The 119,580-nt window shown below is 32.7% G+C and overlaps 15 protein-coding genes across 15 annotated transcripts; 2 read left to right on the top strand and 13 right to left on the bottom strand.

The window, feature by feature from the left end:
• Positions 1–211: 211 nt before the first annotated feature.
• LOC123313208 (probable RNA-binding protein EIF1AD) lies at positions 212–517 on the bottom strand. Its single transcript, XM_044897967.1, has one exon. It carries the CDS (start codon positions 515–517, stop codon positions 212–214), a length of 306 nt encoding a protein of 101 aa, XP_044753902.1.
• Positions 518–6,969: 6,452 nt separating this feature from the next.
• LOC123313206 (probable RNA-binding protein EIF1AD) lies at positions 6,970–7,278 on the bottom strand. Its single transcript, XM_044897966.1, has one exon. The coding sequence runs from the start codon at positions 7,276–7,278 to the stop codon at positions 6,970–6,972; it is 309 nt and encodes a 102-aa protein (XP_044753901.1).
• A 4,807-nt stretch (positions 7,279–12,085) lies between these two features.
• On the bottom strand, positions 12,086–12,391 carry LOC123313204 (probable RNA-binding protein EIF1AD). Its single transcript, XM_044897964.1, has one exon. The coding sequence runs from the start codon at positions 12,389–12,391 to the stop codon at positions 12,086–12,088; it is 306 nt and encodes a 101-aa protein (XP_044753899.1).
• Positions 12,392–18,951: 6,560 nt separating this feature from the next.
• LOC123314158 (probable RNA-binding protein EIF1AD) lies at positions 18,952–19,420 on the bottom strand. The gene has a single exon (XM_044899279.1). It carries the CDS (start codon positions 19,374–19,376, stop codon positions 19,044–19,046), a length of 333 nt encoding a protein of 110 aa, XP_044755214.1. The 5' UTR covers positions 19,377–19,420; the 3' UTR covers positions 18,952–19,043.
• Positions 19,421–31,390: 11,970 nt separating this feature from the next.
• Positions 31,391–31,859, bottom strand: LOC123314298 (probable RNA-binding protein EIF1AD). The gene has a single exon (XM_044899472.1). It carries the CDS (start codon positions 31,813–31,815, stop codon positions 31,483–31,485), a length of 333 nt encoding a protein of 110 aa, XP_044755407.1. The 5' UTR covers positions 31,816–31,859; the 3' UTR covers positions 31,391–31,482.
• Positions 31,860–43,753: 11,894 nt separating this feature from the next.
• Positions 43,754–44,737, bottom strand: LOC123314289 (probable RNA-binding protein EIF1AD). Its single transcript, XM_044899462.1, has 2 exons — positions 44,710–44,737; positions 43,754–44,259 (listed from the first exon to the last, which is right to left on the bottom strand). The coding sequence occupies exon 2, from the start codon at positions 44,255–44,257 to the stop codon at positions 43,760–43,762; it is 498 nt and encodes a 165-aa protein (XP_044755397.1). The 5' UTR covers positions 44,258–44,259; positions 44,710–44,737; the 3' UTR covers positions 43,754–43,759.
• A 5,893-nt stretch (positions 44,738–50,630) lies between these two features.
• On the bottom strand, positions 50,631–81,562 carry LOC123314349 (probable RNA-binding protein EIF1AD). Its single transcript, XM_044899599.1, has 2 exons — positions 81,346–81,562; positions 50,631–51,130 (listed from the first exon to the last, which is right to left on the bottom strand). Exon 2 carries the CDS (start codon positions 51,126–51,128, stop codon positions 50,631–50,633), a length of 498 nt encoding a protein of 165 aa, XP_044755534.1. The 5' UTR covers positions 51,129–51,130; positions 81,346–81,562.
• LOC123313203 lies at positions 54,355–61,628 on the bottom strand. Its single transcript, XM_044897963.1, has 3 exons — positions 61,532–61,628; positions 54,491–55,707; positions 54,355–54,434 (listed from the first exon to the last, which is right to left on the bottom strand). Exons 1-2 carry the CDS (start codon positions 61,626–61,628, stop codon positions 54,938–54,940), a joined length of 867 nt encoding a protein of 288 aa, XP_044753898.1. The 3' UTR covers positions 54,355–54,434; positions 54,491–54,937.
• LOC123313202 lies at positions 64,866–67,686 on the top strand. Its single transcript, XM_044897962.1, has 5 exons — positions 64,866–65,260; positions 65,421–65,543; positions 66,114–66,449; positions 66,673–66,873; positions 67,370–67,686. The coding sequence occupies exons 1-5, from the start codon at positions 65,065–65,067 to the stop codon at positions 67,684–67,686; spliced, it is 1,173 nt and encodes a 390-aa protein (XP_044753897.1). The 5' UTR covers positions 64,866–65,064.
• LOC123313201 lies at positions 76,339–79,675 on the top strand. Its single transcript, XM_044897961.1, has 7 exons — positions 76,339–76,733; positions 76,894–77,016; positions 77,587–77,922; positions 78,146–78,378; positions 78,772–78,931; positions 79,205–79,307; positions 79,612–79,675. Exons 1-7 carry the CDS (start codon positions 76,538–76,540, stop codon positions 79,673–79,675), a joined length of 1,215 nt encoding a protein of 404 aa, XP_044753896.1. The 5' UTR covers positions 76,339–76,537.
• Positions 81,563–82,795: 1,233 nt separating the features above from the next.
• Positions 82,796–83,101, bottom strand: LOC123313200 (probable RNA-binding protein EIF1AD). Its single transcript, XM_044897960.1, has one exon. The coding sequence runs from the start codon at positions 83,099–83,101 to the stop codon at positions 82,796–82,798; it is 306 nt and encodes a 101-aa protein (XP_044753895.1).
• Positions 83,102–91,084: 7,983 nt separating this feature from the next.
• On the bottom strand, positions 91,085–91,393 carry LOC123313199 (probable RNA-binding protein EIF1AD). The gene has a single exon (XM_044897958.1). It carries the CDS (start codon positions 91,391–91,393, stop codon positions 91,085–91,087), a length of 309 nt encoding a protein of 102 aa, XP_044753893.1.
• A 6,355-nt stretch (positions 91,394–97,748) lies between these two features.
• Positions 97,749–98,054, bottom strand: LOC123313198 (probable RNA-binding protein EIF1AD). Its single transcript, XM_044897957.1, has one exon. The coding sequence runs from the start codon at positions 98,052–98,054 to the stop codon at positions 97,749–97,751; it is 306 nt and encodes a 101-aa protein (XP_044753892.1).
• A 6,441-nt stretch (positions 98,055–104,495) lies between these two features.
• LOC123314275 (probable RNA-binding protein EIF1AD) lies at positions 104,496–105,891 on the bottom strand. Its single transcript, XM_044899445.1, has 2 exons — positions 105,539–105,891; positions 104,496–105,087 (listed from the first exon to the last, which is right to left on the bottom strand). Exon 2 carries the CDS (start codon positions 105,083–105,085, stop codon positions 104,588–104,590), a length of 498 nt encoding a protein of 165 aa, XP_044755380.1. The 5' UTR covers positions 105,086–105,087; positions 105,539–105,891; the 3' UTR covers positions 104,496–104,587.
• Positions 105,892–111,123: 5,232 nt separating this feature from the next.
• On the bottom strand, positions 111,124–111,429 carry LOC123313197 (probable RNA-binding protein EIF1AD). Its single transcript, XM_044897956.1, has one exon. The coding sequence runs from the start codon at positions 111,427–111,429 to the stop codon at positions 111,124–111,126; it is 306 nt and encodes a 101-aa protein (XP_044753891.1).
• Positions 111,430–119,580: the final 8,151 nt, after the last annotated feature.

Genomic DNA, 119,580 nt, shown 5'->3' with positions numbered 1-119,580 from the left:
CATCAATCCAACGATATACCTACATGGATTAATGAAAAATGTCAAAAATTTGCTGCCTATATTTCATTACTTATTCTAGGACGAACTGAAAACGACGGGATTCATATTGAAATGAAAAACCTCAAATCTGTAGATTTTAAGGGTAATATTTATTGAAAAGTTCCTAATTTATTTACATTTTTACAATTCAAAATACTAATTGCCAAAGTGATTACGTTTCACCAACACTATCATCGTCGCTTTGATCACTGTCACTGGGATCATCTTCACTAGAATCATTGCCACTGGAGATTTCGATCATTGCTTGTACTCTGTTAGTATTCCTTGGGATATCATCGTCGTTATCATCATCACTTTCCTCCAATTCTGGTTTTTCATAGAACGCAGCAGGCCATATTTTGTCTTCCTTGAAATACTTTATATGTTGGGTGATCAAAACTCTAACAATTTCACCTTTGACCTTAACACCTTCCTGAATAGGTTGTATTATGACGAAACTACCAGATTTTACCCACATGTAGTGGCGGTATCTCATTGGCATGGACACAAGAAATCTGGTTTTATCTGCGGTCTCTTCATAATTTCCTGGGATTCTTATCAACAGAAATAAAAAATTCCATGCTCCATCAAGTTTTGCAACTCAGAAAATATTCTAGTTTGACATTTCTTTCGAAAGACACAAAGAAAATCAATTATAATTCAGATAAAACCCGTAAGCACGAAGACACATTGTCACAGGGTATTTCGGATTAGCTGATAAGACCGCCATTTTAACTGAGGTGCACACAAATACTCCTCCATATACTGAGAAAATGTCGTTCACTGAATATTATTCATCGCCCAGTGTTGATATGAAATTGCGGTATGGTAGAAAACTGATTGATACTGGAGACAATATTGGCTCATACAATTTAATGATTTTTGATGATACATGTCATAAATGGTCTCTCACCTTGACGTCAAACCGAAGTGCTTTTTTTCTGAACATTTGAAACAATATTTCAATATTTTTTCTGTAGAAATCGGTACTCATGAAAAGAAATATTTATTTCTGGAGTTTAGAGAATGGAAATAAGAAAATGTGAAAATAGTTCGATTCGGTACAACCTTCTAACTTCACAAAATTGAATGAGATGTAAACTAATTAAAAATAGTATGAAATATTGCTAGCGTGAAATCCTCCTTGGATAGGTAGGTACTACAGTGAAAGGTAAAATTAGCAACAGAACCGACAAATTTAATTAGAAATGGAAAAGATTGCTTTCAAATAGCGAACAATATATAAAAAATTGAAAATATTGATTTATTATAGTGAGAATAATTGTTACTTACTGCAAAATTTTGGCTTCCAAATAGTCTTTTACGTTCAGGAATTCAAATATTCCAATCTTCAGGGCACACCTAACTTACGGATAGACCGAAAGCACACTCTGGAGAATATTCCGCACTCTGGAACTTAAAAACTTATACTGAAGACAAGGGTACTTTACCCGGCACTTGAGTAGTAAAATATAGTATATACATCATTCAGTTTGAACCAGGATATCAGTTTTCAACACGAATAAAAAAAAGAAAAATGAAAAAATTTAAATCTCAATCAAAGACTTTCCATATATACTCTACGATATTTTAAAATGAATGATGTGGACTTAAACTCAGAAAAAAAATTCTGCCAAATTAACCATTGAGTTTCAGAAAATCCACTTCCCCTGCCGCTTCTTCATGTCTATTATCTTTTCATGGTGTACCTGCATCATAAATGGTTCATTGAGACAGATATCCCCTACCTCTATATAGTATATTATATAAAACACTCGATATACACAGGGCCGCGCCGCCCTCAGGGACAGAATGGGCAAGGCCCAGGGGCGCCGAGTCTATAGGGGCGCCTCAGGCGACCCGGTCGCATAACGGTCTTTCATGGATCATATTCCAGAAATAAATTTCGCACAATTATAATGAAATCCGAAAATTACTTTTTGATAATTAATGCATAAAATAATATGAATCTCGAAAATTTATGAGCCCCTCGTATATTTCTATAGAATAAGAATATGGAAACTTGGTTGTATCTTGCACTCCTTTCGGAAAACAACGATGTGATTGTATTGGAGAATTGAAAATAAAAATCCTTTCAGAAATATCAAAGAAGCCGTCTCGAAACCAAAAAACGATCGGTGATGGGATAACGCTCATAAAAGAGAATGCCGACAAACTTGATAAGTTATATCCTTAATAAGTTGTAATAAAAAAGTGTCAACTACCGTGACAGTTATATATAGGATTATGATAGGACGGCGGCGCCTTTAATGATTTCGGATATTAGATAAATTTGTGCATTTGCGTCCGACTAGATATTCATTTGATGCTATGAACTTTTTTACACGAGAAGTTTTCTAGTCCAAACTTAAAATTCCGCCCCTGATGCCAAACAGACGTACGTTATTTGCAAGAAAAAGTGCATCGTGAATCCTACTTAGATTTTGAACTGCAAATCGTGGTATACACTGAGACTCAATTAAGGTGAATTATAGATTCATCATTCATTCTACTATCGTACTGCCGTAATAACATTAAGATGATATATATTTTTTTAATATTTATGGTGCAGTTCTGATTTAGAATTTCCATGCGTGCCGCAGCCAAATTTCATATAACATATTGTTTTTTCACCACTGAATAAGAATATTTCCTACTGGTTAATAGTGGTGAATTAATAATTTGTGCTACTAGTTGGGAAAAGAATTATTTTTCGTAATGAGCGCAAAAAAACGCGAAATACGAAAAATAGTGTTTCCCAATGTGATTCACACAATATTTTTTCTAATTTTGAATATGATGTTGTTATGAATTCAAATTAAAAGTATGAAAAATGTCCTTAAAAGCTTCTCTCGGAGATTCCTTCAAAATTGTCTAGTGACGGAAATAATTCAATTTTTCACAACGTTAATATGAAAGCAAGTATCGTTTAATCATCAGTTACGAAATATTTTGCGTAACTGGTTGCGAAAAGTGAAACGTTTCAAAACGTCAATGAGTTTCAAAAAGTGTCACTTTGTATGTCAAAATTAGAAAAAAGCCTTGTCGCTGTCAGAATAATTTGAGGAGAGTAATTGGTTCATTCAGAATGAATGAGTATACGATTTTCACAAATTGAGTTTCAAACCACGACACGTGTTTCGCTATCACAATAGCATCTTCAGGTGGGTGAATATTGTGTTAGCAAAACATGTGTCGTGGTTTAAAACTCAATTTGTGAAAATCATATAATCTGTGTTAATTTCAACTATGGATTTTAGTCAAGTATCGGCCACATCAATTCAATGAATAAGTATGAGAATCAGAGAATCAGAATGAGTATGAGAATCATTCAGGTCGTTTTTTTCGACAAAAAACACTTGCCGACCTCCTGCCTCGTTAGAAAAAAAGAGGATTTGTTTTTATCCGAAGAATACTTACAAATGTCAAAAGAGGAGAAAAAACCATCTTGTTTCTAAAACGGAATGGAAAAACGGAAGCGTGTTGAAAAATTTCAAATTTTTTCAATTTATTGTTATTTACAATGTCAATCTAAGAAATAACAAAAAGGGGCTGATTTATATTATTCGCCCAGGGGCGCATCTTTGGCTAGGCGCGGACCTGGATATACAGTTTGGCATCAGATGGTGGCCATTTAGGAAGATTCTATCATTCATGAATTCGCAAATTATGCAACAGGTTGAAACACAATTCTAAAATATGGCAAAGCGGAAACATAAGGTATAATGAGAAATTTATTGAGGCCTAATTTATTTGGTCCAAATATTGTTTATTTGATAGAAATGAATATCGTTTTGTTATCTTAGTCTGAACCTTTTTTTCCCAAAAATATATAGTTAATAAATAATCAATTTATTTTTAACATAAAAAAAAAATTTATTCTCCACTTGTCGACCAATAGATGGCAAGCTTTCCTATAGGTATTAATACATATGCATTTTAGTTAATAAATTGTTTTCTCAGTGTGGTCATTCTCTCGGACTGAAAGCTTAGGACGTCATGCGTCAGTGTTGGTAAATCAAAGTTACATCCAGAAATACAGACCTGACATTTTCATTCAAACATTTATATTATGAAAATTTTAGGAAGAAAGAGATGACGACTGCATTGGCGTGCATCTGATAGCATGAAATTTTGCGTTTATTCACCATCTTTAGACGATTAAAAATTTCGAAAAGTTTTATCTTTCCCTTGTTATACGCCAAATTATCTTTCGCCTAATTATTAAGTAGTGTCTTGATTATAGAGTGTTCATTTTTTGAATTATCAAGACCACCACCTTTATGGATATAATTTGAGGAAATTCCTCAGCATCCACTTTATATCATCTTTTTTATATTATATTCATATATTTATATCCAGAAAAAATATGAGTCGACTAGATTCAGATATAACATCGCATTAATTTGCTTCCACTGAATATATTCGATACCATTTGATAAACCATCGATCTCGAAATATTAACATTAGAAAGAGGAGTTTTCAATTAAAAAAGCAGTTCTTTGCTTTTAAGCAATTGCATAGGTATATTTGCATCGTAAAATCCGGTAAAATCTATCGTAACCATCTATTTTTTACAATTCAAAAGTGCATATGTGATGTTCACAAAGGCACAAGTAGAAGTTGGTGAATGGGCCTGGTAGACGAAATAAATCGTGGCTAAGGAACTTACGGATATGGTTCGACACAACAACAGTAAGCATTTCATGCACGCCATGATAATCACCAATATTGTTAACGAAGAGGCACCATTACAAGAAGAAAAATTATCATGGCAACGACATTCATGTGTGCAACCTAACTCTTTTGTAGTTATAGAAATTTAAGAAAATATCCCATGGATAACTGACTGCTTGAAAAAAATTAAAGGTTAAGTGCATTAAATGTGTTAGAAGACACAAAGTACACCACTTAAAACTGCTTAATATCACTGTGGTTCAATTAATATAGATGATTTAAATAGAGATGACAAATGGTGCGATAAATGCGGCGATATTACAGAAGACTATTTTGTTTTTCAAAAAACCTTTCGAAGCGTCCTACGTTATTTTTGGCGTGATTGACAAATGAATTTTTTTTTTATGTTTTTCTATGCGCCTAGGCAACCCAACATGTTCACGATGCAACAATTTCAGTTGAAGCTGACTTCGATCGATCTAGGTCTAGTAGAATGAAAAGTAATTCTACAAATCACAAATACCTACATATTCAAGTGTCAGTCCCGTTCAAGCTCAGACTTGTCTGAATTTCAAAGTGCCAAGATTGTACAATTTATTTCTTTTTTTACTCTTGGTCGTTTCTTGAAATATTTGTAACTCAGATGTGAAATAATTTTTTCGATTGATAAATAGTGGTCGATAGTAAGAAGAAAATTATATCTGTTATGTTTTTACGAAAATACACAATAAAAAATGTTATAGTAAATTACCATCAGTTCCAAAAGCATGCCGATCTTTTTATAAGCGCACAAAGTTCTTGGGGACCCTTCAAATGAAATGAATCTTTCACCGTTTGCTGCATAAGAATTGTCACAGCCAAAACAAGGAGAGTTGCTATATGAACATTTTTCATTCAGTTTTGAAAAGATGACATTGAAATACAATTCTACACATATCCCATATCCTTCTCATCAAAAAATAATTTTTTTCCAAAAACTCCGACTTATGCAGCTGTTTGGTGTGACTGTTGCGAATATCTTATTTATTCTTATCAGTACTAAATGGTCTAAATCGTTTTCTTTCATATTCCTTCTCAACTTATTCGATTCGATTCGGTAAATTTATTTCAGTGTTTCATTCTATGTGGCCTGTTTATATTCATAATGTTTTGAAGGTTTATATACATATTAAATGAATATGATTCGAAATTCTTTCCTGTTGGTTAGAAGCGTCCGCTCAGAATTTCGCAACCGCAAGGTACTGAGATCGATCCCGGGCTAGAGAAGGAATTTTCTAGTCCATACTGTTACGGGATGCCATTCACTGTTGGGTTCAAATTAACAGTGCTGTGCCTAAGGTGGCGTAAGGACACAGTAACAAAGCCTACACAGAACACAACTGATTCTCCGAACTCCCACAAGCTTTCGGAGCTTCTTAGGGGTACTTCGGTACCTATAGAGAATCAGGATAATATGAATATATATGATAGCAGAAATCAATAATTAAATCGTGAACTCTTTTTTCTTGCTCGAGCTTTCGAGATTATTTGTTTAGAATCTCTCCATCAGGAGAACTGAAATTCAATAATACGTTAGTGAAAAAACTATAAATAAATATTATAAAAGGCTTACGAATTTGAAAATATATAAATTAGAGATGAAATAGTGTATAAATATATGGAAGATCATCAACAGTTTATAGATCTTCAATTTTGACTCAGAATTTCACTCGACAATATATAATTTCACAATTAAGATACCTACTGTAATCAGAAATTTCTTGAAATATTGGCATTACCTACTTGGAATCGAAATAAATTGAATAAGAAAAAATGCATCTTAAACCACCTTTCTCTTCTCGCTTGAGCAAGAAAAAGGAATTTACGATTTAATTGAATATTGCTGCTATCCCACAAATGAAAATCATCACTAAATGAATATATTCGAATTCCGAAAAAATATACTACATATATCCAACAAAGTAGAGGCCTAAAATTTGTTTTGTTCTGGGAGTCCCAGTTTTATTGATTCGCCACTGGTTTACTGATATACTTATTCACATATCGTCAATCTGTTACAAGCTGAGTGCCATGTTCAGATACAAAACATCGAGCGGCAGTGAAATTTCATAACCTACTTTAGGACGAATTAAAAATTCATATTGAAATGAAAGAATTCAAATTTGGAGATTTTCAGAAAAATTTATTAATCAGCAATTCCTTAATTATATTTACATTCTATACAGGTTTTCGAATAAGTAATTACGAAGGTGGTTACGTTTCACCAACACTATCATCATCGTCACTCTGATCGTTATCACTAGGATCATCTTCACTGGAATCACTGTCACTGTAAATTTCGATCATTGCTTGTACTCTGTTAGTATTCATTGGGATATCATCGTCATTATCATCATCACTCTCCTCCAATTCTTGTTTGTCATAGAACGCAGCAGGCCATATTTTGTCTTCCTTGAAATTCTTTATTTGTTGGGGGATCAAAACTCTAACAATTTCACCTTTGACCTTAACACCTTCGTGAATAGGTTGTATTATGACAAAACTACCACGTTTAACCCACATGTAGTGGCGGTATATCATTGGCATGGACACAAGAAATCTGGTTTTATCTGCGGTCTCTATTTCGTGTAGATTGTTCCCTTTGCTAACCGTTATTTTCACTATTTGCTGATTTTCGGCAGGTTGTGAGTAGTCATACACTTCCCTCATGATGTGCTTCCTTGTAGTTGCTCGTGACACAAGTCGTGGCATATCTGAAAATAATTGAAATAACTCTTAGAACAAATCCAGAAAAAAGCAAGATTGTCATCGATAATCTTGATAAAGAGTATTTTGATTTCACAGCAAGCTTTGAAAATCATCTATACAAACAAAATTCCGTCACACATAATTCACAAGCTATTTTACTCGTTCCAGGAAACTAGAAATATGTGATTGCAATCGCGGTATCATAGAAAAATAACCAATATAACAATTTAATTGTTTGTGATGAAAGATTTCATAATCATAATTTATTCTAGAACAGATTTTATTCATGAAAATATTTAGTATTTATCTACTACCTACTTTGAGTTATTTGAAAATATATGCCAACCAACAAGAATGAAAGTATCATGAATATTTTATGGTAACTGTTGAAGAAAAATGCACCAGACAATATTGATTAGATTATATAAATTTCAAATGAACGCTTTCATACTTACTGCAAAATTTTGTTTGTCCAACAAGTTCTCAAAACACAAATTTAAGATTGACCGAAATCACACTCAAGAAAAAATGCTGCACTTCGAAACTTCAAGAGTTATACTGAAGCCAAAGGACTCCGTCCTGCACTTAAATGGTAAGGTATTGTGGAGGTAGAAGAATATTGTGAAAGGGCATTAAAAAGCAATTAGCGGTCAATACGCTATATATATATTAACCCTTTATGTTGAAAGTACCGTAACTTTTCAAGGAATATATTTAAAAGCATTCATGATAACTTTATGCATTATGGCGTGTTTGAAATAAATCATTTTTCTATTCTATGATTCAACATATTATGATAATGGAAAATAAACGACAATATCTTGATCATTTGCGTTCACCGCCCTTCTTTGTATACGAGAGCATCACGAAGCAGTTTATTGTACAGGGTGGGCAAAATCGGTTGTCTATTGAGGGGATCTCGAGAACTATAGCAGCTAAAAGAAAACGGACGGCACATTCCCGAGCTCTTTTTTCTTGACTAATCCAAAACTGAAAACAGATCCAGCCTAACGTTCATATATTTTGAGTTATGAACGAAAATTGAGAAATTGTCACTTTTAATGAAGCGCTTATTTGAACTCGTATGCGAAATCCGTTGTTACATTCTACAGGCACTTTTTTATGAGGAATTCGAATATGATATCAAGAAATTTTTCGAACCAGTCATTTTCGAGATACGAAAGGGATTTCTGATTTTTCGAATGTAAACTATAGTTGAAATTTCATTCATCTTGCTGCAATTTTTTTGCTGTATCATATGTATCATATGTCCCTATTCACATGAATATAAAGTAAGAAAACAAATTCAATACTTTTTCCTGCTTTTCGATTCACTCTTGAATTTTCAGTAGGCTGGCGTAACCATAGCGACCGTTGAAAATGCATTATCGTTCGTGAATTCCACATAATCCTATGTGAACTTAACCTTCTGCGATAGGAATCACCAACTGACGAATAATTATTTTTTTTATATATCGATATCAAGATCGATACCTTTTCAATGAGAGTAAAAGACTTTCGTCCGATTATTAAAGAAGAAGATGTATTCAATTATCGTTTTTCTATTTGTGAAAGAATCTTCACGAGACAATTATATTATAAATCAAATTCATTACAGAAGTAAGATGATGAAAAATAGGTACATCTGTCAACGAACCATCATAAGATAAGCATGCCAAACATCGCGAGAACAAAAACAAACGATAGCAAATTACTCATCGAAATATTTATTCAGCAATCCGTGATTCAAGTCATAGAGGCCCAGGTTCACAAAATATAATGCATATTTAACGGTTGCTATGGTAACCCAGCCTACTTATAATTCAACAGAAAATCGAAAAGCAGGAAAAAGTATTGATTTTTTTTTTTACGTTGTATTTATGTGAATAGCAACATATGATACATTTTTGAAATCAGCTAAAAAATTGGAGCAAGATGAAGGAACTTTCAACTATAGTTTACATTCGAAAAATCAGAAATACCTTTGGTATCTCGAAAATGCTTGGATCGAAAAATGTCTTAATATCATTTTCGAATTCCTCATGAAAAAGTGCCTGTAGATTGTAACAACGGATTTCGAATAAGAGTTCGAATAAGCGAGTTATTCAGCTTCATTAAAAATGACAATTTCTCAATTTTCGTTCATAATTCCAAATCTATGACCGTTAGGCTGGATGTGTTTTCAGATTAAGAATAGAAAGGAAAACAGAGCTAGAGAATGTGTCATCCGTTTTATTCTAGCTGCTATAGTTCTCGAGATCCCTTCAGTAGACAACGAATTTTGCCCAGCCTGTATAGGGATAGGTTTTCGAACGAGTAGAAGGGTAAGAGAACTCTTCGCTTGTTTCATATTGTTATTGTTCTCTTTGAAATCCATTGCTGCTATCACTTCTTGGAAATAATTTTCGAACTATAGAATGAAGTTGTCATTCAATTTATCACACATTGATCGTTCTCCAAGGTGAGATTCTAGTTTCGTAGTTGTTTTTGAATTTTTTAAGCCGTCTCTTACATAAGATTAACTTCGATTTTCTCTATATCTCTCTTGAAAATTCTTCATTATTTCACCATACATGTCCTGCTGAATTTGTTGAGTTCATTATCGTTGTAATGCCATAGTTTTGGTTTTATCTGTTTTCGTTTTGATAAGTGAAATGCACAGTTCTATAATAACAGTTCATTTCTCACAAACTTGTTCAATTCACAGGAATTTATATTGTTAATAGTTTTCAGTTAAGAGCAGATCATGAAAAATAAAGCTTTTGTTTGGATACGGGATCATAATCTGAGAGGCACAATATAAACCGAACTCAATAGTGTTCAAGGCTAAAACCTTGTTTGATTATGGGTAGATTTTCAGCTCGCAAAAGCTTATATTTGTACTAGGTGTCTAGGTTGAAGTGTCCCTATACCTTATTGTGGAAACTAAAGGAGGTCGTTGAAAAAGTTAAATACAAAACTTGTCTGTAATCGATTGAAATTTTATTTCTTATAACCCACCTTGTCATACCACAATAACCTTAAAATTTGACAAGAAATACATAAATTCAATTATATACAGGGAAAAAACGGAGCACCCTGTATTGAGTTGAGTTATAAAAAATAAAAGTTTAATCAAAACAAACAATTTTTGTAATAAACTTTTTCTTCTAGCTCCTTTAGTTTCCACAATAAGGTATAGAGACAATTTGAGTCGGACATCCTGTACGTGTAAAATTTTCATCAATTTTATATTTAGTCAGTTCTGCAGATTCTTGATATACCGAATTTATTTTTACACCAACTATTTTACTACATTTACACTATTTTACCTGACATTAGCCCAGTGTTTAATCATCATAAATGCGCATTATTATCGAAGGATTATGTATACATCATGAAATTTCTTCGAATACAAATTCTATGGAAGCCTCAATTCTTGAGGGAAATAAACAATAATCTGACAAGTTTAGAGACCTGTATACAAAAATGGTAGGTACCTAATTATGGTGCAATAAATTTTCCAACTGTGCCGCACAATTTTTTCGATGATTCAAAGGACCATTTAGAGTCTGTGAATGTTATGGGATCTGTAATTGAAAGAGTTATGTATATTCTTTTCGGAACCACTCTTCTCTAAATTTCTAGAACTCTGGCCTGTTTGAATAGAATTTAACTGAGATGTTTGTCATCAACATAAGCATATCTTCATTTTTATGTTTTTCACTATGCATAGTTACTTTCTATTCAATTTTTATTATCTGAGAGTTGGAGAAGCCTTCAGTCCAATATCGAATAGCCAAGTCCAAAAGAAGGAACTATAAATACTATAAATACACTTAGCAGATTAACTTATACTCCTTTAATTTATTTTTTAGGTATGGATAACTATGACTGTATATGCATGCAAGTAAACTTGGATCCTATCTGAAAAAAAAAATTTTTTTTCGAAAGTTGCATGTTCAACAACTCTGTAACAAACTACGGCCCTGAAAGCAAAATAATGCTCAAAATAAATAATGTGTGCTGTATAACTCATGGATTTCCAGTTGCTAGGATTGTTCTTGGGTAAAAATTTAACAAATTAAAATATCTCAATAAATTTTTTTGTACTTATACCCCTTGCCTTCTGACACCCTCAGTTGATGAAATGACAATAAGTATTATAGTATTCTTGAAACAACATCAGAAGCCATTGCAAAAATTAAAAGAAATATGAAATATGTCAATTTCAATACCAATAATAATTTGAATAAAATTATTTAGTACGGTATTTTTTATCTACTGTTTTTCTGGAAGATATCAGATATATCAACGTGATCTAGTTGAAAGCAATAATAACCATTCTATTAGAAACTTACAGCAAACGTTTCAACAATAAAATACTATGTAGTTTTGAACCTTTTGAGACTAATTTTTTTTTTGATTCAGCAACAAGTGGCCATCAATCCAACATCGATTAATGAAAAATGTCAAAAATTTGCTGCCTATATTTCATTACTCATTCTAGGACGAACTGAAAACGACGGGATTTATATTGAAATGAAAAACCTCAAATCTGTAGATTTTAAGGGTAATATTTATTGAAAAGTTCCTAATTTATTTACATTTTTACAATTCAAAATACTAATTGCCAAAGTGATTACGTTTCACCAACACTATCATCGTCGCTTTGATCACTGTGACTGGGATCATCTTCACTAGAATCATTGCCACTGGAGATTTCGATCATTGCTTGTACTCTGTTAGTATTCCTTGGGATATCATCGTCGTTATCATCATCACTTTCCTCCAATTCTGGTTTTTCATAGAACGCAGCAGGCCATATTTTGTCTTCCTTGAAATACTTTATATGTTGGGTGATCAAAACTCTAACAATTTCACCTTTGACCTTAACACCTTCCTGAATAGGTTGTATTATGACGAAACTACCAGGTTTAACCCACATGTAGTGGCGGTATCTCATTGGCATGGACACAAGAAATCTGGTTTTATCTGCGGTCTCTTCATAATTTCCTGGGATTCTTATCAACAAAAATAAAAAATTCCATGCTCCATCAAGTTTTGCAACTCAGAAAATATTCTAGTTTGACATTTCTTTCGAAAAACACAAAGAAAATCAATTATAATTCAGATAAAACCCGTAATCAGGAAGACACATTGTCACAGGGTATTTCGGATTAGCTGATAAGACCGCCATTTTAACTGAGGTGCACACAAATACTCCTCCATATACTGAGAAAATGTCGTTCACTGAATATTATTCATCGCACAGTGTTGATATGAAATTGCGGTATGGTAGAAAACTGATTGATCCTGGAGACAATATTGGCTCATACAATTTAATGATTTTTGATGATACATGTCATAAATGGTCTCTCACCTTGACGTCAAACCGAAGTGCTTTTTTTCTGAACATTTGAAACAATATTTTTTCTGTAGAAATCGGTACTCATGAAAAGAAATATTTATTTCTGGAGTTTAGAGAATGGAAATAAGAAAATGTGAAAATAGTTCGATTCGGTACAACCTTCTAACTTCACAAAATTGAATGAGATGTAAACTAATTAAAAATAGTATGAAATATTGCTAGCGTGAAATCCCCCTTGGATAGGTAGGTACTACAATGAAAGGTAAAATTAGCAACAGAACCGACAAATTTAATCAGAAATGGAAAAGATTGCTTTCAAATAGCGAACAATATATAAAAAATTGAAAATATTGATTTATTATAGTGAGAATAATTGTTACTTACTGCAAAATTTTGGCTTCCAAATAGTCTTTTACGTTCAGGAATTCAAATATTCCAATCCTCAGGGCACACCTAACTTACGGATAGACCGAAAGCACACTCTGGAGAATATTCCGCACTCTGGAACTTAAAAACTTAACTTAACTTAAACTGAAGACAAGGGTACTTTACCCGGCACTTGAGTAGTAAAATATAGTATATACATCATTCAGTTTGAACCAGCATATCAGTTTTCAACGCGAATAAAAAAAAGAAAAATGAAAAAATTTAAATCTCAATCAAAGACTTTCCATATATACTCTACGATATTTTAAAATGAATGATGTGGACCTAAACTCAGAAAAAAAATTCTGCCAAATTAACCATTGAGTTTCAGAAAATCCACTTCCCCTGCCGCTTCTTCATGTCTATTATCTTTTCATGGTGTACCTGCATCATAAATGGTTCATTGAGACAGATATCCCCTACCTCTATATAGTATATTATATAAAACACTCGATATACACAGGGCCGCGCCGCCCTCAGGGACAGAATGGGCAAGGCCCAGGGGCGCCGAGTCTATAGGGGCGCCTCAGGCGACCCGGTCGCATAACGGTCTTTCATGGATCATATTCCAGAAATAAATTTCGCACAATTATAATGAAATCCGAAAATGACTGTTTGATAATTAATGCATAAAATAATATGAATCTCGAAAATTTATGAGCCCCTCGTATATTTCTATAGAATAAGAATATGGAAACTTGGTTGTATCTTGCACCCCTTTCGGAAAACAACGATGTGATTGTATTGGAGAATTGAAAATAAAAATCCTTTCAGAAATATCAAAGAAGCCGTCTCGAAACCAAAAAACGATCGGTGATGGGATAACGCTCATAAAAGAGAATGCCGACAAACTTGATAAGTTATATCCTTAATAAGTTGTAATAAAAAAGTGTCCACTACCGTGACAGTTATATTTAGGATTATGATAGGACGGCGGCGCCTTTAATGATTTCGGATATTAGATAAATTTGTGCATTTGCGTCCGACTAGATATTCATTTGATGCTATGAACTTTTTTACACGAGAAGTTTTCTAGTCCAAACTTAAAATTCCGCCCCTGATGCCAAACAGACGTACGTTATTTGCAAGAAAAAGTGCATCGTGAATCCTTCTTAGATTTTTAACTGCAAATCGTGGTATACACTGAGACTCAATTAAGGTGAATTATAGATTCATCATTCATTCTACTATCGTACTGCCGTAATAACATTAAGATGATATATATTTTTTTAATATTTATGGTGCAGTTCTGATTTAGAATTTCCATGCGTGCCGCAGCCAAATTTCATATAACATATTGTTTTTTCACCACTGAATAAGAATATTTCCTACTGGTTAATAGTGGTGAATTAATAATTTGTGCAACTAGTTGGGAAAAGAATTATTTTTCGTAATGAGGGCAAAAAAACGCGAAATACGAAAAATAGTATTTCCCAATGTGATTCACACAATATTTTTTCTAATTTTGAATATGATGTTGTTATGAATTCAAATTAAAAGTATGAAAAATGTCCTTAAAAGCTTCTCTCGGAGATTCCTTCAAAATTGTCTAGTGACGGAAATAATTCAATTTTTCACAACGTTAATATGAAAGCAAGTATCGTTTAATCATCAGTTACGAAATATTTTGCGTAACTGGTTGCGAAAAGTGAAACGTTTCAAAACGTCAATGAGTTTCAAAAAGTGTCACTTTGTATGTCAAAATTAGAAAAAAGCCTTGTCGCTGTCAGAATAATTTGAGGAGAGTAATTGTTCATTCAGAATGAATGAGTATACGATTTTCACAAATTGAGTTTCAAACCACGACACGTGTTTCGCTATCACAATAGCATCTTCAGGTGGGTGAATATTGTGTTAGCAAAACATGTGTCGTGGTTTAAAACTCAATTTGTGAAAATCATATAATCTGTGTTAATTTCAACTATGGATTTTAGTCAAGTATCGGCCACATCAATTCAATGAATGAGTATGAGAATCAGAGAATCAGAATGAGTATGAGAATCATTCAGGTTGTTTTTTTCGACAAAAAACACTTGCCGACCTCCTACCTCGTTAGAAAAAAAGAGGATTTGTTTTTATCCGAAGAATACCTACAAATGTCAAAAGAGGAGAAAAAACCATCTTGTTTCTAAAACGGAATGGAAAAACGGGAGCGTGTTGAAAAATTTCAAATTTTTTCAATTTATTGTTATTTACAATGTCAATCTAAGAAATAACAAAAAGGGGCGGATTTATATTATTCGTCCAGGGGCGCATCTTTGGCTAGGCGCGGCCCTGGATATACAGTTTGGCATCAGATGGTGGCCATTTAGGAAGATTCTATCATTCATGAATTCGCAAATTATGCAACAGGTTGAAACACAATTCTAAAATATGGCAAAGCGGAAACATAAGGTATAATGAGAAATTTATTGAGGCCTAATTTATTTGGTCCAAATATTGTTTATTTGATAGAAATGAATATCGTTTTGTTATCTCAGTCTGAACCTTTTTTTCCCAAAAATATATAGTTAATAAATAATCAATTTATTTTTAACATAAAAAAAAAAATTTATTCTCCACTTGTCGACCAATAGATGGCAAGCTTCCCTATAGGTATTAATATATATGCATTTTAGTTAATAAATTGTTTTCTCAGTGTGGTCATTCTCTCGGACTGAAAGCTTAGGACGTCCTACGTCAGTGTTGGTAAATCAAAGTTACATCCAGAAATACAGACCTGACATTTTCATTCAAACATTTATATTATGAAGATTTTAGGAAGAAAGAGATGACGACTGCATTGGCGTGCATCTGATAGCATGAAATTTTGCGTTTATTCACCATCTTTAGACGATTAAAAATTTCGAAAAGTGTCTTAATTATAGAGTGTTCATTTTTTGAATTATCAAGACCACCACCTTTATGGATATAATTTGAGGAAATTCCTCAGCATCCACTTTATATCATCTTTTTTATATTATATTCATATATTTATATCCAGGAAAAATATGAGTCGACTAGATTCAGATATAACATCGCATTAATTTGCTTCCACTGAATATATTCGATACCATTTGATAAACCATCGATCTCAAAATATTAACATTAGAAAGAGGAGTTTTCAATTAAAAAAGCAGTTCTTTGCTTTTAAGCAATTGCATAGGTATATTTGCATCGTAAAATCCGGTAAAATCTATCGTAACCATCTATTTGTTACAATTCAAAAGTGCATATGTGATGTTCACAAAGGCACAAGTAGAAGTTGGTGAATGATTATGGAATATTTCGGGCATATAATGAGAAGCAGCCAGAGATATGACTTGTTGCAGCTCATTCTGCGGGGAAAGGTTGAGGGCAGAAGAGGGCCTGGTAGACGAAATAAATCGTGGCTAAGGAACTTACGGATATATTTCGACACAACAACAGTAAGCATTTCATGCACGCCATGATAATCACCAATATTGTTAACGAAGAGGCACCATTACAAGAAGAAAAATTGTAGTTATAGAAATTTAAGAAAATATCCCATGGATAACTGACTGCTTGAAAAAAATTAAAGGTTAAGTGCATTAAATGTGTTAGAACACACAAAGTACACCACTTAAAACTGCTTAATATCACTGTGGTTCAATTAATATAGATGATTTAAATAGAGATGACAAATGGTGCGATAAATGCGGCGCTATTACAGAAGACTATTTTGTTTTTCAAAAAACCTTTCGAAGCGTCCTACGTTATTTTTGGCGTGATTGACAAATGAATTTTTTTTTTATGTTTTTCTATGCGCCTAGGCAACCCAACATGTTCACGATGCAACAATTTCAGTTGAAGCTGACTTCGATCGATCTATGTCTAGTAGAATGAAAAGTAATTCTACAAATCACAAATACCTACATATTCAAGTGTCAGTCCCGTTCAAGCTCAGACTTGTCTGAATTTCAAAGTGCCAAGATTGTACAATTTATTTCTTTTTTTAATCTTGGTCGTTTCTTGAAATATTTGTAACTCAGATGTGAAATAATTTTTTCGATTGATAAATAGTGGTCGATAGTAAGAAGAAAATTATATCTGTTATGTTTTTACGAAAATACACAATAAAAAATGTTATAGTAAATTACCATCAGTTCCAAAAGCATGCCGATCTTTTTATAAGCGCACAAAGTTCTTGGGGACCCTTCAAATGAAATGAATCTTTCACCGTTTGCTGCATAAGAATTGTCACAGCCAAAACAAGGAGAGTTGCTATATGAACATTTTTCATTCAGTTTTGAAAAGATGACATTGAAATACAATTCTATACATATCCCATATCCTTCTCATCAAATAATAATTTTTTTCCAAAAACTCCGACTTATGCAGCTGTTTGGTGTGACTGTTGCGAATATCTTATTTATTCTTATCAGTACTAAATGGTCTAAATCGTTTTCTTTCATATTCTTTCTCAACTTATTCGATTCGATTCGGTAAATTTATTTCAGTGTTACATTCTATGTGGCCTGTTTATATTCATAATGTTTTGAAGGTTTATATACATATTAAATGAATATGATTCGTAATTCTTTCCTGTTGGTTAGAAGCGTCCGCTCAGAATTTCGCAACCGCAAGGTACTGAGATCGATCCCGGGCTAGAGAAGGAATTTTCTAGTCCATACTGTTACGGGATGCCATTCACTGTTGGGTTCAAATTAACAGTGCTGTGCCTAAGGTGGCGTAAGGACACAGTAACAAAGCCTACACAGAACACAACTGATTCTCCGAACTCCCACAAGCTTTCGGAGCTTCTTAGGGGTACTTCGGTACCTATAGAGAATCAGGATAATATGAATATATATGATAGCAGAAATCAATAATTGCTCGAGCTTTCGAGATTATTTGTTTAGAATCTCTTCATCAGGAGAACTGAAATTCAATAATACGTTAGTGAAAAAACTATAAATAAATATTATAAAAGGCTTACGAATTTGAAAATATATAAATTAGAGATGAAATAGTGTATAAATATATGGAAGATCATCAACAGTTTATAGATCTTCAATTTTGACTCAGAATTTCACTCGACAATATATAATTTCACAATTAAGATACCTACTGTAATCAGAAATTTCTTGAAATATTGGCATTACCTACTTGGAATCGAAATAAATTGAATAAGAAAAAATGCATCTTAAACCACCTTTCTCTTCTCGCTTGAGCAAGAAAAAAGAATTTACGATTTAGGCCCGGTACTTTCACCTTCGAATAAATTTTATTCGACGAATAATGACGTACCGATATTCGATCTATGACGAATAAACTCTTCTAATTAAGTTTCAATGACAGATTTATTCGATGAATAACACTATCTGAAAGTGAAAAGACTGCATTTTTACTAATCTTACGAATAAGACTTAATAAATGCGAATAAATTTATTTATTCGCACGTGAAAGTACCGGGCCTTAATTGAATATTGCTGCTATCCCACAAATGAAAATCATCACTAAATGAATATATTCGAATTCCGAAAAAATATACTACATATATCCAACAAAGTAGAGGCCTAAAATTTGTTTTGTTCTGGGAGTCCCAGTTTTATTGATTCGCCACTGGTTTACTGATATACTTATTCACATATCGTCAATCTGTTACAAGCTGAGTGCCATGTTCAGTTACAAAACATCGAGCGGCAGTGAAATTTCATAACCTACTTTAGGACGAATTAAAAATTCATATTGAAATGAAAAAATTCAAATTTGGAGATTTTCAGAAAAATTTATTAATTAGCAATTCCTTAATTATATTTACATTCTATACAAGTTTTCGAATAAGTAATTACGAAGGTGGTTACGTTTCACCAACACTATCATCATCGTCACTCTGATCGTTATCACTAGGATCATCTTCACTGGAATCACTGTCACTGTAAATTTCGATCATTGCTTGTACTCTGTTAGTATTCATTGGGATATCATCGTCATTATCATCATCACTCTCCTCCAATTCTTGTTTGTCATAGAACGCAGCAGGCCATATTTTGTCTTCCTTGAAATTCTTTATTTGTTGGGGGATCAAAACTCTAACAATTTCACCTTTGACCTTAACACCTTCGTGAATAGGTTGTATTATGACAAAACTACCACGTTTAACCCACATGTAGTGGCGGTATCTCATTGGCATGGACACAAGAAATCTGGTTTTATCTGCGGTCTCTATTTCGTGTAGATTGTTCCCTTTGCTGGCCGTTATTTTCACTATTTGCTGATTTTCGGCAGGTGGTGAGTAGTCATACACTTCCCTCATGATGTGCTTCCTTGTAGTTGCTCGTGACACAAGTCGTGGCATATCTGAAAATAATTGAAATAACTCTTAGAACAAATCCAGAAAAAAGCAAGATTGTCATCAATAATCTTGATAAAGAGTATTTTGATTTCACAGCAAGCTTTGAAAATCATCTATACAAACAAAATTTCGTCACACATAATTCACAAGCTATTTTACTCGTTCCAGGAAACTAGAAATATGTGATTGCAATCGCGGTATCATAGAAAAATAACCAATATAACAATTCAATTGCAATTGCGGTATCATAGAAAAATAACCAATATAACAATTTAATTGTTTGTGATGAAAGATTTCATAATCATAATTTATTCTAGAACAGATTTTATTCATGAAAATATTTAGTATTTATCTACTACCTACTTTAAGTTATTTGAAAATATATGCCAACCAACAAGAATGAAAGTATCATGAATATTTTATGGTAACTGTTGAAGAAAAAAGCACCAGACAATATTGATTAGATTATATAAATTTCAAATGAACGCTTTCATACTTACTGCAAAATTTTGTTTGTCCAACAAGTTCTCAAAACACAAATTTAAGATTGACCAAAATCACACTCAAGAAAAAATGCTGCACTTCGAAACTTCAAGAGTTATACTGAAGCCAAAGGACTCCGTCCTGCACTTAAATGGTAAGGTATTGTGGAGGGAGAAGAATATTGTGAAAGGGCATTAAAAAGCAATTAGCGGTCAATACGTGGAACTGTCAGAATTAACCCTTTATGTTGAAAGTACCGTAACTTTTCAAGGAATATATTTAAAAGCATTCATGATAACTTTATGCATTATGGCGTGTTTGAAATAAATCATTTTTCTATTCTATGATTCAACATATTATGATAATGGAAAATAAACGACAATATCTTGATCATTTGCGTTCACCGCCCTTCTTTGTATACGAGAGCATCACGAAGCAGTTTATTGTACAGGGTGGGCAAAATCGGTTGTCTATTGAGGGGATCTCGAGAACTATAGCAGCTAGAAGAAAACGGACGGCACATTCCCGAACTCTTTTTTCTTGACTAATCCAAAACTGAAAACAGATCCAGCCTAACGTTCATAGATTTTGAGTTATGAACGAAAATTGAGAAATTGTCATTTTTAATGAAGAGCTTATTTGAACTCGTATGCGAAATCCGTTGTTACATTCTACAGGCACTTTTTTATGAGGAATTCGAATATGATATCAAGAAATTTTTCGAACCAGTCATTTTCGAGATACGAAAGGGATTTCTGATTTTTCAAATGTAAACTATAGTTGAAATTTCATTCATCTTGCTGCAATTTTTTTGCTGTATCATATGTATCATATGTCCCTATTCACATGAATATAACGTAAGAAAACAAATTCAATACTTTTTCCTGCTTTTCGATTCACTCTCGAATTTTCAGTAGGCTGGCGTAACCATAGCGACCGTTGAAAATGCATTATCGTTCGTGAATTCCACATAATCCTATGTGAACTTAACCTTCTGCGATAGGAATCACCAACTGACGAATAATTATTTTTTTTATATATCGATATCAAGATCGATACCTTTTCAATGAGAGTAAAAGACTTTCGTCCGATTATTAAAGAAGAAGATGTATTCAATTATCGTTTTTCTATTTGTGAAAGAATCTTCACGAGACAGTTATATTATAAATCAAATTCATTACAGAAGTAAGATGATGAAAAATAGGTACATCTGTCAACGAACCATCATAAGATAAGAATGCCAAACATCGCGAGAACAAAAACAAACGATAGCAAATTACTCATCGAAATATTTATTCAGCAATCCGTGATTCAAGTCATAGAGGCCCAGGTTCACAAAATATAATGCATATTTAACGGTTGCTATGGCAACCCAGCCTACTTATAATTCAACAGAGAATCGAAAAGCGGGAAAAAGTATTGATTTTTTTTTTACGTTGTATTTATGTGAATAGCAACATATGATACATTTTTGAAATCAGCAAAAAAATTGGAGCAAGATGAAGGAATTTTCAACTATAGTTTACATTTGAAAAATCAGAAATACCTTTGGTATCTCGAAAATGCTTGGATCGAAAAATTTCTTAATATCATTTTCGAATTCCTCATGAAAAAGTGCCTGTAGATTGTAACAACGGATTTCGAATGAGAGTTCGAATAAGCGAGTTATTCAGCTTCATTAAAAATGACAATTTCTCAATTTTCGTTCATAATTCCAAATCTATGACCGTTAGGCTGGATCTATTTTCAGATTAAGAATAGAAAGGAAAACAGAGCTAGAGAATGTGTCATCCGTTTTATTCTAGCTGCTATAGTTCTCGAGATCCCTTCAGTAGACAACGAATTTTGCCCAGCCTGTACAGGGATAGGTTTTCGAACGAGTAGAAGGGTAAGAGAACTCTTCGCTTGTTTCATATTGTTATTGTTCTCTATGAAATCCATTGCTGCTATCACTTCTTGGAAATAATTTTCGAACAATAGAATGAAGTTGTCATTCAATTTATCACACATTGATCGTTCTCCAAGATGAGATTCTAGTTTCGTAGTTGTTGTTGAATTCTTTAAGCCGTCTCTTACATTAGATTAACTTCGATTTTCTCTATATCTCTCTTGAAAATTCTTCATTATTTCACCATACATGTCCTGCTCAAATTGTTGAGTTCATTATCGTTGTAGTGCCATAGTTTTGGTTTTATCTGTTTTCGTTTTGATTAGTGAAATGCACAGTTCTATAATAACAGTTCATTTCTCACAAACTTGTTCAATTCACAGGAATTTATATTGTTAATAGTTTTCAGTTAAGAGCAGATCATGAAAAATAAAGCTTTTGTTTGGATACGGGATCATAATCTGGGAGGCACAATATAAACCGAACTCGATAGTGTTCAAGGCTAAAACCTTGTTTGATTATGGGTAGATTTTCAGCTCGCAAAAGCTTATATTTGTACTAGGTGTCCCTATACCTTATTGTGGAAACTAAAGGAGGTCGTTGAAAAAGTTAAATACAAAACTTGTCTGTAATCGATTGAAATTTTATTTCTTATAACCCACCTTGTCATACCACAATTACCTTAAAATTTGACAAGAAATTCATAAATTCAATTATATACGGGATGTTCTATTCAAAATAAGGAAGTTGATACCAACAGGGAAAAAACGGAGCACCCTGTATTGAGTTGAGTTATAAAAAATAAAAGTTTAATCAAAACAAACAATTTTTGTAATAAACTTTTTCTTCTAGATCCTTTAGTTTCCACAATAAGGTATAGAGACAATTTGAGTCGGACATCCTGTACGTGTAAAATTTTCATCAATTTTATATTTAGTCAGTTCTGCAGATTCTTGATATACCGAATTTATTTTTACACCAACTATTTTACTACATTTACACTATTTTACCTGACATTAGCCCAGTGTTTAATCATCATAAATGCGCATTATTATCGAAGGATTATGTATACATCATGAAATTTCTTCGAATACAAATTCTATGGCAGCCTCAATTCTTGAGGGAAATAAACAATAATCTGACAAGTTTAGAGACCTGTATACAAAAATGGTAGGTACCTAATTATGGTGCAATAAATGTCTGTGAATGTTATCGGATCTGTAATTGAAAGAGGTATGTATATTCTTTTCGGAACCACTCTTCTCTGAATTTCTAGAACTCTGGCCTGTTTGAATAGAATTTAACTGAGATGTTTGTCATCAACATAAGCATATCTTCATTTTTATGTTTTTCACTATGCATAGTTACTTTCTATTCAATTTTTATTATCTGAGAGTTGGAGAAGCCTTCAGTCCAATATCGAATAGCCAAGTCCAAAAGAAGGAACTATAAATACTATAAATACACTTAGCAGATTAACTTATACTCCTTTAATTTATTTTTTAGGTATGGATAACTATGACTGTATATGCATGCTGAACATTCAACTTGGTCCTACTTTGAGTGCATGTGCATTATTATCATTATATTGGCTGGACAACTACCTATATTTTGATGGTAGTGAAATTTTAAATTGTGTTGAAAGGGTGTTTTATACAATTCTTCTTCTTGTTTTACTACAAATCTGAATCTACATCGATGTTATACTCGAGTAAAATAATTATGCACATGCAGATTTGTATATTCATTCGACAAGTCTTAGTGTTGTAAATTATCAAAAAGAAATATTACTACTCATCATATTTTAACAGTTTTTTAGAGCTTCAATGATCCAAGTGAACTTGGATCCTATCTGAAAAAAAAATTTTTTTTCGAAAGTTGCATGTTCAACAACGCTGTAACAAACTACGGCCCGGAAAGCAAAATAATGCTCAAAATAAATAATGTGTGCTGTATAACTCATGGATTTCCAGTTTCTAGGATTGTTCTTGGGTAAAAATTTAACAAATTAAAATATCTCAATAAATTTTTTTGTACTCATTCCCCTTGCCTTCTGACACCCTCAGTTGATGAAATGACAATAAGTATTATAGTATTCTTGAAACAACATCAGAAGCCATTGCAAAAATTAAAAGAAATATGAAATATGTCAATTTCAATACCAATAATAATTTGAATAAAATTATTTAGTACGGTATTTTTTATCTACTGTTTTTCTGGAAGATATCAGATATATCAACGTGATCTAGTTGAAAGCAATAATAACCATTCTATTAGAAACTTACAGCAAACGTTTCAACAATAAAATACTATGTAGTTTTGAACCTTTTGAGACTAATTTTTTTTTTTGATTCAGCAACAAGTGGCCATCAATCCAACGATATACCTACATCGATTAATGAAAAATGTCAAAAATTTGCTGCCTATATTTCATTACTTATTCTAGGACGAACTGAAAACGACGGGATTTATATTGAAATGAAAAACCTCAAATCTGTAGATTTTAAGGGTAATATTTATTGAAAAGTTCCTAATTTATTTACATTTTTACAATTCAAAATACTAATTGCCAAAGTGATTACGCTTCACCAACACTATCATCGCCGCTTTGATCACTGTCACTGGGATCATCTTCACTAGAATCATTGCCACTGGAGATTTCGATTATTGCTTGTACTCTGTTAGTATTCCTTGGGATATCATCGTCGTTATCATCATCACTTTCCTCCAATTCTGGTTTTTCATAGAACGCAGCAGGCCATATTTTGTCTTCCATGAAATACTTTATATGTTGGGTGATCAAAACTCTAACAATTTCACCTTTGACCTTAACACCTTCCTGAATAGGTTGTATTATGACGAAACTACCAGGTTTAACCCACATGTAGTGGCGGCATCTCATTGGCATGGACACAAGAAATCTGGTTTTATCTGCGGTCTCTTCATAATTTCCTGGGATTCTTATCAACAAAAATAAAAAATTCCATGCTCCATCAAGTTTTGCAACTCAGAAAATATTCTAGTTTGACATTTCTTTCGAAAAACACAAAGAAAATCAATTATAATTCAGATAAAACCCGTAATCAGGAAGACACATTGTCACAGGGTATTTCGGATTAGCTGATAAGACCGCCATTTTAACTGAGGTGCACACAAATACTCCTCCATATACTGAGAAAATGTCGTTCACTGAATATTATTCATCGCCCAGTGTTGATATGAAATTGCGGTATGGTAGAAAACTGATTGATCCTGGAGACAATATTGGCTCATACAATTTAATGATTTTTGATGATACATGTCATAAATGGTCTCTCACCTTGACGTCAAACCGAAGTGCTTTTTTTCTGAACATTTGAAACAATATTTTTTCTGTAGAAATCGGTACTCATGAAAAGAAATATTTATTTCTGGAGTTTAGAGAATGGAAATAAGAAAATGTGAAAATAGTTCGATTCGGTACAACCTTCTAACTTCACAAAATTGAATGAGATGTAAACTAATTAAAAATAGTATGAAATATTGCTAGCGTGAAATCCCCCTTGGATAGGTAGGTACTACAATGAAAGGTAAAATTAGCAACAGAACCGACAAATTTAATCAGAAATGGAAAAGATTGCTTTCAAATAGCGAACAATATATAAAAAATTGAAAATATTGATTTATTATAGTGAGAATAATTGTTACTTACTGCAAAATTTTGGCTTCCAAATAGTCTTTTACGTTCAGGAATTCAAATATTCCAATCCTCAGGGCACACCTAACTTACGGATAGACCGAAAGCACACTCTGGAGAATATTCCGCACTCTGGAACTTAAAAACTTAACTTAACTTAAACTGAAGACAAGGGTACTTTACCCGGCACTTGAGTAGTAAAATATAGTATATACATCATTCAGTTTGAACCAGCATATCAGTTTTCAACGCGAATAAAAAAAAAAAAAATGAAAAAATTTAAATCTCAATCAAAGACTTTCCATATATACTCTACGATATTTTAAAATGAATGATGTGGACCTAAACTCAGAAAAAAAATTCTGCCAAATTAACCATTGAGTTTCAGAAAATCCACTTCCCCTGCCGCTTCTTCATGTCTATTATCTTTTCATGGTGTACCTGCATCATAAATGGTTCATTGAGACAGATATCCCCTACCTCTATATAGTATATTATATAAAACACTCGATATACACAGGGCCGCGCCGCCCTCAGGGACAGAATGGGCAAGGCCCAGGGGCGCCGAGTCTATAGGGGCGCCTCAGGCGACCCGGTCGCATAACGGTCTTTCATGGATCATATTCCAGAAATAAATTTCGCACAATTATAATGAAATCCGAAAATGACTGTTTGATAATTAATGCATAAAATAATATGAATCTCGAAAATTTATGAGCCCCTCGTATATTTCTATAGAATAAGAATATGGAAACTTGGTTGTATCTTGCACCCCTTTCGGAAAACAACGATGTGATTGTATTGGAGAATTGAAAATAAAAATCCTTTCAGAAATATCAAAGAAGCCGTCTCGAAACCAAAAAACGATCGGTGATGGGATAACGCTCATAAAAGAGAATGCCGACAAACTTGATAAGTTATATCCTTAATAAGTTGTAATAAAAAAGTGTCCACTACCGTGACAGTTATATTTAGGATTATGATAGGACGGCGGCGCCTTTAATGATTTCAGATATTAGATAAATTTGTGCATTTGCGTCCGACTAGATATTCATTTGATGCTATGAACTTTTTTACACGAGAAGTTTTCTAGTCCAAACTTAAGATTCCGCCCCTGATGCCAAACAGACGTACGTTATTTGCAAGAAAAAGTGCATCGTGAATCCTACTTAGATTTTGAACTGCAAATCGTGGTATACACTGAGACTCAATTAAGGTGAATTATAGATTCATCATTCATTCTACTATCGTACTGCCGTAATAACATTAAGATGATATATATTTTTTTAATATTTATGGTGCAGTTCTGATTTAGAATTTCCATGCGTGCCGCAGCCAAATTTCATATAACATATTGTTTTTTCACCACTGAATAAGAATATTTCCTACTGGTTAATAGTGGTGAATTAATAATTTGTGCAACTAGTTGGGAAAAGAATTATTTTTCGTAATGAGGGCAAAAAAACGCGAAATACGAAAAATAGTATTTCCCAATGTGATTCACACAATATTTTTTCTAATTTTGAATATGATGTTGTTATGAATTCAAATTAAAAGTATGAAAAATGTCCTTAAAAGCTTCTCTCGGAGATTCCTTCAAAATTGTCTAGTGACGGAAATAATTCAATTTTTCACAACGTTAATATGAAAGCAAGTATCGTTTAATCATCAGTTACGAAATATTTTGCGTAACTGGTTGCGAAAAGTGAAACGTTTCAAAACGTCAATGAGTTTCAAAAAGTGTCACTTTGTATGTCAAAATTAGAAAAAAGCCTTGTCGCTGTCAGAATAATTTGAGGAGAGTAATTGTTCATTCAGAATGAATGAGTATACGATTTTCACAAATTGAGTTTCAAACCACGACACGTGTTTCGCTATCACAATAGCATCTTCAGGTGGGTGAATATTGTGTTAGCAAAACATGTGTCGTGGTTTAAAACTCAATTTGTGAAAATCATATAATCTGTGTTAATTTCAACTATGGATTTTAGTCAAGTATCGGCCACATCAATTCAATGAATGAGTATGAGAATCAGAGAATCAGAATGAGTATGAGAATCATTCAGGTTGTTTTTTTCGACAAAAAACACTTGCCGACCTCCTACCTCGTTAGAAAAAAAGAGGATTTGTTTTTATCCGAAGAATACTTACAAATGTCAAAAGAGGAGAAAAAACCATCTTGTTTCTAAAACGGAATGGAAAAACGGGAGCGTGTTGAAAAATTTCAAATTTTTTCAATTTATTGTTATTTACAATGTCAATCTAAGAAATAACAAAAAGGGGCGGATTTATATTATTCGTCCAGGGGCGCATCTTTGGCTAGGCGCGGCCCTGGATATACAGTTTGGCATCAGATGGTGGCCATTTAGGAAGATTCTATCATTCATGAATTCGCAAATTATGCAACAGGTTGAAACACAATTCTAAAATATGGCAAAGCGGAAACATAAGGTATAATGAGAAATTTATTGAGGCCTAATTTATTTGGTCCAAATATTGTTTATTTGATAGAAATGAATATCGTTTTGTTATCTCAGTCTGAACCTTTTTTTCCCAAAAATATATAGTTAATAAATAATCAATTTATTTTTAACATAAAAAAAAAAAATTTATTCTCCACTTGTCGACCAATAGATGGCAAGCTTCCCTATAGGTATTAATATATATGCATTTTAGTTAATAAATTGTTTTCTCAGTGTGGTCATTCTCTCGGACTGAAAGCTTAGGACGTCCTACGTCAGTGTTGGTAAATCAAAGTTACATCCAGAAATACAGACCTGACATTTTCATTCAAACATTTATATTATGAAGATTTTAGGAAGAAAGAGATGACGACTGCATTGGCGTGCATCTGATAGCATGAAATTTTGCGTTTATTCACCATCTTTAGACGATTAAAAATTTCGAAAAGTGTCTTAATTATAGAGTGTTCATTTTTTGAATTATCAAGACCACCACCTTTATGGATATAATTTGAGGAAATTCCTCAGCATCCACTTTATATCATCTTTTTTATATTATATTCATATATTTATATCCAGGAAAAATATGAGTCGACTAGATTCAGATATAACATCGCATTAATTTGCTTCCACTGAATATATTCGATACCATTTGATAAACCATCGATCTCAAAATATTAACATTAGAAAGAGGAGTTTTCAATTAAAAAAGCAGTTCTTTGCTTTTAAGCAATTGCATAGGTATATTTGCATCGTAAAATCCGGTAAAATCTATCGTAACCATCTATTTGTTACAATTCAAAAGTGCATATGTGATGTTCACAAAGGCACAAGTAGAAGTTGGTGAATGATTATGGAATATTTCGGGCATATAATGAGAAGCAGCCAGAGATATGACTTGTTGCAGCTCATTCTGCGGGGAAAGGTTGAGGGCAGAAGAGGGCCTGGTAGACGAAATAAATCGTGGCTAAGGAACTTACGGATATATTTCGACACAACAACAGTAAGCATTTCATGCACGCCATGATAATCACCAATATTGTTAACGAAGAGGCACCATTACAAGAAGAAAAATTATCATGGCAACGACATACATGTGTGCAACCTAACTTGTAGTTATAGAAATTTAAGAAAATATCCCATGGATAACTGACTGCTTGAAAAAAATTAAAGGTTAAGTGCATTAAATGTGTTAGAACACACAAAGTACACCACTTAAAACTGCTTAATATCACTGTGGTTCAATTAATATAGATGATTTAAATAGAGATGACAAATGGTGCGATAAATGCGGCGCTATTACAGAAGACTATTTTGTTTTTCAAAAAACCTTTCGAAGCGTCCTACGTTATTTTTGGCGTGATTGACAAATGAATTTTTTTTTTATGTTTTTCTATGCGCCTAGGCAACCCAACATGTTCACGATGCAACAATTTCAGTTGAAGCTGACTTCGATCGATCTATGTCTAGTAGAATGAAAAGTAATTCTACAAATCACAAATACCTACATATTCAAGTGTCAGTCCCGTTCAAGCTCAGACTTGTCTGAATTTCAAAGTGCCAAGATTGTACAATTTATTTCTTTTTTTAATCTTGGTCGTTTCTTGAAATATTTGTAACTCAGATGTGAAATAATTTTTTCGATTGATAAATAGTGGTCGATAGTAAGAAGAAAATTATATCTGTTATGTTTTTACGAAAATACACAATAAAAAATGTTATAGTAAATTACCATCAGTTCCAAAAGCATGCCGATCTTTTTATAAGCGCACAAAGTTCTTGGGGACCCTTCAAATGAAATGAATCTTTCACCGTTTGCTGCATAAGAATTGTCACAGCCAAAACAAGGAGAGTTGCTATATGAACATTTTTCATTCAGTTTTGAAAAGATGACATTGAAATACAATTCTATACATATCCCATATCCTTCTCATCAAATAATAATTTTTTTCCAAAAACTCCGACTTATGCAGCTGTTTGGTGTGACTGTTGCGAATATCTTATTTATTCTTATCAGTACTAAATGGTCTAAATCGTTTTCTTTCATATTCTTTCTCAACTTATTCGATTCGATTCGGTAAATTTATTTCAGTGTTACATTCTATGTGGCCTGTTTATATTCATAATGTTTTGAAGGTTTATATACATATTAAATGAATATGATTCGTAATTCTTTCCTGTTGGTTAGAAGCGTCCGCTCAGAATTTCGCAACCGCAAGGTACTGAGATCGATCCCGGGCTAGAGAAGGAATTTTCTAGTCCATACTGTTACGGGATGCCATTCACTGTTGGGTTCAAATTAACAGTGCTGTGCCTAAGGTGGCGTAAGGACACAGTAACAAAGCCTACACAGAACACAACTGATTCTCCGAACTCCCACAAGCTTTCGGAGCTTCTTAGGGGTACTTCGGTACCTATAGAGAATCAGGATAATATGAATATATATGATAGCAGAAATCAATAATTGCTCGAGCTTTCGAGATTATTTGTTTAGAATCTCTTCATCAGGAGAACTGAAATTCAATAATACGTTAGTGAAAAAACTATAAATAAATATTATAAAAGGCTTACGAATTTGAAAATATATAAATTAGAGATGAAATAGTGTATAAATATATGGAAGATCATCAACAGTTTATAGATCTTCAATTTTGACTCAGAATTTCACTCGACAATATATAATTTCACAATTAAGATACCTACTGTAATCAGAAATTTCTTGAAATATTGGCATTACCTACTTGGAATCGAAATAAATTGAATAAGAAAAAATGCATCTTAAACCACCTTTCTCTTCTCGCTTGAGCAAGAAAAAAGAATTTACGATTTAGGCCCGGTACTTTCACCTTCGAATAAATTTTATTCGACGAATAATGACGTACCGACATTCGATCTATGACGAATAAACTCTTCTAATTAAGTTTCAATGACAGATTTATTCGATGAATAACACTATCTGAAAGTGAAAAGACTGCATTTTTACTAATCTTACGAATAAGACTTAATAAATGCGAATAAATTTATTTATTCGCACGTGAAAGTACCGGGCCTTAATTGAATATTGCTGCTATCCCACAAATGAAAATCATCACTAAATGAATATATTCGAATTCCGAAAAAATATACTACATATATCCAACAAAGTAGAGGCCTAAAATTTGTTTTGTTCTGGGAGTCCCAGTTTTATTGATTCGCCACTGGTTTACTGATATACTTATTCACATATCGTCAATCTGTTACAAGCTGAGTGCCATGTTCAGTTACAAAACATCGAGCGGCAGTGAAATTTCATAACCTACTTTAGGACGAATTAAAAATTCATATTGAAATGAAAAAATTCAAATTTGGAGATTTTCAGAAAAATTTATTAATTAGCAATTCCTTAATTATATTTACATTCTATACAAGTTTTCGAATAAGTAATTACGAAGGTGGTTACGTTTCACCAACACTATCATCATCGTCACTCTGATCGTTATCACTAGGATCATCTTCACTGGAATCACTGTCACTGTAAATTTCGATCATTGCTTGTACTCTGTTAGTATTCATTGGGATATCATCGTCATTATCATCATCACTCTCCTCCAATTCTTGTTTGTCATAGAACGCAGCAGGCCATATTTTGTCTTCCTTGAAATTCTTTATTTGTTGGGGGATCAAAACTCTAACAATTTCACCTTTGACCTTAACACCTTCGTGAATAGGTTGTATTATGACAAAACTACCACGTTTAACCCACATGTAGTGGCGGTATCTCATTGGCATGGACACAAGAAATCTGGTTTTATCTGCGGTCTCTATTTCGTGTAGATTGTTCCCTTTGCTGGCCGTTATTTTCACTATTTGCTGATTTTCGGCAGGTGGTGAGTAGTCATACACTTCCCTCATGATGTGCTTCCTTGTAGTTGCTCGTGACACAAGTCGTGGCATATCTGAAAATAATTGAAATAACTCTTAGAACAAATCCAGAAAAAAGCAAGATTGTCATCAATAATCTTGATAAAGAGTATTTTGATTTCACAGCAAGCTTTGAAAATCATCTATACAAACAAAATTTCGTCACACATAATTCACAAGCTATTTTACTCGTTCCAGGAAACTAGAAATATGTGATTGCAATCGCGGTATCATAGAAAAATAACCAATATAACAATTCAATTGCAATTGCGGTATCATAGAAAAATAACCAATATAACAATTTAATTGTTTGTGATGAAAGATTTCATAATCATAATTTATTCTAGAACAGATTTTATTCATGAAAATATTTAGTATTTATCTACTACCTACTTTAAGTTATTTGAAAATATATGCCAACCAACAAGAATGAAAGTATCATGAATATTTTATGGTAACTGTTGAAGAAAAAAGCACCAGACAATATTGATTAGATTATATAAATTTCAAATGAACGCTTTCATACTTACTGCAAAATTTTGTTTGTCCAACAAGTTCTCAAAACACAAATTTAAGATTGACCAAAATCACACTCAAGAAAAAATGCTGCACTTCGAAACTTCAAGAGTTATACTGAAGCCAAAGGACTCCGTCCTGCACTTAAATGGTAAGGTATTGTGGAGGGAGAAGAATATTGTGAAAGGGCATTAAAAAGCAATTAGCGGTCAATACGTGGAACTGTCAGAATTAACCCTTTATGTTGAAAGTACCGTAACTTTTCAAGGAATATATTTAAAAGCATTCATGATAACTTTATGCATTATGGCGTGTTTGAAATAAATCATTTTTCTATTCTATGATTCAACATATTATGATAATGGAAAATAAACGACAATATCTTGATCATTTGCGTTCACCGCCCTTCTTTGTATACGAGAGCATCACGAAGCAGTTTATTGTACAGGGTGGGCAAAATCGGTTGTCTATTGAGGGGATCTCGAGAACTATAGCAGCTAGAAGAAAACGGACGGCACATTCCCGAACTCTTTTTTCTTGACTAATCCAAAACTGAAAACAGATCCAGCCTAACGTTCATAGATTTTGAGTTATGAACGAAAATTGAGAAATTGTCATTTTTAATGAAGAGCTTATTTGAACTCGTATGCGAAATCCGTTGTTACATTCTACAGGCACTTTTTTATGAGGAATTCGAATATGATATCAAGAAATTTTTCGAACCAGTCATTTTCGAGATACGAAAGGGATTTCTGATTTTTCAAATGTAAACTATAGTTGAAATTTCATTCATCTTGCTGCAATTTTTTTGCTGTATCATATGTATCATATGTCCCTATTCACATGAATATAACGTAAGAAAACAAATTCAATACTTTTTCCTGCTTTTCGATTCACTCTCGAATTTTCAGTAGGCTGGCGTAACCATAGCGACCGTTGAAAATGCATTATCGTTCGTGAATTCCACATAATCCTATGTGAACTTAACCTTCTGCGATAGGAATCACCAACTGACGAATAATTATTTTTTTTATATATCGATATCAAGATCGATACCTTTTCAATGAGAGTAAAAGACTTTCGTCCGATTATTAAAGAAGAAGATGTATTCAATTATCGTTTTTCTATTTGTGAAAGAATCTTCACGAGACAGTTATATTATAAATCAAATTCATTACAGAAGTAAGATGATGAAAAATAGGTACATCTGTCAACGAACCATCATAAGATGAGAATGCCAAACATCGCGAGAACAAAAACAAACGATAGCAAATTACTCATCGAAATATTTATTCAGCAATCCGTGATTCAAGTCATAGAGGCCCAGGTTCACAAAATATAATGCATATTTAACGGTTGCTATGGCAACCCAGCCTACTTATAATTCAACAGAGAATCGAAAAGCGGGAAAAAGTATTGATTTTTTTTTTACGTTGTATTTATGTGAATAGCAACATATGATACATTTTTGAAATCAGCAAAAAAATTGGAGCAAGATGAAGGAATTTTCAACTATAGTTTACATTTGAAAAATCAGAAATACCTTTGGTATCTCGAAAATGCTTGGATCGAAAAATTTCTTAATATCATTTTCGAATTCCTCATGAAAAAGTGCCTGTAGATTGTAACAACGGATTTCGAATGAGAGTTCGAATAAGCGAGTTATTCAGCTTCATTAAAAATGACAATTTCTCAATTTTCGTTCATAATTCCAAATCTATGACCGTTAGGCTGGATCTATTTTCAGATTAAGAATAGAAAGGAAAACAGAGCTAGAGAATGTGTCATCCGTTTTATTCTAGCTGCTATAGTTCTCGAGATCCCTTCAGTAGACAACGAATTTTGCCCAGCCTGTACAGGGATAGGTTTTCGAACGAGTAGAAGGGTAAGAGAACTCTTCGCTTGTTTCATATTGTTATTGTTCTCTATGAAATCCATTGCTGCTATCACTTCTTGGAAATAATTTTCGAACAATAGAATGAAGTTGTCATTCAATTTATCACACATTGATCGTTCTCCAAGATGAGATTCTAGTTTCGTAGTTGTTGTTGAATTCTTTAAGCCGTCTCTTACATTAGATTAACTTCGATTTTCTCTATATCTCTCTTGAAAATTCTTCATTATTTCACCATACATGTCCTGCTCAAATTGTTGAGTTCATTATCGTTGTAGTGCCATAGTTTTGGTTTTATCTGTTTTCGTTTTGATTAGTGAAATGCACAGTTCTATAATAACAGTTCATTTCTCACAAACTTGTTCAATTCACAGGAATTTATATTGTTAATAGTTTTCAGTTAAGAGCAGATCATGAAAAATAAAGCTTTTGTTTGGATACGGGATCATAATCTGGGAGGCACAATATAAACCGAACTCGATAGTGTTCAAGGCTAAAACCTTGTTTGATTATGGGTAGATTTTCAGCTCGCAAAAGCTTATATTTGTACTAGGTGTCCCTATACCTTATTGTGGAAACTAAAGGAGGTCGTTGAAAAAGTTAAATACAAAACTTGTCTGTAATCGATTGAAATTTTATTTCTTATAACCCACCTTGTCATACCACAATTACCTTAAAATTTGACAAGAAATTCATAAATTCAATTATATACGGGATGTTCTATTCAAAATAAGGAAGTTGATACCAACAGGGAAAAAACGGAGCACCCTGTATTGAGTTGAGTTATAAAAAATAAAAGTTTAATCAAAACAAACAATTTTTGTAATAAACTTTTTCTTCTAGATCCTTTAGTTTCCACAATAAGGTATAGAGACAATTTGAGTCGGACATCCTGTACGTGTAAAATTTTCATCAATTTTATATTTAGTCAGTTCTGCAGATTCTTGATATACCGAATTTATTTTTACACCAACTATTTTACTACATTTACACTATTTTACCTGACATTAGCCCAGTGTTTAATCATCATAAATGCGCATTATTATCGAAGGATTATGTATACATCATGAAATTTCTTCGAATACAAATTCTATGGCAGCCTCAATTCTTGAGGGAAATAAACAATAATCTGACAAGTTTAGAGACCTGTATACAAAAATGGTAGGTACCTAATTATGGTGCAATAAATGTCTGTGAATGTTATCGGATCTGTAATTGAAAGAGGTATGTATATTCTTTTCGGAACCACTCTTCTCTGAATTTCTAGAACTCTGGCCTGTTTGAATAGAATTTAACTGAGATGTTTGTCATCAACATAAGCATATCTTCATTTTTATGTTTTTCACTATGCATAGTTACTTTCTATTCAATTTTTATTATCTGAGAGTTGGAGAAGCCTTCAGTCCAATATCGAATAGCCAAGTCCAAAAGAAGGAACTATAAATACTATAAATACACTTAGCAGATTAACTTATACTCCTTTAATTTATTTTTTAGGTATGGATAACTATGACTGTATATGCATGCTGAACATTCAACTTGGTCCTACTTTGAGTGCATGTGCATTATTATCATTATATTGGCTGGACAACTACCTATATTTTGATGGTAGTGAAATTTTAAATTGTGTTGAAAGGGTGTTTTATACAATTCTTCTTCTTGTTTTACTACAAATCTGAATCTACATCGATGTTATACTCGAGTAAAATAATTATGCACATGCAGATTTGTATATTCATTCGACAAGTCTTAGTGTTGTAAATTATCAAAAAGAAATATTACTACTCATCATATTTTAACAGTTTTTTAGAGCTTCAATGATCCAAGTGAACTTGGATCCTATCTGAAAAAAAAATTTTTTTTCGAAAGTTGCATGTTCAACAACGCTGTAACAAACTACGGCCCGGAAAGCAAAATAATGCTCAAAATAAATAATGTGTGCTGTATAACTCATGGATTTCCAGTTTCTAGGATTGTTCTTGGGTAAAAATTTAACAAATTAAAATATCTCAATAAATTTTTTTGTACTCATACCCCTTGCCTTCTGACACCCTCAGTTGATGAAATGACAATAAGTATTATAGTATTCTTGAAACAACATCAGAAGCCATTGCAAAAATTAAAAGAAATATGAAATATGTCAATTTCAATACCAATAATAATTTGAATAAAATTATTTAGTACGGTATTTTTTATCTACTGTTTTTCTGGAAGATATCAGATATATCAACGTGATCTAGTTGAAAGCAATAATAACCATTCTATTAGAAACTTACAGCAAACGTTTCAACAATAAAATACTATGTAGTTTTGAACCTTTTGAGACTAATTTTTTTTTTGATTCAGCAACAAGTGGCCATCAATCCAACGATATACCTACATCGATTAATGAAAAATGTCAAAAATTTGCTGCCTATATTTCATTACTTATTCTAGGACGAACTGAAAACGACGGGATTTATATTGAAATGAAAAACCTCAAATCTGTAGATTTTAAGGGTAATATTTATTGAAAAGTTCCTAATTTATTTACATTTTTACAATTCAAAATACTAATTGCCAAAGTGATTACGCTTCACCAACACTATCATCGCCGCTTTGATCACTGTCACTGGGATCATATTCACTAGAATCATTGCCACTGGAGATTTCGATTATTGCTTGTACTCTGTTAGTATTCCTTGGGATATCATCGTCGTTATCATCATCACTTTCCTCCAATTCTGGTTTTTCATAGAACGCAGCAGGCCATATTTTGTCTTCCATGAAATACTTTATATGTTGGGTGATCAAAACTCTAACAATTTCACCTTTGACCTTAACACCTTCCTGAATAGGTTGTATTATGACGAAACTACCAGGTTTAACCCACATGTAGTGGCGGTATCTCATTGGCATGGACACAAGAAATCTGGTTTTATCTGCGGTCTCTTCATAATTTCCTGGGATTCTTATCAACAAAAATAAAAAATTCCATGCTCCATCAAGTTTTGCAACTCAGAAAATATTCTAGTTTGACATTTCTTTCGAAAAACACAAAGAAAATCAATTATAATTCAGATAAAACCCGTAATCAGGAAGACACATTGTCACAGGGTATTTCGGATTAGCTGATAAGACCGCCATTTTAACTGAGGTGCACACAAATACTCCTCCATATACTGAGAAAATGTCGTCACTGAATATTATTCATCGCCCAGTGTTGATATGAAATTGCGGTATGGTAGAAAACTGATTGATCCTGGAGTCAATATTGGCTCATACAATTTAATGATTTTTGATGATACATGTCATAAATGGTCTCTCACCTTGACATCAAACCAAAGTGCTTTTTTTCTGAACATTTGAAACAATATTTTTTCTGTAGAAATCGGTACTCATGAAAAGAAATATTTATTTCTGGAGTTTACAGAATGGAAATAAGGAAATGTGAAAATAGTTCGATTCGGTACAACCTTCTAACTTCACAAAATTGAATGAGATGTAAACTAATTAAAAATAGTATGAAATATTGCTAGCGTGAAATCCTCCTTGGATAGGTAGGTACTACAATGAAAGGTAAAATTAGCAACAGAACCGACAAATTTAATTAGAAATGGAAAAGATTGCTTTCAAATAGCGAACAATATATAAAAAATTGAAAATATTGATTTATTATAGTGAGAATAATTGTTACTTACTGCAAAATTTTGGCTTCCAAATAGTCTTTTACGTTCAGGAATTCAAATATTCCAATCTTCAGGGCACACCTAACTTACGGATAGACCGAAAGCACACTCTGGAGAATATTCCGCACTCTGGAACTTAAAAACTTATACTGAAGACAAGGGTACTTTACCCGGCACTTGAGTAGTAAAATATAGTATATACATCATTCAGTTTGAACCAGCATATCAGTTTTCAACGCGAATAAAAATAAGAAAAATGAAAAAATTTAAATCTCAATCAAAGACTTTCCATATATACTCTACGATATTTTAAAATGAATGATGTGGACTTAAACTCAGAAAAAAAATTCTGCCAAATTAACCATTGAGTTTCAGAAAATCCACTTCCCCTGCCGCTTCTTCATGTCTATTATCTTTTCATGGTGTACCTGCATCATAAATGGTTCATTGAGACAGATATCCCCTACCTCTATATAGTATATTATATAAAACACTCGATATACACAGGGCCGCGCCGCCCTCAGGGACAGAATGGGCAAGGCCCAGGGGCGCCGAGTCTATAGGGGCGCCTCAGGCGACCCGGTCGCATAACGGTCTTTCATGGATCATATTCCAGAAATAAATTTCGCACAATTATAATGAAATCCGAAAATTACTTTTTGATAATTAATGCATAAAATAATATGAATCTCGAAAATTTATGAGCCCCTCGTATATTTCTATAGAATAAGAATATGGAAACTTGGTTGTATCTTGCACCCCTTTCGGAAAACAACGATGTGATTGTATTGGAGAATTGAAAATAAAAATCCTTTCAGAAATATCAAAGAAGCCGTCTCGAAACCAAAAAACGATCGGTGATGGGATAACGCTCATAAAAGAGAATGCCGACAAACTTGATAAGTTATATCCTTAATAAGTTGTAATAAAAAAGTGTCCACTACCGTGACAGTTATATTTAGGATTATGATTGGACGGCGGCGCCTTTAATGATTTCGGATATTAGATAAATTTGTGCATTTGCGTCCGACTAGATATTCATTTGATGCTATGAACTTTTTTACACGAGAAGTTTTCTAGTCCAAACTTAAAATTCCGCCCCTGATGCCAAACAGACGTACGTTATTTGCAAGAAAAAGTGCATCGTGAATCCTACTTAGATTTTGAACTGCAAATCGTGATATACACTGAGACTCAATTAAGGTGAATTATAGATTCATCATTCATTCTACTATCGTACTGCCGTAATAACATTAAGATGATATATATTTTTTTAATATTTATGGTGCAGTTCTGATTTAGAATTTCCATGCGTGCCGCAGCCAAATTTCATATAACATATTGTTTTTTCACCACTGAATAAGAATATTTCCTACTGGTTAATAGTGGTGAATTAATAATTTGTGCAACTAGTTGGGAAAAGAATTATTTTTCGTAATGAGGGCAAAAAAACGCGAAATACGAAAAATAGTGTTTCCCAATGTGATTCACACAATATTTTTTCTAATTTTGAATATGATGTTGTTATGAATTCAAATTAAAAGTATGAAAAATGTCCTTAAAAGCTTCTCTCGGAGATTCCTTCAAAATTGTCTAGTGACGGAAATAATTCAATTTTTCACAACGTTAATATGAAAGCAAGTATCGTTTAATCATCAGTTACGAAATATTTTGCGTAACTGGTTGCGAAAAGTGAAACGTTTCAAAACGTCAATGAGTTTCAAAAAGTGTCACTTTGTATGTCAAAATTAGAAAAAAGCCTTGTCGCTGTCAGAATAATTTGAGGAGAGTAATTGTTCATTCAGAATGAATGAGTATACGATTTTCACAAATTGAGTTTCAAACCACGACACGTGTTTCGCTATCACAATAGCATCTTCAGGTGGGTGAATATTGTGTTAGCAAAACATGTGTCGTGGTTTAAAACTCAATTTGTGAAAATCATATAATCTGTGTTGATTTCAACTATGGATTTTAGTCAAGTATCGGCCACATCAATTCAATGAATGAGTATAAGAATCAGAGAATCAGAATGAGTATGAAAATCATTCAGGTCGTTTTTTTCGACAAAAAACACTTGCCGACCTCCTACCTCGTTAGAAAAAAAGAGGATTTGTTTTTATCCGAAGAATACTTACAAATGTCAAAAGAGGAGAAAAAACCATCTTGTTTCTAAAACGGAATGGAAAAACGGAAGTGTGTTGAAAACTTTCAAATTTTTTCAATTTATTGTTATTTACAATGTCAATCTAAGAAATAACAAAAAGGGGCGGATTTATATTATTCGCCCAGGGGCGCATCTTTGGCTAGGCGCGGCCCTGGATATACAGTTTGGCATCAGATGGTGGCCATTTAGGAAGATTCTATCATTCATGAATTCGCAAATTATGCAACAGGTTGAAACACAATTCTAAAATATGGCAAAGCGGAAACATAAGGTATAATGAGAAATTTATTGAGGCCTAATTTATTTGGTCCAAAGATAGTTTATTTGATAGAAATGAATATCGTTTTGTTATCTTAGTCTGAACCTTTTTTTCCCAAAAATATATAGTTAATAAATAATCAATTTATTTTTAACATCAAAAAAAAATTTATTCCCTACTTGTCGACCAATAGATGGCAAGCTTTCCTATAGGTATTAATATATATGCATTTTAGTTAATAAATTGTTTTCTCAGTGTGGTCATTCTCTCGGACTGAAAGCTTAGGACGTCCTACGTCAGTGTTGGTAAATCAAAGTTCCATCCAGAAATACAGACCTGACATTTTCATTCAAACATTTATATTATGAAAATTTTAGGAAGAAAGAGATGACGACTGCATTGGCGTGCTTCTGATAGCATGAAATTTTGCGTTTATTCACCATCTTTAGACGATTAAAAATTTCGAAAAGTTTTATCTTTCCCTTGTTATACGCCAAATTATCTTTCGCCTAATTATTAAGTAGTGTCTTAATTATAGAGTGTTCATTTTTCGAATTATCAAGACCACCACCTTTATGGATATAATTTGAGGAAATTCCTCAGCATCCACTTTATATCATCTTTTTTATATTATATTCATATATTTATATCCAGAAAAAATATGAGTCGACTAGATTCAGATATAACATCGCATTAATTTGCTTCCACTGAATATATTCGATACCATTTGATAAACCATCGATCTCGAAATATTAACATTAGAAAGAGGAGTTTTCAATTAAAAAAGCAGTTCTTTGCTTTTAAGCAATTGCATAGGTATATTTGCATCGTAAAATCCGGTAAAATCTATCGTAACCATCTATTTTTTACAATTCAAAAGTGCATATGTGATGTTCACAAAGGCACAAGTAGAAGTTGGTGAATGATTATGGAATATTTCGGGCATATAATGAGAAGCAGCCAGAGATATGACTTGTTGCAGCTCATTCTGCGGGGAAAGGTTGAGGGCAGAAGAGGGCCTGGTAGACGAAATAAATCGTGGCTAAGGAACTTACGGATATGGTTCGACACAACAACAGTAAGCATTTCATGCACGCCATGATAATCACCAATATTGTTAACGAAGAGGCACCATTACAAGAAGAGAAATTATCATGGCAACGACATTCATGTGTGCAACCTAACTCTTTTGTAGTTATAGAAATTTAAGAAAATATCCCATGGATAACTGACTGCTTGAAAAAAATTAAAGGTTAAGTGCATTAAATGTGTTAGAAGGCACAAAGTACACCACTTAAAACTGCTTAATATCACTGTGGTTCAATTAATATAGATGATTTAAATAGAGATGACAAATGGTGCGATAAATGCGGCGATATTACAGAAGACTATTTTGTTTTTCAGAAAACCTTTCGAAGCGTCCTACGTTATTTTTGGCGTGATTGACAAATGAATTTTTTTTTTATGTTTTTCTATGCGCCTAGGCAACCCAACATGTTCACGATGCAACAATTTCAGTTGAAGCTGACTTCGATCGATCTAGGTCTAGTAGAATGAAAAGTAATTCTACAAATCACAAATACCTACATATTCAAGTGTCAGTCCCGTTCAAGCTCAGACTTGTCTGAATTTCAAAGTGCCAAGATTGTACAATTTATTTCTTTTTTTACTCTTGGTCGTTTCTTGAAATATTTGTAACTCAGATGTGAAATAATTTTTTCGATTGATAAATAGTGGTCGATAGTAAGAAGAAAATTATATCTGTTATGTTTTCACGAAAATACACAATAAAAAATGTTATAGTAAATTACCATCAGTTCCAAAAGCATGCCGATCTTTTTATAAGCGCACAAAGTTCTTGGGGACCCTTCAAATGAAATGAATCTTTCACCGTTTGCTGCATAAGAATTGTCACAGCCAAAACAAGGAGAGTTGCTATATGAACATTTTTCATTCAGTTTTGAAAAGATGACATTGAAATACAATTCTACACATATCCCATATCCTTCTCATCAAATAATAATTTTTTTCCAAAAACTCCGACTTATGCAGCTGTTTGGTGTGACTGTTGCGAATATCTTATTTATTTTTATCAGTACTAAATGGTCTAAATCGTTTTCTTCCATATTCTTTCTCAACTTATTCGATTCGGTAAATTTATTTCAGTGTTACATTCTATGTGGCCTGTTTATATTCATAATGTTTTGAAGGTTTATATACATATTAAATGAATATGATTCGTAATTCTTTCCTGTTGGTTAGAAGCGTCCGCTCAGAATTTCGCAACCGCAAGGTACTGAGATCGATCCCGGGCTAGAGAAGGAATTTTCTAGTCCATACTGTTACGGGATGCCATTCACTGTTGGGTTCAAATTAACAGTGCTGTGCCTAAGGTGGCGTAAGGACACAGTAACAAAGCCTACACAGAACACAACTGATTCTCCGAACTCCCACAAGCTTTCGGAGCTTCTTAGGGGTACTTCGGTACCTATAGAGAATCAGGATAATATGAATATATATGATAGCAGAAATCAATAATTAAATCGTGAACTCTTTTTTCTTGCTCGAGCTTTCAAGATTATTTGTTTAGAATCTCTTCATCAGGAGAACTGAAATTCAATAATACGTTAGTGAAAAAACTATAAATAAATATTATAAAAGGCTTACGAATTTGAAAATATATAAATTAGAGATGAAATAGTGTATAAATATATGGAAGATCATCAACAGTTTATAGATCTTCAATTTTGACTCAGAATTTCACTCGACAATATATAATTTCACAATTAAGATACCTACTGTAATCAGAAATTTCTTGAAATATTGGCATTACCTACTTGGAATCGAAATAAATTGAATAAGAAAAAATGCATCTTAAACCACCTTTCTCTTCTCGCTTGAGCAAGAAAAAAGAATTTACGATTTAATTGAATATTGCTGCTATCCCACAAATGAAAATCATCACTAAATGAATATATTCGAATTCCGAAAAAATATACTACATATATCCAACAAAGTAGAGGCCTAAAATTTGTTTTGTTCTGGGAGTCCCAGTTTTATTGATTCGCCACTGGTTTACTGATATACTTATTCACATATCGTCAATCTGTTACAAGCTGAGTGCCATGTTCAGTTACAAAACATCGAGCGGCAGTGAAATTTCATAACCTACTTTAGGAAGAATTAAAAATTCATATTGAAATGAAAGAATTCAAATTTGGAGATTTTCAGAAAAATTTATTAATCAGCAATTCCTTAATTATATTTACATTCTATACAGGTTTTCGAATAAGTAATTACGAAGGTGGTTACGTTTCACCAACACTATCATCATCGTCACTCTGATCGTTATCACTAGGATCATCTTCACTGGAATCACTGTCACTGTAAATTTCGATCATTGCTTGTACTCTGTTAGTATTCATTGGGATATCATCGTCATTATCATCATCACTCTCCTCCAATTCTTGTTTGTCATAGAACGCAGCAGGCCATATTTTGTCTTCCTTGAAATTCTTTATTTGTTGGGGGATCAAAACTCTAACAATTTCACCTTTGACCTTAACACCTTCGTGAATAGGTTGTATTATGACAAAACTACCACGTTTAACCCACATGTAGTGGCGGTATCTCATTGGCATGGACACAAGAAATCTGGTTTTATCTGCGGTCTCTATTTCGTGTAGATTGTTCCCTTTGCTTGCCGTTATTTTCACTATTTGCTGATTTTCGGCAGGTGGTGAGTAGTCATACACTTCCCTCATGATGTGCTTCCTTGTAGTTGCTCGTGACACAAGTCGTGGCATATCTGAAAATAATTGAAATAACTCTTAGAACAAATCCAGAAAAAAGCAAGATTGTCATCAATAATCTTGATAAAGAGTATTTTGATTTCACAGCAAGCTTTGAAAATCATCTATACAAACAAAATTCCGTCACACATAATTCACAAGCTATTTTACTCGTTCCAGGAAACTAGAAATATGTGATTGCAATCGCGGTATCATAGAAAAATAACCAATATAACAATTTAATTGTTTGTGATGAAAGATTTCATAATCATAATTTATTCTAGAACAGATTTTATTCATGAAAATATTTAGTATTTATCTACTACCTACTTTGAGTTATTTGAAAATATATGCCAACCAACAAGAATGAAAGTATCATGAATATTTTATGGTAACTGTTGAAGAAAAATGCACCAGACAATATTGATTAGATTATATAAATTTCAAATGAACGCTTTCATACTTACTGCAAAATTTTGTTTGTCCAACAAGTTCTCAAAATACAAATTTAAGATTGACCGAAATCACACTCAAGAAAAAATGCTGCACTTCGAAACTTCAAGAGATATACTGAAGCCAAAGGACTCCGTCCTGCACTTAAATGGTAAGGTATTGTGGAGGGAGAAGAATATTGTGAAAGGGCATTAAAAAGCAATTAGCGGTCAATACGTGGAACTGTCAGAATTAACCCTTTATGTTGAAAGTACCGTAACTTTTCAAGGAATATATTTAAAAGCATTCATGATAACTTTATGCATTATGGCGTGTTTGAAATAAATCATTTTTCTATTCTATGATTCAACATATTATGATAATGGAAAATAAATGACAATATCTTGATCATTTGCGTTCACCGCCCTTCTTTGTATACGAGACCATCACGAAGCAGTTTATTGTACAGGGTGGGCAAAATCGGTTGTCTATTGAGGGGATCTCGAGAACTATAGCAGCTAAAAGAAAACGGACGCCACATTCCCGAGCTCTTTTTTCTTGACTAATCCAAAACTGAAAACAGATCCAGCCTAACGTTCATAGATTTTGAGTTATGAACGAAAATTGAGAAATTGTCACTTTTAATGAAGCGCTTATTTGAACTCGTATGCGAAATCCGTTGTTACATTCTACAGGCACTTTTTTATGAGGAATTCGAATATGATATCAAAAAATTTTTCGAACTAGTCATTTTCGAGATACGAAAGGGATTTCTGATTTTTCAAATGTAAACTATAGTTGAAATTTCATTCATCTGGCTGCAATTTTTTTGCTGTATCATATGTATCATATGTCCCTATTCACATGAATATAACGTAAGAAAACAAATTCAATACTTTTTCCTGCTTTTCGATTCACTCTTGAATTTTCAGTAATAGGCTGGCGTAACCATAGCGACCGTTGAAAATGCATTATCGTTCGTGAATTCCACATAATCCTATGTGAACTTAACCTTCTGCGATAGGAATCACCGACTGACGAATAATTATTTTTTTTATATATCGATATCAAGATCGATACCTTTTCAATGAGAGTAAAAGACTTTCGTCCGATTATTAAAGAAGAAGATGTATTCAATTATCGTTTTTCTATTTGTGAAAGAATCTTCACGAGACAGTTATATTATAAATCAAATTCATTACAGAAGTAAGATGATGAAAAATAGGTACATTTGTCAACGAACCATCATGAGATAAGCATACCAAACATCGCGAGAACAAAAACAAACGATAGCAAATTACTCATCGAAATATTTATTCAGCAATCCGTGATTCAAGTCATAGAGGCCCAGGTTCACAAAATATAATGCATATTTAACGGTTGCTATGGTAACCCAGCCTCCTTATAATTCAACAGAGAATCGAAAAGCAGGAAAAAGTATTGATTTCTTTTACGTTGTATTTATGTGAATAGCAACATATGATACATTTTTGAAATCAGCAAAAAAATTGGAGCAAGATGAAGGAACTTTCAACTATAGTTTACATTTGAAAAATCAGAAATACCTTTGGTATCTCGAAAATGCTCGGATCGAAAAATTTCTTAATATCATTTTCGAATTCCTCATGAAAAAGTGCCTGTAGATTGTAACAACGGATTTCGAATAAGAGTTCGAATAAGCGAGTTATTCAGCTTCATTAAAATTGACAATTTCTCAATTTTCGTTCATAATTCAAAATCTTTGACCGTTAGGCTGGATCTGTTTTCAGATTAAGAATAGTAAGGAAAACCGAGCTAGAGAATGTGTCATCCGTTTTATTCTAGCTGCTATAGTTCTCGAGATCCCTTCAGTAGACAACGAATTTCTATTGCGGTATATTCTTCTATGGAATTCTTTCCGTAACCTCCGCAGATGGCAGAATCCATGAATGAATATCATGTTGGCATATTTTATTGATGCAAATTGGTATGTAATTATCGAAATGCTTTAAAGGTTTCTCTCAAAATTTAAAAACAATTGTTTAGTCGATTGTTCTTACAAATAAAACAGGTTTTGCCAAATCATGAAGAACATTCATAGATTGAAAGTAAATGATATCGTTTTTGTGGAAAAACATAGATCTGATTAAACAGAAAACAAGTTTATTTATTGCACTTTCTGAGCGTCTGTATTGAATTTTTTGTCTCGGAATTTGTGGGTGTGCCATGAAAATTTATGAGACCCTATTGAAGGGTATATACATCATGTATTTTGAACCAGCATATCAGTTTTCAACGCGAATAAAAAAAGAAAAATAAAAAAATTTAAATCTCAATCAAAGACTTTCCATATATACTCTACGATATTTTAAAATGAATGATGTGCACTTAAACTCAGAAAAAAATTCTGCCAAATTAACCATTGAGTTTCAGAAAATCCACTTCCCCTGCCGCTTCTTCATATCTATTATCTTTTCATTATGTACCTGCATCATAAATGGTTCATTCAGACAGATATCCTCTACATCTATATAGTATAATATTATATAAAACACTCGATATACAGTTTGGCATCAGATGGTGGCCATTTAGGAAGATTCTATCATTCATGAATTTGCAAATTATGCAACAGGTTGAAACACAATTCTAAAATATGGCAAAGCGGAAACATAAGGTATATTGAGAAATTTATTAAGGCCTAATTTATTTGGTCCAAATATTGTTTATTTGATAGAAATGAATATCGTTTTGTTATCTTAGTCTGAACCTTTTTTTCCCAAAAATATATAGTTAATAAATAATCAATTTATTTTTGTTAACATCAAAAAAAAAAATTATTCTCCACTTGTCGACCAATAGATGGCAAGCTTTCTTATACGTATTAATATATATGCATTTTAGTTAATAAATTGTTTTCTCAGTGTGGTCATTCTCTCGGACTGAAAGCTTAGGACGTCCCACGTCAGTGTTGGTAAATCAAAGTTCCATCCAGAAATACAGACCTGACATTTTCATTCAAACATTTATATTATGAAAATTTTAGGAAGAAAGAGATGACGACTGCATTGGCGTGCTTCTGATAGCATGAAATTTTGCGTTTATTCACCATCTTTAGACGATTAAAAATTTCGAAAAGTTTTATCTTTCCCTTGTTATACGCCAAATTATCTTTCGCCTAATTATTAAGTAGTGTCTTAATTATAGGGTGTTCATTTTTTGAATTATCAAGACCACCACCTTTATGGATATAATTTGAGGAAATTCCTCAGCATCCACTTTATATCATCTTTTTTATATTATATTCATATATTTATATCCAGAAAAAATATGAGTCGACTAGATTCAGATATAACATCGCATTAATTTGCTTCCACTGAATATATTCGATACCATTTGATAAACCATCGATCTCGAAATATTAACATTAGAAAGAGGAGTTTTCAATTAAAGAAGCAGTTCTTTGCTTTTAAGCAATTGCATAGGTATATTTGCATCGTAAAATCCGGTAAAATCTATCGTAACCATCTATTTTTTACAATTCAAAAGTGCATATGTGATGTTCACAAAGGCACAAGTAGAAGTTGGTGAATGATTATGGAATATTTCGGGCATATAATGAGAAGCAGCCAGAGATATGACTTGTTGCAGCTCATTCTGCGGGGAAAGGTTGAGGGCAGAAGAGGGCCTGGTAGACGAAATAAATCGTGGCTAAGGAACTTACGGATATGGTTCGACACAACAACAGTAAGCATTTCATGCACGCCATGATAATCACCAATATTGTTAACGAAGAGGCACCATTACAAGAAGAAAAATTATCATGGCAACGACATTCATGTGTGCAACCTAACTCTTTTGTAGTTATAGAAATTTAAGAAAATATCCCATGGATAACTGACTGCTTGAAAAAAATTAAAGGTTAAGTGCATTAAATGTGTTAGAAGGCACAAATTACACCACTTAAAACTGCTTAATATCACTGTGGTTCAATTAATATAGATGATTTAAATAGAGATGACAAATGGTGCGATAAATGCGGCGATATTACAGAAGACTATTTTGTTTTTCAAAAAACCTTTCGAAGCGTCCTACGTTATTTTTGGCGTGATTGACAAACGAATTTTTTTTTTATGTTTTTCTATGCGCCTAGGCAACCCAACATGTTCACGATGCAACAATTTCAGTTGAAGCTGACTTCGATCGATCTAGGTCTAGTAGAATGAAAAGTAATTCTACAAATCACAAATACCTACATATTCAAGTGTCAGTCCCGTTCAAGCTCAGACTTGTCTGAATTTCAAAGTGCCAAGATTGTACAATTTATTTCTTTTTTTACTCTTGGTCGTTTCTTGAAATATTTGTAACTCAGATGTGAAATAATTTTTTCGATTGATGAATAGTGGTCGATAGTAAGAAGAAAATTATATCTGTTATGTTTTTACGAAAATACACAATAAAAAATGTTATAGTAAATTACCATCAGTTCCAAAAGCATGCCGATCTTTTTATAAGCGCACAAAGTTCTTGGGGACCCTTCAAATGAAATGAATCTTTCACCGTTTGCTGCATAAGAATTGTCACAGCCAAAACAAGGAGAGTTGCTATATGAACATTTTTCATTCAGTTTTGAAAAGATGACATTGAAATACAATTCTAAACATATCCCATATCCTTCTCATCAAATAATAATTTTTTTCCAAAAACTCCGACTCATGCAGCTGTTTGGTGTGACTGTTGCGAATATCTTATTTATTCTTATCAGTACTAAATGGTCTAAATCGTTTTCTTTCATATTCTTTCTCAACTTATTCGATTCGATTCGGTAAATTTATTTCAGTGTTACATTCTATGTGGCCTGTTTATATTCATAATGTTTTGAAGGTTTATATACATATTAAATGAATATGATTCGTAATTCTTTCCTGTTGGTTAGAAGCGTCCGCTCAGAATTTCGCAACCGCAAGGTACTGAGATCGATCCCGGGCTAGAGAAGGAATTTTCTAGTCCATACTGTTACGGGATGCCATTCACTGTTGGGTTCAAATTAACAGTGCTGTGCCTAAGGTGGCGTAAGGACACAGTAACAAAGCCTACACAGAACACAACTGATTCTCCGAACTCCCACAAGCTTTCGGAGCTTCTTAGGGGTACTTCGGTACCTATAGAGAATCAGGATAATATGAATATATATGATAGCAGAAATCAATAATTAAATCGTGAACTCTTTTTTCTTGCTCGAGCTTTCGAGATTATTTGTTTAGAATCTCTTCATCAGGAGAACTGAAATTCAATAATACGTTAGTGAAAAAACTATGAATAAATATTATAAAAGGCTTACGAATTTGAAAATATATAAATTAGAGATGAAATAGTGTATAAATATATGGAAGATCATCAACAGTTTATAGATCTTCAATTTTGACTCAGAATTTCACTCGACAATATATAATTTCACAATTAAGATACCTACTGTAATCAGAAATTTCTTGAAATATTGGCATTACCTACTTGAAATCGAAATAAATTGAATAAGAAAAAATGCATCTTAAACCACCTTTCTCTTCTCGCTTGAGCAAGAAAAAAGAATTTACGATTTAATTGAATATTGCTGCTATCCCACAAATGAAAATCATCACTAAATGAATATATGAATTCCGAAAAAATATACTACATATATCCAACAAAGTAGAGGCCTAAAATTTGTTTTGTTCTGGGAGTCCCAGTTTTATTGATTCGCCACTGGTTTACTGATATACTTATTCACATATCGTCAATCTGTTACAAGCTGAGTGCCATGTTCAGTTACAAAACATCGAACGGCAGTGAAATTTCATAACCTACTTTAGGAAGAATTAAAAATTCATATTGAAATGAAAGAATTCAAATTTGGAGATTTTCAGAAAAATTTATTAATCAGCAATTCCTTAATTATATTTACATTCTATACAGGTTTTCGAATAAGTAATTTCGAAGGTGGTTACGTTTCACCAACACTATCATCATCGTCACTCTGATCGTTATCACTAGGATCATCTTCACTGGAATCACTGTCACTGTAAATTTCGATCATTGCTTGTACTCTGTTAGTATTCATTGGGATATCATCGTCATTATCATCATCACTCTCCTCCAATTCTTGTTTGTCATAGAACGCAGCAGGCCATATTTTGTCTTCCTTGAAATTCTTTATTTGTTGGGGGATCAAAACTCTAACAATTTCACCTTTGACCTTAACACCTTCGTGAATAGGTTGTATTATGACAAAACTACCACGTTTAACCCACATGTAGTGGCGGTATCTCATTGGCATGGACACAAGAAATCTGGTTTTATCTGCGGTCTCTATTTCGTGTAGATTGTTCCCTTTGCTTGCCGTTATTTTCACTATTTGCTGATTTTCGGCAGGTGGTGAGTAGTCATACACTTCCCTCATGATGTGCTTCCTTGTAGTTGCTCGTGACACAAGTCGTGGCATATCTGAAAATAATTGAAATAACTCTTAGAACAAATCCAGAAAAAAGCAAGATTGTCATCAATAATCTTGATAAAGAGTATTTTGATTTCACAGCAAGCTTTGAAAATCATCTATACAAACAAAATTCCGTCACACATAATTCACAAGCTATTTTACTCGTTCCAGGAAACTAGAAATATGTGATTGCAATCGCGGTATCATAGAAAAATAACCAATATAACAATTTAATTGTTTGTGATGAAAGATTTCATAATCATAATTTATTCTAGAACAGATTTTATTCATGAAAATATTTAGTATTTATCTACTACCTACTTTGAGTTATTTGAAAATATATGCCAACCAACAAGAATGAAAGTATCATGAATATTTTATGGTAACTGTTGAAGAAAAATGCACCAGACAATATTGATTAGATTTTATGAATTTCAAATGAACGCTTTCATACTTACTGCAAAATTTTGTTTGACCAACAAGTTCTCAAAACACAAATTTAAGATTGACAGAAATCACACTCAAGAAAAAATGCTGCACTTCGAAACTTCAAGAGATATACTGAAGCCAAAGGACTCCGTCCTGCACTTAAATGGTAAGGTATTGTGGAGGGAGAAGAATATTGTGAAAGGGCATTAAAAAGCAATTAGCGGTCAATACGTGGAACTGTCAGAATTAACCCTTTATGTTGAAAGTACCGTAACTTTTCAAGGAATATATTTAAAAGCATTCATGATAACTTTATGCATTATGGCGTGTTTGAAATAAATCATTTTTCTATTCTATGATTCAACATATTATGATAATGGAAAATAAATGACAATATCTTGATCATTTGCGTTCACCGCCCTTCTTTGTATACGAGAGCATCACGAAGCAGTTTATTGTACAGGGTGGGCAAAATCGGTTGTCTATTGAGGGGATCTCGAGAACTATAGCAGCTAAAAGAAAACGGACGCCACATTCCCGAGCTCTTTTTTCTTGACTAATCCAAAACTGAAAACAGATCCAGCCTAACGTTCATAGATTTTGAGTTATGAACGAAAATTGAGAAATTGTCACTTTTAATGAAGCGCTTATTTGAACTCGTATGCGAAATCCGTTGTTACATTCTACTGGCACTTTTTTATGAGGAATTCGAATATGATATCAAAAAATTTTTCGAACTAGTCATTTTCGAGATACGAAAGGGATTTCTGATTTTTCAAATGTAAACTATAGTTGAAATTTCATTCATCTTGCTGCAATTTTTTTGCTGTATCATATGTATCATATGTCCCTATTCACATGAATATAACGTAAGAAAACAAATTCAATACTTTTTCCTGCTTTTCGATTCACTCTTGAATTTTCAGTAGGCTGGCGTAACCATAGCGACCGTTGAAAATGCATTATCGTTCGTGAACTCCACATAATCCTATGTGAACTTAACCTTCTGCGATAGGAATCACCAACTGACGAATAATTATTTTTTTTATATATCGATATCAAGATCGATACCTTTTCAATGAGAGTAAAAGAGTTTCGTCCGATTATTAAAGAAGAAGATGTATTCAATTATCTTTTTTCTATTTGTGAAAGAATCTTCACGAGACAGTTATATTATAAATCAAATTCATTACAGAAGTAAGATGATGAAAAATAGGTACATCTGTCAACGAACCATCATAAGATAAGCATGCCAAACATCGCGAGAACAAAAACAAACGATAGCAAATTACTCATCGAAATATTTATTCAGCAATCCGTGATTCAAGTCATAGAGGCCCAGGTTCACAAAATATAATGCATATTTAACGGTTGCTATGGTAACCCAGCCTACTTATAATTCAACAGAAAATCGAAAAGCAGGAAAAAGTATTGATTTTTTTTTTACGTTGTATTTATGTGAATAGCAACATATGATACATTTTTGAAATCAGCAAAAAAATTGGAGCAAGATGAAGGAACTTTCAACTATAGTTTACATTTGAAAAATCAGAAATACCTTTGGTATTTCGAAAATGCTTGGATCGAAAAATGTCTTAATATCATTTTCGAATTCCTCATGAAAAAGTGCCTGTAGATTGTAACAACGGATTTCGAATAAGAGTTCGAATAAGCGAGTTATTCAGCTTCATTAAAAATGACAATTTCTCAATTTTCGTTCATAATTCCAAATCTATGACCGTTAGGCTGGATGTGTTTTCAGATTAAGAATAGAAAGGAAAACAGAGCTAGAGAATGTGTCATCCGTTTTATTCTAGCTGCTATAGTTCTCGAGATCCCTTCAGTAGACAACGAATTTTGCCCAGCCTGTATAGGGATAGGTTTTCGAACGAGTAGAAGGGTAAGAGAACTCTTCGCTTGTTTCATATTGTTATTGTTCTCTTTGAAATCCATTGCTGCTATCACTTCTTGGAAATAATTTTCGAACTATAGAATGAAGTTGTCATTCAATTTATCACACATTGATCGTTCTCCAAGGTGAGATTCTAGTTTCGTAGTTGTTTTTGAATTCTTTAAGCCGTCTCTTACATTAGATTAACTTCGATTTTCTCTATATCTCTCTTGAAAATTCTTCATTATTTCACCATACATGTCCTGCTGAATTTGTTGAGTTCATTATCGTTGTAGTGCCATAGTTTTGGTTTTATCTGTTTTCGTTTTGATAAGTGAAATGCACAGTTCTATAATAACAGTTCATTTCTCACAAACTTGTTCAATTCACAGGAATTTATATTGTTAATAGTTTTCAGTTAAGAGCAGATCATGAAAAATAAAGCTTTTGTTTGGATACGGGATCATAATCTGAGAGGCACAATATAAACCGAACTCAATAGTGTTCAAGGCTAAAACCTTGTTTGATTATGGGTAGATTTTCAGCTCGCAAAAGCTTATATTTGTACTAGGTGTCTAGGTTGAAGTGTCCCTATAGCTTATTGTGGAAACTAAAGGAGGTCGTTGAAAAAGTTAAATACAAAACTTGTCTGTAATCGATTGAAATTTTATTTCTTATAACCCACCTTGTCATACCACAATTACCTTAAAATTTGACAAGAAATTCATAAATTCAATTATATACAGGGAAAAAACGGAGCACCCTGTATTGAGATGAGTTATAAAAAATAAAATTTTAATCAAAACAAACAATTTTTGTAATTAGTGGGATGATTCATGTCCATTCTTGATAATATTGAATTTGAGAATCGTGGCTATATTGGACTATGTATACTGGTAAAAGGGGGAATTAAGCCCAGTTGAATTTTGTCGACGTTTCGGACATTTATTGTTTGATCACATACAAAACAATTGGGTTGTCCTTAATCATGACTAGAAAGCAGCAGATGTTAAAATGAAATCTTACTTACGGATATAAACATAAATACCTAATTCATTTGAATTATTTGAAATTAAAAACATATATATGATCGTCAACCTGTTTCGATCATCAACAAAACTTGCTGTAGTTATGATGGAAATTTAAAAACACTAAAAATATCTTTCCTCTCTAACATCCAAAACATATTAATAACTACACATTGAACGATATTGGCACACGTCAACTGAAGATAGATGACTGACAATTATTGATCGTGTTCAAAAACATTTTACACATCTAATTATACTTACTTATTATATTTACAGTGTGAACAATCGTCAAATAACATTTTCAATGCGCAACTTAATCCTTAAGTACATATCTCACACAATCAAAGAGTCAAATAATTTTGGACATATACATATAAAGAGAAGGACAATTATAGTCGGTGGTCAATAAATTGGGTAAATGGTGACAAGTGTTAATTATTGCAGGAGGCTCAACAACAGTGTTCTTACCTTTTGTTCTTATATTTGTTTATAAGGATGTTGTAAATTCTACTCAAATTTTGGGTATCAGTTCTTTTATTAATAGTATCATTGGCTTTTATATGTATCATTTCACTGATAGTACGTTTTCTGTAATTAGTTTCAGAATCTTCGATAGTGACATCTTTGAAATTGAATATATGACCGGTATTGATGTGATGTTCGACTAAAGCCGTCTTATTGTCGTCATCTTTCGACGAATGTGTGTTGCAACTGTATATATGCTGTTTAATTCTATTAGAGAGAAGCTGTTTGGTTTGACCTATATATGAACTATTGCAACCTGAACATGGTATCTTATATATAACGTTGGATTGTTTTTCTATAGGGAGTGGATCTTTAAGTTTAGTATAGAAGTTGTTCAGAGTGTTTTTGTTATAGCAGGCTAAGATGCAATTATGTTTCTTTGTTATGGTATTAATTCTTTCCGTGAGACCTCTTAAGTATGGAAAACTGCAATAAATTTTACTAGATTCTTCATTATCATTCGTACTAATCGTGGACTTGGGGCGAGATTGCAGGTGTTGGTTGATCAACCTTCTAATTAAACTAGCAGGATAGTTATTAAGCCTCAATATAGAAGTGATCTTGTTGTGAATTTCTTGGTGGAATATAGGGTCACTTAGTGTGAAAGCCCTATATATTAAATTTTTAGCTGTTCCTATCCTTTGGTTGAGAGAATGTTGAGAATGGTAATTAATGACCCCCACGAATAGTACGAATGATAATGAAGAATCTAGTAAAGTTTATTGCAGTTTTCCATACTTAAGAGGTCTCACGGAAAGAATTAATACCATAACAAAGAAACATAATTGCATCTTAGCCTGCTATAACAAAAACACTCTGAACAACTTCTATACTAAACTTAAAGATCCACTCCCTATAGAAAAACAATCCAACGTTATATATAAGATACCATGTTCAGGTTGCAATAGTTCATATATAGGTCAAACCAAACAGCTTCTCTCTAATAGAATTAAACAGCATATATACAGTTGCAACACACATTCGTCGAAAGATGACGACAATAAGACGGCTTTAGTCGAACATCACATCAATACCGGTCATATATTCAATTTCAAAGATGTCACTATCGAAGATTCTGAAACTAATTACAGAAAACGTACTATCAGTGAAATGATACATATAAAAGCCAATGATACTACTAATAAAAGAACTGATACCCAAAATTTGAGTAGAATTTACAACATCCTTATAAACAAATATAAGAACAAAAGGTAAGAACACTGTTGTTGAGCCTCCTGCAATAATTAACACTTGTCACCATTTACCCAATTTATTGACCACCGACTATAATTGTCCTTCTCTTTATATGTATATGTCCAAAATTATTTGACTCTTTGATTGTGTGAGATATGTACTTAAGGATTAAGTTGCGCATTGAAAATGTTATTTGACGATTGTTCACACTGTAAATATAATAAGTAAGTATAATTAGATGTGTAAAATGTTTTTGAACACGATCAATAATTGTCAGTCATCTATCTTCAGTTGACGTGTGCCAATATCGTTCAATGTGTAGTTATTAATATGTTTTGGATGTTAGAGAGGAAAGATATTTTTAGTGTTTTTAAATTTCCATCATAACTACAGCAAGTTTTGTTGATGATCGAAACAGGTTGACGATCATATATATGTTTTTAATTTCAAATAATTCAAATGAATTAGGTATTTATGTTTATATCCGTAAGTAAGATTTCATTTTAACATCTGCTGCTTTCTAGTCATGACCCACACAGCATGGAATATTACAGAGAAACATTTCAAAATATTTTCAAGAAAGATTTCTTAGAAATATTTACGAAAGGTTTAGGAAATATCAACGCCAAGATAATTTTGAAGGCAATGATCAAATATTTCCCTGATATGACACAAATATTCTATGGAATATTTCATCGAACAACGAATTTATATTTCATGAAATATTCTATGAAATATTTATGCAAGCTCCTGCAATATTTCAGGAAAAGAAATATTAATGTCTACCAGAACATATGTAACAAATGTTTTGTAAATTTTTCAACAATTATTCCCTTAGGATGTACATAAAATATTTCAAGCAAACCTATAAGGAACATTGACAAAATCTTTCATTTATATTTCAGTGCAAGATTTTCAATCCAAAATTGAAATTTTAGAAACATTGGCCGAATATTTCTCCAATATTGAATAAATATTTCATGGAATATTTCTTCGAATAAGTCATTAATATTTCATGAAATATTCTACGAAATGTTTGAGCATTATTTTTCGATATTTAAAAAAAAATTTTCGATGTCTTAGAGGACATATACGCAAAAAAACTTCCAACAACATTCCAACAAATATTTCGTCGGGAACTTTATTAAATATCCCAAGCATAGCTTTAAGGAATATTGACAAAAACTTTCATTAATATTTTAGTGCAAGATTTGCAACCCATAATTGAAATCTTGAAAGCATTGGACAAATATTTCTCTGATATGACAGAAATATTTTAAGGAATATTTTATCGAACATCGAATATATATTTCATGGAATATTCTACGAAATATTTATGCGAGCTTCTGCAATATTTCAGGAAAAGAAATATTCAGTGTTCCAGGACATATGTAAAAAAATTTTCATAAATTTTTCAACAAATATTCCGTTAGGATGTACATTAAATATTTCAAACATACCTATATGGAACATGGACAAAATCTCTCAATAATATTTCAGTGCAAGATCCTCAATCGAAAATTTAAATTTCAAAAACATTGACCGAATATTTCTCCAATAGTGAATAAATATTTCATGAAATATTTCTCCGAATAAGTCATGAATATTTCATGAAATATTCTACGAAATGTGTAAGCATTATTTTGCGATATTTTAAAACAAAATTTCGATGTCTTAGAGGACAGATGCGCAAAATAAGTTTAAAAATTTTTTCAACAAATATTCCGGCGGGATCTTAATTAAATATTTCAAAAGTAGCTATAAGAAATATTGACCAAAACTTTCATTAATATTTTAGTGCAGAACTCTCATCAATATTTTCGGTGCAAGGTTTTCAATCCAGAAATTTCAAATCTTAAAATCGTTGGACGAAAATGAAATAAATATTTCATGGAGTATTCCTTCAAATATATCCTTCAAAGGGTATTACAAGTGAATAATTCATTAATATGTTAGGGAGATATCTCAAAAGTTCCTTAAAATTATTTCTGGGGGAAAACGAAGTTCATGTTCATGAAATACACTGAAACAATCTACCTTACAATTAAAAGAACATTGTAAATATCTTCCATTGACTTCACAGAAGTAATGTACCATCAATATATTATAAGCAACAAACATATATATTAATATATTTTTGCAAGGCCTGCATGGGGGCCTTTCATATGTCTTGTTCCAAATCCCTTTCCCTCAAAGGTACTGCCTATTGATGAGCAAAAAAATTGTTTTATTCGGCATAATGCTATTTATTGAATTGTCATTTACATCGAGAAGAGCAGATCACAATATTTGTCATCATTTCTGTTTTTAGCTTTTTCTCCTGAAATTGTTCGTCGAAAAAGTCGAGACACAAAATGTGCTGGATTCAATATATTTATCTTTCGAGTCAAATGTAAGAATCGAAAAGATCTGAAAAAAAATTCATGGGTTTATCTTTAGGAATTACAACAACTGTAGAAGACGCGACTGAATTATTGAGAATTTATGAGATAGGGATTGTGCGCTTTATAAAAATAATTTTTTCTTCAACTTCTAAACACAATAAATCAAAGAGAAAAGAGTTTAGAACAGAACAATATAAGGCTACTCTCTTATCCAATCCCATATTTTCAAATCAGAGGTATCTGTGGCCCGCGCGCTTTAAGCTGCATTCACAATCAATTCGCGGGCCGAAGTGCACTTCGGCACGAAATTTACCATTCGCAATAATCTTGGAACCAAATACTCAAATGAATCAAAAATGTAACTGATCAAAACATAAGCATCAGCATCATCTATAGCCGGCACGAAATTCCTTGCCGAAGTGATAGTTTGCAACTTGCAAGAAATTTTGTCTTGAATTTTATTGTGAATGGTAACGGAGAACGCCATCTGCTAAGCTTCCTTGCCGAAGTGCACTTCGGCCCGTGAATTGATTGTGAATGTAGCTTTACTCCGCAACAGCAGTAAGAATTTAATAAATTATCCATTCGGCCAGCGACGACCTCTGATTCGGCTTGCGCCGAAGCGGCTATCTAGAGCCAGCTGCCCAACGGCAGCAGCGATGCCACGTTTGATGATTATTCCCTACATTTCATTTCTAATGTTTGCAAATCCATTAGAGGGTCTTCATAAATGATTGTAATATCGAATTTTGCTTTGAATTATTTCATGCCGTTCTTTACTCAGGGCCGTTAAACTAAATATCATATATAATTTCAAAATTGACTGCCACTAAGATGTTTCGAACATTTATAAATCCTGTATTATTCTGAATACAAAATAGTTTCAAATTCACGCACCTGCTGAGCTGGAAGAAATGAATAATTTTGAAAATAGAATTCTTACTTTGTATCATATTCTCTATAGACTACTGTCACGACCCCTGTATTATTTCATTCGATTCTCTCTACAACAATTTTCTTAAATGCTTGATTAAAAATAAAAATCTGGGGTATTTCATTCGAAATCTGCCTGGCAACAAAACATTTTGGGGTATATAGTTGAGTGAGGAGTTTCTCTAATCTCCCATACTGTATTACTGGAGAATAAAAATTTACAGACCTGGCAACGCTGAAAACTAGTCAGAAGCATGCAGTCCATTTACTATTTAGAGCGCAAGCCTATTCAAGTAAAAAGCTGGAAGCTTCCGACTGACGCGGCTGCCATTTTCAATTTTCGTATTGCAGTTTGCACACAGAATCAATTTCTTATTATTATTGTACTGTGTTGTTTTCATTGTGTGTTGGGAAGAGCAATCTGATTTCCTACATAATTCTAGGTAAGTACCTTATTTCCATTTTTTTTATTCACGTGTTATGACATCTATTCGTATTCGTGTACACGTGCATGAACCATGAACTTATTGCATTATTTGTAATTGATTATTGATGTACTTTATTAATTAATCAATGAATCAGTGAGTTTATGTGTTATGCTCGTGCACAGATTATTTCAGTTACCAACTCTGCTTTTGTGCAATTTCTCATGCTATTCCTTTTTTTCCCTGTATAAACCTAAATGATCATGATATTCAACGAATAATTGATGGACTAATTGTCGTTATCTGTGTGCTTTTCTTAATTCTGTGTTTGGATCTTTTCTACTTCGGTACGAAATTTTAAAAGGTGTTTCCTTAGCCTAGATCGTTTAGAAAAAACGTTCCTATGAACATATATACGTCCGGAGTTGCTTCGCTTCTGAGATACAGGGAGTTTGAAAAACGATTTAGCTAGAACTACATTGAAATTATTAGGAACAGTCAGTACAGTTGCATCTCATTGCGCACCACAGTCAACATGATTGAAAGTATTTTTAGATGGAGCAACTTAACATTCAACCTTTCGGTTTCATGTCTTTTCTTCAAATCATTCCCAGCTGGTCTGCAGGTGTTCGTTATATGCAGATTGGCTTAATTTTGTTTTGTTTCAAAAAAACTGATTTTATTATGAAGTGGTACAACCCAACTTCACGGACGATGATCGTTTTTGTTTGTAATTCTTTTTACATGCAGTTTTTCATAAGGAATCGATAGGTACCAATCTCAACTCCGGCAGGCTCGTAGTTTAGGAGGAATTAATTTTTTTAAATTGCATTTTTCCAATATATTTTGATAACTTCGATATTTTTTTCTAGGTTTATCAGTCAAAACCACAGAATATCAATTGTAAATTGTGTTGTTTCTATACTACTTTCCGAACGTCAATGCGTGTGGAAAAGTAATACTTTCGAAACGCTAGTAGGAAAACCCATTATTCAATTTACATTTTACACTATCATTCCAAAATATTTAGGTGCCGATTAACCGATATATCATATAGGCAAGCATAACACCATAATAAACTAGCGAAGCGAAAACCGGGGAAGTCCCGTTTCATAAATCCGTTACGAGAAAACGTTTTTAATTGGTAATGAGTGATATTTCGGACAAGCCTCTAACATTCTGTTTTTTCGATGAATAATGATGAGACCTATGAATGATTTTCCACAGGTTTCTAGGTCCACGATATAAAGTCTTCATTAGGCTAGGTCCACGATTTAAAGTCTTCATTAGGGCTCTAAAATGGTACAACATGAACTAAAATAATCTTAAAAATTATATAAACACACAATACATAGTGAGGAAACTTGTTCTGAAAATTACAAACTTACATTTTCACTTCCTTTAATTTTGATCTTGGCTCAGTGGGAATATTAGGTAGACAAACAAATAAAAAAAACGGTCATTGGATGAAATGATATCCATAAGGCAGGACAAAAATTCCATCAATAAACGAAACGACATGAAAAATTTGTATACTGCGTACTACTTATTAATTGGAAAAATCAAAAATATATTGAAGTTTGTTGTTCAGACCTACTTGTGTAATTTGATCTCATGATCTGCGCAAACTCCAGAACATCTAATTTGTTGACCTCTGTCTTTTCAAAGTCTTCCATAAAAGCAGTTGTTGTCATCTCCAAAATTTTAATAATTGACAAGGGAACCACACAGTGAAAATGTAAGTCGATAATTTTCCGAACAAGTTTCCTCACTTATGTATTCTGTGTTTGTATATTTTTTGAGATTTTTGTAGTTCTTGTTGTACCATTTCAGAGCCCTGATGAAGATTTTTTTTTTGATCCGTAGAATGATTCTATAGTTGAAAATTGAAATATAATTCTTCATTTTGGTATCGATAGGTGAATATTCAGAAAATGCCGAGAACTCGAAAAGGAACTTTACCCACAAGTTCAAGACACATTCAGCGATTAGCGCAGAAAAAAACTGAAGACTATTTAAAATGTATCGAAACTCGACCATCATTTCTTGAAGAAACAGGCCAGTGTTCCCAGTCAAGTGATTATTTCATTGATGAAGTTGTTACACACGCTCCCAGTATCGATAAAATCTCTATTACACAAGAAGCTCATATTTGTATACCCAATGAAAATTCAAAAAATAACATTCATTCATTGCCGCAGGAAATGCGTTCTTCAAATTGTAATTTTACAACGCCTACTATTTATTTTGACAACTCTACTACTAGCAATTTGAGTGCTGATGATTTGGATTCAACTTATCGGTATAGTGATTCTGATGCAGATAGTATTCCAGAAGATGATAATGATTATGCTGGCGTTGAAGACTATTTTTGTTTATTAAACAATGGAGATGTTGATGGTCGGAAATTTCGAGATGCTATTATTGAATGGGCGAAATCGTATAAAATTCACCACAATGCTCTGAAAGCTCTATTAGCCATATTGAACGCCTTCACTGACACTGTGTTTCCTAAGGATCCTCGAACTTTGTTGAAAACTCCGCTATCTACAAATATTGTCAATATGGACGACGGTCATTATTGTCACATTGGCTTCAGCAATGCACTAAAGATAATTGTAGAAAATCGAAATGCTTCTGATCATAAAACAAATTCTATAAAAGTTATGGTTCATGTGGACGGAGCTCCTTTAGGTTCTTCAGCCGAAAAAGGTCTTTGGACCATATTGTGTAAAGATTCCGAATTTGAAAATGTTTTTGTTATCGGACTTTATCATGGCGTTAGTAAGCCTAAAGATCCTAATGTGTTCCTTAGAAAATTCGTAGAAGAAGCTACTGCGGTTTGCGTTAATGGTTTCGAAATTAATAGTGAAATATTTCAAATAAAAATACATGCTATCATCTGTGACGCCCCGGCTAAATCGTTCATTTTGAATACTAAATATCATAGTGGTTACCATAGTTGCAGTAAGTGCACTATAGAAGGAGAATTCCACTCATCAGTTTGCTTTCCCGTAGCAGATATTAATATTTAAAAAAAATATTGCACTGTTAATCTAAGAACTGACGAGGCATTCGAAAACTGCGAGTATTTGGGCGATTATCAAAAAGGGTCAAGTATACTGAATACTCTACCAGACGTAGGATTGATAACAAATGTACCTCTCGATAGTATGCATTTAGTATATTTGGGTATAATGAAACAGAAAATCAGACTTTGGTTAGGAGAAAAGGGAAGGGGAAATAAAAATTATAAGTTATCCGCTTCACAGATCAACATAATTTCGGAAAGGTTGGAAAATTTGAAACACCACTTACCATTTGAATTTAACAGACGGTCCAGATCTTTGAAGTTTTGGAAGCTTTGGAAGGCTGCGGAATTCAGGCATTTTTTATTATATTTTGGACCAGTTATTTTGCAGGACGTTCTACCGTCAAACGTTTATTTTAATTTCCTAATGCTCCACGTGGCCATTACTATATTATCTAATCCAAAGTTAGTGAAAAATAATGATAATATAGCTTACGCTGAATCTCTATTACTGGAATATGTAATCGGTTTTCAAAGAATATACGGTGCCGAAAATGTATCATTCAATATTCATAATTTGATACACTTATCTAAAGATGTTCGTAAATATGGACCTTTAGATTCTTTCAGCTCATTTCCATTCGAAAATTTTATTTGTTCGTTAAAAAAATTAGTTAGGAAAGGCCATAAGCCATTGCAACAAATATCAAGAAGACTTGTGGAATATGAAAATATATTAGTAATAAGGAGTCTCCCAATCTTGAACAATAATACAGTTGAAGCCTATAAAGTGCACTTCAACGGAATTGTTACGGATCACCGTAGGTTTGATGAACAATTCAAACAGTTGAAAATGAATTCGTGGAATATAAATATCAAAGACGATAGAAATAATTTTGTTCTGCTCGTTGATGGTACTGTTGTCAATGTATTAAACATAGGTAAAAGTGATGGAATATTATATTTGATCGGCCAAAAGTATTGCAAAGTAAACGATCTCTATACTGTCGGAAATTTTTCTAGTGGTGTATTATGCATTAATAGGGTTAAGGAAAGTGATATTATTGAGGATTGGCCTTGTGAAATGATTTATGCAAAAATTTTCAAAATTCCTGGTGTTACAGAATTCATAACATTTCCTATTATACATACCACAATCCATAATAAATGAGAAAAATGTCAAATTCTTGTTGTAATTTCAATGTTATCTCCATTGGTAGATGCGTGGTGACATCAATCAAATTTTTTAGCTTGTAGCTCTAGAAGTGAAAAAAAATCAATCATATGCGTAAGGCCTAAGTTTTTTCTTTCATCACATTTTTGGTGTAGAAAAATAATTAAATTTTTAGTATTCAGAAATTAGTTGCTGTACATCAATTTTTTTTACAAAGTAAGTCCTCTCCCTCTGAGCTAAAGCTAACGAATTTGGCTTATATTTCCTAGGGGTGACTCTTCTATTCTCCTACACCACAAATGTAACATTAAAAAGTGGCTGTATTTTGGCTTGGTTACCTTCTGATATTTGAATAATGCTACTGCTTTTTTTTTGTATTTTAAAATTTTTATCGCTTAGGATTTAAGGCTGCTGTACCTATATTTGTGATGTAACAAAGTATTATAGCTGCTCTGAAAACATTTTCCAATTGTTTGTATATAGTCGCGGTCTTTGATGAACTCAAGTTCAATGCAAACTTTACTAAATTTATTCAATATTGAATTGCCCTTGGTGAAAATCCATAATTAAACAAAAGAAACTGAACTACATCATTTTTACTACCGATAAGTTTTGTTGCCACTACTTATGAAAGGAATACCCTCCACACCACTATAGTGGTGTGGAGGTACCTTTAAAGGTGTTTCGCTATTACAAAAACTACTTTTGTGGTAGTTTGATGTTCAGTTTCTTTAGTTTTATTTATCAAACTTATCCATGACACACTCCGTAAGTATCGGATATATGTAAAGTGAAAATTTTTAGCTTGATGGTAATTTTTTTCTTAAAATAAACTTAACATAGTATTGTGAAATATTTGAGGTGGAATCTATCTTCATGTAATTTTTTTAATAATGATTATGTTTTTTTATAGTTACTGATAACAATGAAGAAATACGCAATCATTGTAGACGAGAATAATGAAAAAAGAGTGGTTCCAAGTAAATGGATGATGAATAATAATTCAACTCTATTGTGGCCACCTTACAAAAATACGGAGAAAATTCGAAGAGCTATTTTACAACTGGAAGATCCCTCAGAGGATTGGGAAGACTATCAAGTTGATTTTATAAAAAGCAAAGGTTGATATTTCTAAACTAACTAATACATGTTCCTTAATTTGAACATCGCAATGGGGTTTGAATTATTTTTTTTCTTTCCCTACGAACAAATTAAATGGAATTCCGGAAGTTATTTCAATCTCGATTCTTATTGAAATTTCATATGTTAAATTTGTTGTAGATGATTATGTTGAAGCTGTGGCTGAAATCAAAGCTAATTTAGATGAACTAAGTGGAGGTAGCGATGCTGAAAAAATGAAAAAATCCAGGGCAAGAAGAAAGAAAATTTCTTATCAAGGTCTTGGTAAGATTTCAGTAAAAAAATTATCAGATAATTGAATCAACCACTAATCATTCAAAATTCAATTCAAAATGTGGCAGGAAATAGGACAAAGAAATAGATGGTAACGTTTATTTACATTCGTGGCGACGTTTTGCAAAGGTGTCCCTCCGCTTCTTCAGGCCTGCAATTTATTAAAAGTAGTATTAACATGGTATACAGTTCACCAAAAATCATCAACTAACTCACCAAAAACATGTATCAACTTAAGCAAAAGTTAAACATTACGTCAGGATGAAGAGGATCAAGAAAACCATTAATATAACTCGGAAACAGAAAAACGGCAGGCCAGCTTTCTTAAAAGAACTCTACAATAGTATAACTCAAACTACCATGTACAATATCTACTCATCAATCCAGATTGATGTATACCATGTAAATATTCCTCTTAATAAATTGTAGGCCTGAAGAAGCGGAGGGACACCTTTGCGAAACGTCGCCACGAATGTGAATAAACGTTACCATCTATTTCTTGGTCCTATTTTCTGCCACTTTTTTGTCGTTTTTATTCGTATGCAATGTGTATTCTTGTAGGAGATTACAGTGGAGCTGTTGCAGACGCTGAAATGAAGGCTGATTCAGATGTACCAAGTAGTGAGAGTGATGTTGAGAGAATCAAAATTCCCAAGTCAAGGGGAAAAACAAGTTTTTTCGAGAACAGAAATAAAAGTATTTCGATAGATTCAAGAGACAGTGAAACTGATGAATACGATGAAACATTAAAAAATACAGATGAAAACACCTCTAAATCATTGCCTTCATCTCTTTCATTGTGTATGTCACCTCAAGTTCAAAATGGGCCCACAGTTGCAGATACTCAGATAGATGAGCAACTAAATTCAGAAAGGGATATACTCTTCTCCATGCATGGTAAATATAAGTAGCTAATATAAGACTTACATGTGCATGAACACTACACATGTGTAGTATAGTAGTATGGTATAGTATACCTATGGTATACTAAAATACATGAGGCATTCAAGTGCAGGTCTCTAGGTAGAATCTCTCTCTTTATCGCCTTGACTATCCCTTGAATAGTGAATTTATAAATTAGCTTTTCTTAGTGAGATAGTGAGCATAGTATTCTTTGTAGGTATGTTGAAAAAAATAATGACCAGTATTCATGCATTGAGCATGAAGCAGGACAGACTAGAAGGAAGACTGAGGCAGTTAGAAAGTCGCGGCCTCATAAATAATACAGTAGCTAGTGTTACTTCAAGTTTTATGGTGAACGACGCTATAGTCAAACGTTTTCCGATAGTTATGTTTCTTTGTTATGGTATTAATTCTTTCCGTGAGACCTCTTAAGTATGGAAAACTGCAATAAATTTTACTAGATTCTTCATTATCATTCGTACTAATCGTGGACTTGGGGCGAGATTGCAGGTGTTGGTTGATCAACCTTCTAATTAAACTAGCAGGATAGTTATTAAGCCTCAATATAGAAGTGATCTTGTTGTGAATTTCTTGGTGGAATATAGGGTCACTTAGTGTGAAAGCCCTATATATTAAATTTTTAGCTGTTCCTATCCTTTGGTTGAGAGAATGTTGAGAATGGTAATTAATGACCCCCACGAATAGTACGAATGATAATGAAGAATCTAGTAAAGTTTATTGCAGTTTTCCATACTTAAGAGGTCTCACGGAAAGAATTAATACCATAACAAAGAAACATAATTGCATCTTAGCCTGCTATAACAAAAACACTCTGAACAACTTCTATACTAAACTTAAAGATCCACTCCCTATAGAAAAACAATCCAACGTTATATATAAGATACCATGTTCAGGTTGCAATAGTTCATATATAGGTCAAACCAAACAGCTTCTCTCTAATAGAATTAAACAGCATATATACAGTTGCAACACACATTCGTCGAAAGATGACGACAATAAGACGGCTTTAGTCGAACATCACATCAATACCGGTCATATATTCAATTTCAAAGATGTCACTATCGAAGATTCTGAAACTAATTACAGAAAACGTACTATCAGTGAAATGATACATATAAAAGCCAATGATACTACTAATAAAAGAACTGATACCCAAAATTTGAGTAGAATTTACAACATCCTTATAAACAAATATAAGAACAAAAGGTAAGAACACTGTTGTTGAGCCTCCTGCAATAATTAACACTTGTCACCATTTACCCAATTTATTGACCACCGACTATAATTGTCCTTCTCTTTATATGTATATGTCCAAAATTATTTGACTCTTTGATTGTGTGAGATATGTACTTAAGGATTAAGTTGCGCATTGAAAATGTTATTTGACGATTGTTCACACTGTAAATATAATAAGTAAGTATAATTAGATGTGTAAAATGTTTTTGAACACGATCAATAATTGTCAGTCATCTATCTTCAGTTGACGTGTGCCAATATCGTTCAATGTGTAGTTATTAATATGTTTTGGATGTTAGAGAGGAAAGATATTTTTAGTGTTTTTAAATTTCCATCATAACTACAGCAAGTTTTGTTGATGATCGAAACAGGTTGACGATCATATATATGTTTTTAATTTCAAATAATTCAAATGAATTAGGTATTTATGTTTATATCCGTAAGTAAGATTTCATTTTAACATCTGCTGCTTTCTAGTCATGACCCACACAGCATGGAATATTACAGAGAAACATTTCAAAATATTTTCAAGAAAGATTTCTTAGAAATATTTACGAAAGGTTTAGGAAATATCAACGCCAAGATAATTTTGAAGGCAATGATCAAATATTTCCCTGATATGACACAAATATTCTATGGAATATTTCATCGAACAACGAATTTATATTTCATGAAATATTCTATGAAATATTTATGCAAGCTCCTGCAATATTTCAGGAAAAGAAATATTAATGTCTACCAGAACATATGTAACAAATGTTTTGTAAATTTTTCAACAATTATTCCCTTAGGATGTACATAAAATATTTCAAGCAAACCTATAAGGAACATTGACAAAATCTTTCATTTATATTTCAGTGCAAGATTTTCAATCCAAAATTGAAATTTTAGAAACATTGGCCGAATATTTCTCCAATATTGAATAAATATTTCATGGAATATTTCTTCGAATAAGTCATTAATATTTCATGAAATATTCTACGAAATGTTTGAGCATTATTTTTCGATATTTAAAAAAAAATTTTCGATGTCTTAGAGGACATATACGCAAAAAAACTTCCAACAACATTCCAACAAATATTTCGTCGGGAACTTTATTAAATATCCCAAGCATAGCTTTAAGGAATATTGACAAAAACTTTCATTAATATTTTAGTGCAAGATTTGCAACCCATAATTGAAATCTTGAAAGCATTGGACAAATATTTCTCTGATATGACAGAAATATTTTAAGGAATATTTTATCGAACATCGAATATATATTTCATGGAATATTCTACGAAATATTTATGCGAGCTTCTGCAATATTTCAGGAAAAGAAATATTCAGTGTTCCAGGACATATGTAAAAAAATTTTCATAAATTTTTCAACAAATATTCCGTTAGGATGTACATTAAATATTTCAAACATACCTATATGGAACATGGACAAAATCTCTCAATAATATTTCAGTGCAAGATCCTCAATCGAAAATTTAAATTTCAAAAACATTGACCGAATATTTCTCCAATAGTGAATAAATATTTCATGAAATATTTCTCCGAATAAGTCATGAATATTTCATGAAATATTCTACGAAATGTGTAAGCATTATTTTGCGATATTTTAAAACAAAATTTCGATGTCTTAGAGGACAGATGCGCAAAATAAGTTTAAAAATTTTTTCAACAAATATTCCGGCGGGATCTTAATTAAATATTTCAAAAGTAGCTATAAGAAATATTGACCAAAACTTTCATTAATATTTTAGTGCAGAACTCTCATCAATATTTTCGGTGCAAGGTTTTCAATCCAGAAATTTCAAATCTTAAAATCGTTGGACGAAAATGAAATAAATATTTCATGGAGTATTCCTTCAAATATATCCTTCAAAGGGTATTACAAGTGAATAATTCATTAATATGTTAGGGAGATATCTCAAAAGTTCCTTAAAATTATTTCTGGGGGAAAACGAAGTTCATGTTCATGAAATACACTGAAACAATCTACCTTACAATTAAAAGAACATTGTAAATATCTTCCATTGACTTCACAGAAGTAATGTACCATCAATATATTATAAGCAACAAACATATATATTAATATATTTTTGCAAGGCCTGCATGGGGGCCTTTCATATGTCTTGTTCCAAATCCCTTTCCCTCAAAGGTACTGCCTATTGATGAGCAAAAAAATTGTTTTATTCGGCATAATGCTATTTATTGAATTGTCATTTACATCGAGAAGAGCAGATCACAATATTTGTCATCATTTCTGTTTTTAGCTTTTTCTCCTGAAATTGTTCGTCGAAAAAGTCGAGACACAAAATGTGCTGGATTCAATATATTTATCTTTCGAGTCAAATGTAAGAATCGAAAAGATCTGAAAAAAAATTCATGGGTTTATCTTTAGGAATTACAACAACTGTAGAAGACGCGACTGAATTATTGAGAATTTATGAGATAGGGATTGTGCGCTTTATAAAAATAATTTTTTCTTCAACTTCTAAACACAATAAATCAAAGAGAAAAGAGTTTAGAACAGAACAATATAAGGCTACTCTCTTATCCAATCCCATATTTTCAAATCAGAGGTATCTGTGGCCCGCGCGCTTTAAGCTGCATTCACAATCAATTCGCGGGCCGAAGTGCACTTCGGCACGAAATTTACCATTCGCAATAATCTTGGAACCAAATACTCAAATGAATCAAAAATGTAACTGATCAAAACATAAGCATCAGCATCATCTATAGCCGGCACGAAATTCCTTGCCGAAGTGATAGTTTGCAACTTGCAAGAAATTTTGTCTTGAATTTTATTGTGAATGGTAACGGAGAACGCCATCTGCTAAGCTTCCTTGCCGAAGTGCACTTCGGCCCGTGAATTGATTGTGAATGTAGCTTTACTCCGCAACAGCAGTAAGAATTTAATAAATTATCCATTCGGCCAGCGACGACCTCTGATTCGGCTTGCGCCGAAGCGGCTATCTAGAGCCAGCTGCCCAACGGCAGCAGCGATGCCACGTTTGATGATTATTCCCTACATTTCATTTCTAATGTTTGCAAATCCATTAGAGGGTCTTCATAAATGATTGTAATATCGAATTTTGCTTTGAATTATTTCATGCCGTTCTTTACTCAGGGCCGTTAAACTAAATATCATATATAATTTCAAAATTGACTGCCACTAAGATGTTTCGAACATTTATAAATCCTGTATTATTCTGAATACAAAATAGTTTCAAATTCACGCACCTTCTGAGCTGGAAGAAATGAATAATTTTGAAAATAGAATTCTTACTTTGTATCATATTCTCTATAGACTACTGTCACGACCCCTGTATTATTTCATTCGATTCTCTCTACAACAATTTTCTTAAATGCTTGATTAAAAATAAAAATCTGGGGTATTTCATTCGAAATCTGCCTGGCAACAAAACATTTTGGGGTATATAGTTGAGTGAGGAGTTTCTCTAATCTCCCATACTGTATTACTGGAGAATAAAAATTTACAGACCTGGCAACGCTGAAAACTAGTCAGAAGCATGCAGTCCATTTACTATTTAGAGCGCAAGCCTATTCAAGTAAAAAGCTGGAAGCTTCCGACTGACGCGGCTGCCATTTTCAATTTTCGTATTGCAGTTTGCACACAGAATCAATTTCTTATTATTATTGTACTGTGTTGTTTTCATTGTGTGTTGGGAAGAGCAATCTGATTTCCTACATAATTCTAGGTAAGTACCTTATTTCCATTTTTTTTATTCACGTGTTATGACATCTATTCGTATTCGTGTACACGTGCATGAACCATGAACTTATTGCATTATTTGTAATTGATTATTGATGTACTTTATTAATTAATCAATGAATCAGTGAGTTTATGTGTTATGCTCGTGCACAGATTATTTCAGTTACCAACTCTGCTTTTGTGCAATTTCTCATGCTATTCCTTTTTTTCCCTGTATAAACCTAAATGATCATGATATTCAACGAATAATTGATGGACTAATTGTCGTTATCTGTGTGCTTTTCTTAATTCTGTGTTTGGATCTTTTCTACTTCGGTACGAAATTTTAAAAGGTGTTTCCTTAGCCTAGATCGTTTAGAAAAAACGTTCCTATGAACATATATACGTCCGGAGTTGCTTCGCTTCTGAGATACAGGGAGTTTGAAAAACGATTTAGCTAGAACTACATTGAAATTATTAGGAACAGTCAGTACAGTTGCATCTCATTGCGCACCACAGTCAACATGATTGAAAGTATTTTTAGATGGAGCAACTTAACATTCAACCTTTCGGTTTCATGTCTTTTCTTCAAATCATTCCCAGCTGGTCTGCAGGTGTTCGTTATATGCAGATTGGCTTAATTTTGTTTTGTTTCAAAAAAACTGATTTTATTATGAAGTGGTACAACCCAACTTCACGGACGATGATCGTTTTTGTTTGTAATTCTTTTTACATGCAGTTTTTCATAAGGAATCGATAGGTACCAATCTCAACTCCGGCAGGCTCGTAGTTTAGGAGGAATTAATTTTTTTAAATTGCATTTTTCCAATATATTTTGATAACTTCGATATTTTTTTCTAGGTTTATCAGTCAAAACCACAGAATATCAATTGTAAATTGTGTTGTTTCTATACTACTTTCCGAACGTCAATGCGTGTGGAAAAGTAATACTTTCGAAACGCTAGTAGGAAAACCCATTATTCAATTTACATTTTACACTATCATTCCAAAATATTTAGGTGCCGATTAACCGATATATCATATAGGCAAGCATAACACCATAATAAACTAGCGAAGCGAAAACCGGGGAAGTCCCGTTTCATAAATCCGTTACGAGAAAACGTTTTTAATTGGTAATGAGTGATATTTCGGACAAGCCTCTAACATTCTGTTTTTTCGATGAATAATGATGAGACCTATGAATGATTTTCCACAGGTTTCTAGGTCCACGATATAAAGTCTTCATTAGGCTAGGTCCACGATTTAAAGTCTTCATTAGGGCTCTAAAATGGTACAACATGAACTAAAATAATCTTAAAAATTATATAAACACACAATACATAGTGAGGAAACTTGTTCTGAAAATTACAAACTTACATTTTCACTTCCTTTAATTTTGATCTTGGCTCAGTGGGAATATTAGGTAGACAAACAAATAAAAAAAACGGTCATTGGATGAAATGATATCCATAAGGCAGGACAAAAATTCCATCAATAAACGAAACGACATGAAAAATTTGTATACTGCGTACTACTTATTAATTGGAAAAATCAAAAATATATTGAAGTTTGTTGTTCAGACCTACTTGTGTAATTTGATCTCATGATCTGCGCAAACTCCAGAACATCTAATTTGTTGACCTCTGTCTTTTCAAAGTCTTCCATAAAAGCAGTTGTTGTCATCTCCAAAATTTTAATAATTGACAAGGGAACCACACAGTGAAAATGTAAGTCGATAATTTTCCGAACAAGTTTCCTCACTTATGTATTCTGTGTTTGTATATTTTTTGAGATTTTTGTAGTTCTTGTTGTACCATTTCAGAGCCCTGATGAAGATTTTTTTTTTGATCCGTAGAATGATTCTATAGTTGAAAATTGAAATATAATTCTTCATTTTGGTATCGATAGGTGAATATTCAGAAAATGCCGAGAACTCGAAAAGGAACTTTACCCACAAGTTCAAGACACATTCAGCGATTAGCGCAGAAAAAAACTGAAGACTATTTAAAATGTATCGAAACTCGACCATCATTTCTTGAAGAAACAGGCCAGTGTTCCCAGTCAAGTGATTATTTCATTGATGAAGTTGTTACACACGCTCCCAGTATCGATAAAATCTCTATTACACAAGAAGCTCATATTTGTATACCCAATGAAAATTCAAAAAATAACATTCATTCATTGCCGCAGGAAATGCGTTCTTCAAATTGTAATTTTACAACGCCTACTATTTATTTTGACAACTCTACTACTAGCAATTTGAGTGCTGATGATTTGGATTCAACTTATCGGTATAGTGATTCTGATGCAGATAGTATTCCAGAAGATGATAATGATTATGCTGGCGTTGAAGACTATTTTTGTTTATTAAACAATGGAGATGTTGATGGTCGGAAATTTCGAGATGCTATTATTGAATGGGCGAAATCGTATAAAATTCACCACAATGCTCTGAAAGCTCTATTAGCCATATTGAACGCCTTCACTGACACTGTGTTTCCTAAGGATCCTCGAACTTTGTTGAAAACTCCGCTATCTACAAATATTGTCAATATGGACGACGGTCATTATTGTCACATTGGCTTCAGCAATGCACTAAAGATAATTGTAGAAAATCGAAATGCTTCTGATCATAAAACAAATTCTATAAAAGTTATGGTTCATGTGGACGGAGCTCCTTTAGGTTCTTCAGCCGAAAAAGGTCTTTGGACCATATTGTGTAAAGATTCCGAATTTGAAAATGTTTTTGTTATCGGACTTTATCATGGCGTTAGTAAGCCTAAAGATCCTAATGTGTTCCTTAGAAAATTCGTAGAAGAAGCTACTGCGGTTTGCGTTAATGGTTTCGAGATTAATGGTGAAATATTTCAAATAAAAATACATGCTATCATCTGTGACGCCCCGGCTAAATCGTTCATTTTGAATACTAAATATCATAGTGGTTACCATAGTTGCAGTAAGTGCACTATAGAAGGAGAATTCCACTCATCAGTTTGCTTTCCCGTAGCAGATATTAATATTTAAAAAAAATATTGCACTGTTAATCTAAGAACTGACGAGGCATTCGAAAACTGCGAGTATTTGGGCGATTATCAAAAAGGGTCAAGTATACTGAATACTCTACCAGACGTAGGATTGATAACAAATGTACCTCTCGATAGTATGCATTTAGTATATTTGGGTATAATGAAACAGAAAATCAGACTTTGGTTAGGAGAAAAGGGAAGGGGAAATAAAAATTATAAGTTATCCGCTTCACAGATCAACATAATTTCGGAAAGGTTGGAAAATTTGAAACACCACTTACCATTTGAATTTAACAGACGGTCCAGATCTTTGAAGTTTTGGAAGCTTTGGAAGGCTACGGAATTCAGGCATTTTTTATTATATTTTGGACCAGTTATTTTGCAGGACGTTCTACCGTCAAACGTTTATTTTAATTTCCTAATGCTCCACGTGGCCATTACTATATTATCTAATCCAAAGTTAGTGAAAAATAATGATAATATAGCTTACGCTGAATCTCTATTACTGGAATATGTAATCGGTTTTCAAAGAATATACGGTGCCGAAAATGTATCATTCAATATTCATAATTTGATACACTTATCTAAAGATGTTCGTAAATATGGACCTTTAGATTCTTTCAGCTCATTTCCATTCGAAAATTTTATTTGTTCGTTAAAAAAATTAGTTAGGAAAGGCCATAAGCCATTGCAACAAATATCAAGAAGACTTGTGGAATATGAAAATATATTAGTAATAAGGAGTCTCCCAATCTTGAACAATAATACAGTTGAAGCCTATAAAGTGCACTTCAACGGAATTGTTACGGATCACCGTAGGTTTGATGAACAATTCAAACAGTTGAAAATGAATTCGTGGAATATAAATATCAAAGACGATAGAAATAATTTTGTTCTGCTCGTTGATGGTACTGTTGTCAATGTATTAAACATAGGTAAAAGTGATGGAATATTATATTTGATCGGCCAAAAGTATTGCAAAGTAAACGATCTCTATACTGTCGGAAATTTTTCTAGTGGTGTATTATGCATTAATAGGGTTAAGGAAAGTGATATTATTGAGGATTGGCCTTGTGAAATGATTTATGCAAAAATTTTCAAAATTCCTGGTGTTACAGAATTCATAACATTTCCTATTATACATACCACAATCCATAATAAATGAGAAAAATGTCAAATTCTTGTTGTAATTTCAATGTTATCTCCATTGGTAGATGCGTGGTGACATCAATCAAATTTTTTAGCTTGTAGCTCTAGAAGTGAAAAAAAATCAATCATATGCGTAAGGCCTAAGTTTTTTCTTTCATCACATTTTTGGTGTAGAAAAATAATTAAATTTTTAGTATTCAGAAATTAGTTGCTGTACATCAATTTTTTTTACAAAGTAAGTCCTCTCCCTCTGAGCTAAAGCTAACGAATTTGGCTTATATTTCCTAGGGGTGACTCTTCTATTCTCCTACACCACAAATGTAACATTAAAAAGTGGCTGTATTTTGGCTTGGTTACCTTCTGATATTTGAATAATGCTACTGCTTTTTTTTTGTATTTTAAAATTTTTATCGCTTAGGATTTAAGGCTGCTGTACCTATATTTGTGATGTAACAAAGTATTATAGCTGCTCTGAAAACATTTTCCAATTGTTTGTATATAGTCGCGGTCTTTGATGAACTCAAGTTCAATGCAAACTTTACTAAATTTATTCAATATTGAATTGCCCTTGGTGAAAATCCATAATTAAACAAAAGAAACTGAACTACATCATTTTTACTACCGATAAGTTTTGTTGCCACTACTTATGAAAGGAATACCCTCCACACCACTATAGTGGTGTGGAGGTACCTTTAAAGGTGTTTCGCTATTACAAAAACTACTTTTGTGGTAGTTTGATGTTCAGTTTCTTTAGTTTTATTTATCAAACTTATCCATGACACACTCCGTAAGTATCGGATATATGTAAAGTGAAAATTTTTAGCTTGATGGTAATTTTTTTCTTAAAATAAACTTAACATAGTATTGTGAAATATTTGAGGTGGAATCTATCTTCATGTAATTTTTTTAATAATGATTATGTTTTTTTATAGTTACTGATAACAATGAAGAAATACGCAATCATTGTAGACGAGAATAATGAAAAAAGAGTGGTTCCAAGTAAATGGATGATGAATAATAATTCAACTCTATTGTGGCCACCTTACAAAAATACGGAGAAAATTCGAAGAGCTATTTTACAACTGGAAGATCCCTCAGAGGATTGGGAAGACTATCAAGTTGATTTTATAAAAAGCAAAGGTTGATATTTCTAAACTAACTAATACATGTTCCTTAATTTGAACATCGCAATGGGGTTTGAATTATTTTTTTTCTTTCCCTACGAACAAATTAAATGGAATTCCGGAAGTTATTTCAATCTCGATTCTTATTGAAATTTCATATGTTAAATTTGTTGTAGATGATTATGTTGAAGCTGTGGCTGAAATCAAAGCTAATTTAGATGAACTAAGTGGAGGTAGCGATGCTGAAAAAATGAAAAAATCCAGGGCAAGAAGAAAGAAAATTTCTTATCAAGGTCTTGGTAAGATTTCAGTAAAAAAATTATCAGATAATTGAATCAACCACTAATCATTCAAAATTCAATTCAAAATGTGGCAGGAAATAGGACAAAGAAATAGATGGTAACGTTTATTTACATTCGTGGCGACGTTTTGCAAAGGTGTCCCTCCGCTTCTTCAGGCCTGCAATTTATTAAAAGTAGTATTAACATGGTATACAGTTCACCAAAAATCATCAACTAACTCACCAAAAACATGTATCAACTTAAGCAAAAGTTAAACATTACGTCAGGATGAAGAGGATCAAGAAAACCATTAATATAACTCGGAAACAGAAAAACGGCAGGCCAGCTTTCTTAAAAGAACTCTACAATAGTATAACTCAAACTACCATGTACAATATCTACTCATCAATCCAGATTGATGTATACCATGTAAATATTCCTCTTAATAAATTGTAGGCCTGAAGAAGCGGAGGGACACCTTTGCGAAACGTCGCCACGAATGTGAATAAACGTTACCATCTATTTCTTGGTCCTATTTTCTGCCACTTTTTTGTCGTTTTTATTCGTATGCAATGTGTATTCTTGTAGGAGATTACAGTGGAGCTGTTGCAGACGCTGAAATGAAGGCTGATTCAGATGTACCAAGTAGTGAGAGTGATGTTGAGAGAATCAAAATTCCCAAGTCAAGGGGAAAAACAAGTTTTTTCGAGAACAGAAATAAAAGTATTTCGATAGATTCAAGAGACAGTGAAACTGATGAACACGATGAAACATTAAAAAATACAGATGAAAACACCTCTAAATCATTGCCTTCATCTCTTTCATTGTGTATGTCACCTCAAGTTCAAAATGGGCCCACAGTTGCAGATACTCAGATAGATGAGCAACTAAATTCAGAAAGGGATATACTCTTCTCCATGCATGGTAAATATAAGTTGCTAATATAAGACTTACATGTGCATGAACACTACACATGTGTAGTATAGTAGTATGGTATAGTATACCTATGGTATACTAAAATACATGAGGCATTCAAGTGCAGGTCTCTAGGTAGAATCTCTCTCTTTATCGCCTTGACTATCCCTTGAATAGTGAATTTATAAATTAGCTTTTCTTAGTGAGATAGTGAGCATAGTATTCTTTGTAGGTATGTTGAAAAAAATAATGACCAGTATTCATGCATTGAGCATGAAGCAGGACAGACTAGAAGGAAGACTGAGGCAGTTAGAAAGTCGCGGCCTCATAAATAATACAGTAGCTAGTGTTACTTCAAGTTTTATGGTGAACGACGCTATAGTCAAACGTTTTCCGATAGATTCTAAAGAAAAATTGGAAATAATGGAAAACGATTTGAAAAAACGGAATATTTTCAATGATGTGGTGAGTTATTTATTTTTTAATTACCTTTTCTACCTTCATTAATTCTATAACTAAAAAAATTCTGCTTTGAAGAGTAAGTTGAATGAATTATTTTCAACTCATTTTGGACATACTTCAGCTGTTAAGAAAAATCATACCTATGCAACAGTATTTTAGTTTAATTGCCTTGAGATCATTTTTGAAGTTATGGATGAACCGCTTGGGGTAAAAAGTTAATTATGATAATTGTTTTTGTAGCCAAAGTTCAGATAATTCTAAAGCTTTTTCTGACATTTAAGGAATCAAAACAGAAATATATGCTTGTATTCGGGTAGAAACGTTATTACCCTCCTTGAAATATAGATCTTAAGAATAAATTTTTCTTACTTACCAAGAACTTGATTTACTTCACAGGTTCATTTCATGAAAAGCAAGGGCGGAAGCAGTGCACATGACTTAATTTATAATATATTAGGATCTGTGGTGACAAATGATCTTGCATCCCATTACAGCTTTTACGGGCAGAAGAAAAAAGGCAAATTTCAAGAATTGCTTTTATGCTCCTGTATTTTCTGTAAGTATAAGAAACAATGCTATCTTCCTACACTCCTGCACTTAGTGCATAACATAAAAACTTAAATTTCTCACTATTCCATATAAAATTTTTTCTTTCTTCCATGTAAAGTGATTATGACATAATGAAAGTGATACGTTTTCACATTTGTTCACTTTTTTATGAAAGAAAAATTCAATTCATCAATCTTTTCAAATGATTACTTTTGTGAATATTTATTTATTCAAATTATATAATTTCACTATGATAATAAAGCTCTTATCTGTTTTACAGTTGCCGTAAGAACAGTTAATGACAAGATCACAGATGCAGAAATCATTACCAGCATTCGTATGTGGTTGGACAACTCAAAAACGAGGGCTGAAAGAAATAAGAAGTAAGCTAAAGAATTTTACTATTTCCTGAGATTATTCATGTTTTTTTTCTGTCCACCTTCATGACAGAAGAAATCTTTTTGTTGTTCCCGATACTTGGTATCAAAAACATGAATTTTTTTCCATCTTTTCAATAATAGAAATATCCCATTTACTTACATTTTTAAACCCTTCAAGAAGAAAGTATATGTTTTATCAAATTTTTTACCTTATTCATTCATACAAGAATGAATTTACATAACTTCAATTTTTAAATTATATGAAGCTTTGTGATTCTAAAGTATTATAAAAATATATTCATTTCAGGAATGCCAGTAGTGGTCGACGGGTATTCTCCCTGGTCATGCCGGAAGATATACAGGAAGATTGAGAGATGAATGGTGTTAAGATGATGAATAGATTCCAATAAAAAAATTTTCACTGATTTGCAACTACTTAATTCAGATGAAAAACCTTATGCATATATTATTTCCAGGAAATGCGTTTGAATGTTTCAATGGTCAAAAATTATACTCTGAAATCTGCCTGAAAATATTCTCGCAAGATTTGTTTGGAATAACAGGAAATATTTCTCAAAAAAAGTGAGAAAAGTTTTCAACATTGCAATTGTTTTGAAATTTTTCAGCAATAATTCATTATTTTGTGAAAGTTTCTAACAATATTTCGCAGAATACAGGTATGGCTGGAATATTCTAAGACATTTGCAATATTGAAAACTTGTCTCACATTTTCTCGGAAATATTTCTTGTTATTCCATACAAATCTTGTAGAAAGATTTCAGAGTATCATTTACGATCATTGAAATACAGATGAAAGGAGTTTCCTCAATATTTTATGAGTCATTATCAACTTAACAAATATTGAAGAAATATATTTCGAAAGATTTCAGTGCCCTTCATTGGAATATTGTGAAAACCACTCGTGAATATTTGAAAAAATATTTCCACCATCTCAAGCTTATCTTGCAGAAATATTTCACCGTCCCTTTGAAGCAACAATATCTGTAATATGATTGAAATCTTCAGAAGAATCGTCATGCAATGTTTCTGAAAATATTTCGAATATCTAGACAAAATTTTTCATGAAACATTTCAATGTGAGAAAAAGTAGGACATAACTTTATTTCATGAATATTTCAGTGAAAGATTTATTAAATATTCAGAATCTTGCTTACAAATATTTCATAAATATTTGAAAAATTTACATGCAATGTTTCTGAAAATATTTCGAATATCTAGACAAAATTTTTCATGAAACATTTCAATGTGAGAAAAAGTAGGACATAACTTTATTTCACGAATATTTCAGTGAAAGATTTATTAAATATTCAGAATCTTGCTTACAAATATTTCATAGATATTTGAAAAATTTACATGCAATGTTTCTGAAAATATTTCGAATATCTAGACAAAATTTTTCATGAAATATTTCAATGTGAGAAAAAGTAGGACATAACTTTATTTCACGAATATTTCAGTGAAAGATTTATTAAATATTCAAAATCTTGCTTACAAATATTTCATAGGTATTTGACAAATATCCTTTGCTATGTGGGGATTAAGGACAACCCAATTGTTTTGTATGTGATCAAACAATAAATGTCCGAAACGTCGACAAAATTCAACTGGGCTTAATTCCCCCTTTTACCAGTATACATAGTCCAATATAGCCTCGATTCTCAAATTCAATTTTTGTAATAAACTTTTTCTTCTAGCTCCTTTAGTTTCCACAATAAGGTATAGAGACAATTTGAGTCGGACATCCTGTACGTGTAAAATTTTCATCAATTTTATATTTAGTCAGTTCTGCAGATTCTTGATATACCGAATTTATTTTTACACCAACTATTTTACTACATTTACACTATTTTACCTGACATTAGCCCAGTGTTTAATCATCATAAATGCGCATTATTATCGAAGGATTATGTATACATCATGAAATTTCTTCGAATACAAATTCTATGGAAGCCTCAATTCTTGAGGGAAATAAACAATAATCTGACAAGTTTAGAGACCTGTATACAAAAATGGTAGGTACCTAATTATGGTGCAATAAATTTTCCAACTGTGCCGCACAATTTTTTCGATGATTCAAAGGACCATTTAGAGTCTGTGAATGTTATCGGATCTGTAATTGAAAGAGGTATGTATATTCTTTTCGGAACCACTCTTCTCTAAATTTCTAGAACTCTGGCCTGTTTGAATAGAATTTAACTGAGATGTTTGTCATCAACATAAGCATATCTTCATTTTTATGTTTTTCTTTATGCATAGTTACTTTCTATTCAATTTTTATTATCTGAGAGTTGGAGAAGCCTTCAGTCCAATATCGAATAGCCAAGTCCAAAAGAAGGAACTATAAATACTATATATACACTTAGCAGATTAACTTATACTCATTTAATTTATTTTTTAGGTATGGATAACTATGACTGTATATGCATGCTGAACATTCAACTTGGTCCTACTTTGAGTGCATGTGCATTATTATCATTATATTGGCTGGACAACTACCTATATTTTGATGGTAGTGAAATTTTAAATTGTGTTGAAAGGGTGTTTTATACAATTCTTCTTCTTGTTTTACTACAAATCTGAATCTACATCGATGTTATACTCGAGTAAAATATTAATGCACATGCAGATTTGTATATACATTCGACAAGTCTTAGTGTTGTAATTTATCAAAAAGAAATATTACTACTCATCATATTTTAACAGTTTTTTAGAGCTTCAATGATCCAAGTAAACTTGGATCCTATCTGAAAAAAAAAATTTTTTTTCGAAAGTTGCATGTTCAACAACTCTGTAACAAACTACGGCCCGGAAAGCAAAATAATGCTCAAAATAAATAATGTGTGCTGTATAACTCATGGATTTCCAGTTGCTAGGATTGTTCTTGGGTAAAAATTTAACAAATTAAAATATCTCAATAAATTTTTTTGTACTTATACCCCTTGCCTTCTGACACCCTCAGTTGATGAAATGACAATAAGTATTATAGTATTCTTGAAACAACATCAGAAGCCATTGCAAAAATTAAAAGAAATATGAAATATGTCAATTTCAATACCAATAATAATTTGAATAAAATTATTTAGTACGGTATTTTTTATCTACTGTTTTTCTGGAAGATATCAGATATATCAACGTGATCTAGTTGAAAGCAATAATAACCATTCTATCAGAAACTTACAGCAAACGTTTCAACAATAAAATACTATGTAGTTTTGAACCTTTTGAGACTAATTTTTTTTTTGATTCAGCAACAAGTGGCCATCAATCCAACGATATACCTACATCGATTAATGAAAAATGTCAAAAATTTGCTGCCTATATTTCATTACTTATTCTAGGACGAACTGAAAACGACGGGATTCATATTGAAATGAAAAACCTCAAATCTGTAGATTTTAAGGGTAATATTTATTGAAAAGTTCCTAATTTATTTACATTTTTACAATTCAAAATACTAATTGCCAAAGTGATTACGTTTCACCAACACTATCATCGTCGCTTTGATCACTGTCACTGGGATCATCTTCACTAGAATCATTGCCACTGGAGATTTCGATCATTGCTTGTACTCTGTTACTATTCCTTGGGATATCATCGTCGTTATCATCATCACTTTCCTCCAATTCTGGTTTTTCATAGAACGCAGCAGGCCATATTTTGTCTTCCTTGAAATACTTTATATGTTGGGTGATCAAAACTCTAACAATTTCACCTTTGACCTTAACACCTTCCTGAATAGGTTGTATTATGACGAAACTACCAGGTTTAACCCACATGTAGTGGCGGTATCTCATTGGCATGGACACAAGAAATCTGGTTTTATCTGCGGTCTCTTCATAATTTCCTGGGATTCTTATCAACAAAAATGAAAAATTCCATGCTCCATCAAGTTTTGCAACTCAGAAAATATTCTAGTTTGACATTTCTTTCGAAAAACACAAAGAAAATCAAATATAATTCAGATAAAACCCGTAATCAGGAAGACACATTGTCACAGGGTATTTCGGATTAGCTGATAAGACCGCCATTTTAACTGAGGTGCACACAAATACTCCTCCATATACTGAGAAAATGTCGTTCACTGAATATTATTCATCGCCCAGTGTTGATATGAAATTGCGGTATGGTAGAAAACTGATTGATCCTGGAGACAATATTGGCTCATACAATTTAATGATTTTTGATGATACATGTCATAAATGGTCTCTCACCTTGACGTCAAACCGAAGTGCTTTTTTTCTGAACATTTGAAACAATATTTTTTCTGTAGAAATCGGTACTCATGAAAAGAAATATTTATTTCTGGAGTTTAGAGAATGGAAATGAGAAAATGTGAAAATAGTTCGATTCGGTACTACCTTCTAACTTCACAAAATTTAATGAGATGTAAACTAATTAAAAATAGTATGAAATATTGCTAGCGTGAAATCCCCCTTGGATAGGTAGGTACTACAATGAAAGGTAAAATTAGCAACAGAACCGACAAATTTAATTAGAAATGGAAAAGATTGCTTTCAAATAGCGAACAATATATAAAAAATTGAAAATATTGATTTATTATAGTGAGAATAATTGTTACTTACTGCAAAATTTTGGCTCCCAAATAGTCTTTTACGTTCAGGAATTCAAATATTCCAATCTTCAGGGCACACCTAACTCACGGATAGACCGAAACCACACTCTGGAGAATATTCCGCACTCTGGAACTTAAAAACTTATACTGAAGACAAGGGTACTTTACCCGGCACTTGAGTAGTAAAATATAGTATATACATCATTCAGTTTGAACCAGCATATCAGTTTTCAACGCGAATAAAAAAAAGAAAAATGAAAAAATTTAAATCTCAATCAAAGACTTTCCATATATACTTTACGATATTTTAAAATGAATGATGTGGACTTAAACTCAGAAAAAAAATTCTGCCAAATTAACCTTTGAGTTTCAGAAAATCCACTTCCCCTGCCGCTTCTTCATGTCTATTATCTTTTCATGGTGTACCTGCATCATAAATGGTTCATTGAGACAGATATCCCCTACCTCTATATAGTATATTATATAAAACACTCGATATACACAGGGCCGCGCCGCCCTCAGGGACAGAATGGGCAAGGCCCAGGGGCGCCGAGTCTATAGGGGCGCCTCAGGCGACCCGGTCGCATAACGGTCTTTCATGGATCATATTCCAGAAATAAATTTCGCACAATTATAATGAAATTCGAAAATTACTTTTTGATAATTAATGCATAAAATAATATGAATCTCGAAAATTTATGAGCCCCTCGTATATTTCTATAGAATAAGAATATGGAAACTTGGTTGTATCTTGCACCCCTTTCAGAAAACAACGATGTGATTGTATTGGAGAATTGAAAATAAAAATCCTTTCAGAAATATCAAAGAAGCCGTCTCGAAACCAAAAACCGATCGGTGATGAGATAACGCTCATAAAAGAGAATGCCGACAAACTTGATAAGTTATATCCTTAATAAGTTGTAATAAAAAAGTGTCCACTACCGTGACAGTTATATTTAGGATTATGATAGGACGGCGGCGCCTTTAATGATTTCGGATATTAGATAAATTTGTGCATTTGCGTCCGACTAGATATTCATTTGATGCTATGAACTTTTTTACACGAGAAGTTTTCTAGTCCAAACTCAAAATTCCGCCCCTGATGCCAAACAGACGTACGTTATTTGCAAGAAAAAGTGCATCGTGAATCCTTCTTAGATTTTTAACTGCAAATCGTGGTATACACTGAGACTCAATTAAGGTGAATTATAGATTCATCATTCATTCTACTATCGTACTGCCGTAATAACATTAAGATGATATATATTTTTTTAATATTTATGGTGCAGTTCTGATTTAGAATTTCCATGCGTGCCGCAGCCAAATTTCATATAACATATTGTTTTTTCACCACTGAATAAGAATATTTCCTACTGGTTAATAGTGGTGAATTAATAATTTGTGCAACTAGTTGGGAAAAGAATTATTTTTCGTAATGAGCGCAAAAAAACGCGAAATACGAAAAATAGTGTTTCACAATGTGATTCACACAATATTTTTTCTAATTTTGAATATGATTTTGTTATAAATTCAAATTAAAAGTATGAAAAATGTCCTTAAAAGCTTTTCTCGGAGATTCCTTCAAAATTGTCTAGTGACGGAAATAATTCAATTTTTCACAACGTTAATATGAAAGCAAGTATCGTTTAATCATCAGTTACGAAATATTTTGCGTAACTGGTTGCGAAAAGTGAAACGTTTCAAAACGTCAATGAGTTTCAAAAAGTGTCACTTTGTATGTCAAAATTAGAAAAAAGCCTTGTCGCTGTCAGAATAATTTGAGGAGAGTAATTGGTTCATTCAGAATGAATGAGTATACGATTTTCACAAATTGAGTTTCAAACCACGACACGTGTTTCGCTATCACAATAGCATCTTCAGGTGGGTGAATATTGTGTTAGCAAAACATGTGTCGTGGTTTAAAACTCAATTTGTGAAAATCATATAATCTGTGTTAATTTCAACTATGGATTTTAGTCAAGTATCGGCCACATCAATTCAATGAATGAGTATAAGAATCAGAGAATCAGAATGAGTATGAGAATCATTCAGGTCGTTTTTTTCGACAAAAAACACTTGCCGACCTCCTACCTCGTTAGAAAAAAAGAGGATTTGTTTTTATCCGAAGAATACTTACAAATGTCAAAAGAGGAGAAAAAACCATCTTGTTTCTAAAACGGAATGGAAAAACGGAAGCGTGTTGAAAAATTTCAAATTTTTTCAATTTATTGTTATTTACAATGTCAATCTAAGAAATAACAAAAAGGGGCGGATTTATATTATTCGCCCAGGGGCGCATCTTTGGCTAGGCGCGGCCCTGGATATACAGTTTGGCATCAGATGGTGGCCATTTAGGAAGATTCTATCATTCATGAATTCGCAAATTATGCAACAGGTTGAAACACAATTCTAAAATATGGCAAAGCGGAAACATAAGGTATAATGAGAAATTTATTGAGGCCTAATTTATTTGGTCCAAATATTGTTTATTTGATAGAAATGAATATCGTTTTGTTATCTCAGTCTGAACCTTTTTTTCCCAAAAATATATAGTTAATAAATAATCAATTTATTTTCAACATAAAAAAAAAATTTATTCTCCACTTGTCGACCAATAGATGGCAAGCTTCCCTATAGGTATTAATATACAGGGTGTCCGGGGAATAACTGTACATACTCTTACCAGAGATAGAGTTAGACTAGCTGGTTACGGATTGACTATAAAAAATTAATTTCTGGATTTCCCTAGAAAGCTACAGGGTGATTTTCCAACTTCATGGAAATACTTAGACCATCATAAAATCCAAACTTATTGACGGATATTATTGAAACTTGGGAGGTTATTGACACATGCTAAGGTCAAGTCAGAAATATATCAATTATTTCATTATTCCAGGGCCGGACTCATTAATATTCATTTAAAGTGTTCAGGGCAAAAAAAAACACTTTGTATTTCAAATGACAAATAATTGATTCGTTCTTTAGGAAGAAGCTGAATTATGCTTCAATTCTCGGTATCACTCAAAGTTGTCACATCAAGAATTATTTTTTTATGAATTTTTGAATTTGGATAAAGTTCGAAAATTTGAATTTTTCACCATGAAGAGAACTGAAAATGTCATGTTTGAATATAAAATGCGAATGTATTAGTAGAAAATTCACAAAAAAGGTCAGAGCTTTAATAAGCACTTCAATAACGAAACAATAACAAATGAAAAAAACTGAAATACAGTAAAGTGTACCTAATAAAAATAAAAATAGGAACGAATGAATTGCTGAGTCAACGATATTTCAAAAGTGGTTCGAAATGAAAACCAATAGCTTGTATACATTTCTCTTGCCGAATTTTCAAATTGGATACAGCCTTTCGAATCATATCACCATTATTTCTTAAAATATCGCAACAGTTGATTATTCTGTTCATCAGCTGTTCTCTTCACTGGAAGAAGTGTAACTTTGGTCTATATCATTGTTGTCGAACACCCAGTATACATAAGAATAATTTTGAAATATGCTTCTGTATACCCTATACACATCACCAATTTTTTTTTTTCAAAATACCTTCATTTACTCCCTCAAAGTGAAATCCGCGTCTGGGGTGGCCACCCAGATTATCAACAAATTATTATCTTCTTCACCTTCAGTGACTTTTTCAAGAAAATTATTTATTTTCGACCTGCACAAGATGACTGTCCTGTTCAGGTAAAAAAATTGCAATTTTCGAACTTTATCCAAATTAAAAAATTCATAAAAAAATAATTGTTTATGTGACAACTTTGAGCGGTACCAAAAATTGAAGCATAATTTAGCTTCTCTCAAAAAAGCTAATCAATTATTTGTAATTCGAAATACAAAGTGTTTTTTTTTACCCTGAACACTTTAAATGGAGATTAATGAGTCCGGCCCTGCAATAATGGAATAATTGATATCTTTCTGACTCAACCTTAGCATGTGTCAACAACCTCCTAAGTTTCAATAATATCCGTTAATAAGTTTGGATTTTATGATGGTCTAAGTATTTCCATAAAGTTGGAAAATCCCCCTGTAGCTTTCTAGGGAAATCCAGAAATTAATTTTTTATAGTCAATCCGTAATCAGCTAGTCCAACACTATCTCTGGTATGAGTATGTACAGTTACTCCCCGGACACCCTGTATATGCATTTTAGTTAATAAATTGTTTTCTCAGTGTAGTCATTCTCTCGGACTGAAAGCTTAGGACGTCCTACGTCAGTGTTGGTAAATCAAAGTTACATCCAGAAATACAGACCTGACATTTTCATTCAAACATTTATATTATGAAAATTTTAGGAAGAAAGAGATGACGACTGCATTGGCGTGCTTCTGATAGCATGAAATTTTGCGTTTATTCACCATCTTTAGACGATTAAAAATTTCGAAAAGTGTCTTAATTATAGAGTGTTCATTTTTTGAATTATCAAGACCACCACCTTTATGGATATAATTTGAGGAAATTCCTCAGCATCCACTTTATATCATCTTTTTTATATTATATTCATATATTTATATCCAGAAAAAATATGAGTCGACTAGATTCAGATATAACATCGCATTAATTTGCTTCCACTGAATATATTCGATACCATTTGATGAACCATCGATCTCGAAATATTAACACTAGAAAGAGGAGTTTTCAATTAAAAAAGCAGTTCTTTGCTTTTAAGCAATTGCATAGGTATATTTGCATCGTAAAATCCGGTAAAATCTATCGTAACCATCTATTTTTTACAATTCAAAAGTGCATATGTGATGTTCACAAAGGCACAAGTAGAAGTTGGTGAATGATTATGGAATATTTCGGGCATATAATGAGAAGCAGCCAGAGATATGACTTGTTGCAGCTCATTCTGCGGGGAAAGGTTGAGGGCAGAAGAGGGCCTGGTAGACGAAATAAATCGTGGCTAAGGAACTTACGGATATGGTTCGACACAACAACAGTAAGCATTTCATGCACGCCATGATAATCACCAATATTGTTAACGAAGAGGCACCATTACAAGAAGAAAAATTATCATGGCAACGACATTCATGTGTGCAACCTAACTCTTTTGTAGTTATAGAAATTTAAGAAAATATCCCATTGATAACTGACTGTTTGAAAAAAATTAAAGGTTAAGTGCATTAAATGTGTTAGAACACACAAAGTACACCACTTAAAACTGCTTAATATCACTGTGGTTCAATTAATATAGATGATTTAAATAGAGATGACAAATGGTGCGATAAATGCGGCGATATTACAGAAGACTATTTTGTTTTTCAAAAAACCTTTCGAAGCGTCCTACGTTATTTTTGGCGTGTTGACAAATGAATTTTTTTTTATGTTTTTCTATGCGCCTAGGCAACCCAACATGTTCACGATGCAACAATTTCAGTTGAAGCTGACTTCGATCGATCTAGGTCTAGTAGAATGAAAAGTAATTCTACAAATCACAAATACCTACATATTCAAGTGTCAGTCCCGTTCAAGCTCAGACTTGTCTGAATTTCAAAGTGCCAAGATTGTACAATTTATTTCTTTTTTTAATCTTGGTCGTTTCTTGAAATATTTGTAACTCAGATGTGAAATAATTTTTTCGATTGATAAATAGTGGTCGATAGTAAGAAGAAAATTATATCTGTTATGTTTTTACGAAAATACACAATAAAAAATGTTATAGTAAATTACCATCAGTTCCAAAAGCATGCCGATCTTTTTATAAGCGCACAAAGTTCCTGGGGACCCTTCAAATGAAATGAATCTTTCACCGTTTGCTGCATAAGAATTGTCACAGCCAAAACAAGGAGAGTTGCTATATGAACATTTTTCATTCAGTTTTGAAAAGATGACATTGAAATACAATTCTATACATATCCCATATCCTTCTCATCAAATAATAATTTTTTTCCAAAAATTCCGACTTATGCAGCTGTTTGGTGTGACTGTTGCGAATATCTTATTTATTCTTATCAGTACTAAATGGTCTAAATCGTTTTCTTTCATATTCTTTCTCAACTTATTCGATTCGGTAAATTTATTTCAGTGTTACATTCTATGTGGCCTGTTTATATTCATAATGTTTTGAAGGTTTATATACATATTAAATGAATATGATTCGTAATTCTTTCCTGTTGGTTAGAAGCGTCCGCTCAGAATTTCGCAACCGCAAGGTACTGAGATCGATCCCGGGCTAGAGAAGGAATTTTCTAGTCCATACTGTTACGGGATGCCATTCACTGTTGGGTTCAAATTAACAGTGCTGTGCCTAAGGTGGCGTAAGGACACAGTAACAAAGCCTACACAGAACACAACTGATTCTCCGAACTCCCACAAGCTTTCGGAGCTTCTTAGGGGTACTTCGGTACCTATAGAGAATCAGGATAATATGAATATATATGATAGCAGAAATCAATAATTAAATCGTGAACTCTTTTTTCTTGCTCGAGCTTTCGAGATTATTTATTTAGAATCTCTTCACCAGGAGAACTGAAATTCAATAATACGTTAGTGAAAAAACTAAAAATGAATATTATAAAAGGCTTACGAAATTGAAAATATATAAATTAGAGTTGAAATAGTGTACAAATATATGGAAGATCATCAACAGTTTATAGATCTTCAATTTTGACACAGAATTTCACTCGACAATATATAATTTCACAATTAAGATACTACTACTGTAATTAGAAATTTCTTGAAATATAGGCATTACCTACTTGGAATCGAAATAAATTGAATAAGAAAAAATGCATCTTAAACCACCTTTCTCTTCTCGCTTGAGCAAGAAAAAAGAATTTACGATTTAATTGAATATTGCTGCTATCCCACAAATGAAAATCATCACTAAATGAATATATTCGAATTCCGAAAAAATATACTACATATATCCAACAAAGTAGAGGCCTAAAATTTGTTTCGTTCTGGGAGTCCCAGTTTTATTGATTCGCCACTGGATTACTGATATACTTATTCACATATCGTCAATCTGTTACAAGCTGAGTGCCATGTTCAGTTACAAAACATCGAGCGGCAGTGAAATTTCATAACCTACTTTAGGACGAATTAAAAATTCATATTGAAATGAAAAAATTCAAATTTGGAGATTTTCAGAAAAATTTATTAATTAGCAATTCCTTAATTATATTTACATTCTATACAAGTTTTCGAATAAGTAATTACGAAGGTGGTTACGTTTCACCAACACTATCATCATCGTCACTCTGATCGTTATCACTAGGATCATCTTCACTGGAATCACTGTCACTGTAAATTTCGATCATTGCTTGTACTCTGTTAGTATTCATTGGGATATCATCGTCATTATCATCATCACTCTCCTCCAATTCATGTTTGTCATAGAACGCAGCAGGCCATATTTTGTCTTCCTTGAAATTCTTTATTTGTTGGGGGATCAAAACTCTAACAATTTCACCTTTGACCTTAACACCTTCGTGAATAGGTTGTATTATGACAAAACTACCACGTTTAACCCACATGTAGTGGCGGTATCTCATTGGCATGGACACAAGAAATCTGGTTTTATCTGCGGTCTCTATTTCGTGTAGATTGTTCCCTTTGCTGGCCGTTATTTTCACTATTTGCTGATTTTCGGCAGGTGGTGAGTAGTCATACACTTCCCTCATGATGTGCTTCCTTGTAGTTGCTCGTGACACAAGTCGTGGCATATCTGAAAATAATTGAAATAACTCTTAGAACAAATCCAGAAAAAAGCAAGATTGTCATCAATAATCTTGATAAAGAGTATTTTGATTTCACAGCAAGCTTTGAAAATCATCTATACAAACAAAATTCCGTCACACATAATTCACAAGTTATTTTACTCGTTCCAGGAAACTAGAAATATGTGATTGCAATCGCGGTATCATAGAAAAATAACCAATATAACAATTCAATTGCAATTGCGGTATCATAGAAAAATAACTAATATAACAATTTAATTGTTTGTGATGATCGATTTCAAAATCATAATTTATTCTAGAACAGATTTTATTCATGAAAATATTTAGTATTTATCTACTACCTACTTTGAGTTATTTGAAAATATATGCCAACCAACAAGAATGAAAGTATCATGAATATTTTATGGTAACTGTTGAAGAAAAAAGCACCAGACAATATTGATTAGATTATATAAATTTCAAATGAACGCTTTCATACTTACTGCAAAATTTTGTTTGTCCAACAAGTTCTCAAAACACAAATTTAAGATTGACCAAAATCACACTCAAGAAAAAATGCTGCACTTCGAAACTTCAAGAGTTATACTGAAGCGAAAGGACTCCGTCCTGCACTTAAATGGTAAGGTATTGTGGAGGGAGAAGAATATTGTGAAAGGGCATTAAAAAGCAATTAGCGGTCAATACGTGGAACTGTCAGAATTAACCCTTTATGTTGAAAGTACCGTAACTTTTCAAGGAATATATTTAAAAGCATTCATGATAACTTTATGCATTATGGCGTGTTTGAAATAAATCATTTTTCTATTCTATGATTCAACATATTATGATAATGGAAAGTAAACGACAATATCTTGATCATTTGCGTTCACCGCCCTTCTTTGTATACGAGAGCATCACGAAGCAGTTTATTGTACAGGGTGGGCAAAATCGGTTGTCTATTGAGGGGATCTCGAGAACTATAGCAGCTAGAAGAAAACGGACGGCACATTCCCGAACTCTTTTTTCTTGACTAATCCAAAACTGAAAACAGATCCAGCCTAACGTTCATAGATTTTGAGTTATGAACGAAAATTGAGAAATTGTCATTTTTAATGAAGAGCTTATTTGAACTCGTATGCGAAATCCGTTGTTACATTCTACAGGCACTTTTTTATGAGGAATTCGAATATGATATCAAGAAATTTTTCGAACCAGTCATTTTCGAAATACGAAAGGGATTTCTGATTTTTCAAATGTAAACTATAGTTGAAATTTCATTCATCTTGCTGCAATTTTTTTGCTGTATCATATGTATCATATGTCCCTATTCACATGAATATAACGTAAGAAAACAAATTCAATACTTTTTCCTGCTTTTCGATTCACTCTTGAATTTTCAGTAGGCTGGCGTAACCATAGCGATCGTTGAAAATGCATTATCGTTCGTGAATTCCACATAATCCTATGTGAACTTAACCTTCTGCGATAGGAATCACCAACTGACGAATAATTATTTTTTTTATATATCGATATCAAGATCGATACCTTTTCAATGAGAGTAAAAGACTTTCGTCCGATTATTAAAGAAGAAGATGTATTCAATTATCGTTTTTCTATTTGTTATATTATAAATCAAATTCATTACAGAAGTAAGATGATGAAAAATAGGTACATCTGTCAACGAACCATCATAAGATAAGCATGCCAAACATCGCGAGAACAAAAACAAACGATAGCAAATTACTCATCGAATTATTTATTCAGCAATCCGTGATTCAAGTCATAGAGGCCCAGGTTCACAAAATATAATGCATATTTAACGGTTGCTATGGTAACCCAGCCTACTTATAATTCAACAGAGAATCGAAAAGCGGGAAAAAGTATTGATTTTTTTTTTACGTTGTATTTATGTGAATAGCAACATATGATACATTTTTGAAATCAGCAAAAAAATTGGAGCAAGATGAAGGAACTTTCAACTATAGTTTACATTTGAAAAATCAGAAATACCTTTGGTATCTCGAAAATGCTTGGATCGAAAAATGTCTTAATATCATTTTCGAATTCCTCATGAAAAAGTGCCTGTAGATTGTAACAACGGATTTCGAATAAGAGTTCGAATAAGCGAGTTATTCAGCTTCATTAAAAATGACAATTTCTCAATTTTCGTTCATAATTCCAAATCTATGACCGTTAGGCTGGATGTGTTTTCAGATTAAGAATAGAAAGGAAAACAGAGCTAGAGAATGTGTCATCCGTTTTATTCTAGCTGCTATAGTTCTCGAGATCCCTTCAGTAGACAACGAATTTTGCCCAGCCTTTACAGGGATAGGTTTTCGAACGAGTAGAAGGGTAAGAGAACTCTTCGCTTGTTTCATATTGTTATTGTTCTCTATGAAATCCATTGCTGCTATCACTTCTTGGAAATAATTTTCGAACAATAGAATGAAGTTGTCATTCAATTTATCACACATTGATCGTTCTCCAAGATGAGATTCTAGTTTCGTAGTTGTTGTTGAATTCTTTAAGCCGTCTCTTACATTAGATTAACTTCGATTTTCTCTATATCTCTCTTGAAAATTCTTCATTATTTCACCATACATGTCCTGCTGAATTTGTTGAGTTCATTATCGTTGTAGTGCCATAGTTTTGGTTTTATCTGTTTTCGTTTTGATTAGTGAAATGCACAGTTCTATAATAACAGTTCATTTCTCACAAACTTGTTCAATTCACAGGAATTTATATTGTTAATAGTTTTCAGTTAAGAGCAGATCATGAAAAATAAAGCTTTTGTTTGGATACGGGATCATAATCTTGGAGGCACAATATAAACCGAACTCGATAGTGTTCAAGGCTAAAACCTTGTTTGATTATGGGTAGATTTTCAGCTCGCAAAAGCTTATATTTGTACTAGGTGTCTAGGTTGAAGTGTCCCTATACCTTATTGTGGAAACTAAAGGAGGTCGTTGAAAAAGTTAAATACAAAACTTGTCTGTAATCGATTGAAATTTTATTTCTTATAACCCACCTTGTCATACCACAATTACCTTAAAATTTGACAAGAAATTCATAAATTCAATTATATACAGGGAAAAAACGGAGCACCCTGTATTGAGTTGAGTTATAAAAAATAAAAGTTTAATCAAAACAAACAATTTTTGTAATAAACTTTTTCTTCTAGCTCCTTTAGTTTCCACAATAAGGTATAGAGACAATTTGAGTCGGACATCCTGTACGTGTAAAATTTTCATCAATTTTATATTTAGTCAGTTCTGCAGATTCTTGATATACCGAATTTATTTTTACACCAACTATTTTACTACATTTACACTATTTTACCTGACATTAGCCCAGTGTTTAATCATCATAAATGCGCATTATTATCGAAGGATTATGTATACATCATGAAATTTCTTCGAATACAAATTCTATGGAAGCCTCAATTCTTGAGGGAAATAAACAATAATCTGACAAGTTTAGAGACCTGTATACAAAAATGGTAGGTACCTAATTATGGTGCAATAAATTTTCCAACTGTGCCGCACAATTTTTTCGATGATTCAAATGACCATTTAGAGTCTGTGAATGTTATCGGTTCTGTAATTGAAAGAGGTATGTATATTCTTTTCGGAACCACTCTTCTCTAAATTTCTAGAACTCTGGCCTGTTTGAATAGAATTTAACTGAGATGTTTGTCATCAACATAAGCATATCTTCATTTTTATGTTTTTCTTTATGCATAGTTACTTTCTATTCAATTTTTATTATCTGAGAGTTGGAGAAGCCTTCAGTCCAATATCGAATAGCCAAGTCCAAAAGAAGGAACTATAAATACTATAAATACACTTAGCAGATTAACTTATACTCCTTTAATTTATTTTTTAGGTATGGATAACTATGACTGTATATGCATGCTGAACATTCAACTTGGTCCTACTTTGAGTGCATGTGCATTATTATCATTATATTGGCTGGACAACTACCTATATTTTGATGGTAGTGAAATTTTAAATTGTGTTGAAAGGGTGTTTTATACAATTCTTCTTCTTGTTTAACTACAAATCTGAATCTACATCGATGTTATACTCGAGTAAAATATTAATGCACATGCAGATTTGTATATACATTCGACAAGTCTTAGTGTTGTAATTTATCAAAAAGAAATATTACTACTCATCATATTTTAACAGTTTTTTAGAGCTTCAATGATCCAAGTAAACTTGGATCCTATCTGAAAAAAAAAATTTTTTTTTCGAAAGTTGCATGTTCAACAACTCTGTAACAAACTACGGCCCTGAAAGCAAAATAATGCTCAAAATAAATAATGTGTGCTGTATAACTCATGGATTTCCAGTTGCTAGGATTGTTCTTGGGTAAAAATTTAACAAATTAAAATATCTCAATAAATTTTTTTGTACTTATACCCCTTGCCTTCTGACACCCTCAGTTGATGAAATGACAATAAGTATTATAGTATTCTTGAAACAACATCAGAAGCCATTGCAAAAATTAAAAGAAATATGAAATATGTCAATTTCAATACCAATAATAATTTGAATAAAATTATTTAGTACGGTATTTTTTATCTACTGTTTTTCTGGAAGATATAAGATATATCAACGTGATCTAGTTGAAAGCAATAATAACCATTCTATCAGAAACTTACAGCAAACGTTTCAACAATAAAATACTATGTAGTTTTGAACCTTTTGAGACTAATTTTTTTTTTGATTCAGCAACAAGTGGCCATCAATCCAACGATATACCTATACTCCATTCAACTTTATTTTAGCAGTCGGTTGGCCATGGAAATTTGACACATTTCACTCTGTATAGTACGAAAATGTGGGGTTATGAAGCTTGTCAAAACATTTTTGGGTTTTGAATCAACGCTATGTTGCCCGTTCTACGTAAAAGTTTCTGTTATTACGTATTTTATCACAATGTCGAATCTCTTCGGAAAATATCTGACGAACATAATTGAAGTTTATACAAACTGATTGAAGGCATACCAAATCCAGTTATTTGCATGGAAAATACAAGGGATCAGTATAATATCATAATATGCACTAGCTTGAGGAGAGTTAATGTTCGTTATCTTCTTTGGCTTACATCATTTGTAGATTTCAAAAATATTAACCCGAAGATGAAATGCATATGGTGCAGTGGTTGGCAATGGGTATCTCCCGAAGGAATTAACAGATAATTACAAGAATGTTAAATTTTTCAATAAAAATCATCTTGCATCAATATAAGTAAAAGGAGTTGAAGGAAGTTTCAAGTTAAGATGCAACTTCACAGTTGAACAAAAATTTCACATGAATAAACAGTAACAGGGCAACTTGCGCGTATTTGTGGCTATTCATCTTAATATATTGATGTAATTATAATATTTAGGTATTTATTAGTACCTTAAGACATTTACATTGTATAGGACAAGTCAAATGAAAAACAGAAAAATCCATTTTAGGGAACTCATTCTCCGATGACATTTATCGAAAATCCTGTAGTAAACTTTTCGCATAATTCACGCAGACATAAAATTCTCAAATGCCACAACTTTTTTGGGTCTCACAATAGAAGGAAATTCTTTGTCATACTCTTCATTCACAATCTTTCTGATTGTGGAAATATTCAGCTGAAATATAAGTCGTTTAGATTCAGATGAAACATTATATAAATTCTCTTACCTTGAAGATGTTCGCTACCGTCTGACGTATTGTGGATTTTAGAATATCAGGGTATAACTATTTGAATGAGCGGACCTGAATTCTAAATAGCACTTCCTGAAACCCTGTCTCTTTTTTCAATCACTTTCGGCATTTTCGAATTTTCGTAATAAAAATTGATATTAGTTGTGGCAACGGCGTTATGACATTAACGACATTTCATGAGTGCCAACCTTACTCCGTTCTAGTAACAAAAACTTGAGAAAATTATTTCATGGCCAACCGACTGCTAAAATAAATTTGAATGAAGTATACATCGATTAATGAAAAATGTCAAAAATTTGCTGCCTATATTTCATTACTTATTCTAGGACGAACTGAAAACGACGGGATTCATATTGAAATGAAAAACCTCAAATCTGTAGATTTTAAGGGTAATATTTATTGAAAAGTTCCTAATTTATTTACATTTTTACAATTCAAAATACTAATTGCCAAAGTGATTACGTTTCACCAACACTATCATCGTCGCTTTGATCACTGTCACTGGGATCATCTTCACTAGAATCATTGCCACTGGAGATTTCGATCATTGCTTGTACTCTGTTACTATTCCTTGGGATACCATCGTCGTTATCATCATCACTTTCCTCCAATTCTGGTTTTTCATAGAACGCAGCAGGCCATATTTTGTCTTCCTTGTAATACTTTATATGTTGGGTGATCAAAACTCTAACAATTTCACCTTTGACCTTAACACCTTCCTGAATAGGTTGTATTATGACGAACCTACCAGGTTTAACCCACATGTAGTGGCGGTATCTCATTGGCATGGACACAAGAAATCTGGTTTTATCTGCGGTCTCTTCATAATTTCCTGGGATTCTTATCAACAAAAATAAAAAATTCCATGCTCCATCAAGTTTTGCAACTCAGAAAATATTCTAGTTTGACATTTCTTTCGAAAAACACAAAGAAAATCAATTATAATTCAGATAAAACCCGTAATCAGGAAGACACATTGTCACAGGGTATTTCGGATTAGCTGATAAGACCGCCATTTTAACTGAGGTGCACACAAATACTCCTCCATATACTGAGAAAATGTCGTCACTGAATATTATTCATCGCCCAGTGTTGATATGAAATTGCGGTATGGTAGAAAACTGATTGATACTGGAGACAATATTGGCTCATACAATTTAATGATTTTTGATGATACATGTCATAAATGGTCTCTCACCTTGACGTCAAACCGAAGTGCTTTTTTTCTGAACATTTGAAACAATATTTTTTCTGTAGAAATCGATACTCATGAAAAGAAATATTTATTTCTGGAGTTTAGAGAATGGAAATAAGAAAATGTGAAAATAGTTCGATTCGGTACAACCTTCTAACTCCACAAAATTGAATGAGATGTAAACTAATTAAAAATAGTATGAAATATTGCTAGCGTGAAATCCTCCTTGGATAGGTAGGTACTACAATGAAAGGTAAAATTAGCAACAGAACCGACAAATTTAATTAGAAATGGAAAAGATTGCTTTCAAATAGCGAACAATATATAAAAAATTGAAAATATTGATTTATTATAGTGAGAATAATTGTTACTTACTGCAAAATTTTGGCTTCCAAATAGTCTTTTACGTTCAGGAATTCAAATATTCCAATCTTCAGGGCACACCTAACTTACGGATAGACCGAAAGCACACTCTGGAGAATATTCCGCACTCTGGAACTTAAAAACTTATACTGAAGACAAGGGTACTTTACCCGGCACTTGAGTAGTAAAATATAGTATATACATCATTCAGTTTGAACCAGCATATCAGTTTTCAACGCGAATAAAAAAAAGAAAAATGAAAAAATTTAAATCTCAATCAAAGACTTTCCATATATACTCTACGATATTTTTAAATGAACGATGTGGACTTAAACTCAGAAAAAAAATTCTGCCAAATTAACCATTGAGTTTCAGAAAATCCACTTCCCCTGCCGCTTCTTCATGTCTATTATCTTTTCATGGTGTACCTGCATCATAAATGGTTCATTGAGACAGATATCCCCTACCTCTATATAGTATATTATATAAAACACTCGATATACACAGGGCCGCGCCGCCCTCAGGGACAGAATGGGCAAGGCCCAGGGGCGCCGAGTCTATAGGGGCGCCTCAGGCGACCCGGTCGCATAACGGTCTTTCATGGATCATATTCCAGAAATAAATTTCGCACAATTATAATGAAATCCGAAAATTACTTTTTGATAATTAATGCATAAAATAATATGAATCTCGAAAATTTATGAGCCCCTCGTATATTTCTATAGATTAAGAATATGGAAACTTGGTTGTATCTTGCACCCCTTTCGGAAAACAACGATGTGATTGTATTGGAGAATTGAAAATAAAAATCCTTTCAGAAATATCAAAGAAGCCGTCTCGAAACCAAAAAACGATCGATGATGGGATAACGCTCATAAAAGAGAATGCCGACAAACTTGATAAGTTATATCCTTAATAAGTTGTAATAAAAAAGTGTCCACTACCGTGACAGTTATATTTAGGATTATGATAGGACGGCGGCGCCTTTAATGATTTCGGATATTAGATAAATTTGTGCATTTGCGTCCGACTAGATATTCATTTGATGCTATGAACTTTTTTACACGAGAAGTTTTCTAGTCCAAACTTAAAATTCCGCCCCTGATGCCAAACAGACGTACGTTATTTGCAAGAAAAAGTGCATCGTGAATCCTACTTAGATGTTGAACTGCAAATCGTGTTATACACTGAGACTCAATTAAGGTGAATTATAGATTCATTATTCATTCTACTATCGTACTGCCGTAATAACATTAAGATGATATATATTTTCTTAATATTTATGGTGCAGTTCTGATTTAGAATTTCCATGCGTGCCGCAGCCAAATTTCATATAACATATTGTTTTTTCACCACTGAATAAGAATATTTCCTACTGGTTAATAGTGGTGAATTAATAATTTGTGCAACTAGTTGGGAAAAGAATTATTTTTCGTAATGAGCGCAAAAAAACGCGAAATACGAAAAATAGTGTTTCACAATGTGATTCACACAATATTTTTTCTAATTTTGAATATGATGTTGTTATGAATTCAAATTAAAAGTATGAAAAATGTCCTTAAAAGCTTCTCTCGGAGATTCCTTCAAAATTGTCTAGTGACGGAAATAATTCAATTTTTCACAACGTTAATATGAAAGCAAGTATCGTTTAATCATCAGTTACGAAATATTTTGCGTAACTGGTTGCGAAAAGTGAAACGTTTCAAAACGTCAATGAGTTTCAAAAATTGTCACTTTGTATGTCAAAATTAGAAAAAAGCCTTGTCGCTGTCAGAATAATTTGAGGAGAGTAATTGTTCATTCAGAATGAATGAGTATACGATTTTCACAAATTGAGTTTCAAACCACGACACGTGTTTCGCTATCACAATAGCATCTTCAGGTGGGTGAATATTGTGTTAGCAAAACATGTGTCGTGGTTTAAAACTCAATTTGTGAAAATCATATAATCTGTGTTAATTTCAACTATGGATTTTAGTCAAGTATCGGCCACATCAATTCAATGAATGAGTATAAGAATCAGAGAATCAGAATGAGTATGAAAATCATTCAGGTCGTTTTTTTCGACAAAAAACACTTGCCGACCTCCTACCTCGTTAGAAAAAAAGAGGATTTGTTTTTATCCGAAGAATACTTACAAATGTCAAAAGAGGAGAAAAAACCATCTTGTTTCTAAAACGGAATGGAAAAACGGAAGCGTGTTGAAAATTTTCAAATTTTTTCAATTTATTGTTATTTACAATGTCAATCTAAGAAATAACAAAAAGGGGCGGATTTATATTATTCGCCCAGGGGCGCATCTTTGGCTAGGCGCGGCCCTGGATATACAGTTTGGCATCAGATGGTGGCCATTTAGGAAGATTCTATCATTCATGAATTCGCAAATTATGCAACAGGTTGAAACACAATTCTAAAATATGGCAAAGCGGAAACATAAGGTATAATGAGAAATTTATTGAGGCCTAATTTATTTGGTACAAATAGAGTTTATTTGATAGAAGTGAATATCGTTTTGTTATCTTAGTCTGAACCTTTTTTTCCCAAAAATATATAGTTAATAAATAATCAATTTATTTTTAACATCAAAAAAAAATTTATTCCCTACTTGTCGACCAATAGATGGCAAGCCTTCCTATAGGTATTAATATATATGCATTTTAGTTAATAAATTGTTTTCTCAGTGTGGTCATTCTCTCGGACTGAAAGCTTAGGACGTCCTACGTCAGTGTTGGTAAATCAAAGTTCCATCCAGAAATACAGACCTGACATTTTCATTCAAACATTTATATTATGAAAATTTTAGGAAGAAAGAGATGACGACTGCATTGGCGTGCTTCTGATAGCATGAAATTTTGCGTTTATTCACCATCTTTAGACGATTAAAAATTTCGAAAAGTTTTATCTTTCCCTTGTTATACGCCAAATTATCTTTCGCCTAATTATTAAGTAGTGTCTTAATTATAGAGTGTTCATTTTTTGAATTATCAAGACCACCACCTTAATGGATATAATTTGAGGAAATTCCTCAGCATCCACTTCATATCATCTTTTTTATATTATATTCATATATTTCTATCCAGAAAAAATATGAGTCGACTAGATTCAGATATAACATCGCATTAATTTGCTTCCACTGAATATATTCGATACCATTTGATAAACCATCGATCTCGAAATATTAACATTAGAAAGAGGAGTTTTCAATTAAAAAAGCAGTTCTTTGCTTTTAAGCAATTGCATAGGTATATTTGCATCGTAAAATCCGGTAAAATCTATCGTAACCATCTATTTTTTACAATTCAAAAGTGCATATGTGATGTTCACAAAGGCACAAGTAGAAGTTGGTGAATGATTATGGAATATTTCGGGCATATAATGAGAAGCAGCCAGAGATATGACTTGCTGCAGCTCGTTCTGCGGGGAAAGGTTGAGGGCAGAAGAGGGCCTGGTAGACGAAATAAATCGTGGCTAAGGAACTTACGGATATGGTTCGACACAACAACAGTAAGCATTTCATGCACGCCATGATAATCACCAATATTGTTAACGAAGAGGCACCATTACAAGAAGAAAAATTATCATGGCAACGACATTCATGTGTGCAACCTAACTCTTTTGTAGTTATAGAAATTTAAGAAAATATCCCATGGATAACTGACTGCTTGAAAAAAATTAAAGGTTAAGTGCATTAAATGTGTTAGAAGACACAAAGTACACCACTTAAAACTGCTTAATATCACTGTGGTTCAATTAATATAGATGATTTAAATAGAGATGACAAATGGTGCGATAAATGCGGCGATATTACAGAAGGTTATTTTGTTTTTCAAAAAACCTTTCGAAGCGTCCTACGTTATTTTTGGCGTGATTGACAAATGAATTTTTTTTTTATGTTTTTCTATGCGCCTAGGCAACCCAACATGTTCACGATGCAACAATTTCAGTTGAAGCTGACTTCGATCGATCTAGGTCTAGTAGAATGAAAAGTAATTCTACAAATCACAAATACCTACATATTCAAGTGTCAGTCCCGTTCAAGCTCAGACTTGTTTGAATTTCAAAGTGCCAAGATTGTACAATTTATTTCTTTTTTTACTCTTGGTCGTTTCTTGAAATATTTGTAACTCAGATGTGAAATAATTTTTTCGATTGATAAATAGTGGTCGATAGTAAGAAGAAAATTATATCTGTTATGTTTTTACGAAAATACACAATAAAAAATGTTATAGTAAATTACCATCAGTTCCAAAAGCATGCCGATCTTTTTATAAGCGCACAAAGTTCTTGGGGACCCTTCAAATGAAATGAATCTTTCACCGTTTGCTGCATAAGAATTTTCACAGCCAAAACAAGGAGAGTTGCTATATGAACATTTTTCATTCAGTTTTGAAAAGATGACATTGAAATACAATTCTATACATATCCCATATCCTTCTCATCAAATAATAATTTTTTTCCAAAAACTCCGACTTATTCAGCTGTTTGGTGTGACTGTTGCGAATATCTTATTTATTCTTATCAGTACTAAATGGTCTAAATCGTTTTCTTTCATATTCTTTCTCAACTTATTCGATTCGATTCGGTAAATTTATTTCAGTGTTACATTCTATGTGGCCTGTTTATATTCATAATGTTTTGAAGGTTTATATACATATTAAATGAATATGATTCGTAATTCTTTCCTGTTGGTTAGAAGCGTCCGCTCAGAATTTCGCAACCGCAAGGTACTGAGATCGATCCCGGGCTAGAGAAGGAATTTTCTAGTCCATACTGTTACGGGATGCCATTCACTGTTGGGTTCAAATTAACAGTGCTGTGCCTAAGGTGGCGTAAGGACACAGTAACAAAGCCTACACAGAACACAACTGATTCTCCGAACTCCCACAAGCTTTCGGAGCTTCTTAGGGGTACTTCGGTACCTATAGAGAATCAGGATAATATGAATATATATGATAGCAGAAATCAATAATTAAATCGTGAACTCTTTTTTCTTGCTCGAGCTTTCGAGATTATTTGTTTAGAATCTCTTCATCAGGAGAACTGAAATTCAATAATACGTTAGTGAAAAAACTATGAATAAATATTATAAAAGGCTTACGAATTTGAAAATATATAAATTAGAGATGAAATAGTGTATAAATATATGGAAGATCATCAACAGTTTATAGATCTTCAATTTTGACTCAGAATTTCACTCGACAATATATAATTTCACAATTAAGATACCTACTGTAATCAGAAATTTCTTGAAATATTGGCATTACCTACTTGGAATCGAAATAAATTGAATAAGAAAAAATGCATCTTAAACCATCTTTCTCTTCTCGCTTGAGCAAGAAAAAAGAATTTACGATTTAATTGAATATTGCTGCTATCCCACAAATGAAAATCATCACTAAATGAATATATTCGAATTCCGAAAAAATATACTACATATATCCAACAAAGTAGAGGCCTAAAATTTGTTTTGTTCTGGGAGTCCCAGTTTTATTGATTCGCCACTGGTTTACTGATATACTTATTCACATATCGTCAATCTGTTACAAGCTGAGTGCCATGTTCAGTTACAAAACATCGAGCGGCAGTGAAATTTCATAACCTACTTTAGGACGAATTAAAAATTCATATTGAAATGAAAAAATTCAAATTTGGAGATTTTCAGAAAAATTTATTAATTAGCAATTCCTTAATTATATTTACATTCTATACAAGTTTTCGAATAAGTAATTACGAAGGTGGTTACGTTTCACCAACACTATCATCATCGTCACTCTGATCGTTATCACTAGGATCATCTTCACTGGAATCACTGTCACTGTAAATTTCGATCATTGCTTGTACTCTGTTAGTATTCATTGGGATATCATCGTCATTATCATCATCACTCTCCTCCAATTCTTGTTTGTCATAGAACGCAGCAGGCCATATTTTGTCTTCCTTGAAATTCTTTATTTGTTGGGGGATCAAAACTCTAACAATTTCACCTTTGACCTTAACACCTTCGTGAATAGGTTGTATTATGACAAAACTACCACGTTTAACCCACATGTAGTGGCGGTATCTCATTGGCATGGACACAAGAAATCTGGTTTTATCAGCGGTCTCTATTTCGTGTAGATTGTTCCCTTTGCTGGCCGTTATTTTCACTATTTGCTGATTTTCGGCAGGTGGTGAGTAGTCATACACTTCCCTCATGATGTGCTTCCTTGTAGTTGCTCGTGACACAAGTCGTGGCATATCTGAAAATAATTGAAATAACTCTTAGAACAAATCCAGAAAAAAAGCAAGATTGTCATCAATAATCTTGATAAAGAGTATTTTGATTTCACAGCAAGCTTTGAAAATCATCTATACAAACAAAATTCCGTCACACATAATTCACAAGCTATTTTACTCGTTCCAGGAAACTAGAAATATGTGATTGCAATCGCGGTATCATAGAAAAATAACCAATATAACAATTTAATTGTTTGTGATGAAAGATTTCATAATCATAATTTATTCTAGAACAGATTTTATTCATGAAAATATTTAGTATTTATCTACTACCTACTTTGAGTTATTTGAAAATATATGCCAACCAACAAGAATGAAAGTATCATGAATATTTTATGGTAACTGTTGAAGAAAAATGCACCAGACAATATTGATTAGATTATATAAATTTCAAATGAACGCTTTCATACTTACTGCAAAATTTTGTTTGTCCAACAAGTTCTCAAAACACAAATTTAAGATTGACCGAAATCACACTCAAGAAAAAATGCTGCACTTCGAAACTTCAAGAGTTATACTGAAGCCAAAGGACTCCGTCCTGCACTTAAATGGTAAGGTATTGTGGAGGGAGAAGAATATTGTGAAAGGGCATTAAAAAGCAATTAGCGGTCAATACGTGGAACTGTCAGAATTAACCCTTTATGTTGAAAGTACCGTAACTTTTCAAGGAATATATTTAAAAGCATTCATGATAACTTTATGCATTATGGCGTGTTTGAAATAAATCATTTTTCTATTCTATGATTCAACATATTATGATAATGGAAAATAAACGACAATATCTTGATCATTTGCGTTCACCGCCCTTCTTTGTATACGAGAGCATCACGAAGCAGTTTATTGTACAGGGTGGGCAAAATCGGTTGTCTATTGAGGGGATCTCGAGAACTATAGCAGCTAAAAGAAAACGGACGGCACATTCCCGAGCTTTTTTTTCTTGACTAATCCAAAACTGAAAACAGATCCAGCCTAACGTTCATAGATTTTGAGTTATGAACGAAAATTGAGAAATTGTCACTTTTAATGAAGCGCTTATTTGAACTCGTATGCGAAATCCGTTGTTACATTCTACAAGCACTTTTTTATGAAAAATTCGAATATGATATCAAAAAATTTTTCGAACTAGTCATTTTCGAGATACGAAAGGGATTTCTGATTTTTCAAATGTAAACTATAGTTGAAATTTCATTCATCTTGCTGCAATTTTTTTGCTGTATCATATGTATCATATGTCCCTATTCACATGAATATAACGTAAGAAAACAAATTCAATACTTTTTCCTGCTTTTCGATTCACTCTTGAATTTTCAGTAGGCTGGCGTAACCATAGCGACCGTTGAAAATGCATTATCGTTCGTGAATTCCACATAATCCTATGTGAACTTAACCTTCTGCGATAGGAATCACCAACTGACGAATAATTATTTTTTTTATATATCGATATCAAGATCGATACCTTTTCAATGAGAGTAAAAGACTTTCGTCCGATTATTAAAGAAGAAGATGTATTCAATTATCGTTTTTCTATTTGTGAAAGAATCTTCACGAGACAGTTATATTATAAATCAAATTCATTACAGAAGTAAGATGATGAAAAATAGGTACATCTGTCAACGAACCATCATAAGATAAGCATGCCAAACATCGCGAGAACAAAAACAAACGATAGCAAATTACTCATCGAAATATTTATTCAGCAATCCGTGATTCAAGTCATAGAGGCCCAGGTTCACAAAATATAATGCATATTTAACGGTTGCTATGGTAACCCAGCCTACTTATAATTCAACAGAAAATCGAAAAGCAGGAAAAAGTATTGATTTTTTTTTTACGTTGTATTTATGTGGATAGCAACATATGATACATTTTTGAAATCAGCAAAAAAATTGGAGCAAGATGAAGGAACTTTCAACTATAGTTTACATTTGAAAAATCAGAAATACCTTTGGTATCTCGAAAATGCTTGGATCGAAAAATGTCTTAATATCATTTTCGAATTCCTCATGAAAAAGTGCCTGTAGATTGTAACAACGGATTTCGAATAAGAGTTCGAATAAGCGAGTTATTCAGCTTCATTAAAAATGACATTTTCTCAATTTTCGTTCATAATTCCAAATCTATGACCGTTAGGCTGGATGTGTTTTCAGATTAAGAATAGAAAGGAAAACAGAGCTAGAGAATGTGTCATCCGTTTTATTCTAGCTGCTATAGTTCTCGAGATCCCTTCAGTAGACAACGAATTTTGCCCAGCCTGTATAGGGATAGGTTTTCGAACGAGTAGAAGGGTAAGAGAACTCTTCGCTTGTTTCATATTGTTATTGTTCTCTTTGAAATCCATTGCTGCTATCATTCTTTAAGCCGTCTCTTACATTAGATTAACTTCGATTTTCTCTATATCTCTCTTGAAAATTCTTCATTATTTCACCATACATGTCCTGCTGAATTTGTTGAGTTCATTATCGTTGTAGTGCCATAGTTTTGGTTTTATCTGTTTTCGTTTTGATAAGTGAAATGCACAGTTCTATAATAACAGTTCATTTCTCACAAACTTGTTCAATTCACAGGAATTTATATTGTTTATAGTTTTCAGTTAAGAGCAGATCATGAAAAATAAAGCTTTTGTTTGGATACGGGATCATAATCTGAGAGGCACAATATAAACCGAACTCAATAGTGTTCAAGGTTAAAACCTTGTTTGATTATGGGTAGATTTTCAGCTCGCAAAAGCTTATATTTGTACTAGGTGTCTAGGTTGAAGTGTCCCTATACCTTATTGTGGAAACTAAAGGAGGTCGTTGAAAAAGTTAAATACAAAACTTGTCTGTAATCGATTGAAATTTTATTTCTTATAACCCACCTTGTCATACCACAATTACCTTAAAATTTGACAAGAAATTCATAAATTCAATTATATACAGGGAAAAAACGGAGCACCCTGTATTGAGTTGAGTTATAAAAAATAAAAGTTTAATCAAAACAAACAATTTTTGTAATAAACTTTTTCTTCTAGCTCCTTTAGTTTCCACAATAAGGTATAGAGACAATTTTAGTCGGACATCCTGTACGTGTAAAATTTTCATCAATTTTATATTTAGTCAGTTCTGCAGATTCTTGATATACCGAATTTATTTTTACACCAACTATTTTACTACATTTACACTATTTTACCTGACATTAGCCCAGTGTTTAATCATCATAAATGCGCATTATTATCGAAGGATTATGTATACATCATGAAATTTCTTCGAATACAAATTCTATGGAAGCCTCAATTCTTGAGGGAAATAAACAATAATCTGACAAGTTTAGAGACCTGTATACAAAAATGGTAGGTACCTAATTATGGTGCAATAAATTTTCCAACTGTGCCGCACAATTTTTTCGATGATTCAAATGACCATTTAGAGTCTGTGAATGTTATCGGTTCTGTAATTGAAGGAGGTATGTATATTCTTTTCGGAACCACTCTTCTCTAAATTTCTAGAACTCTGGCCTGTTTGAATAGAATTTAACTGAGATGTTTGTCATCAACATAAGCATATCTTCATTTTTATGTTTTTCTTTATGCATAGTTACTTTCTATTCAATTTTTATTATCTGAGAGTTGGAGAAGCCTTCAGTCCAATATCGAATAGCCAAGTCCAAAAGAAGGAACTATAAATACTATAAATACACTTAGCAGATTAACTTATACTCCTTTAATTTATTTTTTAGGTATGGATAACTATGACTGTATATGCATGCTGAACATTCAACTTGGTCCTACTTTGAGTGCATGTGCATTATTATCATTATATTGGCTGGACAACTACCTATATTTTGATGGTAGTGAAATTTTAAATTGTGTTGAAAGGGTGTTTTATACAATTCTTCTTCTTGTTTTACTACAAATCTGAATCTACATCGATGTTATACTCGAGTAAAATATTAATGCACATGCAGATTTGTATATACATTCGACAAGTCTTAGTGTTGTAATTTATCAAAAAGAAATATTACTACTCATCATATTTTAACAGTTTTTTAGAGCTTCAATGATCCAAGTAAACTTGGATCCTATCTGAAAAAAAAAATTTTTTTCGAAAGTTGCATGTTCAACAACTCTGTAACAAACTACGGCCCTGAAAGCAAAATAATGCTCAAAATAAATAATGTGTGCTGTATAACTCATGGATTTCCAGTTGCTAGGATTGTTCTTGGGTAAAAATTTAACAAATTAAAATATCTCAATAAATTTTTTTGTACTTATACCCCTTGCCTTCTGACACCCTCAGTTGATGAAATGACAATAAGTATTATAGTATTCTTGAAACAACATCAGAAGCCATTGCAAAAATTAAAAGAAATATGAAATATGTCAATTTCAATACCAATAATAATTTGAATAAAATTATTTAGTACGGTATTTTTTATCTACTGTTTTTCTGGAAGATATAAGATATATCAACGTGATCTAGTTGAAAGCAATAATAACCATTCTATCAGAAACTTACAGCAAACGTTTCAACAATAAAATACTATGTAGTTTTGAACCTTTTGAGACTAATTTTTTTTTTGATTCAGCAACAAGTGGCCATCAATCCAACGATATACCTATACTCCATTCAACTTTATTTTAGCAGTCGGTTGGCCATGGAAATTTGACACATTTCACTCTGTATAGTACGAAAATGTGGGGTTATGAAGCTTGTCAAAACATTTTTGGGTTTTGAATCAACGCTATGTTGCCCGTTCTACGTAAAAGTTTCTGTTATTACGTATTTTATCACAATGTCGAATCTCTTCGGAAAATATCTGACGAACATAATTGAAGTTTATACAAACTGATTGAAGGCATACCAAATCCAGTTATTTGCATGGAAAATACAAGGGATCAGTATAATATCATAATATGCACTAGCTTGAGGAGAGTTAATGTTCGTTATCTTCTTTGGCTTACATCATTTGTAGATTTCAAAAATATTAACCCAAAGATGAAATGCATATGGTGCAGTGGTTGGCAATGGGTATCTCCCGAAGGAATTAACAGATAATTACAAGAATGTTAAATTTTTCAATAAAAATCATCTTGCATCAATATAAGTAAAAGGAGTTGAAGGAAGTTTCAAGTTAAGATGCAACTTCACAGTTGAACAAAAATTTCACATGAATAAACAGTAACAGGGCAACTTGCGCGTATTTGTGGCTATTCATCTTAATATATTGATGTAATTATAATATTTAGGTATTTATTAGTACCTTAAGACATTTACATTGTATAGGACAAGTCAAATGAAAAACAGAAAAATCCATTTTAGGGAACTCATTCTCCGATGACATTTATCGAAAATCCTGTAGTAAACTTTTCGCATAATTCACGCAGACATAAAATTCTCAAATGCCACAACTTTTTTGGGTCTTACAATAGAAGGAAATTCTTTGTCATACTCTTCATTCACAATCTTTCTGATTGTGGAAATATTCAGCTGAAATATAAGTCGTTTAGATTCAGATGAAACATTATATAAATTCTCTTACCTTGAAGATGTTCGCTACCGTCTGACGTATTGTGGATTTTAGAATATCAGGGTATAACTATTTGAATGAGCGGACCTGAATTCTAAATAGCACTTCCTGAAACCCTGTCTCTTTTTTCAATCACTTTCGGCATTTTCGAATTTTCGTAATAAAAATTGATATTAGTTGTGGCAACGGCGTTATGACATTAACGACATTTCATGAGTGCCAACCTTACTCCGTTCTAGTAACAAAAACTTGAGAAAATTATTTCATGGCCAACCGACTGCTAAAATAAATTTGAATGAAGTATACATCGATTAATGAAAAATGTCAAAAATTTGCTGCCTATATTTCATTACTTATTCTAGGACGAACTGAAAACGACGGGATTCATATTGAAATGAAAAACCTCAAATCTGTAGATTTTAAGGGTAATATTTATTGAAAAGTTCCTAATTTATTTACATTTTTACAATTCAAAATACTAATTGCCAAAGTGATTACGTTTCACCAACACTATCATCGTCGCTTTGATCACTGTCACTGGGATCATCTTCACTAGAATCATTGCCACTGGAGATTTCGATCATTGCTTGTACTCTGTTACTATTCCTTGGGATACCATCGTCGTTATCATCATCACTTTCCTCCAATTCTGGTTTTTCATAGAACGCAGCAGGCCATATTTTGTCTTCCTTGTAATACTTTATATGTTGGGTGATCAAAACTCTAACAATTTCACCTTTGACCTTAACACCTTCCTGAATAGGTTGTATTATGACGAAACTACCAGGTTTAACCCACATGTAGTGGCGGTATCTCATTGGCATGGACACAAGAAATCTGGTTTTATCTGCGGTCTCTTCATAATTTCCTGGGATTCTTATCAACAAAAATAAAAAATTCCATGCTCCATCAAGTTTTGCAACTCAGAAAATATTCTAGTTTGACATTTCTTTCGAAAAACACAAAGAAAATCAATTATAATTCAGATAAAACCCGTAATCACGAAGACACATTGTCACAAGGTATTTCGGATTAGCTGATAAGACCGCCATTTTAACTGAGGTGCACACAAATACTCCTCCATATACTGAGAAAATGTCGTTCACTGAATATTATTCATCGCCCAGTGTTGATATGAAATTGCGGTATGGTAGAAAACTGATTGATCCTGGAGACAATATTGGCTCATACAATTTAATGATTTTTGATGATACATGTCATAAATGGTCTCTCACCTTGACGTCAAACCGAAGTGCTTTTTTTCTGAACATTTGAAACAATATTTTTTCTGTAGAAATCGGTACTCATGAAAAGAAATATTTATTTCTGGAGTTTAGAGAATGGAAATAAGAAAATGTGAAAATAGTTCGATTCGGTACAACCTTCTAACTTCACAAAATTGAACGAGATGTAAACTAATTAAAAATAGTATGAAATATTGCTAGCGTGAAATCCCCCTTGGATAGGTAGGTACTACAATGAAAGGTTAAATTAGCAACAGAACCGACAAATTTAATTAGAAATGGAAAAGATTGCTTTCAAATAGCGAACAATATATAAAAAATTGAAAATATTGATTTATTATAGTGAGAATAATTGTTACTTACTGGAAAATTTTGGCTTCCAAATAGTCTTTTACGTTCAGGAATTCAAATATTCCAATCTTCAGGGCACACCTAACTTACGGATAGACCGAAAGCACACTCTGGAGAATATTCCGCACTCTGGAACTTAAAAACTTATACTGAAGACAAGGGTACTTTACCCGGCACTTGAGTAGTAAAATATAGTATATACATCATTCAGTTTGAACCAGCATATCAGTTTTCAACGCGAATAAAAATAAGAAAAATGAAAAAATTTAAATCTCAATCAAAGACTTTCCATATATACTCTACGATATTTTAAAATGAATGATGTGGACTTAAACTCAGAAAAAAAATTCTGCCAAATTAACCATTGAGTTTCAGAAAATCCACTTCCCCTGCCGCTTCTTCATGTCTATTATCTTTTCATGGTGTACCTGCATCATAAATGGTTCATTGAGACAGATATCCCCTACCTCTATATAGTATATTATATAAAACACTCGATATACACAGGGCCGCGCCGCTCTCAGGGACAGAATGGGCAAGGCCCAGGGGCGCCGAGTCTATAGGGGCGCCTCAGGCGACCCGGTCGCATAACGGTCTTTCATGGATCATATTCCAGAAATAAATTTCGCACAATTATAATGAAATTCGAAAATTACTTTTTGATAATTAATGCATAAAATAATATGAATCTCGAAAATTTATGAGCCCCTCGTATATTTCTATAGAATAAGAATATGGAAACTTGGTTGTATCTTGCACCCCTTTCAGAAAACAACGATGTGATTGTATTGGAGAATTGAAAATAAAAATCCTTTCAGAAATATCAAAGAAGCCGTCTCGAAACCAAAAACCGATCGGTGATGAGATAACGCTCATAAAAGAGAATGCCGACAAACTTGATAAGTTATATCCTTAATAAGTTGTAATAAAAAAGTGTCCACTACCGTGACAGTTATATTTAGGATTATGATAGGACGGCGGCGCCTTTAATGATTTCGGATATTAGATAAATTTGTGCATTTGCGTCCGACTAGATATTCATTTGATGCTATGAACTTTTTTACACGAGAAGTTTTCTAGTCCAAACTTAAAATTCCGCCCCTGATGCCAAACAGACGTACGTTATTTGCAAGAAAAAGTGCATCGTGAATCCTACTTAGATTTTGAACTGCAAATCGTGGTATACACTGAGACTCAATTAAGGTGAATTATAGATTCATCATTCATTCTACTATCGTACTGCCGTAATAACATTAAGATGATATATATTTTTTTAATATTTATGGTGCAGTTCTGATTTAGAATTTCCATGCGTGCCGCAGCCAAATTTCATATAACATATTGTTTTTTCACCACTGAATAAGAATATTTCCTACTGGTTAATAGTGGTGAATTAATAATTTGTGCAACTAGTTGGGAAAAGAATTATTTTTCGTAATGAGCGCAAAAAAACGCGAAATACGAAAAATAGTGTTTCACAATGTGATTCACACAATATTTTTTCTAATTTTGAATATGATGTTGTTATGAATTCAAATTAAAAGTATGAAAAATGTCCTTCTCTCGAAGATTCCTTCAAAATTGTCTAGTGACGGAAATAATTCAATTTTTCACAACGTTAATATGAAAGCAAGTATCGTTTAATCATCAGTTACGAAATATTTTGCGTAACTGGTTGCGAAAAGTGAAACGTTTCAAAACGTCAATGAGTTTCAAAAAGTGTCACTTTGTATGTCAAAATTAGAAAAAAGCCTTGTCGCTGTCAGAATAATTTGAGGAGAGTAATTGTTCATTCAGAATGAATGAGTATACGATTTTCACAAATTGAGTTTCAAACCACGACACGTATTTCGCTATCACAATAGCATCTTCAGGTGGGTGAATATTGTGTTAGCAAAACATGTGTCGTGGTTTAAAACTCAATTTGTGAAAATCATATAATCTGTGTTAATTTCAACTATGGATTTTAGTCAAGTATCGGCCACATCAATTCAATGAATGAGTATAAGAATCAGAGAATCAGAATGAGTATGAAAATCATTCAGGTCGTTTTTTTCGACAAAAAACACTTGCCGACCTCCTACCTCGTTAGAAAAAAAGAGGATTTGTTTTTATCCGAAGAATACTTACAAATGTCAAAAGAGGAGAAAAAACCATCTTGTTTCTAAAACGGAATGGAAAAACGGAAGTGTGTTGAAAAATTTCAAATTTTTTCAATTTATTGTTATTTACAATGTCAATCTAAGAAATAACAAAAAGGGGCGGATTTATATTATTCGCCCAGGGGCGCATCTTTGGCTAGGCGCGGCCCTGGATATACAGTTTGGCATCAGATGGTGGCCATTTAGGAAGATTCTATCATTCATGAATTCGCAAATTATGCAACAGGTTGAAACACAATTCTAAAATATGGCAAAGCGGAAACATAAGGTATAATGAGAAATTTATTGAGGCCTAATTTATTTGGTCCAAAGATAGTTTATTTGATAGAAATGAATATCGTTTTGTTATCTTAGTCTGAACCTTTTTTTCCCAAAAATATATAGTTAATAAATAATCAATTTATTTTTAACATCAAAAAAAAATTTATTCTCCACTTGTCGACCAATAGATGGCAAGCTTTCCTATAGGTATTAATATATATGCATTTTAGTTAATAAATTGTTTTCTCAGTGTGGTCATTCTCTCGGACTGAAAGCTTAGGACGTCCTACGTCAGTGTTGGTAAATCAAAGTTACATCCAGAAATACAGACCTGACATTTTCATTCAAACATTTACATTATGAAAATTTTAGGAAGAAAGAGATGACGACTGCATTGGCGTGCTTCTGATAGCATGAAATTTTGCGTTTATTCACCATCTTTAGACGATTAAAAATTTCGAAAAGTTTTATCTTTCCCTTGTTATACGCCAAATTATCTTTCGCCTAATTATTAAGTAGTGTCTTAATTATAGAGTGTTCATTTTTTGAATTATCAAGACCACCACCTTTATGGATATAATTTGAGGAAATTCCTCAGCATCCACTTTATATCATCTTTTTTATATTATATTCATATATTTATATCCAGAAAAAATATGAGTCGACTAGATTCAGATATAACATCGCATTAATTTGCTTCCACTGAATATATTCGATACCATTTGATAAACCATCGATTTCGAAATATTAACATTAGAAAGAGGAGTTTTCAATTAAAAAAGCAGTTCTTTGCTTTTAAGCAATTGCATAGGTATATTTGCATCGTAAAATCCGGTGAAATCTATCGTAACCATCTATTTTTTACAATTCAAAAGTGCATATGTGATGTTCACAAAGGCACAAGTAGAAGTTGGTGAATGATTATGGAATATTTCGGGCATATAATGAGAAGCAGCCAGAGATATGACTTGTTGCAGCTCATTCTGCGGGGAAAGGTTGAGGGCAGAAGAGGGCCTGGTAGACGAAATAAATCGTGGCTTAGGAACTTACGGATATGGTTCGACACAACAACAGTAAGCATTTCATGCACGCCATGATAATCATCAATATTGTTAACGAATAGGCACCATTACAAGAAGAAAAATTATCATGGCAACGACAGTCATGTGTGCAACCTAACTCTTTTGTAGTTATAGAAATTTAAGAAAATATCCCATGGATAACTGACTGCTTGAAAAAAATTATAGGTTAAGTGCATTAAATGTGTTAGAAGACACAAAGTACACCACTTAAAACTGCTTAATATCACTGTGGTTCAATTAATATAGATGATTTAAATAGAGATGACAAATGGTGCGATAAATGCGGCGATATTACAGAAGACTATTTTGTTTTTCAAAAAACTTTTCGAAGCGTCCTACGTTATTTTTGGCGTGATTGACAAATGAAAAAATTTTTTTTGTTTTTCTATACGCCTAAGCAACCCAACATGTTCACGATGCAACAATTTCAGTTGAAGCTGACTTCGATCGATCTAGGTCTAGTAGAATGAAAAGTAATTCTACAAATCACAAATACCTACATATTCAAGTGTCAGTCCCGTTCAAGCTCAGACTTGTCTGAATTTCAAAGTGCCAAGATTGTACAATTTATTTCTTTTTTTACTCTTGGTCGTTTCTTGAAATATTTGTAACTCAGATGTGAAATAATTTTTTCGATTGATAAATAGTGGTCGATAGTAAGAATAAAATTATATCTGTTATGTTTTTACGAAAATACACAATAAAAAATGTTATAGTAAATTACCATCAGTTCCAAAAGCATGCCGATCTTCTTATAAGCGCACAAAGTTCTTGGGGACCCTTCAAATGAAATGAATCTTTCACCGTTTGCTGCATAAGAATTGTCACAGCCAAAACAAGGAGAGTTGCTATATGAACATTTTTCATTCAGTTTTGAAAAGATGACATTGAAATACAATTCTACACATATCCCATATCCTTCTCATCAAATAATAATTTTTTTCCAAAAACTCCGACTTATTCAGCTGTTTGGTGTGACTGTTGCGAATATCTTATTTATTCTTATCAGTACTAAATGGTCTAAATCGTTTTGTTTCATATTCTTTCTCAACTTATTCTATTCGGTAAATTTATTTCAGTGTTACATTCTATGTGGCCTGTTTATATTCATAATGTTTTGAAGGTTTATATACATATTAAATGAATATGATTCGTAATTCTTTCCTGTTGGTTAGAAGCGTCTGCTCAGAATTTCGCAACCGCAAGGTACTGAGATCGATCCCGGGCTAGAGAAAGAATTTTCTAGTCCATACTGTTACGGGATGCCATTCACTGTTGGGTTCAAATTAACAGTGCTGTGCCTAAGGTGGCGTAAGGACACAGTAACAAAGCCTACACAGAACACAACTGATTCTCCGAACTCCCACAAGCTTTCGGAGCTTCTTAGGGGTACTTCGGTACCTATAGAGAATCAGGATAATATGAATATATATGATAGCAGAAATCAATAATTAAATCGTGAACTCTTTTTTCTTGCTCGAGCTTTCGAGATTATTTATTTAGAATCTCTTCACCAGGAGAACTGAAATTCAATAATACGTTAGTGAAAAAACTAAAAATGAATATTATAAAAGGCTTACGAAATTGAAAATATATAAATTAGAGTTGAAATAGTGTATAAATATATGGAAGATCATCAACAGTTTATAGATCTTCAATTTTGACACAGAATTTCACTCGACAATATATAATTTCACAATTAAGATGCTACTACTGTAATTAGAAATTTCTTGAAATATTGGCATTACTTGGAATCGCAATAAATTAAATAAGAAAAAATGCATCTTAAACCACCTTTCTCTTCTCGCTTGAGCAAGAAAAAAGAATTTACGATTTAATTGAATATTGCTGCTATCCCACAAATGAAAATCATCACTAAATGAATATATTCGAATTCCGAAAAAATATACTACATATATCCAACAAAGTAGAGGCCTAAAATTTGTTTTGTTCTGGGAGTCCCAGTTTTATTGATTCGCCACTGGATTACTGATATACTTATTCACATATCGTCAATCTGTTACAAGCTGAGTGCCATGTTCAGTTACAAAACATCGAGCGGCAGTGAAATTTCATAACCTACTTTAGGACGAATCAAAAATTCATATTGAAACGAAAAAATTCAAATTTGGAGATTTTCAGAAAAATTTATTAATCAGCAATTCCTTAATTATATTTACATTCTATACAGGTTTTCGAATAAGTAATTACGAAGGTGGTTACGTTTCACCAACACTATCATCATCGTCACTCTGATCGTTATCACTAGGATCATTTCACTGGAATCACTGTCACTGTAAATTTCGATCATTGCTTGTACTCTGTTAGTATTCATTGGGATATCATCGTCATTATCATCATCACTCTCCTCCAATTCTTGTTTGTCATAGAACGCAGCAGGCCATATTTTGTCTTCCTTGAAATTCTTTATTTGTTGGGGGATCAAAACTCTAACAATTTCACCTTTGACCTTAACACCTTCGTGAATAGGTTGTATTATGACGAAACTACCACATTTAACCCACATGTAGTGGCGGTATCTCATTGGCATGGACACAAGAAATCTGGTTTTATCTGCGGTCTCTATTTCGTGTTGATTGTTCCCTTTGCTGGCCGTTATTTTCACTATTTGCTGATTTTCGGCAGGTGGTGAGTAGTCATACACTTCCCTCATGATGTGCTTCCTTGTAGTTGCTCGTGACACAAGTCGTGGCATATCTGAAAATAATTGAAATAACTCTTAGAACAAATCCAGAAAAAAGCAAGATTGTCATCAATAATCTTGATAAAGAGTATTTTGATTTCACAGCAAGCTTTGAAAATCATCTATACAAACAAAATTTCGTCACACATAATTCACAAGCTATTTTACTCGTTCCAGGAAACTAGAAATATGTGATTGCAATCGCGGTATCATAGAAAAATAACCAATATAACAATTCAATTGCAATTGCGGTATCATAGAAAAATAACCAATATAACAATTTAATTGTTTGTGATGAAAGATTTCATAATCATAATTTATTCTAGAACAGATTTTATTCATGAAAATATTTAGTATTTATCTACTACCTACTTTAAGTTATTTGAAAATATATGCCAACCAACAAGAATGAAAGTATCATGAATATTTTATGGTAACTGTTGAAGAAAAAAGCACCAGACAATATTGATTAGATTATATAAATTTCAAATGAACGCTTTCATACTTACTGCAAAATTTTGTTTGTCCAACAAGTTCTCAAAACACAAATTTAAGATTGACCAAAATCACACTCAAGAAAAAATGCTGCACTTCGAAACTTCAAGAGTTATACTGAAGCCAAAGGACTCCGTCCTGCACTTAAATGGTAAGGTATTGTGGAGGGAGAAGAATATTGTGAAAGGGCATTAAAAAGCAATTAGCGGTCAATACGTGGAACTGTCAGAATTAACCCTTTATGTTGAAAGTACCGTAACTTTTCAAGGAATATATTTAAAAGCATTCATGATAACTTTATGCATTATGGCGTGTTTGAAATAAATCATTTTTCTATTCTATGATTCAACATATTATGATAATGGAAAATAAACGACAATATCTTGATCATTTGCGTTCACCGCCCTTCTTTGTATACGAGAGCATCACGAAGCAGTTTATTGTACAGGGTGGGCAAAATCGGTTGTCTATTGAGGGGATCTCGAGAACTATAGCAGCTAGAAGAAAACGGACGGCACATTTCCGAACTCTTTTTTCTTGACTAATCCAAAACTGAAAACAGATCCAGCCTAACGTTCATAGATTTTGAGTTATGAACGAAAATTGAGAAATTGTCATTTTTAATGAAGAGCTTATTTGAACTCGTATGCGA

The sequence above is a fragment of the Coccinella septempunctata genome, chromosome 5 (assembly GCF_907165205.1).
Source record: "Coccinella septempunctata chromosome 5, icCocSept1.1, whole genome shotgun sequence".
NCBI lineage: Eukaryota > Metazoa > Arthropoda > Insecta > Coleoptera > Coccinellidae > Coccinella > Coccinella septempunctata.
This window is presented reverse-complemented; position numbering and strand designations above follow the sequence as displayed.

Bases quoted from the DNA above. Each gene is read 5' to 3' on its own strand.
- LOC123313198 (XM_044897957.1), bottom strand. From the start codon at position 98,054: ATGTGGGTTAAACCTGGTAGGTTCGTCATAATACAACCTATTCAGGAA.
- LOC123313199 (XM_044897958.1), bottom strand. From the start codon at position 91,393: ATGTGGGTTAAACGTGGTAGTTTTGTCATAATACAACCTATTCACGAA.
- LOC123313201 (XM_044897961.1), top strand. From the start codon at position 76,538: ATGAAGAAATACGCAATCATTGTAGACGAGAATAATGAAAAAAGAGTG. The intron at 77,923-78,145 runs GTAAATATAAGT...TATTCTTTGTAG, and splicing joins TATACTCTTCTCCATGCATG to GTATGTTGAAAAAAATAATG. The intron at 78,932-79,204 runs GTAAGTATAAGA...TCTGTTTTACAG, and splicing joins TTTATGCTCCTGTATTTTCT to TTGCCGTAAGAACAGTTAAT.
- LOC123313204 (XM_044897964.1), bottom strand. From the start codon at position 12,391: ATGTGGGTTAAACCTGGTAGTTTCGTCATAATACAACCTATTCAGGAA.
- LOC123314275 (XM_044899445.1), bottom strand. From the start codon at position 105,085: ATGCCACGACTTGTGTCACGAGCAACTACAAGGAAGCACATCATGAGG.
- LOC123313208 (XM_044897967.1), bottom strand. From the start codon at position 517: ATGTGGGTAAAATCTGGTAGTTTCGTCATAATACAACCTATTCAGGAA.
- LOC123313206 (XM_044897966.1), bottom strand. From the start codon at position 7,278: ATGTGGGTTAAACGTGGTAGTTTTGTCATAATACAACCTATTCACGAA.
- LOC123313197 (XM_044897956.1), bottom strand. From the start codon at position 111,429: ATGTGGGTTAAACCTGGTAGTTTCGTCATAATACAACCTATTCAGGAA.
- LOC123313203 (XM_044897963.1), bottom strand. From the start codon at position 61,628: ATGACAACAACTGCTTTTATGGAAGACTTTGAAAAGACAGAGGTCAAC. The intron at 55,708-61,531 runs GTAGGTCTGAAC...AAACTTTACTAG, and splicing joins CATGAGATCAAATTACACAA to ATTCTTCATTATCATTCGTA.
- LOC123314158 (XM_044899279.1), bottom strand. From the start codon at position 19,376: ATGCCAATGAGATACCGCCACTACATGTGGGTTAAACGTGGTAGTTTT.
- LOC123313200 (XM_044897960.1), bottom strand. From the start codon at position 83,101: ATGTGGGTTAAACCTGGTAGTTTCGTCATAATACAACCTATTCAGGAA.
- LOC123314289 (XM_044899462.1), bottom strand. From the start codon at position 44,257: ATGCCACGACTTGTGTCACGAGCAACTACAAGGAAGCACATCATGAGG.
- LOC123313202 (XM_044897962.1), top strand. From the start codon at position 65,065: ATGAAGAAATACGCAATCATTGTAGACGAGAATAATGAAAAAAGAGTG. The intron at 65,261-65,420 runs GTTGATATTTCT...AATTTGTTGTAG, and splicing joins TGATTTTATAAAAAGCAAAG to ATGATTATGTTGAAGCTGTG. The intron at 66,450-66,672 runs GTAAATATAAGT...TATTCTTTGTAG, and splicing joins TATACTCTTCTCCATGCATG to GTATGTTGAAAAAAATAATG.
- LOC123314349 (XM_044899599.1), bottom strand. From the start codon at position 51,128: ATGCCACGACTTGTGTCACGAGCAACTACAAGGAAGCACATCATGAGG.
- LOC123314298 (XM_044899472.1), bottom strand. From the start codon at position 31,815: ATGCCAATGAGATACCGCCACTACATGTGGGTTAAACGTGGTAGTTTT.